Source organism: Hydractinia symbiolongicarpus, chromosome 4, assembly GCF_029227915.1.
Source record: "Hydractinia symbiolongicarpus strain clone_291-10 chromosome 4, HSymV2.1, whole genome shotgun sequence".
Classification (NCBI taxonomy): domain Eukaryota; kingdom Metazoa; phylum Cnidaria; class Hydrozoa; order Anthoathecata; family Hydractiniidae; genus Hydractinia; species Hydractinia symbiolongicarpus.
The window spans coordinates 10,750,916-10,871,662 of NC_079878.1; the positions used below are offsets into that span (position 1 = coordinate 10,750,916).

The window sequence follows — 120,747 nt, forward strand, 5'->3', positions numbered from 1 at the left end:
CCAATTCAAACAGGATGTAAGATATAAACTACATAAACTCCACTATCAAAAGGTTCGGTTTCAACACTGCCAAAATCTTTATCGCGCATACACAAATCGACGACGACGACAAATTGTCGATGGTAACAATGCATGCATTTTTAAAGTCCAGCATGCTTGCATGGTCGCAACAAAAGAATACCTTAGTGTCAACTTCTTCTCTTGACTATTTCTCATCGATACCTTCTCTTCACAGTACCATACATCTTCCTTGCTGTTCCGAACTGAAATAATTGTAACCTCTTACACATGAAAATCTCAATCTCCACATTTTTATAGCTCATAACATTCCGCTTTTTCCCCACGACTTGTGTCTCGCATTGGCGCTGCGATTATTGATAGACCTGATGAAAACGTTCGAATCACAATCCGATATGGAAAAAGAGACAACAGGTCCTGGTCGCATAACCTTAAGATCTTATTTTTTGAGTAAAAAAGCTACCTGTATTAGTAAAAGTTTCTTAAATTTGCAGAGCTTTTTAGTACTTAGTTTCTTATAAACGGTTTTCACCATAAAAGGACAGAAAAAATCGTTATAATTTAAGTATGCTACATTAACATATACGTATAGGCATCGAGAAAAAACTGTGATTTCTGTTAGGTTAATGCAGGAGGACTTATCTCAAACTTTTCTATAGTTTAAGATGATTGTAATGCATGTATTTTCTTTATTTGTTCATTGCAGATACAGGGATAAGGCTAAGCGTCTGTGGAACAGGCTAAGGAATGAAAACTTCTCGACAAAATAAAAAAGTCTACCAAGAAGATAAAACCACACAACAGTTTACCTATATAAGTGTATGAGGTGGCATAATATGCTATCACCAATGGCCACACAACCCACTGGTGGCCTTGTGGTAGGGCGTTCGCCTTCACTGCAGGAGGTCTTGGGTTCAAACCCGACCAAGTCATGCCAGAGACTATAAAATTGTGAATCGATTCTTTCTGCTCAAGGTTCAGCATGAGAATAGGATTAAACTAATTAAGCTTTAAATGCAGTAGGACCCCCTTCGCAGGACCCTCATTGATAACAGTTCCTATAGAAACTGAAGAGGCTATCCTGGGTAAATAATAATAATAATAATAACCATACTGGTCATATGGGCACATTATTTCTGGCTCCTGAGAAACAAGTACTTGCTAACAATGCTGCTCTTTAATTGGGCATCTTGCAGTTCACTTCAATTCTAGATACGCTTAACTGATTTTAATAATCGATAGAAAATGCTGCGGGGACATACAAAACATTTTAACCGAGTACCCACAAAACTTTAAAGGGCTTGATAGGTTAGCTACACACAAAGTCAAGTTACACACTGATTGTTGCCACGCAAGGCAAGTAAGAAAATAACACTTTATTGTCACGTGTCATTTCGGGATAAAAGAAATTACGTATTAGAAAATGATTTAAAGTGCAGATAATTTTCACCTTGGCCCTGAAATTTATAACTACCCCTTACAGCAAAGCATAGGTGGTTAGTTTTTTCTTTATGATACAGTCTAACGCAGAGTTTATTCCACATTTTTTACATAAGTGAGACAACCTTCATAACATGCCTTTTAGATGGACTAAAGAGCAACAGAACTGTTTTGAAGAGCTCATATTAGCATTCAAGATAAAGACTCTTTTGCTATACTTTGACATCGGCAAGCCAATTTCCATCATAACGGCTGCACGTATCAGTGGTATGGGAGCGATATTGGGACAAGGAAAGTCAACCGAAACTGTTTCTTACAGAGTTGCTGTTGTTATATTCGTTCCGATTCCGTCGTTAAATTACGTAGTTATAGTACAAGACATAGCATCAAGATTCCCAGCAACAAAGTTAGTGAAATTAGGTATAATCCACCAGTTTCACACACGAAGCCGCATTTAAAATAACCTTCAGATTCAGAAAATCTAATCAGTAAGTACAAAGTGCGGACGAGCTAGAAGATAAACGTTTAGTTTCATACCAAAACATGTTTAACTGTACCAGGCTGAGTCATTTTAAGGGGGAGTGGCAGGGTGCTAGGCTACAAAGGCCCCCAAGAGTCACAAATTTAAGTGTACTGTTTAGATTATCTAAAAACAATGAAGTCAACTGATCTGTTTCTTTCAAATTACACTTAGTTGTGTAACAAAATAGAAAAAAAAAATCTTATCATGTATGCAATGTATTAGGCCAACCTTGTCCCCGGGGCATCTTGTATATTTTCTGACTTCGAGACGGCGATACGATGTTCGTCTGGCCGTCCCAATGTAAAAAAGTGACAACATGCGCTTGGAGCGAGGTTGGTATTAGGCGTAAACAAGAGACGTAAACCAAAAGCCTATTATAAGAGTGCATAAACATAATTGAGGCTGACGCAAAATTTTTTCATGTTCTTTAAAAAATGTATTATAAATATAGCTAGTAGAACTTTGCCTTCAGCGCAACACAAATGCTCCACTAGAGATAGGGAAATGTATGTTCTAGCGCAGTTGCGTGCGCGCAATGCCGTGACATCACGGCAACCCACAGGAACCCCCAGCAAGTCAAAAAACAATCCCCTAATAGTCATCAATCCAAGACCCATCCCATATTAATCATCAAAGACCTAATCCCTAATAGTCACCACACCCATACTGACCCATATTGATGACGTCATGTCGAATAAGAGGTCCAATATTTTCTAGCGCAGTTCCCTAAAAATCAACGCACATCAAAGTAGACAGCAAATGAGTAAAAAGGGACTTTCCCTTATATTCATCAAAAATCACGCATGTGCAGAGGGAATTTCCCTAAATAACCGCGTTAGATTTGATCGTTATGAAATCTTCCGACTTTGTAAAAAATTCTATATAATAAAGAGAGAATGGAATCAAAACTGTTAAACAATCACATGATATTGCAAAAGGTCGTGGCCTTAAAAGGTATTATAGACTACGTAAAGCTGAATTAAGTGACTTATTGGACTTACCACAGAGGCCACCCAGAAGGGCCGGAAAACAAAAGCCGGTCAGGCCTGTAAAGATACAGCTGTCGCTATGGATCATGTGGAAAAAAAGAAGATGAACCCGGAGGAGGCCAATGATGGGGAGTGCATTGAGGCAGAGAAGGTCTTTCATAGTAATATGGCCTGGGTATTCCAGGGTAACAATGTAGACGACATGCTGGATGTGATGTTTGCCCGGGTGAAAACACATGTGGAAAATCCTGCGTTACCACAATACTATACCTCGACATAAACTTTCACAAATTGAGACTAACAAGGGGTTCATCATATATACAAGCACCTAAAGGGATAGCCTCCAAGAAAACCATTATTAACCCAAAAAATGATGATGGGGAGTGTTTCAAATGGGCCATTATAGCATCACTGCATCATGAGGAGATTGAAAGGGATCCACAAAGAATTAGCAAGCTGAGACCCTACGTAGGTCTTTATAATTGGGATGGTATTGAGTACCCAACCGCTATCAAATCAATCTATAAATTTGAGGTCAATAACCCTGACATTGCGATAAACGTCCTTTATATAGATGGAAAGAGAATCAATATCCTACGTCAACCGGCGCATAACGGGCGTGGCAAGCAGATGAATCTACTGCTTATCACCAACGTTAAAAAGAGACATTGCGTAACCATCAAAAGTCTCTCGCGGCTCCTGGGTATTGAGACCTCAAAAAATACTGCAAAATGCACTTTTGCCTAAACTGTCTACAGGCTTTTCCAACAATTGAATCGAGGGAAAATCATTATAGGTACTGTAAAGACCACTCTGCAGACAAGAGGGGCCATTAAATGGTTGGCCAGGGCAGGTGTCCAAAAACTACAAGATGTAATTAAGGAGCAGCGTCAAGCCCTGGAAGATAGGGATGGTGCCCTTGCCTTACTAAATGATGAAATTGAGGACAGGGATAGCCAACTTATGGTATTGGGGGATGAAATTGAGGAGCTAAAGCAACGTGCTGTGTCCCACTTTGAAGATCTCGGAAAGTAAAATAGCATGGTCATCATCCAGAAGAGTAGTGGCGATCCCTTCCAATACCTTGCCATTTGCGGTCAACAGGGGTATGTAGTACAGAAAATTCGGAATAAACTCGTTGATTAACACAAGGGCGAGATCGTGGTACTGGCCGAAACCCCCAATTCCATTGTTCACTATATTTGGCTCAGGGAACGGGGCTGTATTGAAGTAAACCCGGAGAGGGCTAGACATTTTAGGCTTGGTGAGAATTACATGCAAAAGTGGGTGGAGTAGCATCCCACCCCTAGATAAACCACAAAAAACATTACCACTTTTTGATATATTGTGGAGGCACTTCAACGTCTTCAGGTATCAGCAACAACGAAACAAAGTTTCTTTCGGGACCGTCCTTTAGGTAGTATAAAACACGACTACCTGATACTATACGGTCCAATCTGTAGGTATGTTTGCTCCAAAAAGCTTCCATTGCGCGTTTTTTAGAGTCACTATGCTTTTCTTCTGGTTACAAGAGGTACAAGTATAAATCATCTTCGGGTAGAGGATGGTTTATACTTGTATCTCCTTCTCTTCAGGATATTGCTGACTTTTTGCAAGTGGGATATCTTTGAGCTTGATGGCCTTGTTAGGTTTCATCTCATTCATGGCAGTCTTGGTATTATTAAGGCTTTTGACGATAGTATACAGGTGCTTGACCCAAGTGCTACTAGTCTCGTTAGAGACCAACTCCTGGGTATCTTGAGGCTTGAAGAGTCTCTCCGCAAGTACCTTGTTGTACGATTCCACGAAAGCCGTGAACGTATGGTGGTATTTCGTGGTATCCCTCTTGATTTCAACACCCTTATCCTCCAATAATTTCGTTACTTGGGATTTGAACTCACTACCATTGTCATATTGGAAGGTTTTGGGGTATCGTAAAGGTCCCGCTTTATAAATATCTTTGATCATATCCGCGACCTCGCTAGCTTTTTTCATTCTTAGAGCTAACGTCAATGCCTGTTAATATATATTTACACGTATTGCCATACAAGTGATCATGAGGCATATAGAGCAGGTCAAATTGATGCATTTCGTCGGGCGTTATAATGGTGAAATGCGGATAATCAATCCTTTTAGGACCTCGAATGTGCCGTAGCCACAAGAGTTGCCTGGATAGCCACTGAATTACCTTCTTTTTGGAGAGACTGCTCTCCTTCGTAAGTAATTTGATAGCCTTGCGGCCGATCCACAAATGCTTCGGAGTGTAGAAGATATTACTTAGTCTTCCCATCTCTTCTTCGGTAACAACGTGCGTTTTTGACATTCTTCTTTATTAAAAAAACGCACGTTGTTACAAATACTTGTAGGAAATGAACCCCAGTATAGACAATGAGTCAAGGACGAACGTTAACTCACCATCCTGCTGTTGCTTCGAGGGGGTGTAGAAATCTTTCAATTGCGGAGCTTTTTTGTCCGAGTTGATGTAATACTGATATATAGAGTCATCAAGCTCCCTCAAACTTTTTCCCGCCTTAAGTTGCTTCTCTCGTTTCTCGTTGAACCTAATTTTTTTCTAATTTTTTTTTGTCAATCCCATATCCACTCCGCCTGAGCTTCATTTAGTCGTTCTATCGCACGGTCATGTCTTTTCCTCTCCGCCTTGCCGTGCCCCAAGAGCTTTGAAAATAGAAAGTTAGTCCCACTGAACGCCAGTGCGTTGATTCCCGCGCCTGCCCCGATCACGGCTATAGTTGCCATTTATTTAATACTCAACACAATCGAGCTTACCATCCAAAATATTAATTTGCGCGTCTTGGAGGAGGTATACATAACACCCAAAATCACCGGCCCCATCAGCTTTCTTTGTAATGTGCTGGGTAATGGCATTACTCAGACGTTGTAGGGGTCTTCCGCTACCATGCAAAATATTGTCAGGAGATTCCATGAAGTCGATGAACAACGCGTACCGTTCGTTAATAAATTGGCCAATCGTGACGTGGTTACCAAAGAGGTTCACGACTTGTTTTAAATGATCTTTGGGAAGCATGGCATGGCTATACAATTCGTTGGGCTCCCCCTCGACAGTGACGCTAATCTTTTCGATTTTGGGGTTATAAAACGTTTCGTTAACACTGGCATAGAGCTTCACTTTTCCAGGGTCTATGAGCAATAGCAGGACACCTTTGAATGATTTTGATGGAGAGTTGATCTGGAGGTTGTAACTGGTATCTGCCTTCTTCATGGTGACCCCCTTTATTCTCAGGATGCGTTCATAGGGCAGGGCGAGTCTTGGATATCTCGACATCATAGCACCCGCCAGGCCTTCATGGGTAATCTTGTCAAATTCTAACCTAATATTGGTGATGTTGTTTGATCTTGCTTGGCTGCTGTAGACCCCGAGGCCGCTGTCCCTCCATCTTTAATAACGTCAGCGTAAGGTGCGAAATTTACGATGAATTGTAATCCGTCATAGAGTCCTGCTGGATAGAACGGAAGTTCACTAGTCAATTCAAACATTTGGCCTAGGGGCATGCAAAAAGTGTTCCTATAGGCTGCCACGATTGCTTGTTCTTCATCGGCCCCCACATGGAAGCTAGCACTTACCTGTAACGCCCTAATGGTTCCGTCGTTGGGATTAATACCATGCGAGATGAGATTATTGTGCCGGTCAAATTTGGGTAGCCAGAGATCCCGATAGACGACGAGGATATTGTAGTCGCTTATGTTCTGCACCTTTTCACCATTTAGAGTAACACGTAGGTTTTTCACCCGACTTTTCCCTATGTTCGACACGATGGTTCTTGTTGTATTGGTCCCCGTCAGCGTCAGGTCAAATAGGAGCTTAAGACTAACCGGAAAGATGACATCATTTTGGGGCATGTTGGGTATATCAATATAGAGGTCTTCATTCTGATTAATGCTTGATGAAGTGTGTGAGATTTGAACCCGTTGACGGCGTCCTTTCATACCCAGAATTTGCTTGGTCTCCGTATATGAATCTAGTATGTTTTCAAACACATTCATATTTATTATAGGAGGAAAAATGTTGTAAATAAATGGATAATCCAATATTCACACCGGAGGAGGATATTGGTAAGCATGATGATAAGGGTGACAAAGAGGATACCCAGCAATCAACGCAACTCCCCGGAACATCCAGGACCTCAACGCCAGGACAGCAGCAACAACAACAGGGAGGTTTACGTGATAGAATGACAAAATCTATACTACAGAAAGAGGTAAGTGATTTCTATATACATATTAATAATAATTGGAATCTGGGACCTCTGGATGAAACCCAGGTAGATATAAACGTGACCAATGGAGCTTCGAGTTTGAGGATGAGCAGCTCTTTTTCAAAAATATAAGGCTTACCAAGGGGAATGGGACCGGCTTCCTGGCATTAAGTACATTAAAATATAATGGTCTTCCTGCTCAATATACTCGAGATATGGGCTTTACCGACTATCGCTCTACACCCAATAAGATGGAGGTAGTCCGGAAACTTGCGTTGGAAGTTAGTACTATTGTTAATGAGGGCGAGGAGGATCCGGGTGAGATAATTCAAATGAAAACGATCAATAATATCAGGACAATTATGCATGATGTTGAGACCCTTACGGAAAAAACGCCATTCTCGATGCGGGAACCCTTACGGAGGATACTTCATTCTCAGGCAAATTCACCGAATGTGAATTAACAGGATTCGATCTTGAACTGCAAACCTACCAGGGGAATATTAAAAGTTTGGAAAACAAAATAGCTTCATATAATGTAAGCATTAGAAATTCGGAGGATAGTATCAAAAGGGTAAGTAATCAGGTAGATGCCGATGGTGAGATCCACAAAGGCGCAAAGGAAGCCATTGAAAAGCTTGAGAGGGGTATTAAAAAGATAAATGATGAAAGGGATGCTTTACAGGAGAAAGTTAAAGAGCCAATTGAGACATATTAAGGACACGCTGTTGAAGATCTCCGGGGATGATACAACTCTGCTTGAAAAATTCAAGATACTCTTCAAGGAGCAAGGCCTTACCATTGCAAGTGTGGTCTCTGCCGTAGGTCTACTAATTTCCACCATCGTACTCTCTGTTACAGGGGGAAGCGCCGGTGGTGCTGTAGGAGAAAGTGCCGCAGCGGGTGGTGAAAACGGGTTCGTACAAAAGCAACTTGAAAGGCTCGGGAACCTCCTGAAATATCTGGCAGGTAAAGCAGGTGCCGCATTGCCTGGAGTTATCGGTACGGTGGTCTCGTTCCTTCTGAGGGTAGTCTCAACCATCGTTACATATGCGGCTAAGCATCTGTATATGGCAGCCGCTGTCGCTGTTGGGTTTGTCGTGCTATATGTTAAATAAGATCTATTTTTTCAACCAAATATAGGCTAAAATGAGACCGACCCCTATGGTGATTAATGAGGCCTTGGTATCCTCGTGTTGATTTTGTGGAGGTTGTTCAGGTATGCGGGACGACGATGTGGGCCTTGGAGGTATGGATGATATAGCCTGTACGGTATAATCTGGGGTATGTATAGGAGGTGTAATAGGTGTTGTATGCTTTAGAGGTATGGGTGGTATGGCATGAGGCATGGCATGCTGCACAATAGGCTTGCTATTCAGGTCAAGTCGTATACCGATCATTGCATTTGCGGGTGCGATTATACCCGATAATTTTGCCTATACGCAAGTTCATATTGGAGGGTAGCATGTACACGTGATACATGACGTCAAAGTTCACCGTAGTTCTAGCATATTGCAATACCTTCTGGAATTCGGTGATTTCATGGCTTTCATTCTCTTAACGTTCTACCATAGCCTCAAATGTTTGCAATAGGATTTGCCTTGCTGTATAATTATCGGCAGCAGTCCCTAGAAGGGACGTCTTGGCCCCTTTTTGTGATCCCAGTAACAAGACCACGTAAACCCTGATACTCTCACTCAGCTTGGTCATACCCTCTAATGTTAGACCTTGGCTTGTCGGCATGATAAATTTGGTCCAATCACCGTCAACTTGAGGCCACCATCTACCATCTGTCAACGACGACATGACAGCCTTGAATTTATACAGGGCTTTAGCATCTGCACCGTGCTCGCGGCATTCCTGTGCATATCCAGAGCTCGTAAAGCATGGGGACCTTCATCCTTGCCAGAATACGACGCAAATGATAATAGACATGGAATTTGAAGATGGAGTTGATAAGGGGTACAGAACCCGTCATGTGTTTGCTACAGATGCCTAGGGCTGTGGTTGCACAATGGGTAGTGAAATTAACCTGGATATTCCAATAGTCCAACGCTTGCCCTTTCCAATTCACATTAACGGGGTCATCAAGGTAAAATTGTTGGGACCTTTATAGCGTTCTTCGTGAATTCGGGGAATACCACAGAAATATGCGAGTCTGTACTCACATACAGATCCTGATGCTCCAAATTGGTTACGCCAAGTGGCCATTCTCTCCTGTTACTTTTATACTTTGCCGAGTGATTGTATTGGTATATGTTTATTTCTTAAAACAAAAAGATATGAAACAACTCTATATAACCGACATAGATAAACCTACCATATTTGAAGACTACCTTGGACAGGATACTCGTATTGCTCTGAAATTCATCAGCATTAGACCCAGATGGCTGAATTTATACAGCAACAACGACAATACGATCAGGAAAGTGGGACTTGATCAGAGGGTGACTCGCATCTCTATTGTGAATGGTTTGTACAAAATCGAGGATATCGCGGCTATTGTCAACAGCCAGGCAGAAGATAAAATCAAACTGTTTGTTTTGAAAAATGGGTACTGTAGGCTCCGTGTCAACGAGGGGTACTCGGAGGTGATTCATCGACCATTACAGGGGCTCCTAGGCCTATCCTACGACCCAAGTAATAAGTATTATATGAAGGGCATCTTATACAAGATCGATACATAGAGGAAATTTAGACTTGTTTGCCCCTAACTTGATGAGGACAATCGCCTGCTTGATGGTAAAAAATCCAAGGTTCTGGCCTTGCTTCCTACCAAGGAGTTAAACGCCTGGGGAGATATGCTAACCTGTACCTTTCACACTCCTCTTTACCTTCCACTGAAGGGGTACACTGACCGTCTGGATTTCATGCTAACGGACGTCTATCATCATGAGAAGAACGTCACGTTTTTGACATCACAATATGCATTCTCATAGAATAAAGATGAGCGATATCAGCAAACTTTATCCGAGTTTGCCGAGTGCACCCGCACAGGGCTCTAATAAAGGATGAGGGACAGGTTTTTAGGCTCAAGAAGATAGAGGATATTGAACAATATCTCCGGGATGAAATAAAGGAGAGGAATAGATTGGCGAAAAAATTCATAATGCACAACACGTGGGTCAGGATGTGCGACCATAGTCTGCTTGGCGTAAGCGTGATTACGTCAGGGCTGGGAATAGGAGCCATGACCTGAGGTTTGGGAGTACCCCTAGCTTGTGCCATGGGGCGACTCGCGATTGCCGCCGGAATAAGCCAAGTCGGTCTTCGAAACGGTTCAAAACGTCTGCGTGTTAAGTCCAGAAAACATGAGGGTATAAGGCTACTCGCAGAGGCAAAACTAAACTCGATTGTAGATCTGATCAGCAAGGCAATGGAAAATAGTATAATCAGCGACCATGAGTGTAATCTGATATATGCTGTTGAAGGAGCAAATGCGTCAGAGGTTTAACAGAATCGTGAATGCTATCAACGAACAGGAGAGAGCCCAGTTTGTTACCAAGGTAGGGAGGAGGGGAAAGACGAAATTTAAAAAAAACTTCAATCTGTGCAATATGCAAGCACTATGTAGAGTCCCCACCTGAATATAGGCCTTAATTTTAGGAGAAATAGAGGGTATAACAACCGTAGTCACCAACTACAGTTGCTCAGATAACAGTTGTACCCGGCGGTTACAGACGGTCGGGTATATATTTTATATGTCATACGGAGCCTATGAAATAATATGTTTTTTCTAGTCCTCGCTTAGCAATCATTCCTTTTTAAAATCCTCGTACCGGCATTCCGTGATGTGTGTCTGGGGGTAGTAGTTTCTACCTTGTACGTATACGGACGAAAGGGCCAGAATAGCACCGGCTTGGCAGGGTTCATCATACGGTACCGGCATACCGTAGAATTTAGTGGCAATTGTATCCTTGTAATATCGGAGCTTAGCATTCACGTAACGGTCCGTTTTTACAGGCTCCGTTGTCAACTGCTCGGAAATCAACTCTTCGACCTTTGACCAGATTTGACGATATTTAGCAACCAAAACTGGATACTCCTCGAAATCTAGACTCATTGCCGGTGACGCATTAGCGTTATGCCTAGTCAGCCTATTCGGGGACCAGATTTTCGGTGTCTTTACCCTCAAGGCCACCACAAGTCCTGTGTATGGTACCTTGCCACATATCGTTTGTACATTTGTCATACGCATCGAGTACCCTTTCACAGCCATTGCATTGTTCATTCATTTATTAGGACATCAAGACGTGCCTCCGGATCCTTAATTCTCCGTTCATTAGACCCCTCCTTCTCCTCCACATGCTATGGTTACAAGTGGTGAGGATAGACCGATGGCGGTAAGGAAGGTCATAAAAATCATACTTTTCAAGCTATATTAACAGTTGATGCACATTTCATTATAAGTTACACATATTTCAGTACATTGGGATTCCTCTCAACGGCTTTGTTGCACATTTCCTGCGTCTTTAAATGGCCCGGTACATATTCGATTAGCCATAAATTCCTTTCAACGGCCTCATTACACCTTTCCTGCGTTTTGAACCTATCCGGTATATGTATGATTTGCCAGTGATCTTTTTCAACAATTTTGTTACACATGTCTCGCGTCTTGAGGTGATCCGGTACATACTTCAGCAGCCATGGCTTCTTATCAAAGCCTTATTGCACATATCTTGCGTCTTGAAACTTATCTTTATTATAGTAGTATTTATCTTGCAGCAAATGTTGCAAGATAACGTTTTCAGGCCAACCCCCACAATTGTTCAATATCTGCCCTTTCATCCTCCGAAAAGCAGCAATCCATAACCTTATCTGGATGTCAGGCTAAGGGACCTAGCTCCTCTTTAATCCTAGCCTTTTCGGCTTTCCTCTGGCGATAGGCGGAGAGTAGTTCGGGTCTAATATTCATGTTATTAATTATATCCCGAGTGACAAATCAGTCCGGCATATACTTAAACATCTCTTTATCACTCATAACAGCCCATTTACACATGTACTGTGTCCTGAGCCGATCCGGCACATGTACGAGTGCATAGGGCTCCTTTGCAACAGCCTTATTGCACATGTCTTGCGTCTTGAACCTATCCGGTACATATTCGGTATTTTCGGAATCATCCTCAACCACATAGTTATACATTTCCTGTGTTTTGAAACGATCTGGCACATACCTGATTTTATAGGGATTACCTTCAATCAGTCGGTTGTACATGTCCTGCGACTTGAATTTTGAAGCTACATACTTGAACAGATGGGGTATTACCTCAACGGCATTGTTGAACATGTGGAGTGTCTTGAACTTTGACGGCACAAAATCGAGCATCCGGGGCCCCTCCCCAACAGCCTTGTTACACATGTCTTGCGTCTTGAATTTTGAAGGTACATACATGAGTGCATATAGATTCTCCTCAACGGTCTTATTACACATTTCTTGCGTTTTGAATTGATCTGGTATACGTCTGAACATGTGGGGCTTCTTTTCGAATGCCTCGTTGCACATGTCCTGTGTCTTTAAAACGATGCTTCTCCTGCCCATCTTTATAGAGAATTTTTAACAAAGTCCGAAGATTTCATTCTGCTCAACCTTGTTGTACGATTCCACGAAAGCCGTGAACGTATGGTGGTATTTCGTGGTAGCCCTCTTGATCTCAACACCCTTATCCTCCAATAATTTCGTTACTTGGGATTTGAACTCACTACCATTGTCACATTGGAAGGTTTTGAGGTATCGTAAAGGTCCCGCTGTATAAATATCTTTGATCATATCCGCGACCTCGCTAGCTTTTTTCATTCTTAGAGGTTTCGCTACCCTATACCTTGAGGCAACGTCAATGCCTGTTAATATATATTTATACGTATTGCCATACAAGTGATCATGAGGCCTATAGAGCAGGTCAAATTAATGCATTTCGTCGGGCGTTATAATGGTGAAATGCGGATAATCAATACTTTCAGGACCTCGAATGTGCCGTAGCCACAATATTTGCCTGGATAGCCAATGAATTACCTTCGTTTTGGAGAGACTACTCTCCTTCGTAAGTAATTTGATAGCCTTGCGACCGATCCACAAATGCTCCGGAGTGTAGTAGATATTACTTTGCCTTCCCATCTCTTCTTCGGTAACAACGTGTGTTTTTGACATTTTTCTTTATTAAAAAAATGCACGTTGTTACAAATACTTGTAGGCAATGAACCCCAGTATAGACAATGAGTCAAGGACGAACGTTAACTCACCATCCTGCTGTTGCTTCGAGGGGGCGTAGAAATCTTTCAATTGCGGAGCTTTTTTGTCCGAGTTGATGTAATACTGATACATAGAGTCATCAAGCTCCCTCAAACTTTTTCCCGCCTTAAGTTGCTTCTCTCGTTCCTCGTTGAACCAGTCTATATTTTTTTGTCTATCCCATATCCACTCCGCCTGAGCTTCATTTAGTCGTTCTATCGCACGGTCATGTTTCTTCCTCTCCGCCTTGCCGTGCCCCAAGAGCTTTGAAAATAGAAAGTTAGTCCCACTGAACGGCAGTGCGTTGATTGCCGCGCCTGCCACGATCACGGCTTTAGTTGCCATTTATTTAATACTCAACACGATCGAGCCTACAATCCAAAATATTAATTTGCCCGTCTTGGAGGAAGTATACATTACACCTAAAATCACCGGCCCCATCAGCTTTCTTTGTAATGTGCAGGGTAATGCCATTACTCAGACGTTGTAGGGGTCTTCCGCTACCATGCAAAATATTGTCAGGAGATTCCCTGAAGTCGATGAACAACGCGTACCGTTCGTTAACAAATTGGCCAATCGTGGCGTTACTATCATGGTTCACGACTTGTTTCAAATGATCTTTGGGAAGCATGGCATGGCTATACAATTCGTTGGGCTCCCCCTCGACAGTGACGCTAATCTTTTCGATTTTGGGATTATAAAACGTTTCGTTAACACTGCCATAGAGCTTCACTTTTCCAGGTTCAATGAACAATAGCAGGACACTTTTAAGTGATTTTGATGGAGAGTTGATATGGAGGTTGTAACTGGTATCTGCCTTCTTCATGGTGACCACCTTTATTCTCAGGATGCGTTCATAGGGCGTTTGCAGGGCGAGTCTTGGATATCTCGACATCATGGCACCCGCCAGGCCTTCATGGGTAATCTTGTCAAATTCTAACCTAATATTGGTGATCTTGTACGTAGCATCGGCCGGCTTGGCTGCTGTAGACCCCGAGGTTGCTGTCCCTCCATCTTTAATGACGTCAGCGTAAGGTGCGAAATTTACGATGAATTGCAATCTGTCATAGAGTCCTGCCGGATAGAACGGAAGATCACTAGTCAATTCAAACATTTGGCCTAGGGGTATGCAAAATGTGTTCCCATAGGCTGCCCCGATTGCCTTTTCTTCATCGGCCCCCACATGGACGCTAGCACTTACCTGTAAGGCCCTAATGGTTCCGTCGTTGGGATTAATACCATGCAAGATGAGATTATTGTTCCGGTCAAACTTGGGTAGCCAGAGATCCCGATAGACGACGCGGATATTGTAGTCGCTTATGTTCTGCACCTCTTCACCATTTAGAGTAACACGTAGGCTTTTCACCCGACTTTTCCCTATGTTCGACACGATGGTTCTTGTTGTATTGGTCCCCGTCAGCGTCAGGTCAAATAGGAGCTTAAGACTACCCGGAAAGATGACATCATTCTGGGGCCTGTTGGGTATATCAAAATAGAGGTCTTCATTCTGATTAATGCTTGATGAAGTATGTGAGATTTGAACCCGTTGACGGCGTCCTTTCATAGAATCTTTCCCAGAATTTGCTTGGTCTCCGTATATGAATCTAGTATGGTTTCAAACGCATTCATATTTATTATAGGAGGAAAAATGTTGTAAATAAATGGATAATCCGATATTCACACCGGAGGAGGATATTGGTAAGCATGATGATAAGGGTGACAAAGAGGATACCCAGAAATCAACGCAACAACAACAGGGAGGTTCACGTGATAGAATGACGAAATCTATACTACAAAAAGAGGTAAGTGATTTCTATATACATATTATTAATAATTGGAATCTGGGACCTTTGGATGAAACCCAGGTAGATATAAACGTGACCAATAGTAACTTCGAGTTTGAGGATGAGCAGCTTTTTTTCAAAAATATAAGGCTTACCAAGGGGAATGGGACCGGCTTCCTGGCATTAAGTACATTAAAATATAATGGTCTTACTGCTCATTATATTCGAGATATGGGCTTTACCGACTATCGCTCTACACCCAACAAGATGGAGGCAGTCCGAAAACTTGCGATGGAAGTTAATACTATTGTTAATGAGGGTGAGGAGGATCCGGGTGAGATAATTCAAATGAAAACGATCAATAATATCAAGAAAATTATGCATGATGTTGAGACCCTTACGGAGGAAACTCCATTCTCCGATGCGGAACCCTTTTGGAGGATACTTCATTTTCCGGAAAATTCACTGAGCGTGAATTGAAGGGACTCGATCTTGAACTTCAAACCTACCAGGGGAATATTAAAAGTCTCGAAAACAAAATAGCCACGTATAATGTAAATATTAGAAATTCGGAGGATAGTATTAAAAGGATAAGTAATCAGGTAGATGCCGATGGTGACATCCACGAAGGCGCAAAGGAAGCCATTGAAAAGCTTGAGAGGGGTATTAAAAAGATAAAGAATGAAAGGGATGCTTTGCAGGAGAAAGTGAAGGATATATATAGCCAATTGAGACATATTAAGGACACGCTGTTGAAGATCTCCGGGAATGATACAACTCTGCTTAAAAAATTCAAGATACTCTTCAAGGAACAAGGCCTTACCATTGCAAGTGTGGTCTCTCCCGTAGGTCTACTAATTTCCACCATCGTACTCTCTGTTACAGGGGAAAGCGCCGGTGGTGCTGTAGGAGAAAATGCCGCAGCGGGTGGTGAAAAGGTGTTCGTACAAAAGCAACTTGAAAGGCTCGGGAACCTCCTGAAATATCTGGCAGGTAAAGCAGGTGCCGCATTGCCTGGAGTTATCGGTACGGTGGTCTTGTTCCTTCTGAGGGTAGTCTCAACCATCGTTACATATGCAGCTAAGCATCTGTATATGGCAGCCGCTGCCGCTGTTGGGTTTGTCGTGCTATATGTTAAATAAGCCCTATTTTTTCAACCAAATATAGGCAAAAATGAGACCGACCCCTATGGTGATTAATAAGGCCTTGGTATCCTCGTGTTGATTTTGTGCAGGTTGTTCAGGCCTTGGAGGTATGGATGGTATAGCCTGTACGGCATGATCTGGGGTATGTCAACTGCTCGGAAATCAACTCTTCGACCTTTGACCAGATTTGACGATATTTAGCAACCAAAACCGGATACTCCTCAAAATCTAGACTCATTGCCGGTGACGCATTAGCGTTATGCCTAGTCAGCCTATTCGGGGACCAGATTTTCGGTGTCTTTACCCTCAAGGCCACCACAAGTCCTGTGTATGGTACCTTACCACATATCGTTTGTACATTTGTCATACGCATCGAGTACCCTTCCACAGCCATTGCATTGTTCATTCATTTATTAGGACATCAAGACGGGCCTCCAGATCCTTAATTCTCCGTTCATTAGACCCCTCCTTCTCCTCCACATGCTATGGTTACAAGTGGTGAGGATAGACCGATGGCGGTAAGGAAGGTCATGAAAATCATACTTTTCAAGCTATATTAACAGTTGATGCACATTTCATTATAGGTTACACATATTTCAGTACATCGGGATTCCTCTCTACGGTTTTGTTGCACATGTCCTGCGTCTTTAAATGGCCCGGTACATCTTCGATTAGCCATAAATTCCTTTCAACGGCCTCATTACACCTTTCCTGCGTTTTGAACCTATCCGGTATATGTATGATTTGCCAGTGATCTTTTTCAACAATTTTGTTACACATGTCTCGCGTCTTGAGGTGATCCGGTACATACTTCAGCAGCCATGGCTTCTTATCAAAGCCTTATTGCACATATCTTGCGTCTTGAAACTTATCTTTATTATAGTAGTATTTATCTTGCAGCAAATGTTGCAAGATAACGTTTTCAGGCCAACCCCCACAGTTGTTCAATATCTGCCCTTTCATCCTCCGAAAAGCAGCAATCCATAACCCTATCTGGATGTCAGGCTAAGAGACCTAGCTCCTCTTTAATCCTAGCCTTTTCGGCTTTCCTCTGGCGATAGGCGGAGAGTAGTTCGGGTCTAATATTCATGTTATTAATTATATCCCTAGTGACAAACCAGTCCGGCATATACTCAAACATCTCTTTATCCCTCATAACAGCCCATTTACACATGTACTGTGCCTTGAGCAAATCCGGCACATGTACGAGTGCATAGGGCTCCTTTGCAACAGCCTTATTGCACATGTCTTGCGTCTTGAACCTATCCGGTACATATTCGATATTTTCGGAATCATCCTCAACCTCATAGTTACACATTTCCTGTGTTTTGAGGCGATCCGGCACATACCTGATTTTATAGGGATTACCTTCAATCAGTCGGTTGTACATGTCCTGCGACTTTAATTTTGAAGCTACATACTTGAACAGATGGGGTATTACCTCAACGGCATTGTTGAGCATGTCCAGTGTCTTGAATTTTGACGGCACAAAATCGAGCATCCGGGGGCCCTCCCCAACAGCATTGCTACACATGTCTTGCGTTTTGAATTTTGAATGTATATACATGAGTGCATATAGATTCTCCTCAACAGTCTTATTAAACATTTCTGGCGTTTTGAATTGATCTGGTATACGTCTGAACATGTGGGGCTTCTTTTCGAATGCCTCGTTGCACATGTCCTGTGTCTTTAAAACGATGCCTCTCCTGCTCAACCTAGCGCGTCTTTACTGCGCATGCGTTGATTTTTGATGAATATAAGAGAAAGTCCCTTTTTACTCATCTGCTGTCTATTTTGATGTGCGTTGATTTTTAAGGAACTGCGCTAGAGAATAGTGGACCTCTTATTCTACATGACGTCATCAATGTGGATCACTATGGGTGTGGTGACTATTAGGGATAAGGTCTTGGATGATTAATATGGGATGACTATTAAGGACTATTGACTATTAATAATTTTTTGACTTGCTGGGGGTTCCTGTGGGTTGCCGTGATGTCACGGCATTGCACGCACGCGACTGCGCTAGAACATACATTTCCCTATCTCTCCACTTCTATTTCCAGGACTGGAGATTTTACCAAATGGTTTCCCCATCCTCATTTCGTCGGCATTGTAGTTCGCAATTCCTTTCTTTGTATTGGGTAGTAACGCGAGAAATGACGGTTTGTAAGGGCGGTTTCTATGTTTAAGGTGTATTGATGGTAGCATCATTTTATTTACATTGTTCAACAACCAGCTTCTCAACTTCTTTTATGTGAATTCAACTTGTTTTTCGTGGGAGGTAGACTTTAAAATCGGTTTGCTTTTTGCGAAGCAAATAAGCTTTGCGAGCAAAGCAAAATTGTGGAGATGCTTGCTACGCGAAGTATGAATTATTGAGATTCCCAAAATTTTGACGAAAATATTAAAATTGCGGAAAAAAATGATATAAATTATAAAAAATTATATAAAATCAGCGTAAAGAAATCTGATATTTTTGCTCAAAAAGGTAAGGTAATTTTTTGTCTAGCAGAAATGTTTTTGTATTCGTGTACTTAGCTTTTAAAACTTTGTGTTGGATGATGTGCAGGCAGTAGACATGTATAATTTCCACTGCATGTATTTTTGAAAGTGTCTAGGACAAGAAACGTGATTTAATTTCCCTTAGCCTTGCATCAATCAAATCCTGAAAAAAAACGCTTTTAGAATTATTTTGAAAGATTTGGAAACTGTTGGCACCCTCGTTGGTTGGAACTTTTCTAAAAATTAATAAAATTAACAATTTTTTTAGTTTTTACCTGCCGATTGAATGACCGAACCTACCTATTAGGAAAGATTGTCAACTTGCCGAAAATGCCATGAGCTTGGACATATTTTAAATAAAATATGTGCTTCTTGCATACTTTCCTGAATTCGCTTCATGTTCCTAAAAAAAACAGCACTTTTAATTCCATTGACTTTACCATAAGAAAATTGTGATTTATAATTTATGTGGTTAGTCTCACTAATTTTGATGGTTATAACCTCTCATTTTCATTTCTGGATAAGACAACAAAGGCAGTTCTAGAGTGTTAAAAGCTTTTATTTGAGCTACAGAAATAAGTTTAATAAGCAACAACCGTTATGTCAGATTAAACCCACAAAGCAAATTTGCAAAAAATCAGTGTTATGACGCAACGAATTGTTTTGGAGAGCGTTTATTTTACTACTCCGTCCCTAGGGCTCTTATAAATATATATATTATAATATTATATATATAATATATATATTAATAATATATATATATATACATATACTATATATACTAGTCGTTAGCCCGTGGAAAAATCCACGGGTTCGCCCGGGTTCCTCAACAGCCTTATTACACATTTCCTGCGTTTTGAATTGATCTGGTATACGTCTGAACATGTGGGGCTTCTTTTCGAATGCCTTGTTGCACATGTCCTGTCTTTAAAACGATGCTTCTCCTGCCCATCTTTATAGAGAATTTTTAACAAAATCCGAAGATTTCATTCGACGAAAATGAAACGTGATTTAATTTCCCTTAGCCTTGCATCAATCAAATCCTGAAAAAAAACGCTTTTAGAATTATTTTGAAAGATTTGGAAACTGTTGGCACCCTCGTTGGTTGGAACTTTTCTAAAAATTAATAAAATTAACAATTTTTTTAGTTTTTACCTGCCGATTGAATGACCAAACCTACCTATTAGGAAAGTTTGTCAACTTGCCGAAAATGCCATGAGCTTGGACATATTTTAAATAAAATATGTGCTTCTCGCATACTTTCCCGAATTCGCCTCATGTTCCTGAAAAAAAAACCCAGCACTTTTAATTCTGATGACTTTACCAAAAGAAAATTGTGATTTATAATTTATGTGGTTAGTCTCACTAATTTTGATGGTTATACCCTGTCAATTTTATTTCTGGATAAGACAACAAAGGCAGTTCTAGAGTGTTAAAAGCTTTTACTTGAGCTACACAAATAAGTTTAATAAGCAACAACCGTTATGTCGGATTAAACCCACAAAGCAAATTTGCAAAAAAATCAGTGTTATGACACAACGAATTGTTTTGGAGAGCGTTTATTTTACTACTCCGTCCCTAGGGCTCTTATAAATATATATATTATATTATATATATTTTAATTTGTAGTATTCAAATACCAGCTCTATCATAAATGTTGATGCAAATTTCTGATCATCAGCTAAATTTTCTTCCCGCCAAAATTTTTTATGTTGTCAATGAGTCACAGTACCGAAAACAATGGCTCCCGTGGTTAAATTTGCTTTCATGAAATACTTTTTTGCAAAAAAAGTATTTCATGAAAATCTCATCGTGCTTAATTCCTTACCATAACTTTCACTATTTATTTACTATATCTTCATAAAAGTCTTTCCTCAATAAAGTACTGTGTAAACTTTAACACAAGCCGCATAAATTAACACCAAGAATCTTAGCCGCATAAATTAACTCTTCAACGACAAAACCAAAAGATGCGTGACAACAGATTGTCCACAGCAAGAATTTCCACCATGGAGGAACTCGTTTGGAAGCAATAACCTTAGCAACAGCTTTCTTTTGCATAAAGGGGGAAGTTTGGACAAAATATCGGACAAGGAAATCCTTTTTGTTTGCGAGAACTATGGAAAACTGGACAATTAATGGACAGGACATCTCCCCTGGTTACCCGTAAGAATGATTTAGGCGGCAAGACGATTACTCCATAATTAGGGAACGTGTTAACAATAATTCGGACATGTGGATTGACTTTTTTTTCTTCCTTGAAACGCACAATAAAATTCCTGCTGTTTTAAAAAAAGGAATTTTAGGTTCATTGTTATCTCACAGACGCTTCTGCTTGTTTCAAGGCAGGTTTGTTATATCTCGAGGTTTGCTAAATTCAACATTAACGATTCGTAGTATGCTTTGAAAAACGTAAGAATATATTTAGGCACGCCGACGTGATGTAAATCTCTCGTTTTCCACTCTCTACTATTTTTACATGTTCCACAATAACTTATGGAAAACTATAAAACCAATTATATTGATTACAATAACAATTATAAGGTCAAAAACAGAAATTCTGCCATGTTGTCATTGTTTGTAGTTCAATTCAATATTTTAGACACATTACTGCTTCTTATTTACACGGGGATATTTTATCCTCCGGAAAAAAGTCGTAGAAAAACTACTCGTAAAATTTAAAATATTTCCACTCCAAGCACTCCTCTTATCCGAGAATAGGATCATTTGAGAGGTTGCAGATGAAGTCAACACCTTTTGCACAGATCTCAGGTTGTCAGCCATAAAAGTTAAGTAAAAGAGAAAACATCATTTTTAAACTCTAAAGGTTCACAAAAAAGTCCAAATTATTTAAAGGGTTCTCGTTGCACAACATGGTGAGTACAGTATGTTATACTGATTCTGCTCCTTTCACAATTAAAAAACTACAAGATTAAATTTTAGGTAAAATACAAAACTAACATAAAGTTAGAATTACATATTTCCTGTGAAAGATTTTAAAAAACAAATCCATTTAATAAATTCACTAATAACTTTAACATTATTGGAAAACGAAATTTTCATCTGAAAAATCCTGCTGCATTCAAAGGTTACAAAACTTGTCCAGCCACGTTGTCTCGTCTAACCATAACCAGTTTATAAAGTTTTGCACCATCGGATCTTATAAGCAGAAATGATCATCGAGTCATAATTTATACTGGCATCATCACGCGCGATGTTAACATCTGCGAACGAGACGACAGTTCGTCGTATTTATATCTAAAACGTGAACACGACGCAGAAATTTGCTCAGCTTTCTGAAACGAAAGCAAATCATTGTTTGTGAGTTGTGAAGATGTTACAGAGTTCAGTTCGCGGGTTTTTACAGGTCTTGCGCTTGTGCAAGTTAACGCTGCATTGACGGAGGAAAACTCCGTCGCAAGTGAATTTTTGTTTAGCAAGCTCATGTACCATGACGTCAGAGAGAAAATGTTGCTACGACACGGTGCGACTTCATGTAACACGCGGTTATCCGACCAGTAAAACACAGCGCGATTAAATCGAGGTTCAATGTCCACATATTTCGTGCGTTCGTTTACGTAAAATCTTGAGACACCACCATCTTTGTCTCGATTATAATTTTTATTACAGTGATAGACACATGTCAAAACACGTCCGTTATCATTTGGGTTATCGACATGAGGTTTATAACCAAACGTACTCTGTGGAAAACAAGACACTTGCAAGTGAGACTTATGCGTGACGGGTGTGTTGTTTATTTTATTTAAATTTAAAGACATCACAAGATTGTCAAAAGACTGAACTAGTATCTTTATTTTCGGGTGAACTTTCTCCTCCCCAGTTACCCACGTCACTTCGTCACTTCTAAATAAGTTACTTTCATCTGACAGCCTTCGACTCTCCAATTTCACGTGTATAGCCTCGGTTTCAATTAACACATTTCGTGCAATTTCGTCATGAATATAGTTGTCTATAACACAGACTCCGCATTTCATCAATGCTTGTAAAACTTTCACTACAAGCTCTTCATAACATTGTAGTTTCATAGCATTTAAAAAAAAATCATCTGGTCCGCAATTTATCACTTTCGTTACACCAGTTTGCTGGATAACGCTTTTAAAAGTCCTGCACAGCTCTCTGTGTTTACGCCAGTGCAAAGTTTGATGTTTTTTTCCACAATAATAAACTTTTTTACATCGCATACATTTAAACACACTCCGATGTTTACATACAGCACATTTTAAAACGGGATTTTTCATTGTACGTACCCAAGCTTTTTTGCAAGTACTTGTAGGTGATTTACTTCCAGCCATGCTTGACGGGCAGCACGACTCACAACAGCCAACTAAAAAATAACATGATAGAGCGCATGTTTCATTATAACCCGTCATACGCCCGCCAGGTCAATTTTGTTTTCACTAATTAAAAACATACTAGCCTGCCCACACGTACTATAGTAAAACATCACAATTTATATAAACAATCATTTTAATAAAACAGTTCTGCCGGCCAAAATACGATGTTAAAAAAACAAAACAAATATTATGCTGTACGTATAAATATTTGAATGATTTTATTTACACAAGATATAAGAGTGTAAAAAAACATTTTACACTTAAAGTTGAAAGCACATTTTTAATCCACATATGACCATGGCTTCAAATTAAGATACAAACGTTTTGCACAGGAAAACTTTTATTATTAAACATTAATATTATGTAATTGTACAATTGTTTTATTAACCAATCAAAACATCTCAAATCACGTGATCACATTAAACCATTGAATTGTTTAAATTAATATTGATCAAAAACGGGGGTAATAAATTATTTATAAAATATGACCCGAGAAAGGAGAGAAAAGATGTTCTTCGACAACAACAAAAGAAATGGAGCACTATCTCGGAATTTTACATTGGGGGGAGTCTGATTACGTGTTTAAAAATACACGGAAGAAAAACAAAAATAAATAAATAATTTCGTATTAACATTCAAATTTCAAAAAAAATTTACCTAAAGTTGTTATTTGAACCATAGCAAAGTTTCACAAAAATTTTTTGTTGTTGAAAGCATTGAGAAATGGTTATCTACTTCACCTAAAAACATGGATTTACTAACCGCGCAAAAAGATTAAACAAGGTTCTCTGTGAAAAATTGTCAATATAAATATTATTTTTCTCCGCAGATGACACGCTTGCCGAGCGTCGTTTCCCATAGCAATTTGTTTCTTTAATTCGACAAAAGAATATCACAAGCAATTAAAATACCGAACAAAACGGCACAATGACATCACCATAGCAACTAGGATTTCGGACCACCATCAAGCATCCTTTTAATGCAATACATGCTTTTATAATTTAGTTTAGCTGTCAAACTTGGACGAATTGTTTTTCTACACGCAATCCTGCGAGCATCACCTTCGTCTAGGATCTCTACTCAAGTTAACTTGCGACGGCTTTTGTTGCATGCCACTCGCAGGCGACTGTTGCGACGCGGCAAGACGTTGTCGCGGATCACTTGGTGGATGTTTGACGATATTATCACTATTTTGGCGCCGTAGCAGTCTGGGATCACCCTTCTCACTGCCTTGGTTTCGTTGGTAAGGATGAAACCTTTGTGATGTGGACTTGTTACTGCTGGATGGGTGGAGTGTGGAGCCGTCTGGTGGAGGGGGTGGTGGTGGTGGTGAATGAGTGGGCTGGCCCGCGTCTAGGTTGCTTCTTTTGTCGCTTGTTTGCTAAACATAAAAAAACAAACAATTTATAGATAAAATAAAAGAAGTCTTTCCATGAAAAATTACAGACGAAATTTATCGCTAGTAGTATGCGTAAAAAAACAAACAAACAAACAAACAATCGAAAACACGAGAATTTATTACAGATCCAACTTTACTGTGCGTGCCGACATATTATGTCGCATAGCAAACATTATTTTAATTATACATTGCTGTTTCCTTTAAGCTTTTTCTTAAGTTACCTAACTTAAGAAAACGTGACACTTGTCATAATTGTCCATGTTTGAATGTTCGAAGTTGTGTTCAATTGTGGTTCTCATCCAAAACCAAAACAAATCAAACGGATTCTATGAAACTGTCAAAAAATGTCGTAGTTTGTTTTTGTTGTTTTTAAATGTTTGTAAAGAAAACGTGATAGAACGCATTCTTAAATTTTTTTTTTTAACGATGATTTCGTTCTATTTCAACCAGGAATCACTTTGAGTGCGACGTGATGTTTGATAAGAATTTGCTTTTTAAGAATTTCAGGCTGGGATTTCAGGTTAAAAACAACAGGTGTACTGTTTAAAACAACAGAGAAACAAGAATAATAAACAGTCTGATTAGAATTTTGGTATTTTTATCTAAAAATAGTTGAAAATATTAATTACAGCCTTTGTTCTTTATAATAATTTTCATCAATTTTAATAATAGCAGCGGTTTTATCTGACATGGTCTTGCCTTTTAACCTATGTACAAAAAATCCAGTCTTGTAAACATTGGTATTTTATTTATAGGGTGAACTTGCATTCTTGTCCTTTTTACCGCAGTTTTTTTATTTTTTTATTTTACAACAGTATTCAAACTCCACAATTAAAAAAAACCCATCGCACATCAAATAATTGGCAGCAACAATGACGGTCCCTTAAATGGTCTTCGTGAAGGCATCATCAGTTTCAAGTTTTTTTAGACAAACAACTTTTTTGAGCTCGCCTGACAAAACGTGTTGTATACTTTTTACAAAAAAAAATTTCAACACAAGAAAGTGGAACTTCGAAGTCTAAAATCTTGAGAACCAATATCGGTTTTTCCAAAAAAAAATAAAAAGATTCCTCGACAACTTTCCAAGCTCTTTCATATAAAATCAACTTGGAAGGTAAGCTTCAAGGCCACGTTAAACAAATCAGCAATTGAGATCTGACCTACATCCGAAGTTGCTTATAAAAACAAAACGGGTTCTCCAGCTCTTCTCTCATAAATTCCATAATTGAATTTACGTTAAGTCTATTAATCATTATAAAGCCAAGCTACAATAAAGCAACGCTATAACTTGAAATAAAAAAAAGCTAGCAACCACACATTGCTTGCAACACAACGAATCATTTCGTGCAAATTTATTTTTGCATTAGCAAAAAAAAAATTTTATAAAAATACCACGCCGTAAATGACGTCAGCAAGGTTAATTGTTGTTTTCATCGGGTCCAATGAAAGCAAAATATTTTTAAAAACTGAATCGACAATAATTACGATGCGCCGCAGAACGTGTTTATCGTTTCCGCAGTAATTTGAAACGTAGCTGGGTACCTTTCTAATTTCAGACACGGTTGCTACTTTTGTCAAAAACGTTGTTAGGTGCCATTCATTATGACAGTGCTTGTAAACAACGTTAGGCATAGAGTGCATGATTTCACACAATATCTTGAAAATTGTTTTTACGCCCTTTCATCACCCTACACTCTTATCACACTACGCCCTTTCATCACCCTACACCCCTTCATCACCCTACACCCTTTCATCACACTGACCCCTTTCATCACCCTACACTCTTTCATCACCCTACGCCCTTTCATCACCCTACGCCCTCCATTACACTACACCCTTTCATCACACTGCACTCTTTCATTACCCTACACTCTTTCATCACCCTACACCCTTTCATCACCCTACACTATTTCATCCCCCTACGCCCTTTCATCACCCTACGCCCTTCCATCACACTACACCCTTTCATCACACTACACTCTTTCATCACCCTACACTCTTTTATCACCCTACACAATTTCATCACCCTACACTCTTTCATTCCCCTACGTTCTTCAGCACCTTACGTCCTGGGCAAATTTTTAAAGTGCCTTACTAAAAAAAAACGTTTTAAAGTTAGGATCAATATACAAAATTTTTTGATGGACAAAAGAATAATTCTCGTAAAAATAAAGTCTCTCCCGCATTTTACCGCGGTGGCGGTAAGAGCGTTCTGGAAAATAAATCCAGTGAAATAGTAAAGCTCTGACTACAAGCAAACCACACAACTTGAGTGCAATTTTGAAAACACACCACATGCGTGTTATCCCTGAAAAACAGTGTCCTCTCAAAAGGTTTTAAAATTTCATTTAAAACTGCGAAAAGTGTTCATACAAAATCACATTGCAGAAAAAAAAAAAGACGTGGGTCGAGGTCAAGATTACGTCATTGCTATTCTGAGAACGCAAGTGTGCAAAACGACACTTTTTCCTATTTCTTATCAAACGAGACGACTATAACGCAGTATTACCTTCTTAATTCCATTTAAATTACTCTCATTATGGTAGAAGTAATATTAGGAATAATATTTGAGAGTTGAGTGGGTCATATCTACCTGTTTTGATAGTTGGATGTACTCTTGATTTGGTTCGCTGAAGTTTGGCAGTTCCGAGAACAACATGCAAAACCTAAAAAATAAATTAACAAATTGCTTACATACGAAAATACAAAAAAAAAAAAAAAAAGTAAGTTTTAATATGCGCAATTCAGACAAAATTTAAGATTAAATATCGGCTGTTAATTTTCGATTTTAGTGATTTACACTTAGGTCAAGCTAATGGCGGTGAAAAGGCTTACTAAGAAAAACTACACCTTAAATCTTCTTAAATTCTACTTAGCTGGCAATATTTTTCCAAATTTTCTATAGGGACCGGACCTTATCGTGGAATGAAAATGAACTTTAGTTTTTTAAGCATCCTTTTAAAAAAAAGTAACGTATTATGTTTCGAAACAAAAATCTGTATTTTCTTCCTTGTTATCTTCCCCTCTTCTGTAGTCATCAAAGTTTATTAGTTAATATGAAAACTAGTTGGCTGACTTTTAAGTAGGAACAAATTGGCCACTTTAACCCGGTTTGTTCCCCCGATAAGGTACAAGAATACTAACAACGCTGCGCGAGGCATCACTGACAACCTTTTCATCAAGGTATCCATCACCTTTTTCAAGCAAATATAGAATTCAGTAGCAAACACAGCTCCTTGTGTTGTCTTTGCCCCCTTAAGGAAACTGCTATGCACCGTTTCGTAGCGCTTCGAAACTGTCATCTGTGGAAGTTATCCTCCTAGGTAGAAGTAAACTTTCTGAAGGTCTTCCTAACTTTGCATCATCGAATCAAGCATCTTTTTACAATTGCGTCACGTTAGAAATTTTATTGTTATCCTGAATAAATTTTTATTGGCTGATCTACATAGCTAATTAGGTGCAAGCCAATCGAGTCCGAAAATCACATCACGTATGTTTTTAAAGGCAAATATATATTCCATCGGTGCTTAGACTTCCGACTAACTCTATCCATTCTTTGCTATCCACTTTTTTTATTATTCTTGAATTAATTAAAAAAAACCAAACAAAAAGAAATTTTTTATCCACTTTTAACATTTTGTTTTTTTTAGTCCATTATAATCCTGGAAATAATAACATGCGCGACTATTTTTATATATTTGTTTTCTTAAATATATTTCTTTAGTTTCAATATAAACATAGTAATGTTGCCTACTTGGTTTGAATAAACACAATTTACATAATTTAATGATATCGGAAGAGAAAAATCAGGGACCAAAATATTAGTTTGATACAGGGGACTGTTTAAAGCGGAGGGTGAGTCAGATAGTATTTCAAAGTAAGTAAAAATTTAAATTATAAAAAAAGAAAAGTCTATGCGACGGAGAGCAATGTTTCAAAATCACACAAAGCTAAAATAAACAGCGATGGAGAGAGATTGTTTTGACAATTAACAGGCACTTCGAGATGATTTTTTATCATCACATTCAGACGGGGTTCCGCATTTTTGGATGCAGTTACGCTTGTCACCGAAACTACTTGATGTGCTGAACCGAAACAAGGACGTTGATGATTATGGTATTTTCGAATCCTTTTAAAACAAATGGAGGGATGAGGAACCATGCGAAAAGAAGGAGAAAAAGGTTTTGTACACGGAGCTAGAAACTAATGCTAATAATCGATATGTTGTTGAAAAAAAAATCTATTTTTTCAAGAATATATACGTCCGTCTGTCACGCAAAGTGGTAACCGTAGTAGTGAGACAACGAAATGCGGTAAAAAAAGGACGGGCAAACTGGTGGACTTATGCATGGGCCACCGACTAGTGTATATATAATACAGAAGGGTAAAAGAGGAACCTAGAAAATTTTTTAGTTGAATTGCGATCCCCAAAAGTCTTAAGTCTTGTCCAAAATACATTTTCCCTCTGTCTAGCTACCTCTAACAAAAGGAGTGTATAGCGTCATCTGTATAACATCCATCAGGAACATAGTTTGATATGATTGGAATGTCAGGCTAATTTTTCTCAGCGTCAAAAACAAATTAAACCGGTACGAACGTCACTGCAAAATATTTGAAAAGTTACATGGACAAAAAAAGTTTGTAAAGTTTTTCCTCATTACTCCTCGTTCTTGTTTTTTGATTAAGATTATAATCCCCCCCTGTTTTTTTAAATTTTTTTTCATGATTTTATAAAGTGCCTATACTTAACTTAATCAAAATTAAAAGAAAAACTTTTAACTGATAAAAATGATCGCCAATTCCATTTTTAACTTGCTACGGTTAAAAATTTAATTCCAGTCTCGAAGTTGCTAAGAGGTTGTTAGGCGTAAACTTAAATTTCACAAAAGTTTAGCTTTACAATTGCCTTTTGTGCTTTAAAGTTAGAATTTAGTAGAAAAAAAAAGACTTTTTAGCCTGGACAATTGGAGAGCGATTGCTTATTTTTTCAGCCAAATTTCAGATCCAGCTCTTAACAACTTAGGAATATGAAAAATACGACTTATCTGAAAGACACATCCGCTGGTTAGAAACTAGTTTAAACCAGTATGGACCAGTAAAAAAATAAAATTTAACACTGTCAGCGAACAACCACCAATTAGCAGTAATATATCCAAAAAATTAATTTCTTTAAATTTGACAATACCATCTAGTGAAAACAACAACAACAAAAACAAACATGGAGGAAAAGTTTAATTCATCGTACTTATTTTAAGTGAAAACATGATTTTATTCTTGTCACTGACAGTTCAATTTTCTTCGCCAAACTACGTTTTGAATGAAATTTAAGAAGAAATTGGAAATCGGTGGTTTGTATTATTTTTTCATTCTTGATAAAATTGATGGCTTCAGAGGAACCATCAACTTCGTTCCCAGCGCCTGCTGTCTAATTTTTTTTATATCAACACGCTGTACCGATGTCAGAAAGATATAAGATGCCCTGGGGATGAGGTTGAGGAATCATGTTATCTAACCCTAACATGGCGATTCAGTTACAGCTTCCTGCGTAAAATTCTGGGTTAATCAAGACCAAAATTATGAAGCCCAATATATCCAAAATGGAATCAATTTAAAAAGTTCGTCAGCTTGTCAACTGTCATGATTTCAAAACAAATTTCATGCGTCAGCACAACAAATAGAGACAATGGATTGACTTTAATGACAACAAATGTTTCTTGGAAACGAAAATTACTTTACTAGTCGTGAAGAAACCATACAAAGTGCGCAATCGTTCAAAATTCCCCTTTTTCTCTACGCCCCAAAGGCGGCACTATGGCATTGGCTTTGTAGCTAGGTGGCTTTAATTATAAACTCATCTAACTTTTATCTTCAAAGTTTTCGGTTCAAGTAAGAACTTAATTAACAGAAACCTTTTAAAATAAAACACCAATTCGATTTTTTCGAAACACTTTTGTTTACAAAACTGCAGCGTGTTAAACAAGTTTGACAAAAACTTTAATTGACGTAAAAAGGTGCCAAAAAACAACATTGCAGTTTTAAAAAAAATAAAGAATTTAAAACCAGCGCTGATAAAGCCTATTTCTATACTTCTAGATAAAAATTGTTCGCTAAAGAAAAGTATCCGACAAATAGAGATTACGCGCTAAATGCAGGTTCTTTCTATGACAGCTTGACCGTGAGGAAATGTAGTTGAAAATAAAAGTCATGTCAAGATCTATTTAAAAAAAACAGGACTTTGAAATTGCGTGTGGGAGTATTTGATGAGCAAAATCATTTCTTAATTGTAAATAGCTTTCCACGTTATAAAGCTTTTTAATTATGACTAGCAACAATCAATTTCTATGGTAAAAAATTCGGATGGCTTAATTGCACATATCTTTATCACTTGGTGATGTAAAAGCAAGGCATTTCACGTGTTGAAATAAACAGGCTCTATTCATTGTAAGATTCAATATTAGATTAAGAAAAGGATGAAAGACGTTTATGGATTAGTTTTTAAAAAGAAAACAACACAATTCATGTTAAGCTACTAAACCATAATGGCGTTTCATATGACGTTCCATACAATTCGCGCGTCATACAAACGGCGCTCCATACAGATGATGCTTCATACAATTCGCGCGCTATACAAATCGCGATTCATACAGGAGTTTCATATAAAGAGCGCCCTACATAAAGACGCTGCAAATAAATTGCGATTTAATTTCTTTCCTTGTACAAGGCATGATTTTTATATTTTAAACTTCTACCAACGGTGTAATTGATATTTTCATGCAATGTATTCACATTAACTTCGAAACTAATTAGATCATTTTTTAAAGAATAAAAACCATGTGTTGTGAGGTGTCATTACGCAAAATATTTGATAGTTAAGAAGGCGTAGCATTGGTTGGTTACATCACTTAGTGAGTTCCAAAAAAAAAAACTTTAAAAAAATTTGTGATGATGTAAAATTTTCAGACTGGAACTCCAAACACACCGATAGTTAACAGGAAGTGCAACAAACATCTAAAATATGAATTTCTCAATACCTTTGTTAAACGCTACAAAAGATGGACATGCGCTATTTGCTGATGTCATCAACCCCTCCCCCCCCTTTGAAAAAAATATATTGTTTTTCAATTTTTTCATTATTTTAATTGATACTGGTCTAATTTGACTACAACATATTTAGGACGCTCAGATTAAACTTGTAACTTGCAACGCTGAGTGAATACTCTTTTACACTCTTCGTTAAATTATAGTCACTCCAGAAAATAATGATTTTAAGAACAACAATGTATTTTTTCGCAATAGATACAACCGAAAAAGTTGTCTTTGTTTCTTCATCAAAACAAACCTGTAATCTTATCAAAATGTGTGTATTTTGCAGACTAAAGTCTCTTTTCCCGCCAAAATAACATTAATTTACCGCTGAAGACTTCATAAGAAAAAAAATGTGTTATTCTGCAAATCACATTTTATTTTACAGCTACTTAACTTATAACCCCCCTCCTCCCCTTTCAAAAAAATGCATTAACTAAATTGTTTTTGCATTATTTTGAACGCAAAAGCGGGGGTAATGTTGCTATCTGCTACTTTTTGTTGGTGACAAAACTAAAGGTATAATTACACAATGCAAGTCAGATAGTGTGATATTAATTAGACTTATTGTGTATAAAGAATTAAAAAAGCCTGTAAAAAAACACACATTAGAAATATTTACCAAGGCTGAATAACATACTTAACATTTGCTTAAAATCTCCCTATTTGAATCTGAAGACGCTTCTAAGCGCTATGTTTTTAGTTTTTTTAAAAAAGTAAAGCGTTAAATATTTTTAAATTTAAGTCATGTCAAGCTTTCCCCATAATAATTTAGTTGCATGAAAAACTATTTCACAACATAATGATCCCCTTTTTACTTAATTACAAAAAGCGCTTTCTATTAACTCAGGAACAACGTAATTCCTGACAAGATAACAACTTGGCCAACAGCCAAACTTTCAGCATTGGCTTTGCTGAACATAAGGTCTAACAATATACACAATGGGGCCTTTAATTATCATGGCAACAAAATTCTTGTAGGATCTAAATTTAGAATCTCATTCCGTCATAAGGACAAGTATACACTGGGTGTCCAAAACTGCTAAACTTTTAACATCTCTTGATTATCTTTTGACTAATCTACCACAACCCACCCCTCTGCCTGATGTTTGATCAATCCCAGTGGAAAAGCTACGAATATACGCACTTGGTTTGATTGACAAACGTTAAAAAATACTTTGACAAAATTAAATAAAACAAGCCTTAAATCCGCGGGAAAATCAACAAGAAATTTGCCTGTCGCTAGCTGTTACTACCACCACACAGCTAAACAGCTAACATAATAATATATTTGTAGACATTGAGAATTTAATAATTTTCCGACGTTAACTTTTGGCACAAACCTCGCAATCATAATAATGCCTTTAATATTCTTGAATCTAATACTTTTTTAAGATAGTTAGAAACCTCTGTGACAGCTATTTGCGTATTTCCAGCTTATTTGTTTATTTTGAAAATCTTTTTTACACGAAAGGCTGTACAGAAACAGACGAACCAAAAAACATCAAATGCCAAAAAAAAGAGAACAAAGAGATGACCAAGGCTCAGTTACAAATTTACAGGTTTTAAAACAAGGCATGTCTATTTTACTGGTGAAGTTTAATAAATTCTATGAATAAGAAGCAGGTCCGCTGCTAAGCAACAACAAAAATTCCAGGTGGACGGTAATTAGATATTGACGTCACTTAACGATTACCACTCCTTAGTGATCGTGTTCAACTTTTATAGATGTTAACTTGAAGTTACTAACGACAAGGACATGAAAACTTATACATTGTCTAAAGTTTACCTGCAGCCTTTCTAGTTCATATCGGCACTAAATCGCCGATGCTAACGTCAGTTCGATTTATGTGAAGTTGAACTTTCAAACGCTCTCATTTTCCCCTTTCAATTTAACTGTTAATAGTGTACAGGAGCTTGCCACCACAACACGAAATTTTAACTTCCCAACGGTCTCGACTCCAATGCCCTTTATTCTTTGACTTAAGAGAGTTAATAGCGCATCTTGATGCGTCAACTGCCAAGAAGGTCAGAGGGCAAACTGTGATCACACAACAATGTCATCTGTCCAAAATATTTTCAAATATATTCAAAATTTCTTTTTAATCTCGTGTACTATTTAAATTTTTTATATGTAGCAAACTTCCAGACCACATGCTTTAGTCAGTAAATTGTAAATTCATAGCAAACTCTTACGTTACAGGTGCAGTATATTTTACGTGCCTTTTTTTTAATTTGTTGATTTCATGTGGACTGTAAATGCACGCTGTTTGATGTTTAATATGTACCCATTTTAACTGTTTTTATATTTGTTTTTAGTCTAAAGATGATATGAAAATATATCACAAAAATAATTATTATTGCTGGTCGTATTTTTGGAATGTAAATAAAATTCTGATTATTCTTGATTTTCCAGGATAATGGAATCATTCCTAAGGAAAGGCCATGAACATCAGATGGGTATGTTCTGAGCAGTTCTCAACAAATGTGGATTCAACTTTTTGCTCACAATTGGCAAAATTCAATTTTTTAAATCATATAATTACAGAGGCACCCTCAAAACAATGACTTTAGTTCCAAACCTTTTGAGAACTTTAGTAAATTCATAAATATATATAACAATCCCTACAATCCAACAATGTTTCAAGCTTTGAAATTCAAAAATTTTATACTGTTTTTCTGCAACGTGCTCTGTGCTCACAATGCAAGGAACAGAAGTATAATACTTATACGTCATAAATACATAGCTGCTAGGGTGAAGGATAATAATATCTATTCAAAGTGTATACAACAACAAAAAAGAGAAGGCAATTAACTTTACGACGCAAAAATGACTATCAAGAAAAGATTCAGATTGGAACATGTGACAGTCAGGGGGCAGTTAACATGCAGTTAACATGAGATGAGTAATACACAAACCAATTAGAATGAAAAAAATTTATCATTGTGCCAACTTACTCTCCAATCTTCTCCATAGTGCCAATTCTTCCAATGTACAAAGTTAATTGATTCTTCCAAACTTGAGCATATCTAGATAGTAATCAGAAGTGAAGTTTCAGATGATAACTGAGTCATAGCTAACACAATCTAGATAAAATTGGCAGGTTTTTAATATATCCTAGTGGTGTTGCTTGTGGTGGTAGCGGTAGCAGTGATAGTGATTGTGATGCTGGCTGTGGTGGTGGTGGTGATAGTGATTGTGATGCTGGCTGTGGTGGTGGTGGTGATAGTGGTTGTGATGCTGGCTGTGGTGGTGGTAGTGATAGTGGTTGTGGTGTTTGCAATGATGGTTGTGGTGGTGGTGATGGTTGTGGTGGTGGTGATGGTTGTGGTGGTGGTGGTGGCAGTGGTGCCGGTTGCGGTGACGGTAGTGATGATGATGATTCTTTTAATGGTAGTTCCAATACATTTCTCCTTTCATACTTTGTTGCTGTGGCAACTTTGTTGACTCTTTTATAAAGGCTGCAAAAGAAACTTTGCAAGAAAATCTTCCCTTAACATCTCTAACAAATCACTGTTTAACCACTACTACACAGCGGCTTTCACTTTTTGATCACCTTACACTTCTGATTTTCCTTTTCATGCAAAGCACTTTCTCACAGTTAAAGTCAAAACTTTAAAACAGGTCCCCTGACTTAGCAAAAAGTAACTGCAATTCCTTTAAACTTTAAACTCACTAAATGTCTTAACCTCGATTGTTACGTGGTTAGGCGTGTTTTAAATAGGTTTTAAAGTAATTTTGAAATTAAACTACGATGTGAACACGTCTGTGCTTTAAAATTTTTAACATAAAACCTTTTTAACCACGGATGAAATAAAAAACAACACCTAAAACCTTAATATTGTGGTTTAATGTTTTAGGCACCAACATGTCAAATGAATTCTCAAAAATTTTGAGACACGTTTTGCACATTTTTAAAGCTTACCCATCACTTGTAAACCAGTTGATTTCATATGAGAGCGCATGGAAATTGTCTAGGAATGACGTGGTCATGCATAATTAGTGGATCTTTTAAGTCCAAAATTTTGATAAACCAAGAAAGATTTTTCAAAAAATAAAAAGATTCCTAGACAACTTTCCAAGCTCTTATATATGAAATCAACTTGTTTTAAGTGGGAGGTAAGCCTTAAGTTTAGAGAAGAAAAAAGCAAACGTTTCAAATTGGAAATTGATCTGTTTCAACAAAAAACCTTTGCCAAGCTTAACAGATCTGTTTAACTCCATTTTGCAAAAGTATCTAGCCTTGATTTAGACACTATCTTCCAATTCAATTTGTCAAAAAACACGAAAGAAAAAAATTGAGACTTTTTTAGGTTTGTGAAGACTATTAATCTTATTTATCACTATTTCTTTTCAAAAGCTGAAGCTTTGTCGAAAGTATAGCATGAATTTTTTATAGTGAAACACATACATTTGTCAAAAAAATATCCAATTTAAAGGCGATTGCCAATTCAATGGCATGGGGCACATCAAGTCCGGGCATCCAGCCAAACGCATTCAAAATAAAGCGCTTTAAGTGATTCTCTTTGAACAGAGTGGTCTCACAAATGTAGAATAAATTACAGAACTTTTCCATTTTGTTGAAGTTTTTAAATTGAACAAAAATGGTAATGCAAGTCAAGGAAACAAATAATGAAAATAAATTAATAAATAAAATAACTACTACTGTGAAGCTGCAATTATTTAAACAAAGAGACCCTTAATATAAGAAATGACATGAATATTTGCGTTGCTTTTTTGAAAAATGTTTACCATGACTTTTTTTTAATTTAATCCAAATTCCATTACTTTGCAGCTATCCTGTGAGAATTTCCAGATTTCTTTTGTGGTATTAGTTTTTTTATCAGATTGCGAAGGTAATCCAGAGACAGATTTTTTTCAATTAATCTTAACAACATTCTCATCTTTTACTTCACTACTCTTTTAAGATCCTACTGTTTTCGAAATATATGACACCTCTTCTTTACATTGTTGCATTAGTAGAAAAAGTGCTTGCTATCTAGACTTGCAAAAAAAATTAAAATTTTAGCAGACTGGAAGATTTAATCCATTTTTAAACATATTTTAAATTAGCTTTAAAACTTAGGGTTTTCAGCAAGCATCTCTTTCTGTGTTACATCACTGACCTGTTTTTTTTACACCTGTATTAAAAATATATATAATTTAGAAAATTATATTATAAAACAAGTGTGAGACATATAGAGGTTTCAATAAAATCAGATGAGATACAACCATGCTGTGATGTGTTGACAAAACCACCAAACAAAATGATTCTAATGTTTTAAATACGAGACAGAACCAATCAAACCCTAAACAAACCGTGATATAACAGGAATAGGTTTTAGGTCCGTCATTTTTGTTATTGTTGTTGAAGTTAATAATTATAGCTTCATCACTTTTACACAAAAAAATTAAAAAAAATTCTATTGAATGAAGCAAAAGTCATAGTCATAGGCGGAGTCTCGGTTAATTCGGTTAATTCCGATGAGCCAAAAATATTGACCGATTGGAATTAATAGAGTCAATAACAAAAACAAAAACAAGCCAACCAATGCATTCACTAAGCGTGATGCAATTTATCTGTCCAAGAGAATTTTTAATACTTTGCTTCTCATTTGAAATTCATGTAATTAGTATACACAAAATGATATTTATTTATTGGTTATCTATTGTCTATTAAAATTTGAGATAAATCAAGTAAAAAAAACTTATTAAATAAATTTGTCGATTAAGGCTTGTGTGTGTAAAAGTGTTACTTGCTGTTATCAAATCATACCCTTTTGAAAATCTGATGATGTCACCTGGCTGCATTTGCGCACCAAAGGCGTCCCATGCAGACATGTTGATGGAACCAGTCTTGTCAGATACGCGGACAGTCCTAATTTCATGACCATCTTTAGTCTTGTTTGGCTTACCTGAAAGATGAAAGAATAAAACTAAATATAAAAAACGTTCCATACTTTACAATAAAAAATGGATTTTTAAATTATTTAAAGAAAATGAAAGTTAAAATATTAATTTCTCATTTTATTTCAAGCTAAATAAGTAATTTATGACCAGAGGATAAAAAAGAGGAGGGGTTACCTAAGGGGATTGGGATTCCAAAAAAACACTACCTTTTTGCATAATGAGATTTTTTATTTTTGAAAATTTAAACAGTTTAAAAATTAATTACCACAACTAAATAAGTAGTGGCAAGCAAGCTAGACCATAATGACAACAATCTTAAGTTGTGTAAAATTTTTTGGCAAACCTATTAGAAAAACTTGTGTTCACTCTTAATTAATATTGTTTTTATAATTGCACCCTTAAATATTTGACAAGGCCATATCATACTGCTATTAACAGTTATGTGATGTAACTTAGATAGATTAAGTAGGCCTCAAGAAATAAAAACGTGATCAATGTCATGCTTCCCATAATTATTCAGTCACCTTACATTTAAGTGACTTAACTGACATAATGTGATTATTATGTTGGTATAAAGAAGATAATGATTTTAGGTGATGCAACTTTAGTATACTAATAATTAAATTTTTTTTTTTAAATTAGAGTCGGGTTCTTGTTGTCAGTTTCTATGCCTTCCTGTGATCTGAATTAATTGATAAATGGGACATAATTTGATATTTTCCATGACTAACGTTACTGTCCTAAATCAATCAGCTGACACGGTCCATTTTTTAAGCATGACTGTAGGTCAAGAATTAAGAGTCTCATTTTACCTGATACAGCAGGCGTACTATATATTAGGTCCACTATTTCACCTTTTCATTTGGCAGCATGAAACTCCACTAAACTGGTACAAAATTTAATAAGTACTACTGTTCTTCTTCTGAATGCTTTTGAAATATATACGACTATTAACAACTACAAAATTCAGATGATTTAGGGCCGATAACAATTAAAAGTGGTAGGGGGATAGATGGCGAAATCCAAGGGCTAAGTTAGTCTTAAAATGCACAACCAAATATATACAAGAAGATGCAAGGACAGGGTGAAGAATTCAAGAGTTAGTCTGTAAATTCTTAGCATATGGCCAAAGTAATTTTTTTCATCTTGAGATCTATTGTTTGCAGTAGAAAACGCATTTCCATTAAAGCTTGAATTTTGTAGCTCTTCTCTATAAGATTAGGTTTCCATACGATTAGTTTTTTCTAGCTCATTAAATAACTTTACAAGGCACTCCTTAGAGATTCTTTTTCCTTTCCAAATATTTTTCCTGAAGCAGTCTAAGTAAAAATGTTGCATCTGTAGTGCTGGAGCAAAACAGAATTGTATCTGATCTATATCAGTTTCACTCTAAATAACTTATTAATCAATCTTTTAAAAAAATGATCAACCAACTTGAATTCTCTATTGTTATTTATTTCTAAGGCATCATCCATGCCTTTGAAATAGTTTACTACTACATTGACTTACCATTCTTCATAATCTGATTGGAAGAACTTATAACATGCTCAACAAGTACAAATGTCACAATTCCATGCATTTTGAAAAAAGAACATTGTAGCTTGTAAACAGGTTGTAATATTAAAGTTGACATAATTTGAGGAGACAGTTGTTAAAAAACCCACTTTTAGAGGAAATTTAAGGAGTTTTGAGAAAATCTTCTTGAAAATTTTCTTGTAAATAAGCTTGTATAAGCCCTATATGTTTACTCACAAAATTTGATTGCTAACCAAGTTGCAGATCCAAAGTTACGAGTTTGTCAGCAAAAAATTAAGAGGCCTGGGACAAGCAAACAAGTGTCATTTTGGCAAAAAAAATATGTTAATCAATTAACCTTTATAATATCTATGCATTGATAAAGTTTGAATGCACACCCCTTAACAGGTCTAAAATTAATGATGAAAAAAATGTCCAATTTGCTATTACTGAAATATGACATCATAATTCATGCAGCATAATTAATTCTGAAATTCTTTAAATGTGAATATCTTGAGACCGAAAAGAGCTTTATAAAAAATTTAAAAAGACCTGTTAGCTAACTTGTTAAGCTCTATAATATAAGTCCAACATCATTTTATACCTCGGGTTCCCTTTAAGTAAGTGTGGCACAAAGCTGTGCAGCTGGCCCTTCTACAGCATCACTGTCAGGTAAACTATCATTAACTTTTTTTTTACTTAACAAAAAACATTAATTGATGTCAGCTCAAAGGGAACTGTACTTCAACTGACATGTATATACTAGTTGTTTTAGAGAAAAAATATAAGTGAAAATGGAGACAATTATAATGAAAAGAAGGCTTGATCTACTTTTGGTGTTCATAAATCAGTTACAATAAAGAGCCTAATTGGCCAACTGGCTTCAACTTAATTTTTTCTATTTGTCAACGCTGTATTAAATAAAATTATCTGCGACAAGTTTAAAGTGAATTCTATAAAGTAATCAGAAGTTATACAGAATTCTGGGATACAGCATTTTTGCTTTTCATGTTTTATAAAACTTTAATTTTTATTTCAAAGAAACACAACAGAAGTAGAACAATGAATTTCATATCCAAAATATAATGTTGAGAAAAAAAAGCATTGTTGGTCAATTAATTATATAATCTAAATGCCACAATGTTTTTGGATTATAATAATAAATGTTTGTTCTTTTTAAAACATAGAGGGTGTGTTATCAACACATGCGTCTTTGTAAAACAGAAAAGCTTAGATATTACCAGAAACTGTCATGTAGTTTATGAAAACTACCAAAAAGACAAGCCATTGTCACACACAATTCCTGTAACAGAAAAAACAATATTTCAGTACATACAATTGTCAAACCGAATGATTTCCTTTATCATTTAAAATTTTAATTCTTCTATCAAATCACAGTAACATCTTTTATCGATTTAATTTAAAAAAATTACTTTTCACCTTTTGCATTTTAATAATTTCCCTTTGCAATAACCAGATAAAAAGACAAAACAAGGTATTGTTCCTTCCCCTCTCATAGTCAAATCAAGAGCTGTTGACCATGGATTTCAATTTAACAACAGATTGCCTCTTAGACTCTGACTCCTCCTCCTTTTCTCTGAAGAATCTTTCCTATTTCCCAAAGAATTTTTCTTTTTTCATAACGGAAATTGGTCATTAACAGCCTTAAATTATCCCCGCCCCTTATATGATGCTAAAAAAAAATATTTTTTTTTTTTTTACTTTTTCGTTATATATTAACTTGTGTAAATATTTCCACCTCATCCCAGTTTTCATCACCTTATTTGTTACAAACTCGCACACAAATTTTTTTTGGTTATGTTACAGCCTTTTTTTATTGAAATTTGTTTGTGTTGACAAATAATAGCTGATGTTATTTGTTACTTGTTTGCACACCAGTGTTTTAACAAAGCCTTGTTAGAATGTTCAAGTGCTAATGTGAATTGGAAATACTGTGTTACCTAGTGCCTATTTTCGTCTCAACTAGAAAAAAGCTTACTTGCAACAAAGAATCTGTACAATTTTGCAAAGAAAAACTGATTTTTGTGCAGAAACCTATACATATATCTCGATTTATTGCAGCAATTACTTAAAAATGCTGACAAATATGACTCCTTTTATGAAAAAAAAGTAGAATATATTTTGTTGCATGAATATAAGACAAAGACTTTAATTTTGAAAAATACCCTTGTTTTCCTAGATTGTCAAGCACTCCGTGCTTGATTGCCCTATTTAAAAAGCAAACCCCTGGAATTTGTGTACTTGGTCACACAGAGTTTCTGCCACCTCGTGTTGCACGCTGATTCCAGCATGTTGTACTGGACATCACACAACATTTTGAGCACATGATATGAATGATGCACCAAGTCATTGTTATATTTTTAGTACAATAGTAATGGTAAAATTTTTGAATAGCGTTGTTAGTCTCCTGATGTGCACCTAAACTTTGTTTAACATGGATGAAAAACTATACATGTAAACAACAAGGAGACAAATTTATATAATAATATATAATATATAACATATAAAGTATAGTCTGTCTTGTTTTTTTTAGCTTTTATCCTTTCTATTTAAGCGATAAAAAAGACTTTTTATCACTAAAAATATTTTTATGCGAAATATGTAAAATTATGTAACACTATGTTAACATTTACATGACCTACTATTAGTTCGCAAAGTTTAATTCAATTCGGTTCGCACTGATGGCAAATTTTGATAAATGAGCATTCCAGATGTCGGAAAATGCATTTTCCATTGTATGAGCGAAGCCTTTTTTTTCGAATAAACAAACATTTGTTAACAATGGAATTGAAATCAGCATAAAGCAACACCTATTTTTTGTTATTCTGATATTTAAGCAAAAGCCCACCATGCGTTCTTACAGTCTTTTTCAGGAATATTTAAGAAGGTGTGTGATGATTCGCACGTGTAAATCAAGTAATGCCTCAAGTAAACATGTAAATTAAGTGTGGTGTAAACATGCAAAGGAAGTTATGCGTGCAATACGGGCTCCAAGATTGATCTTTGTTGCGCATTATTTTGCGGTAGAAAAGTGGGGGACGTTTTGAATGGTGAACCCTAAACATGATGATCGAGCGTCTACACATAGCGACTCTCTCAATCTTAACTTCCTTTTCTACATATCCGAAATAGTATGCATGACTATACTGTCATTTTCATAAATTTATTGTTTATTTTTCAGGTTATCACAAGCAAATAAGCAAAAATATGTTTCGTTTTCAAATTAAAAAAAATCTTTATCCAAGTGGCTTAAATAAAACTTCAAAATTCATTCAGAATATTCAGCTACTTTTAACAAAGTTTATATAGAACTTGTTTAAATTGTTTGAATAACACTTGCGGTATAAAGAAAAGAATCCATTAAATTCAGACCTGCTATGGTTTCCAATTGTTTTGTCAAATGAAGAAATAACCTACAATTATATCCATGATAAAATGCCTGTTCCGCCTATAAGTGCAGTTTTGCAGACTTGATTTATTCCTGCTCAATCAGCGTTCACCCCCGCATTAGTTAAGAACCACATGGCTGAATTTCTTGTGTAAGACCTGGTTACCAACGACGAAGAGGCCAAGCAAAAGAGATTTATGTCTCTATAGTTCTTTTAACTAAGTCAGGAGTTGGTAAATTAGCTAGGAAGGTCAGGTCAGCTATGAATAGGCTTCTTCGTGGTTTAAAAGGACCAGGACTATTCCAAAATTCTGAGATCTGAAAGTGTCTGACCAAGACGGAAATCTATCGGACGTTTTGTCCGACAAAAGTTTGAAAGGAGCTACAGAGGAGTCAGGAAAGGTCTCAGCCTTGTTCGCATTATTTGACATGGCTAAAAAACAAATTTTGCCAGCACACAAAAAATCAAAATGGGCGTAATCATGCTTTTCAACGATAATAACATTATTTTAACGCTAATTATTACTATCGTCTTAACATTATCATCATTAAAAAAAATTTGTATTAGCGTTATTAACGTTATAGCGTTAATTGTTAGCACTAAAGCATTAATATTAGCGCTTGAAAACGCTAAGTGTTTGTTATTAAATTCCCCTGGACAGTCACATTTTTCTAAAAAAAATTCTGTTCACTGAAGGTTTGTTTGGGCGTATTATTTTAGTCGCCTATACGTTCTAACGATATCGAAATAGGTCTGAGTATGGCACTGTTTATTTGAAAAACCCTGGGCCAATAGGGTTAAGTAAGATGAGAAAAATTGCTTTATTACTTTTGAAACAGCACTTGCAAAATATAACTTTCTGCATAAGTAAAGATTTTTTTACCTTGACAGCTAGTTGATTTATTAATTAATTAACATATAACCCTCCCCCCACCCTGCAAAAAAAAAGATTACCCTAACATTTTTTTGCCAAGACAAATTTTTTCCTTTTTTTCTTTGCAACAAAACATTATTAATACACCTCTTCACAGTTTTGTTTGGTCATGCGCAAACTCACATTGCTATATAGTATCGAAATTAAATATGGCTACCTATGGTAGGTAAACAAAGCTAGCCACAGTCTAAAGTAATGAATAAGTTAGTAGATTTGATGCAATTTTACTTGTAAATACCATGTCAATTAATCGCTGTTCATTACGCTCCTGTCCTACCATTTATGTCAACGTTTCTTTTTATTATACACCTTAATGCGCAATGTTGGCGATGCTTATTATCTCCTTGAGAATTAATTGGTTTTCAGCATTAATTTACGGATTATTGGCTCGTATTGCGGGTGATAACTAGTTCTCAGTGCATGTTCCACAAAATAAAATTCCCTGGGAAGTAAGTACTAGGCTTATCGAATCTAGCAATCAGATGTTTTTTAATCAAAAGGGGAGCGCCAAAGTGAAAGCAAAACACTCTGCATGGTAACATTTGCTGAGCACATGTTTTTTAAAAAATATGAATGAGAATATTATTATCATTTCCGCTTGTGGTCTGTAAATTCCTTAAAAAACTCCTTAAAAAACTTTAAAAAATATTTACAACTATTTTGTTCTTTCAAAGCTATTGACTGCTACCGCCCTTTGAAACCAAAAGTTTACCTACCAAAGCTATTTGATCACGTGATACATTGAGCAATGATTGATATTTTACGGAATGGAATAGCGCGAAATATTGACACTGTGAAGAGGTGTATTAATTGTATGCCTAAAGTGAATAGACAAGACAAAATATGCTTGCTGTTGTAGCACACTCCCATCGCTGTTGACACAAATTGAAAAATTAAAAATCGCAAACCTGGACACAGCGGAAACAATTTGGATTTTGGCCTATGGCAATTGCTTTTATGACAAGATTAATATATGTAGGTGTTTGTGACTTATCATCACCCTTGTTCCAAGACAATAAAGTTTACAGCATAATAAAAGTAAGTTTGTCACAAAACAATTTTGCAATATTCCATGCACTTTTCAGTAGCTTGTCCTTAGTTGGAGCAAGAAATTATTTACCCAATTGGGGGCATGTCTTACTTATTTAGCCTATGATCCGCCAACTCTGTGAATCCGATAACTCCGTGAAACTGCTTTCAAAGCCTACAACAACTTACCACAGCTCTGTCTACCATTTTTAATGAATAAATTTGATTCAGGGGGTTTGATACTACCACTTAATCATTTTAGGGGTGTCGGAACTCGCGCATGACAAAAACTTGGCGGTAAGTTCAGCTGGCTACACCTTTTTGTGATTTTCAAGTCAAGCGCGATGGTGGTGAATTTTTTATATATATTGTTATCTCAGTTAATTGATTATAACTATGGTCATGTTATATATATATGCCTTTTCTGAGGGTCCAATGATTCGAGAATGTATTCTAATGAAATCTAATTTCTAATGTTTTCTTTGCTACTCATCAGAAAGCAAACGTGTTCTTCAAATTTCTCGAAGTTGAAGGATCCATCACGGCATTATTGGATGATAGTACATGTCGGATCCGGCTTATTTATCCACAAATAAATGTTTTTTTTTCTTGTCATACCCCCCGAACGGTCCGCGACAGATAGCGCTACGATAATAAAAGTTTGAAATAACCAACAATATGGATATAAGGACGTTAAATGTGTTTTTTTCACGGAGTTGGCAGATCATACGCTAAGCAGTGAGGACCCACTTGATCAGGTATGAGTTTACCATAACAATAGAAATTGGTTCTGCTTATATACAGTGTCGCGTTGCTTGTTATGCAGCATGTGAAGAATGATGTATAATTATGCCTCACACAAATAAATAAACAATAGCTACCGCAAATTTTTTGCATGGTTTTAAAAGTTGGGTTGACACAGGACAACTCTTGTGACTTTCCTGCACCTAAATTTGCAGCTGTCCCTGACTGGGCATTGAAGGTTTGAATCTTCCATAAAACCTACTTTTTAAGAAAAGCTTTCAGCTTTCACAAACGATGTAGCTAAACTTGCATAAAAAGACTTCACCAGAAAAACCCCCACCCGCCAACCTCCAAGGCGTAAACATCAGCAATCGAATTGCCATTGGGGGATGCAAGCATTTAGGGAAAAGCTGATCAATATAGTCTCGTGGAAAATAGTTTATTGTTAAACAGAAGCAAAACTTACCAATTTCTATCACAATAAAAACCAAATAGACATTTTTACATCCAGGCCTTAGGTCTTTTAAGTAACTGACCTTTTCTTCTGCCATCTTGAAATTGTCTGATGCGGGTTCTTTTCTCGGAAATGTGAAGATGAGAGAACTCAGGGGCAGACCAAAAGGCTTAGGGGCTGTTCATAGGCGGGCTGGCTCGGCTAGCCGGGGTGATTTTCATCTCGTGTTCATATGAAGTTTTTTACATCTCGGACAGCCGGGATGGAAAAGTTGTTTACATTTCACAAAAGATTTATAAACAGACAAAAGAATTTTTTAAATCCATTGTTAATTTCATCTCGCCTGTATAAACACATTTTATTTCTTTATGCGTTTCTTAAGAACAGCGAGATCCCGGCTGACCGAGATCTCGGTACAAACAAGCGAGATTTCGGCAAGGCGGGCTGGCTCGGTTATCATATGAACACATTTTTATTTTCTCATGTGTTTCTTAATAGCAGCGAGATCCCGCTCAACCGAGCCAGCCCGGTCAACTGAGCCAGCCCGCCTCCATATGAACATCCCCTTATAAAGACCCGAGATCCTAACAGTTGACTATCGGAATCCCAATAAAAAACAGTTAGGATGTCCTGGGGACGAAGTTATCACATAAAAAAACATACATTTTCTTTGTTATGATGATAAGAGCCTTCTTTCTTGTTTCTTAAAGTATTGAAATACGTTAAAAGAAGAAACTTTCGCGATCTCTTCCCGAGAGCTGAATATTGCAAAATCAAATGAAATAACTTTTGCGGTTGACCCCTTTTAAAAATTTTTGCGAGAATAACTTCTGCGAATGATCATCGCAATATTTTTTTGCGAGAATTAATTTCTGCGATAAGTATGTATAAATTGTTATATGTAACCAAGCCCCCTAATAAAAATTTGGGGGCTTGGTGAGAAGGCTATAATAGCCTTCTTCTCGCTTCTGCCATTTTTTACCTCTTTAGCTAACCTTTTTAGCATATGCAATCATATCTCTAGATTATACAATTATAATAGCTTAAGATTTGTATCTTATTTTTCCGGAAAACTGTAAATTCTTCAACGGCAAAAAAAAATAAAAAAATAATAATAATATTAACCTAAGAGGTCCTCAAATAGCATGTAAAGTTACCACCCTCGTCTTCAGGTTTTTTGTCCTTTTGTTATAAGATACGTCATCTCTCAAAAAGGCAAAAAACCCTGGTCATGAGGGTGGCAAAGTTACTATAAATGTCATCAACAATAGACATGATTTTAAATCGATTTAAAGAATCACTTAACAATTATTACACGAAACCTTATAAGGATGAAATCGACATATATATAAATAAAATATTGAAATTAAACTTTGGGAAATACCCTAAGAAAAACTTTCCCTATAAAGCTTAATCTTCGCAGGGCCCAATAATCGCGAACATTTCTTCTTTTAAGCAGTCCTCTCGCAACCTCTTCTCTAGGGTAAAGATACAAGATATCCTGAGGATGAGGTTGTTCCTCTCGGGTAGACATTTAAATGAGACGGTAGTTAACCTCAGGACATCTTGTATCTTTAAAGGTAAGTTATTCAAAGAAGGCGTTTATTTATAACCTCTGAAACAGGGTTTGGAGACAAGGTTTATATCTCAAAGAGGTCTGGGTACGAGAATGAACATTAACTTTAAGCATTACGGTATATTTATCCACTAGCTTACCTTTCTTGGCCACCCTTGTGTCCAGGGATTTTTTCTTTTTGATATAAGGGAGGAGAGAGATTTTTCCTTTTTGATATAAGGAAGGACAGAGATTTTTCCTTTTCAATATAGAGAGAATAGAGAAAGGTATTGTCGGTGTCTTCTCTCTTACGAAAAAGATTCGCCTTAATTGCAGTTTCCCTAATATAATCCTACACTAACCTTAAATCCAGGTTTTTTATTTTTTTTATCGGACTGAGAAATAGAAGCCTTAAAAACGAGGTATAACTTATCAGCTTTGGGATAAATTTGAAAACTTCAAAAAGTATGACTTGAAGTTAAATCTTTTCTTATAAACGAAATAAAATATATTTACAATTTTCAGTCGTAACTGTACAAAAAAAATGAGTGATACAGATAGTTTAAAGAAATAAATCTTTCTCTCAGCATTTTCAGTGTAATAATTTAAACATGCATGCAGAGAGAAACTTGAACGAAAAATGAATATTGAAAAAAACTTTTTTCAGGAAAAAACTACCTCCGTTCTCTGCAAAATTCGGACGTTTTGTAAACATCGCAAATTGTATGAAGTAAAAAATGAAAAACTTATTACTTTACATTCATTCCAAACACGATCAAATTTTTCAATATAATACATACAATGTAAAACATATACATTTGGGAATCGACCTAGAGCTGGGTTTCTTACACCACGTGTAAAATGTTTGCTCGATGGAAAAAAAAAACAGCGTTAAAAAAATGTTACGTTTATTCCATCTCTTCCAAATACTTTTATCGTGCGCTTTACGACTTTTCATTCTATGCAGACATTTGACTTTATACACCAAAAATTTTGACATAAAAATTTGTACATAAATGAAACATAAATTTTTTGGAGAATAAAAGGGGTAGTCTCCTCTAAGCATGCATTTTTATTGAAAGAATAAGTTTTCAGCGAAACCTGCTAGTAGAATTAGAGTTAGCTTAAATACTAAAATGTATGTCGCAAAGAGCTAAACTACTAACCCTTCCAACTCGCGTTTTTGCATGCATGACCAACTGTCCAAAACTCAAATAATAACAAAATAAATTCAAAGTTTTCAAAACAAAAATTTACATTGATGCAGAAATTTTTTGCAAAACCTAACCATTATCACCTCAGTCCTCCATAAGCACCCCTTAGCCGGCTCTCATAACGGGGAAGGGCGTGGTTCTGATCAAGGAATCGCAGCGCACGTTCGTGTCGATCTTCTCCGTAGAGAGCATTCTTAGAAATTTCTTTGTGGAAAAACATGTTCTCTTTGTCTTGAAATTGATCCAGGGTTGTTCTCTTGTGTCCAGTATAATACCTTGGTTCAGGGCTAAACAAAAATGCAGTGGAAACAGTTGACATGTGTTTCTATTTACGTTGTAATTGACGAAAAATTTTTTAAGAGGGGAAAGGGGAAGAAGGCCCTTTAACCTGTGACCTAAACTTCTACATAAATCGATGGTACAAATAACACATATTATAAACAACATTCCTTTCTCATGTTTAGTCAGGTAATTCGTTTCAGACATTTGCTAAGAGCCAGAATGAACTTAACCCTATACTTCCAGTCTCTGACAGAGCCGGCACAGCGCGTCAGGGGCGCATCCCTATAATTTCTTGTGGAGAAAGGTTAAGACTTAGACTCACACAGAAGTCCTACTAATTCTTTCCCTTAATAAAAAGAGCAAAAATTATAAAAATTCGTAATGACAGGTATTGCTAAAAAGGGTCCAACTTGAGAGGAAATTAAAAGTATTAAAAAAGATCTAGTAGAGGAGTTTTTGCGTGGATTTAATTTCACGTTGATTTGATTTTACGATTGGCTGCTAATAGGATTTTTTCGGTGCGTGGAGTAATTGGCAATTTTGCTGAATTTGTCATGGAATTAATTTGGTGAATGATAAAAAAAAGATATCTATTTTAAAAATCCTATTTAATGAAGGAGAGATTTGTATGCAGTATCAGCAGCAAATATTTTGTTAAAATCACTTGATGAAATTCTGTTTCTTAATGGATCTGAAAAGTTTTGTTCTTTACTTAGCTTGATTTGACATCCCTTTGACAAAATTCACCAATCTTATCAAAAATTTTGTACGTCAAGTAAAAGTTAGGATCAACATGTAATAGACCTGAATGGAGAAAGTCAATAGAGAGTGTTGATGAAATTAAAGGTGGCATAGATACTGACCGAGTAACTTTTTCATTCGAAAGTCGTTCACGTTCTTCTAAAAGTCTTTCGCGTCCTACAAATTATAATTCCAGTAGAAATTCACAATTTATTTAGCTAGACTGTAGTACTTTACATTTTAAACGATCTTGTTTTCGATGATAAAATCTTCTGCTAAAACATCGCAATAGAAAAATTGACAACTTACTTTCCAGCTCCTTCTCCCGTTCATCCAGCCGACGTTCTCTCAGATTTAAACTTTCTTCCCTTCTTTGTAATACTACAGAGGATCTAAAAAAATACAACTTATATACAGTAAGCAATCGCTCATCAAAAATTATTTCTCCTTTTAATTCCCGGATTCAACTGTTAAAATACGACCATTCAAACATTCTCAATTAGAACAATTTGTGATATTCTCTCCATGTGTGAAATAACATGCCCAAAACAAGTATTACATTAGCATTTTGTATGTATATCACCAACACGTAGATTTAGATATTAAATTAGATTCTAACATCGAGCAAAAAATCTGATAAAACTAATAGAGCTATCATTGTGGTAGCTCTATGATCAATGATCATAAGAAGCAAGGGACAGGGCGTTGCGAAAAACAAGTTCTTTTCTCTTACTTAAAAAAGGCAAAACAAGAGTAAAAACACCACATACAATAATTAATTATTGATTCAGATACCTTTTAATTTACCCATCTCATATGTGAGTTTTTAATCAGTTTTGGCTTTTACAAAAGCATGTATTTTTTATGAACTTTTCAAATACCTTGAAGCCATAAGTTCAAAACTTACGTTTCTGAAGAAGCAGCTATCTTCATATCTCTCCCCATTTTCATATTTTTCTGTACTAGTTGAGAGTTTAAAATGTCTTGAATTGACGGCCTTCTAGATTCCTAAATACAAAAAATGCACAAAAATTACGTTCAAAAACGAAGAAAACACAGCAACAAAAATATCACCACCTGCAACAGCAACAGCAACAACAACAACAACAGCAACATTAAAGACAACAACAACAACAACAACAACAACAACAACACATCTTACTACAACAGTCAGCATCCGTTCTATTATTCTTTGCATATCTTTCGAGTAATGAGATGGAATTGGTTTAAAATGACCATCCTGTATTTTTAATGCTAACATCTTTTGGTTGGCTGCTAAGAACGGTGGTAACAGAGCACATAACTCGTATATTAAACACCCAAGTGACCAAATATCTGATTTTTCATTATAACTAGATCGGTTGACAAGTTCCTTAAAAAGATAAAAAACGTATTTGCTGAAAACAGATGGGAATTACCAAACAAACAAACAAACTGATGCATCAAAAATGAAATACTAACTGGAGACATATAGTAAGGTGTTCCAACGAAGGTTTTAGCAAAGCTAGTTTCGTGATGTAAAACTCGGGCCAAACCAAAGTCCCCTAACTTGCAGTTCTTATTGCCGTCTAGAAACACGTTAGCAGGTTTTAAATCTCGATGGAGGACAGTATTGCCCGCCCTTGAACAATTATGACATTCTTTTAAGGCAGATGATAATTGGTACAGCACCTTCCAAATGAATGGTTCATCAATATACTTCCTAGAAAGAAAATAGTTTATGGACAGTTTTACAATGTAATTTTAGCTACAAATACTAAGATAAAGTTGATCTGTCTGCTTGATCAAGGACCAATTATGCAGCAGTTACTTGGAAAGGGATTGTGCTATGACTACTGCACTACTACTACTAAAAGTGTCATGTCAATAATTCAACTGTGTACAATAGAGTTGAGTTTATAAACGTGAAAAGGCCAAACACTGATCCTCTACTAAAATGAAGCATACTTCTTTAGGTAAAGAAACATTTGCGAATCTTATCCAAATTCACGAAATTTTATAATTCAAAATTTTCCAAGAGCATCAATTCGCGAAAGTTTTAAACGCGAAATAAATTTCTCTTTAATTTCAATTCAAAATTGCACATTATGTTTATATATTATGTATTGATTTACGTATTGTTTTATATTGCATCGATATTTTGCATTAAGTAAATATACTCAAGCATGGCAAGAATGGTGTATTTCAGTTTTAGATTAAACTCAACCCAGGATATTTTTAAAGTAAACATTTGGTGATTCGCAAAAGTTTATTTTGCCTAATAGTTTTTTTGCGAAAATGTAGGGACGCAATGTGAAGTTGCTAAAGATATTTACATGACTCATAAAGTAACCTTTCCGTTTCTGCACTTAAACTAAACCTTATCTCATCCGGGGAAATAGAAGAAATGGCTTACTAACATTTAAAAACTACTGCTTGGATACACAAACATTGTTTCAAATATTTTAAAATTTTAAATATGCTGTAGTGTTTGCAATTTAGTACAGAAATTAGCACGAAATAATTTGCACATTATTTGCATGAAAACTGATAATACCTATATATACATGTACTTTTTGAAAGAAACAGAATGAATTTCAGATGTTTTAAAACTATCGAATCTCTTCCTTTTTTCCCGTTTTCTTTATTATTTTCAACAAAATAAACAGGATATTTTTTCAGTTCACAACAAAGAAATGCATCTATGTATGGTAGAGCCTTGAATTTTATTTTTCTTTTCTTGTTATTTATAAAGAGATTTAAACTTGCTACTTGATTTAAAAATACTATGTACAAAAATTAATAAGAAAAGTTTCGACAAAACTATAAGAATATCGAGTTATATTTATTCAAAATGACAAACTGGTAGTTTGAAGGCTGACAAAATATAATAATCTTTACAAAAAATATTGATGTATAAAATCATAGTTATAATAGTAACTAAAACGTTTCTTTTTTACTGAACTTTCATAAAAAAAAGGTGCAGGTTCAACAATACAGAGTGGCTAGTGTCTACGTGCTTTTATGGTTGTATATTTTTTTAAAATTTAAAATTCTGACAAAAAAAATATAAAAATTTTACCTTTCTTTTTTATGTTTTAATACGAGAGCGGCAAGATCGCCACCCTCACAATATTCCATTATGATGTATATTTTTGTTGATACTTTATCAATGATACGGTCATGATAACGAACAATATTTTCATGTTTTAACTCTCGCAATAGATTTACTTCAGAAACAAGCAACTGTTTTTCAGCATCACTCATTGTGCCATAATCTAATTCTTTCCAAACACGAATCTAAAGTAGGTAACAATTAAATACAAGACTATAAAATCTAAAAAAGATTCTACTTCAAACTGAATTATATCGTCTTTGCAAAGGTTTTTTAACTAGAATCATATAATTTCACGCACAATTTCTCATTATAAGTTTTTGCAGAATTAAGGTTTACAAGATGACAAAACAACAACTTAAAAGCTGAATGTCAAATCCATTTTTAAGAAATTTTGAACCAAAAAAATTCTAAAAATAACCCGCATTTTTAAATTAGAACGAAAAAAACTTATTAATTAATTAGGTAATTTTGAAAAGTCTAATATTTAAACTAGGGTTGATTACACATTCAAAAGAGTGGTAAGTAATTGGGGCATAAGTCCAATAACCTGAGTCTAAGTATCAGTGAAAGTTTTCACTTTTTCTGAAAATAAAAAAAGGACTAAAGCCTGCATAAAATAGACAATTTTTAGGCTTAGGCTTGTGTAAAATTAAGGGTGTGAAATATTATTATAACTTTGTTAAAAAATAAAATGCAACCACAGAACCGAATAATATTGCTTAGAAATCGCTGATAAAATCATCGAAATGCAAAAATTCAGCTTTAAAACACTACTACACAACATAGTCAACATATAGTAAAAGTTTAACCGAATTAGCCTCCAGAAATTTCTTCTTTATAATGTTTCTAGAAACAACAGCAATTGTTCTTCACATAAAAGCAAGACCATTAGTAGCAATAAACATTTGCTTGGTGTATTCCAACAACAGTTCTGAAGGCTAATTTTTTTACCCAAGTCAATATTAAAGAACACAATACCTTGCCATCTGACTTTCTTTGAATCTTCCGACATGTACCATACGCACCAGTACCAATGGTCGAGAGGACTTGATAGTCCTCTAGCTTGTTACTTGGCATACCTCCTAATAATCACTATTAGTGTAAGGTACTTTTAAATTTTTTATGTTATATAACTAAAAAGGACTATCAATTATATTAGTCAAAAGCAACATTAAGTGGGAATCTAATACCAGATTTGAATCTATATGCATGGGGTTTTGTGTTAAATGGTTAAATAATTAACAGTACAACCTGGTCAGGATGAAAACCATCTTAATTCTTAAAGAGTGCAGAATGAAAGTCATTTTAGGTTCAATATCTTTTTTGGAGGTTACCAAAGGAAATCCCACCTCCCAAAAATGGTCATTTAAACATGATTTACCTGAAAAGAAACTATTGCAAGTGTACAGAACCATTTGGCATGCATACGTAATAAAGGTATTGCACATAAAAGATTACTGCGCATATGCAAATTTATGGTGGATGTAAAGTTGCTACAACACTATAAAAAATCTGCATGTGCACGTTAGAAAGCTTTTTTGTGGTTTGAAAACTAATTTTATGTAAATTGTTTCAAGATATTCACATTTAAAGTATTTCAGATTTAATTATGCTGCATAAATTATGATGTCATATTTAAGTAATAGCAAATTTTGGTATTTTCTATCATCAGTAATTTTAGACCTGTTAAGGGATGTGCATTTAAACATTATCAATGCATAGATATTATAAAGGTAAATTGACTAACACATTTTTTTTGACAAAACACTCGTTGGCTCGTCCCAGGTCTCTTAATTTTTTGCTGATAAGGAGAATGTGTGTGCAAGAGCTTTGTAGTGATTACTAGAAAAATATAACAAATATTGTTACAGGTATTAAATGAGTTATATATTTCATAACTTTTTTAACGTCCTGGATATTTACATCATATTCAACAGGGGACGTTTAATAAAGGGGGTCATCATTAACGACAATATTAATGCAAATCTGAAGAATTACGGTTTAGGTCTTTCGTGAAGGACGCACACACAATATTTTTTGATTTTTAATTCCCTTTATTCCCCTTGTCCATACCAGTTTCTTTTTTCTAAAAAAATGTGTGAACAAAAACAACTACTAAAAATTCTCTATTTAAAATTCTTATGTATATGGATAACAGAACAACTTGTCATTAACGTCTGCACCTTAGGGGTTAGCAAAAATGGAGGCAAAAGCAGGTAAAGGGAGGGGTTCAGCCATAACCGGAAATACTTTGGAGAGAATTTTTTTGGCATTTCTTGTTGATTTGGTTGTCTTTACAAAAAGCATTATACAAGTTGTTCTGTTATCCATATACATAAGAATTTTAAATAGAGAATTTTTTTATGAAAATAAACAGACTGAAGAAAATTTGTCGCTTGTGTCTCCTTCATAGATCCTCTTTGTTGATTCGCTTCACCGAGTCTTTCTAATGTTGCACCTCCATTTTGAGCAATAGAAAAAGAAGTACATGGCGATGTTTAAAGCAGCCACATCCAAGACAAGTTGGAAAGTTTTGCAACCATTTTAATCACAAAATCGAGACTTAAATCACGCAACTACCCTCTACAACCTTCTATACGCCATGAGTCGTTTTTATTATTTACGCTTTTTAGTTTATTTTTAATATTTTGTTGTAGGTCCACATCAGCTTTTAGCTGCGTTTGTATTTAACCTGCGCAACAAAATAAATTAGTAGTAATAGTAGTAGTAAGACGTTTCAGCCACATACTTTTTAAAGAGGGTGCAGATAAGCCACAAACACCCGCATATATAGGGGCAAGTTCGGGCGATTTTTCGAATAAAATTGGCGGTTGTCCCCCGAAACATTCCCTAAATGCAATTCCTTGTAACAAACCATGCCGACAATAGTTGGGAAGGCACTTGAAGAGAAAGGAGTTAATAAAGTTTATATATAAGTTATTTATAAAGTAAACTTTATCAAAAACCATCAAAAACAGTTCTTTTAAGAACTTTGCTACCAAATAGTAAGCTAATTTTAATTTTTATAGTTTTTTTGAATTATATTAGTGTCTGTTTTTCGGGCATTGTTCGGGACTTTGCGGTTTTTTTCGGGGAATACTCAAATTTTTTCCAAAAAGCCGAACTCGCCCGAAAACGCCCACACTTTTTATGGCGTATGCGGCTTATCGGCACCCTTATACTTTTTTGCTTGACCCTGCACAAATAACTCCCACCGCTCAGTTTGAAGGCATTTTTTGAAAAGTTGTTTCAGAGGATGGCTTAGTCAAAACCGTAAAACCAGAGTTTCAGATCGTCATGAAAGCCAATAGTTTAGACATAATATGGATGGTATGCATCATGGCCTATCTCTAGCAATAATATTCTAAAGTTATAGCCTTGTGAAATCTCTTGCCTTTATTTTCCTGTTGTATAGCAACCGCTTTGAAAAACTAATACAACACAGTCAAAAAACTGTAAGTATTAAATGAATTATAACTCAATTTAAGGGATCCCTCAAATATGAGTTTTCCAAGACTTTCAGATGTGTAAAGCTAGCTATATATGCTAGTTATAGTACTGACAATAAACAACTTTTTGCTTAAAATATACTAACTACATACATATATTAAATGACAAGTTTAGGTAGAATTCAATTTGTGTTTCAGTTCTCGTCTGCTTCGCTGATGGTGTGCTGTTTTATGGTTGAATAATAGAGTGTCCACGTCTTCATTCAAAACAAACGAATTTCTCTTGAATTTTACCGCGCCAATGGCGCATTGTAGTGGATGCACGAAATGTTCTTGAGAAATGTAAACAAAAGCTCCGTCTTTGAGATTTTTATAACGCACAATATCTTTTTTTTTAGTTATAAAGTTAAAAACAAATACATTTAGCAAAAAAATTAGTTTTTACCTTTTTTACAGCAAGCTACTTTAAAGGGTATAGTTCGTCAAAATAATTACGAAATAGCTACATTTTCCCCACAAAATTTTTCCTGACGAATTTTCCCCCGAGAAATAAATTGGGAATCCTCTGCGATGAAGTTCCTCCCCGATTTTTTCTTGGTTCGGCGACCATAACGTACCATCTATGGCGATGTTTAATAAGATTAACGACGAGCATGCTAAAAAGATTGGCTGTGCCTGTGCGATATAGTACATTACGGTTTTATATTGGTATTTAGAGTAATCGCAGCATTGCGGAAGTGAAGTTGTGCAGTCTGTTTTTTTCTGTTGTTCTATAGCCTGGCCTGTACCATCTGGCATCTTCCGTTATAGTTTATTTGTTATTGTCATATTTTTATTGCTGTGTTTATAGGTTATAACATATTTTTGATATCCTTATTCATTTAGATAGTTAAATTCTAGAATTTTTAGGTTGTTATGCTAGAATCCCTTAAAACAAACCTGGAAACGCAGAATATGTACACTCACACCGTCTGTGTATTTTCGTTGCAACTTTTATATAGCTATGATGTTCAAAATTTTGTTATTCCTTAAAAGTGCCATCTGTGTATCCTTGTTGCAGCTTTTAATATTTCATATCTGATCATTTTCAACAAAAATAACCAACATATTTAAATTCAGCACAAAATTTATAGAAACATGCAAATTTTCAAGTTTATACACTAAATACAACTGCCTCTATTAGTAGCCAAATTTCTGATGTTTTATGAAGAAATGACCACACAAATTAACTGCAGTGAAAATTTTTCACGCCTTAATCGTTTCAGACGTGTGATTAATTGCTCACCTGAAAAATAAATATTGAGTTTTCAAAAGCAACCTATAAAATCCATTTTGTAGCGTGCGATGGCAGCCCTCAAAATAATTTTTGGAGACTCGTCAGACAAAAGATTTCTGCTTGGTCGGACACTTTTAAATCTCAGAAATTATTGAATAGTCCTCATCATCATCATCATCATTCTCGGCTTAACGTCCGTTTTCCATGCTAGCATGTCCTGGTCCTTTTAATCCACGAGCAAGCCTATTCATAGCCAACTGACCATCCTAGCTAATTCACCGACTCCTGATTTAGTTAAATGAACTACGTGGACATAAATCTCTTTTGCCTGGCCCCTTCATTGTTGGTAACCAGGTCTTGCACAAGAAATCCAGCCATGCAGTTCTTAACTAATGTGGAGGTGAACGCTAACAGAGAATGGATGAATCAAGTCTGCAAAACTGCACTTACAGGCGGAATAGACATTTTATCAAGGATTTAATTGTAGATAATTTCTTCATTTGACAAAACAATTGGAAACCATAGCAGGTCCGAATTTAATGGGTTTTTTCTTTATGCCTGTAAAAATGAAACCCACGTGCAGTATAATTTTTTTCTGTAAAAATTTTGTTAAAGTGTAGCTGAACTTTCTGAATGAATTTTGAAGTTTTATTTAAGCCACGTGGATAAAGATTTTTTTTTTAATTCAAAAACACAGCATATTTTTGCCTATTAAAATGACAGTATAGTCATGCATACTATTTCGGACATGTAGAAAAGGAAGTTAAGATTGAGAGAGTCAAGTAGTACCTGTAGATGCTCGATCATCGTGTTTGGGTTCACAATTTAAAACGTCCCCCACTTTCCTACCACAAAATGAATGCGCAACAAAAATAATCTGGCAGACCGTATCACATGCGTAACATTCTTTGCACGTGTGTTTTACATCGCACGCTTTACCTGATTTACATGTGTGAATCATCGCACACCTACTCAAGTATTCCTGAAAAAGACTGACACTTCTCTTCTGTATTTTGACACTTTTCTTCTGTAACACTTCATTGCACGTGGTCTGAAACTTTCTCTTCACAACTAAAATTAAAAATCTGGTCTTTAATTTTATACACCCATACCACTGCATATCATTGTGAATATTAATTCTGCAGTTTAAGTAAAAGATTTTATTTCGCAGTTGTGTATGTGGAATGTGCACCTTGTGCAATTTCCCTTGTTGGTGATTTAATATGGGCAAGTGAATGTTACCATAGACCCAGGTTAACCCAGGCTCTGTGAGGGAAATTTAAAGAGATGGCACACTGTGTTGGCTGTTGGATGTGGCAGGAAGTTGTCTAGTGAAGCGCAGACACTAAATGGATCTGCAGAGTATAAAATGAACATTAAATACTCTGGAACCCCCTATATAAGCCATGACCCCTCCTGAAAATAATAGACAGGGTACATCCCTTGATATTTGTGTAAAATATGCACGTTATCTAGCTGTTATTGTGAGTGTGTGAAAATGATGGTTCTGCTTGTCTTTATGTTTTGATTTTATTTACTGTAATCATTTTTTTACCATAAAAAGTTTTAGAAAAAAACATCCCTCCAAAATATGATTTGTCATGACCTGTTGTTATATGTTATTATATTACCTTCTAGTAATAAATCATTCCACCTTTTTGTTATGTAGTTAACAAAAACAAAATGATATTGGAAGACAATATTGTTACAAGTTTTTCTTTTCCATCATATTGTGAAATGTCATATTACACCTGATTTTAAAGCTACAGCCATATTTATTATGGCATGGGAGAGTGCCTTCTGTCAGCAAATGCTGGAGCTTGCGCTCAGTGAAGAAGATGTTGAGGAACTTCGATCTGAAAGAAGCATAAAACATAATAAAGTGGTATGATGTTTTATATTTATGGAAAACTTTTAATATATTGTAGCTATCCCTGGAAAATCTATCAAATAAGCTGAACTCAAAGATTTTGTGCTTTGCTTTGTGGAATTAACAAAATATATATTTGGTTATAAAATTTTAAATAAATTTCAAAACCTGACACCATTTCCTGTATTAAAATCCTAATAAAGAAATCCATTGAAACCTGATTTTAAAATTTTGTTAAATTGATTTCAGTTAACAATGCTACCTAACATTGTTTGGATGCTTTTGTTGTATATAAAAACGTTGCATGTGACTCTTTAGACCAATGAAGAGATAGAACAATTGACTATAGATGAATCTCTGCCATTATATGAGCGTACTGTGTTTATCCTCAGGTTGGCTTTATTTGTTACAAACTTGACTGACTTGTTTTTTTTTATTTTACTTGTTTTTATCGATTTACTTTGTCAGCTCAGGACAAGATGTGCAGAAAGTTAGTGCCATCGGTAGTCTGTATGACGTATTGTTAGAAGAGAAAGATGCTTCAAAAATTTTTCCCTTGATTGAAAGTGTGATTCCCAGCACGGTGAAAGATATTCAACTTGCTACTGCACATGTTTTGTTGAAGATGCTGAACAATAAACTTCTTACAGCAGAGGAACTTTCCTCAATGTTTTTGGCATATATCCTTGACAATCTTGGAAGTAAGGATAAAGGTATGAGGAAGCTTGTAGATTAATAGATTTTCATATATTGCTACACTGAAAGGTCTGGTTTATTGATACCATCAATCAGTAAATCAGACCATGTGTCAGAACCCTTATTTTAAAACAACCACAACTAGGAAGCCCACCCTCATTGTGAGAGTAAGCCGCTATTATTTCAAGGTCAAGCTACCTTATCCTGTAACTATATATCCATGTAATGGAAATACCCTAATAATTTGAACTTATATTTAAAGACACGAGAAAGCATTTTTTTATTGTTTTTGTTAAAAACTACTAACTACCAAACCTACCAAAAGCAATGTTAAATAGTTACAGTAAATTGATAGTGAGAAAAACGTTCTAGCGTCTACTTTGTATGCCTTTCATAGTGACCAAATGGGACTAAAAATACCTGGTATTTTTAGAACTTTCAGCAAGATCTTTATTGCATGGACAAGTCTCTCTAATTTTCTAACATTGCTAATTTTAAAAATTGTCACAGGCCTAGCATACTGAGTTTACTGATTCTTTTCACATTTGTCAACTTTAAATGATTTTGACAGGCAAACAAACTAAATCATTTTTTACAGTTCAATGAAAAAAATCGAATGAAAAGATCTATATCTTAGAACCTTTCCAATATTTAAAAGCACAATGTTTTACTATACTTTAGAACTTAGTGATGTATGGTTGGAACTGTTGCTTGCTTTGTTAGATTCGTACTCAAATAAAAATATTAATGAACAAGTATGTTATTGTCGATTATTTTATGGGACAAGATACTATACAACAACAAAATTTCTATTTAAACATCTTATGGAAAGGGAATAACAACATATACTTTTATCAGGTGTTGCAGTTTTTGGTGTCAAATGGTTCACTAACACGCTGTTCTCTCACAAGGAAAATATGTTGTCAGTTGGTTAGTTATCTAGCCAAGTGTTTTGATAAACAAAGGTATGTACTGTTTAGAATTGTAGAAGTTCTGTGCAAATCGCCTGAATCACGGAAATTTCTTTAAACAAAGCAGAGGAAAATATTAGAAACACTAAAATTCTCATATTTATTTTACTTAAGGTGTGCCAAATGATATGAGATTTTTTTAAAGAAAACTAATTCTCTAAGCTGTTTCTTGTTTGTTTTTGACCAGTCACATCAGATTCAGTGTTTAAGATCAAAAGTCCTAATATTTTGTGAGAATTAAATTTCGTGGATTTTGCGAAAAAAGAATTTAATGACTTGTTTCTCAAATTATACCATTTTTCAAGGGCTATTTATGTATAAGATAAAATAAAGATTGCTAAAATTGAAATTTGCATATAAAATTGAAATTTACAGATATATCATATGTAAATCTTATTACTAATTATTTTGAAGATAACACTACTCCAATTTCTTGCCTTACTCTCTTTATGAATACTGTATTTTAATAATACTGATTTATATCCCTATAATAAAGAAATGCTTGTTTTTAATTGGTTTTTCTTGTTCTATTTCTTACATTTTCTTCTTAAAGTTTTATGCATGTGTATTTTGAAAACTATCAATTTCTGTCTTTCTTGGTGTCGTTAGGGTGCAGTTAAATCTTATTCCATCAATGAAAGCATTGTGTCAAGATATTGAGCTTGAGGTTCGATCATGCATGTGTTCTCAACTTGATGAAATGGCAGATAACGTGGAGTAAGTATGGCTGTTTTCTTTTCAAAAGGTTTGTTTACCAAGTAAAGCTAAGTTTTAATAGTTATTTGATGCGTAAGTAAAAAATGGACAGTCTAGCATGCAAAAATAAGTGATGGAGCATGCTTAATGTTTGCTCTTCCAATTTGAAAGTAACTTTTGCCACTTTTTTCTTTCCACGTAGTGAGGAGATCACAGAAGAGTTTATTCTACCCGAACTATGCCTATTAATTCAAGATGAAGAAGCTACAGTTCGACTAGCTGCATTGTCAACAATAACAAGTCTTTTCTCAAAGGTGAAGTCAGGTAATCCATAAAAATTACAAATGCTGTAGAATGTTCAGCAATTTTGGAGATTAGGAGAAGTTACGTCAGAAGTGAAGGAACAGATAAAAAATTGCATGAAAAAGTCATTGAAAAGTCAGAGTTTTCGTAAATTTTTTCAAAAGTTAGGGAATTCAGGTTTAAATTTAGATATAAACTATCAAAATCAAATCAAAGAGTGCAAATTGAGCATTGCCTTTAAAATTTTGTTTTCGTGATTACCAATTTTACATATGCAAGTATCACATCTTAGTCATGAAATCTAGGGAAAATAAAAATTGACCAGTTACATTGAGAAGAATAGTTTTGGTGTAAACATTGTTAAAAAATAAAAGGTAACAAAAATAGCAGTTAAAATAACTGAAACTGTATGAACTTGATTTGTTTATTTAGAACTTTTGGTGAATAGTGATTTAATATCACTCACGCAAAAATTCTACAGAAAAGCGTTACCAAGAAAATCATTTACAGATTTGCTGACATGTGCAAAATTTATTGGAAAAGTTATGTATTATCTCAAAGGTATATAAACATTACCCCTGGCCATATTTGCTGGGCAATCACTTTGGTTGTTTATGTTTTTTAAATAAATACGAAATAAAAGATTGTGAAGAAAAAAAAGGAAATTCAGAATCAATTTATTAAAAAATCAGCCAAAATTCACTTGATAATGTAATACTGTTCGAAAAGCTTCATATATCTTTAATTCTTAAATAAAGTGTTTTTTTTTCGAAAATACATTTGCCTTGTATTCATAACTTATTATTACAATTTTTTCCATGCACAGGCATTAGCTTTATGTTAATTTTCCCTCAGTAAAAACACTCATATTAATAGAGAATATTGTATTATGAACATTTGTAGCATACAACATCATTCGCACAGAGCGCAATTTGTTAATTTGGGGAATGGATCGGGATGCTGGGTAGAAAAAGTAAAGTAAGGCAGAACAGATAACGTGTGCTGCCCATAATCATAACATATAATCACACTAAAATGCTTGCCTGAGGCAAAGAGGTTAATTACCACAGAGTATGCACGTCTTGGTTTCTAAGGCATGATAAATGCAACTGAATGTAGTTAAAAACTGTTAATTTTGTGAGACTAGAAAACAGGCGTAAATTTTGAAGTATTACAGGGTGGTCACCACTCCTTGATACTGAATTTGGAAAATGGGAAACCCCTTCGGACAATAATTTCTTTAAATCTATTTTTTGTGTAGATTCCGGTTTTTTAGTCGTCACAGCATAAAAATTGTTTACATTTTCTTCTGTTCGTTTTTTGTCAAACAAAATTAATTAGTCCCCAAAAAGATCAGAAAATACTTAGAATACTCCAGAAAAATTCCTTAAATTTACCTTTTGAAAATAAGGGACCACCCTGTGTTATATTCATTGTAACATACACTCCTTCTTTTTAAGATCATCTTGCCAGGGAGGATATGACTTTTTATCTTGATTGCTATCAAGTATTATGTTGTCAAAGTGTTGCAGATAAGAAGACAAATTTGGATTCTTCAAAACTCGATGTAAGCTGTAATTTAGGTCCTTTTTTTGTTTTTCTAATTTCTTAACACAGTGTGTATTTTAATACAAAATGTTTTTTACAGGCTGAGATTATTACACTTCTATGAAAATCTAAATTTCTATTGTTTTTCCTAAAGTTTGCCCAAAAAAACGAGAAAGCAACCTTAAAAAATAACAACAAAACATTTATCCCCACGATATGTTTCATTTGTTTTAATTCTCGTTAAAGATTATTATAAAACTTTTTGTTTTTCGCAATTCGATTAGAAATGATTTTCAATCTTTCATGCTGACAAAAAGATGCAACTCCATTGTTTAAATTCGTTGAATAGTACCGCTCCTTTTTATGTAGACGATGCAACCCACTGCAGTTGAAAATGATTGGGATTCTGAATGTCGATATTGGTGCGCATTTAATTTTCCTGTGAGTTCATAATATTTGTTCTTGAAATTGTAAAATAAATAATCTATAAATGTGTATTTATTTGGTTCTATTTTTGATAGAGTCAGTCTTACTAGGTTATATTGCGTATTCTGAGGTTGAATGGCTGTTTGAATCAATACCTTATTAAAAAGGTAACTAATTCGTTAAACTTTTTTTTGTAGGCAGTGTTGTCATCTATACCATCAGAATGGTTTAAACAACACTTGCTACCATCTTTTCTACACTTGATGAAAGACAACCACCCTGCGGTAAGAAAAGCGATGGCGTGCAGTTTACACGAGGTAAGGCTCTTGACACAAATTTCACAGAGTTTTGTAACTATTAGGGTCGCCTTACACGTGTTGGGCCATTGGACCTGTTTCTGCCTGTGTGACTGTTTGTTTTTACTTGTTTGTTTACGTTAGCAAGAATAAATTTTTTTTCATTTTTTACACATTAGGTGTTAAAGTTACTAAAGCAAGATGTCCACCTTACATACCATGCTTTGAAATTATGTCTAACAGATACCGATATTGAGGTTTGTAAACAGAGCGATTTTAATATTATCAATTCTTATTTTTCCGTAGCACCGATGATTTACTCGTCCTGCGTTTCAGAACAAAAGTTTGGATTCAGTGTCTTTTATTAACTGACTGTAAAGCTATAGGCATCCGGCAAAATAACCTTTTCCTGTTTTCACAGGTTTTACATAGCGTCCTTTCTGGCTTACCTGCTACATTAGAATGCTTACATCAGTCTTCCTCTCGCCAGGTAGTGCTTTCGTTGAAATGTTTTTCCAAGTGGTAAAAGTAAAATGTTTAGTATGAAAAAAGAAGCGTGGCTAAGGGCTGAAACAACCGAATGACGCACTATTGTTGTGGCCAAGGGTCTGAAATTCTACTGGAACGTATATTGTCAGAATCAATTCTATTTGAAGTCTCTAACTGTATTTACATCTAATGATTGAGGGAGCGCCTAACTCCCTACAACATTTTATCTTTCAAAAGTTATACATTCCTTTGTCAAATACGTGCCTCGCACATTTATAACTGTTGTTCTTTTTTTCTTTTCAGAACTATGTATTGGATTTAATTCCTTCCCTTTGCACTTGCGAGCAGACAATAGCAAAGTCTCTACGATGGAGAACACACGAATTGTATTTCCGAAGTATACGTGATTTACACAAATACGTCACGTCTGACCACATATACTACAAATTTGTCCCTCTTTTGTTAAACAATCTTACTACGAGCGTAAGATTTCTTTTTAACTAACTAGTCTTAAAACCATTAGGGGTGTTCCACTAAAATAATTTTTAAATGTGTTTATTTATTCAAAAAAATGTACATGATAATTAAGAAGTGTAATATAATGACATTTTTTGCTTGTCTTTAGAAGGTGCGGCCAGTCAAGCATGCAGCTGGTTGCACACTGCTCGAATTTATTAAATATAATTGTTCAATAGATGAACGAAAAGAAATATGTACGCGGTTAATTACAGGTATTGTCACGCGCATGCGCGGTTGTTAATTTTTTTTGCATTTGTTGTTTTTACCTAGCACCCGCAATTCGTTTCTAACATTTTTTATACATTTTAGATTTGGCTCGCTCACCCAGTAGTCGTTCTCGCCTACTTTTTCTTGATATTTGTCATTTCTCCACTCATTTTTTTTCGAAGCGTTTCTTTAAAGATACATTTTATGATGTTGTGATGGATTTGGCGGTTGTAAGTAACGCTTAACATTTAGTAGCCGCACCCGTGTGCTTTGCCCCTCCGTCATGTCTCCTTCTTAAACTTTCTCCTGACTATTATTTTGACTTCAATTTAAATTTATTTTATACTTTATTTTTAGGACCCTATAGCAAACGTTCGAATAAAATTTTGTGAACTGCTGCCAGTGTTAAAGGCACAAATTCGCTTGCCGTACGATCGTTTTCTTTTACAAATCCATGATCAAACTGTACGGCGAATCATGGCACTCGAAGTTGACGCCGACGTGTCGGATGCAATACGACGGGTAAGTAAATCTTGACCGACAATGCTAATTTTTTTGTCGTAAATTATTCTTGGTAGGAAAAAAGCAACTCGGAAAGAGGAGGATCAAGGGCAATTTTTTCTTGCGAGAATACGCCCACTTTTTTAGTACCGCAGAAATTGCACTCCTATAGTAATTTTTTTAAAAATGATGTTTTTTTTTAAAAAAAGGAACATGAAAAAAAAACAATATCGTTTCTTTTTAAATTTTAATACGTTTTCTTGCAATCTAGAGGTGCTCATATTTACAATCTCCACTAGAGACACTAAATTTAACCTCCCTTCCCCCAAACAAAAAATAATACTAAAATTCTTCTCTACACCAGTGCTGCGCTATTGGTAGATGAATTAAAATTTCGATACACATTTTCTTGTGTTTTTCTTGTGCATATTTTCTTTTCTCTGAAATGGGTGAACTTACAGAGTTCTCCGCCTCCTCAATACTCCTCATTTCTTCTCAATTTCACAAAATCTGCTCAATACTTTACTCTCTTTTAAAACAACAAAACTCTTCTAAACAATTTTTTTTTCTAAATTTATAAATGCATGGAAAAGCTGCATGGGTACGGCAATAATTTGTTCTCAATTCGCAACATCATTTTTAATATCTTTTCAATATCCTCAAATCTCATTTTTTTGTCAAAAAGCTTGAAAATGTTTATCAAAAGTCCTCAAATCTTCTCATATTTGACTCTATAAAAGTTGCAAGCGAAGGAAAAACAGGAAAAAAATAGTTAACTTGGTAATCTTAAGCTAATATTGTTTTCATAGGCAATCATCAAATTAGACAGCGTCCGTTTGAGCACGGAAGGGGTAAATAACTTACTATTTAAAAAACTCAATCACAATGTCACGTGTTTACTAAATTTGTGCACGTGTTTGTGTAGATGGTTGCAACAGATGAGGATGTTATAGACCAACAGCGAGAAAAAGAAGAAAACGAAATTATGGAGGTAACTACAATTTTAGTCAAATTATGTTTAGGCAACGGCTAATTTCGAAGTTAGTCACCACAAGTGTTTGTGTAGACTATTCTATAATAGATTCCCGCATTTTAAACTTGTCAAAGTTCACTTGTCAATGTTTAAAGTCAACATAGCAATTTTCCACAAAATTCGCGGCTTGGTGTGCGGACGTGCCAAAGAATGTGACCAGCAAGTTTTTAACGCTGTCTGTCTAGCCTACGTGTGTGTAAAAGTAGCGACTTTGCTGCCTACTGGTTGCAGAGCATTGACCATTTGACGCGTTTGTCCATATTTGAAAATGACGAAAAGACTACCCTTGTCTTAATATTTCTGTCCAGGATTGGACATAAAGTAAAGGATATTTCCCGTTTTTCCGTTAAATTTGAACAAGCATATTCTGTGAGATGTCATTTTTACAAGAATAAATTATTGGGCATTCTCTTCTAATTTGCGAAATTTATTTTTGTCCTTTAAATATTTTTAAAAACAAATTTATTAATAAATAAAACATACACATGCAATCAATAAGCGATAAAAAAAATTTTGAAGGGAAGCGGGAAAAGGTCGAAAAAGATTTTAATAGCTATGTCGCCCTGCTTAAAATTTTCTTGTCTTCGTTTTGAAAGGATAGGTCTGTTGTATAGTAATAAATCACGGCTGAAATGAAGTTATAAATGTAGTTCGCACCAACTAGTCACTAGTACCCTAAGAAACACAAAAACTGTAAGCATGATGCTTCAAAACTAAGATGCATCGTGTGTATGGAGGCTAACAATCAAATCGAACATTGCAATTGCAGGAATGTTCACGTCATAGAGAAGTTGAGAGTGGTCACCAGTTGAAACATAGATCACAATCTGTCACAGAGAGAATGGAGCCTCTTATCAGGAAGCCCAGACAATCAGGATCGTTTAGTTTTAAAGAACTGCCGAAGAAAGGTATTCTTTGTATTTCTATTCTATATTTTTTGAAAATGTAAGTTTGTGTAACTGTAACTTTAAAATATAGTTTTGCTTGATGTGATGAATTGAATTATGCATGAACTAATTTTTGTAAAAAAAACATTTTCGAAATTTTTTTTTGGGCGAAGGTAGCAAATCCTACTATTTTTTTAAAATAAAATTTCGCGCATTTAACAAATAAGAAATATGATGACAATTTTCTCTCAATTTTTTCTGTTTTTCGAGATTTTCGGTGAAAGACGTAACATAAGAACAGCTGGAGTTAAGATTCACATACCTATTGTATAAGAAGTTGTTGGGTAAATAAAAAATAATAAATAAATAAAATATCAATCATTATTTATTAAAGAAAAAACTAAATTTTCCGTGAATTAATTTTCGCAAAGTTCGCGAATAGCCAGTTTTCCAATAATTAACTATCGCAAAATTGATTAAAAGTAGCAAAATTCGCGAAAATCATTCTTGCGAAAGTTAATTCCCATAAAGCATATGAACAAAATGTGTATCTCATCTGAAGCAACTGAATATAAGGATTAATTTGAAGGTACGACGAAATCTAAAGAATCGTCTCTCACGAAAATCTCATCTCCTTCCAACAGTGGCTCGAAAATTTCATCGAAGAGAAGGTAACTTTTTTGAATTTTTAATGCTGGAAAAATGAATGTAAAATATGGATTAAAACAGAAGCGGCTACCTTATCTGTAAAAAAAAGTCGGCAAAAATAAAAACTCGGCAAAAATATTAGTCACTTGGACAAAATTTAGTCACTTTTTGCTGACTAAATTTTTGAATTTAGTCACTTTTTGACGACTAAATTTTTGAATTTAGTCACTAATAAAGAATAATTGCATAAAACTGATAAAAATTGGCAACAAGGAAGAAAAAACGGCAAAAAGGTGGTAGGTAAAAAGTTAGGTCGAAAAAGAAATGTCGGCAATAGAGTTTGGTCGGTGATAAAAAAGTCGGCAAAAAGTTTAGTCACCTAGCCAAAATTTAGTCACTTTTTGCCGACTTTTTTTTACCGAAAATAATTATGCCATTCGTCAATCCCCGAAAAAAAAATTTCGGGGATTGTCCTTTTTTAAAGTCTAGTCTCGTAAATTCTTTGTTTTAAAGGTATTATAATTATGATTTTATTGTCTCGTTTTTAGGATTCGCAGAATTGTGTATTGTATATTGTATGATCAGTATTAAATTTTGAATCTTTTTAGTTCGTCACATACCACCGCACAGCAAAGACGTACACCAAAATGAGCTATCGATCTGATCAAAGAAAGTGGATAGCGCTACATGATCAGACAGTGTCTGATAGTCCGTTGGTTTGTGAGGTACTCAGCTACTTGCAGTGCAAAGTAGCTATGTGCACAACCTCGTTTCCAGGACCTGAGAAGAAAAGCTTCTGGGGATGAGATTGGCCATATGTGTTGTGTGATTTTTTTGGTTTATTTGAAATAAACTCAATTAAATGTTTGCCGTAATACTTCACGTTATGCATAGGTTCTGAGTAGAGCAGAAATATGTGCGTTTTGACTGTTGAACCATTTTCTAAACTGATAGGTGTAGTAAGAAGTGGAATAACCAGGCTTGAGCTTAATTATTGTTTTCTTTTTTTGATATCACGTAGCAGCATCGTATATTCGTGTTTTATCTGAGATGTTCGAATATATTTTTCTCTTAACTCTATTGCTTGACTTGCAATTTTAAGATTTAATCCATTCCTCTTTATTTTTTTAATTCATCGTATATTCGTGTTTTATCTGAGATGTTCGAATATATTTTTCTCTTAACTCTATTGCTTGACTTGCAATTTTAAGATTTAATCCATTCCTCTTTAATTTTTTAATTTGTAGGTCACCCCTTAGTTACCAGCCTTTGGATTGGCAAATGAGCGTAAAAATTTATGTAAAAAAATAATTGTTTTATGTTAGATAGATATAATATATTTTTATGAAAATAATTGTGAAAGTTTGTACATGTTATATATGACATATTTAATTTATAAATAATTGTATTGAAAATACGTTCCAAATAATATATTAGGCCATCTAGAACGATTTTTTTTCGGTTGGCGGTTATTAAGTTCGGTTCACGGTTGTGTTGTTTGGTTCACGGTTACATAGTTCGGGTCACAGTTCTGTGCATTTCTTAGTTGTTAGTATTTAACGGAACAAAATTTGATTTTTTATCATAAGTTTGCTTTTAAAAAGTTTATGTATTCCATTGAGGCATTTAAAATTTCGAGTTGCGTTTTCATTGGTTTATCGTTGGGTAAAATGTTTTTAAGTACTTGAAAAGCTTCACACAGGCGTTGTAAACGTTGACGCTCACGATTATTATTCCTCGCTCGTTTCTCTTTTAAAACTTTTTCACAATGAATGCTCTTCTTCGGACTTTTTCTTTTCGCAGAGACGACGTCATTATTTTGCGTCACCGGTTCGTCAGCAGGGTCGAGTTTTCGTTTCTCTTTGGAAAACAAAATATCGTCATCTGGTGATGTTAGAATAGAAGATGGATTGTTGGTGATAACAGCGTGTTTGTTCTGTTCGTTTGTCGTTGAATTTTTCGTCACGAGTGCTTGAATTGAGCGGAGTTTTGCAGTGTATAACTGATCGATAGTGGAAACAACTTGTTTGTTCTCGCACTTTTGCAAGACTGCCAAGTCCACAAACTTTATTTGCGTATCTTCTGAAACTCCTTGACTCGATGATATATCATACCACTGGTTTGAACATACTAAAACAGCTTTGTTAAAGGGAGGCATTTTCTTCACTTTTTCGATTACCACTAGAAAAAAATAATTCGTTTGTAATTGATAGTCTTGATTTTATCAGTTCTTTTAAAATTAAGTTTAAACTGTAAACAGTCTTCGTATGGATGGTAAGAACTCTTTGTTAAAACAAAATTATAAAGGAATGTGTTGGCAACAATTGTCTAGTGGGGGCGTGATTTTATTTAACTCCGAATAGTACTTTTTGTCTTTCTCTGGGCGATTGCATAGCTGTGGTACGGACGCACAAAATGGTAAATAGAATAGATTTTTATCGACTATATTACGAAGGGCGAAACCCCGTGCATTTTTTTTCCGCAGTCTAACAGGTAGTTAATAATTATATGCAAAAAAAACTTGACGGATAGTAAATCAAAGTAAAAATACTATAAAGTTATTTCGTGAAAATAAAAAGAAAAGAAAAGGATTTATTGTCCCTTAAAAATTAATAAAATAATGAAAAACTTACCTCTTGTATGTGGTTAACCAGTCTGATCAAATCTTGCTATTTTATAGGGTACTTTTTGGTCCTTTTTATATCAAGCAGGTTGTGACACGTGACTGGTGTATTTTTTCTTTCCCATAATTACGGCTTCCTTTGAAGTTGACTTTTAGCGCTAATAGAAGTGTCAAATTTACTTCTAATTATGGGTCCTGATTAGTATTGAAAATGATCTGAATACTTTACAAAGAAAACCGAAGTAACATACTAATTAATCAATAGATGATAATTGAGTACAGGTTTAAATTTGTCATTGTCTGACATATTATTGACAGGTTTTGTTTGGTGTTTTATACGCAGTTAAAGTTGTACAACATCGCGGTTTACCAGGAAGTTTTTATCAATGTTTTTTTAAGTTAACTTCAGTATTAGAAATTCCATGGAACTAGAATCGTTTTTTCAACAGCCCTGAGGAGGAGATTGTCTTCTTTCTAACATAAATTATATTCAGTCAAGTTTTCTGTTCTTGTATTGCGGCAATGAGTTAAGTGTCATTTAAAAAATCCGAATTTCAAAATTCCAAAACCTTGTGTTGGCAAAAATAAAAATCAGTTTTTATGTAAATGAACGTCCCCGAAATGGGTTGATACTGAGAAAAAAAATTAAAACGCGCAAATATTTTTTCCCTTTGCGTCGAAATACGAAACAATAAGCTGGCATTAACAACCTTGTCCCCAAGGTATCTTGTATCTTTCGCATTAGAAATCTAGGTAGAGGGCGCCTGGGAACAAGGCTGGTGTCATTTATGAAAATAAATGTGGCGCGAAACTTTGTAAAACAATGAATACTGTAATTATATTTTGTACTTTACGACTTTACACATCACAACATAACAAACTTTTGGTCCATAACAGCTGCAACCGTTGAAATTTTTTTTCTTTGAAGTACTGCGCAAAATAGTTAGTCCCTTTAATCGTTTGTGTTGGTAATTATCACTTGACAATTATTTTCATTAGTTCGCGTACGGGAAGAAAAAAAACCCGCTCGTTTTCTTGTTAGCACCACAGACATTTGTTCTTTTTTAACACAAATTAAGATGACTAAGTGCAGCAAGCTTTGTGTACAATTGCAAATTGAATGTTTATTCTCGCATCCCATAGTTATAAAATGTTTACCCGGATAAAAATGATTAAGTACAGAAAACTGTACGATTGCAAACTGTATTTGCAGACATTTTGAATGCTTTTTTTCTCGCAAATTTAACCCTAAACTACATACTTAAATTTATGGAAGTAAATCTCTCAAGATGCAGCATTTTAGCACCAAAGTCTTTTTACTGCCTAAACCAAGTCTCTTTCACTTCTTTTTTTGACCATATACCGTTTTAAAAGATGGGCAACTGTCATTAGAGGAAATTTCTTGCGGTAATTTTTGATTGCAGAGTGTAACATTGCAAACATTATCGTCACGAAATTTGTAATTAATGGTATAAAATGATGACCAACAAATCAGAAAAAAAGAAAAGCTTAACTCCAAATTTACGCTTGCTTTAAAATCGAGTTTTTTATATAAGCTTCTCTTTTTAAACCGTAACATTACATTAATTTTCTTGAGAAAATTTTCTCAATACGTTCTAACGTGTTCCTCTTTTTAGCAAAATTTCAGTCTGTTTTATAACCTAAGTTCTAATAAAAGAAAAAGTACAGGGACAATGAAATCACAGCGGACAAAACGTGTACAAACGTGAATCAGGCACCTTTTAAGATACAATATGCCCTGGGACGAAGTTGATCTAAGTAGCTGCTTATTTCTTTTACCTCTTCTTGTACCTTAGCTTTTACCCTTAACAAGCGGATGTGATGGGTCGAGATTAATTTATGTAATTTTCGCTTAAGTCTATATTTCCTTCCTAAGATAAACCAGCTTCAAAACATCTACACAAGCAGAAAATAACTACATTATGTTTAGCGCTCCTCCTTTTAACCTTGTGTGAAATTTGGGCAAAGTCCAACCTCGACCGCTGGGCTCTTTGTCTCTTTTTTATAAACGGGAAAGCGAGACGAAATTTCTCGCCCGTCCCTTATATCAAAAAGAGAAAAAAAGCCCTGGAATCGGGGATGGGTAAAGTCTGAGCTTTAAAACGAAGATATCTCCTTAGTGAACATTTTTTTCTTCATTTTTATGTGTACGACGAATCAGTACAAAACACGTCCTGTTCTTCATGAATATTAATATTCTACGGTTTGAAATATCCATTACCCTGCTCTCTTAACCTCCCCCATAACGTCGGTTCGGTTACCTCACATCTACCAATTTGCGATTCACCCCACTCTTAAAAAAAGTTTTATTTCGTTACGTTTTCTTTTCTATATTTTGAAAATTTTTGAATACAAGTGTAATTATTCAGTCCCGTTGAAAATAGCACATGCCGCGGTTGTTAAATGTTTCAGGGGGTGCAACTTGAAGTTTGCTTTACCAGCAGTTTCTTTTACACATTTAACTCCTATAGCGAGAAAAAAACAACAGAAATCAAAAATTGTTATTCAAGTGATTACGTTCCTTTACACGTCTGATCCCCACCGGGAATAACAACACGTGGTAAACACAAGGGCCATCACAAGTTGTACAAGTAACACGAATGTAATGAAATTGAATGGCCTGGTTCTAACGTGCTTAAATATGTTCATTTGATACCACTGTAATTTTTTTAAAAGCGCGTGAGGAAAAGGTGGCAATAACTTGTAGCCGCATGCCAATACGCGCATTGGTTAAAAAGGTGGCTTGTAAACAACCTCGTTCCTACATTGTTTTATCTCTTAACGTCTTGCCGATATACCTTGATGATACTAATTTTTGATGGTATTAATTTTCGCTCTTTTCGCAAATTATGGGACTAATACTTTACTTTTTCTACCCGCGAAAATTAAAGTGACAATTTACTGTAGCATAATTTTAAGGCTATAATTGAAACTTAACAATAAATACTCATATATTATAATTTATAACTTTATATATACATATATTTACAATAGACCTCTTCGTACTCTAGCCGCACTGGGTACGAGGTTTGGCACCAATCACAGACAAGAATTCAAATGTGAAATGTAATTCATCGCTGCATTCAAGATGTCAATTTTTCTCATTGTTTTCTTCTTCATTTCATCTGGCAAAGTGTTCTGCAAAATTCGAAAAGCTTCCGACATGCGCTGGATCCGGTGTCGTTCTCTCTCATTGTTTATCGTACGTCGTGTTTGTAAAACCGACTCCGAGACGCTTCTTTTTCGACGTCTCCTTTTAGTCGAAGATTGAACAGGTTTTGCGTCGCAAAAGTTAAGTTTTCTTTTTGTTTCTATACTCGAATTATTATCACTCTCAATTTTCTCAGGGGTGTACTGCATATTAGAACCATTAACTTCAGTAATAGTAAGAAGACCTTGGGTTGTCTCAAATTCTGTTGGTTGGTACGTCGCGTTGATCTGTGAACATTTGGGACTCTGGAAAATATTTTCACCGCAGGTGGTTTCTATCTTGTACGCCGTATTTATTGCTGCATGTTGCGGTAATGTTACTGCGTTTGGTTTCAATCTTGTCTCACCACCATATTGCTCAAATGGACTCGATGACACACAATTCGATAAGTAAGGATACGCCACACTAGTGCCAGTGAAGTAAGACATCTGTGATCTTTGGAGATCTAAAGTATGCAAAAGAAAAATCATGAAGTTTCAATATTTGCACGTAGGCAGTTTTTTAACAAACCAACCAAAAGAAATAATGTACATTGGTAAATTTTTACAAACAACATTTACTTACCCATCCAAAATATAATTTCCTCTTTTTTAAATATGTACAGTACGAACTTGTTTCCATCATTATATCCTAAAACTAACGCGGTGTACCTGTAACTACCTGTATGTATTGTTTTTGTATTGCACGTGCGTTTTATCCAATAACTAATATGGCGTACCCGCAGCCTCGTTTCAAGGACATGTGCTGATTATGTTACTCTTGTTTTATAAGTACAACAAAAACGTTTAATATACGTGTGCCTATGTCCCAGACTTATAATTTGATTTACAACAATCTTGGGGGTATGGAAACTAAATGATCTCAAGGTGTTAATTTTTTTTAAACTTTTTTATTTTTTGCAATCACAATAATAAACAGTACAGTATAATTGACAACTTTGTTAATTTACTGCAGGTTTTGATTCTGTAAATCCTTCGCGATTAACCTAAAAAATAATAATAAAAAAATAAAAAATAAAAACAATAATAAAAAAATATAAGCAAATAAATAAATGTCTTTCCCTGTGCTACAAAAACCGGGAGATATTCACGCTTTTTTTTTCTCAAAAATATGCTTTTTAAGAATTTCAGGTTAAAACAATAGGTAATAAGAATAATGAAAAGCTAAATTTTGATATCGTTATTGAAAAAGCGCGTATTTTTTGTAATGAATTGAGTTTTCCTAACTTGTTTGTCAAAAAATTCGTTTTCCAGATCCACACGAGCTAGCCGTCTTAAAAAGTCTAACAACAATAAAACAAAAAAACTAACTTACAATATTGACAAGATTTATAGCACTGTTTTTTCAAAACTTTCTGTAGGCTTGTCGAGCCAGAATGACAATAACGTAAAAGAGGTGTACAGTAATCCAAACCATTCTCGTCCTCACATACTAAGATAAAACATTAACAATAACACATCAGTTTCCCATAGGAAAGTGTGAGAAACCTCTAAATAATTTGTTTACCTGGTGCTCGCGAAGGGGGTGGCGTTAAAGTTGGCGGCAGCGTTCCTTTTCCTGTAATAGTGAACAAAGAAAAAATTTTCTCTACCTCCCAATATCATTCAATTAATATACCTTCCATCACATTCTTCATGGTAAAAGGGCTTAGAAAGCACGTTCTATGGAATATTTATTATTTTGGCCAAAAAACGGGATCACCCAGAAAAGTGGGCGGAGGGAAAGGGGGTGGCCGTTGAAGCAACTAAGATGGGCCTAATTGAAAGTTAAAAACTAGGTTGCTAACAATCAATTAAAAACAACCAAACAGACTACTCTTTACAGCAGGTAAATAAAACCACAAGTCATGGCCAAACTCACCATTACATCGATACATAGCGTTTAATTGTCGCACATCACTTGCACTCAGGTGAGTGGATGTACCAATCAGATCTTCATATTTCTTCTGCAACGTTTTGATAGTCATGCGGCCACCACCGAAAGTATCCTTGCGATAATGAGAGATGGATAAATAGTCATATGCTTCTCCTCGAAAATCCAACTGACTGTGTGGATACTTTTTGAAATTTTTTCGTGCAGCTGGAAGCAAAAGTTTATATAAATAAAATTGGACTAAATTTATTACATTACCACCAGAGACACGAGAGTATAGCAAGCCCCAGCGTTTTCTCTAGGTGGTTTGAAAACGCTACATTGTGCAGAGTGAGGGTTTGAACTTGGGGTGTTATGATCACTCTAGTTTTATGGCCAGTCGTTTATATTCCTAGCATAGCTATTTGGTGCATTTTTAGCACGAAATCTGTCCGTATGACAGACAGACGTCGGCGCTATTATAATAGAAAAGGAAGATAAAGTGCACATGTACTTTATTTTACCGTTAGGTATATTATCCCATATTATTTTGACATATTTGTCACGGTCAGCTCTGGATTGCTCATGATGAAATCCTAGAGAGTGGAACATCTCATGCATGGCGGTTGGAGCGTGTTGGCATTCTGACGCAAGACTAATTTTATTGACAGTACCAAAGTAGCCGACTCTTGAATGACACCTAAGGCAAAAAAATAGCACATCATTGTATCTCCCAGTCAAAAAAAAGTATTTTCATAAACAATGATATCTCGAAGAAAAGAAGTCTCTCAGATCGAGGTTGCCTTGATTATTTGACGGTACTTAAAAAAATACAATAAACAGAACTGTTGCCTCACGGCTGACCCAAGTATCAACAAACTTACCCCGAGCCCTCATAGAAATAAAAATACGCTTTCTCGTTCGTTCTTCGCACGAACTTTAAACAAGTTTTGGCGTGATACTCCACGATAGCGGCGTTGATCGCTTTCATCGCTTTCGAACTTTGTACTAAAGGAAATAATCGAAATACTGAAGCAGTCGCGCTTACAAATATTAGCAGACATTTAACACGAGGTACCTCACTGGTAGGGATCTAGTTATTTGTTGTCTAGAAAAAACACTTTTTTAAAATATCAAAAATCCACCTTGTTCACAGTTCTTTTCTCGTTTTGGCCGTATGTACCAGAAAAAAAAACAAAGGCCTGGAAAAGAGGTTGCAAACAAATAAAAAAAAGAACAAATTAGACAATACCAACACATTATACGAACATACTTATTTCCTTGGAAGCGCTCCAAGCAATTGTTGTGGACGGCCATCGATTGGAGATTACTCCCGCAAAGCTGTTTCCAGAACTAGCATCTTGGATGCGTCTCATTTGCTCGGGAGATAATATCATATCGCCTTCGAAAAGGTTTGGATCTAAACCAAGAGGAAGATATTATTGTTACGTTGTAGCGAGGAGACGATCATGTGAAAGTGACAACAAAAGAGATTAGGAGCATCTGTTTATTTAAGAAAACAGACCGCGAATCGAACCGTCGATGCGCTGGCAAAATAAATGTTGATTCTAACCCAAGAAAAACTACTTTTATGCCTATAATCCTTTGATTCAGAATTTTTAAACTTTTTATGAAAAAATTTAGAAAGTTTTTTTGGTGAACGGCTACACCGCACGGAGTAACTAAAATTGGTAGCTATTCGCTTTTTTTTCGGATATTTAACCGCGCCCTCTTCTTGCAAGAGAACACAGCAGGGGGTTTTCAACCCCATGCAGCCCCCGTTTGTCTTTTGTATGTTGTCACAAAAGTGTTAAATCATAGAAAACATCTTCACATTCCAACGAGGCACCAACTTCTCTTCGCATACGCGTAACAAGTTCTGATTTCCTGTGGACGCCTAAATATTATCTTCGAGCACATGAAAATTAAAACCTTCATGTAACCGTGTATTGTCTACGCTTAGATTCGATAGCTAAAAAACACACTAAGAAATAGAATATTTACTTTCCATTGGAGGAAATGACATCACAGAGCGAACCAATAAAATCACGAGAAGCGAAATCATGTTTTGGTCAGTGTTACAGCAACACCAAATTTGTTCTGAAGTTGGAGATCGTGTTTAGGATAGATACTTCAAGATAAACAGAAGTATACAATCTTGAAGCGTTACTTTACCATTGTTGAAATCGGGTCAAATCCGAAAGTTAATTAAGCACTTAATAAATCTTCATTGGGCAAGTGTTTTGAAAGACAGGAAGAGCGCTGCAAACAAGGTTGCTTGGCTACTACAGGAGATCACTGCTGCATCAACCTTTTAGTTGCCGTGATTAAAATGCATAGGAGAATTCCAAAAAAGAAAATATAGTCATACAAAAGAAGTCTTTGACGAGAAACACGAAATTTTTAAAACCGAAAAAATTACCCTTGTTTCGGGTTCAAATTTTAGGAAACACAAAAGATGTGAGACGCTTCAATGCGAACGCATGAATTAAACAAAGATTGTTTTTTGTTTGAAAGCTGTTCACACGAGAGCGTTGATATCATTCCATTTCTTTGATTAACCGTCTCGGCTGTTTCAACAAAAAACTTTGATTTTAGAAGTACTCGCAGATAATTATTATCGTGTTGAATATTTTTTCTGTGCTAATTTAAGAAGTTGAAAGTGTTGTTTAACAGATTCGACGTTGTTTACTGGGTATTGTGCTAATCCTGTGATGACGGCTTCAGGCAAGAAGCTCTGATAACGAGGATGAAGATAATCTGTAATCGGATCCACCATCATTTCTAAAGCTGCAAGTTATAACCAGGGAGCTTTCACAAAAATAGCTACATACAATTTCAACATTTGGTCAAATTATGAAATTTCTTTTCCCACACAAAACAGACGAATTGCTTTAAGGATTTTAGCAGTTTTGTTAATTTTTCATAATTTTTTTCATTATATTTTTTTAGTACTTTAAAATTAACGGGAAAATTCTTTTTCGCAAAAATTAATCTCACATAATTTTTTAAAACACCGATACGCGAAAATCAATCCTAATCAATTTAGCGAGTTTTTGACTTTTGTAAAGTTTTCTGGTTTTCTTTTCAATTACAGCTCTTTCCTAAAATACCGTGTGTCTGATTTTTTAGTGAGATTTTAATTTTTAAACTGAGATCTGTCTTGTTTCACAAACTATGCTGAACTTATGAGATAAAAAAATTCTCGACATAACCAATCAAACTCGTCATACGTGGTATGTAATTATCTAGACATTTCTAAGGGCTGGTCCAATATCTCTTCTTCCTGAACCATGGCGTATTTCTGTTAGCTACTACAGACATAATAATTCATTTTAATCCATGTTTCTCTATTATCATGTAAATATTCGCTACGATTAAATTTCGCGATTTCGCAAATTTTCATGCTTTTCGCGAAATGCATTAATTCCCACTGTCGTCATTCGCAAAAATTTATTCTTGCGAATTCTTGCATCTCCGTCATCGCGAATGAAGTGCTTGTGAATTTATTTTTTAAACTTTTCTTTTAGCGAAATTTTGGGATATGATAAATCATTGTGTTCGTGTAAATGGACTACTTTGTGTTCGCGTAAATGTACTATTTTTTGGCTCGCCTGGATTTTATATATTTTATATAAAATTCAGGCTATATTTATGTTTATATATTTTAATAACAAATTAATTTTTTCTTTCGCTAAGATTTTGCCAGCTGCAGAAGTGGAGAGCCGTCAGTTGGTGAATTTCTACACAGGTCCTGAGAATCCTTACATCAATGATAGATAATGATTCCTTTGATTAATCTAATCGGGACATGACTCTCGTGAAATAAATTATCACGGAATTTACTGAAATTATATTCGCGAATAAAAATTCTTTCAAAATATAACAAAAAAAATTATCAAAATTCAGATTTGCGAAATTAAAATTCTCGCGAAAATTTATTCCACAAGGATATTAATAAAGGTTGGTGGAGTATTTTCTTTTAGTGCAGAAGTTGCAGGTTCGCACTCCGCACGAGACAACTATACCTACATCAAGTAACTTGCGCCAGGCTTGTTTAACACTCAGAATATGATATGATTATCGCTATTAGACTATTTCCCGTACTGTCACGGCACGGGGTATCTTGGGGTGTTAAATTATTTCCATAAATGCCAAAGTGGGTGCGCTGATTTCATAACAACTTATTGTAGATGACAATAGAAAACTGGACATTTGCGCAGCGATTGATGTAGCAGAGTCCGTTAATGGCATCACAAGTCACTTTTTTGCGTACGCTCAACACTTTGACGCATTTTCAGTTATAACGTCGTATAACATGTCACATCAACGTATTGGGTAAACTGTCGCGGATTTCTAATTTGCAAGGAGTTTGCAGTTTGTGTCATTTACCAAAGATTTCTCATCATCACAATCGTGGCAGCCATGATAAAATATTCCATCTTCAAACAACCGATAGGTGCCACACAACAACTGCAACTCTTTTTAGAAGTCGGAATAGTAAACTTAGAACACGCGGGAGGACTGCTTCTGGTAATATTTTTTACGTGTGCGATTGCAAAGATATAATGGATTTAGATTTAGTACGTCTACAGCGGAAATCCGTAACGCATTCAGGTCATTACGCATTTTAGCAAGCTGCATTTCGTATTTCCTGCTGAAGGGAAAGCGATACAAGATATGAAAAATAAAAAAAACTGTAACATGACTGTTCAACGGCAGCCGATAGCAATAAAAATCAAAGAAAAGTTTATAAATTTTCTAAACACCCGTTAACAAAATTTCAAACTCTGAAAGTCATTAACCAAAGAGGAAATAATTATGTCCGTTTAGTTTGTTTTTGTCGCTAAAGCATTGCGATGGGGGAGGTTTCCTGGCTAATTTAAGGGTGTTATTTAAATTGATTATTTTTTGAACAATTCTCCTTTCTCTTTTTTCACATGACAATCAAAACATCTTTCGCAAATCAAAAAATTTAACCAGCTTTAAAATACTTTGAAGTATTTAATTTCGTAAGTAAGAGCCGTAAAAATTTTTTTTCAACCATATAGCGGACACAACTCGTTCTAGCGTACAATTTTTGCAACGACAAACAGAGTCCTGGTTAACTTTTCATCAGAAACGCTCTTTTTAGCGGACATATTGTAATAGCGGAAACCTTTTTGTTGCCACAGGGAACTTTCCCGTATAAATGTGAGATTAAAAATGTGAATAAAACTCCCACGCTATAATTTTCTCAACTTCGGTATTAAACCAAATCTAAGCCAATTAAGGAATTCGCAATATCAAGACGCAGGAGGAGGTTTACTTTCCCAAACGTCTCTCGCTAAGCTTTCTCTTTTACGGTTTGTTAGTTATTCCATTTAATAGGGGCGAAAATCATCGCCTTTAAGGAAATAAGTTTTGGTGAATACAAAGTTTTTGAAGATTGATTTAGCTATACATGCCTAAGCACTTCTCGTTTGAATTAACTTCTCATTATAAATCGAGGCGAAGCTAGTTTTCAAAATTTCGCGCGGCATAACAAAGAAATTTTTTGGACGTAAAAACAAGACGACAGTGGATTACGAAAAACTCAAAGTTATTTTAATAAACATTTTTAAGACATAGAAACAAAAACGATAACAAACAGAATAACCATTTTTTACTTTAGGAGTCGTCTCTATTCTGCAGCAAATTACCCGTCATCCTTGGGGTTCGTGTTGCTCATGTGCTTGCTGAAATTTTCCGCAATTGCAGTTTTTATTCAAATTCCAGTGACGGCGACGTAGCTGGCTCCACAGTAAACAATCGCAAAGCCGCCTGGAACTTCCGTGGAAAGGGGCCAGAGACCTTTTGAACAAAGGCGGAAAATGTGATCAGATATGTCATAAGCAGGAAGCGAAGTTGACTATGACATTCTTTTTAATGATTAAAATGATTTGTGGTCATTTTTTAATTAGACCGGACTGACAGCCGGGCATAGGCCTGTGGGCTTACGGACGGTACGGCTTCAAATGCGGAGAAATAGTGTACCTTTAACGGTATACTATCTCGGTCAACGTATAAAATCTCTGATATAAATAACTTTTTTTAATCTTGCATCGGCCTCTTTTTTACTCGCAATGCCACCGCATTATAATGGTCTCAACGTTGAATCAACATTAACCCTTGTGGTGCGGATCCCGCATATATACGGGATAGCCACGGGCATTTTACAGTCACAAGCAATTTCAACAAACTGGTTTTGCTCAGATCTGGTAGTAAGACCAAAACAGTGCCCTTTGAAAAGAAAGTTCGGAGTCTAAAAGCGCTTTGTTGTGAAATTTCGGCCCTACAAAGTCAATAATTCATTCAAAAAATCTCTCCTCAAATTTTGCCTGCTCATGTTACGGGCCACCAAAGCAACACAAATTCACCCAAACACAGTTTTGTGTCGCGGCACATCTTGTTAGCGTGCGCCCAATGCATTTGCTACACATCTAATGCTCGCAATCCGTTCTTGCGTTAAACTAAAGTCAAATAAAGTCAACAGACCCGGGGGTGCAGGGGGCAGCCCCCACCTTGTTCTTGAATTATAGTCAATTGAAGTAGGAATAAAAGTTGTGTCAAAATTGAGCTTTTTAACAAACGGACCGCACTACGATGGTTAATACGAAGTTGAGCAGGAAAGAAATTTCAAAACTAACGCTAGTGCGGTATCGTCTGCTATCCTGTACCCGAGGTTTTTTGTACCTCAGAACGGTCTGCACTTACAACAGGCACAATTAGGAACAAGAATGTAATTTTCATTAATTTGTCGACACAACTCTCTCTTTTTGTCAAAACCATTGTGTATTGAACTAAAATGCATCAAGTACTGCTGCGAGCAGTTTCTTTGAGCAAAAACTTTTGGTCCAAATTCTTCTCGCCACGACAAATTTTTTTTATATAGTTAAAAAAGATATATGCACTCGTCAAAAAAGATATAAATTTTATGTTGTGTCTAAAATTAAACAGCTGTTTTGTCTTCCGCAATTATGAGAAAAACTTACGCGATTCCGAAAAAAAACGCTTTCTAATTTTCGCGCATTTTTACGATTTGCGCGCGAATACGCAATCAGTAAGATAATGGGATGGTTAAGCATAAACAAAACAAGTTAAAGCAAAATTCTTTTTATTGTTAACTTCTTTATAAACAGATTATAATTGGAGGTTGGAGTGAACTTCTGTAGTCCATCGACATCTGCTACTTCTGCTATATACTAATTTTTAAACTAATATTATCATTACTATTATTTACCTAGGATAGCATTTTCAGTTTCTAGAGGAACTTTTCTCAATGAGGGTCCTGCGAAAGGGGTCCCAGTGCATTTAAAGCTCCCATTTGAGCTACGGAAGGCGTGTAAGCACAACCGCTCAATTAGACAACCGCCTATTCTCATGCTGAACGTTAAGCAGAAAGGATCTGTTCTGCCCAATCTTAGGACACTGCTTAATCTTTGGACATATAAATGCCAAGTCTTAAGACTGGACTTGATATCTTTGACTTCCACAATTGTTCTAAGATTGGACATATACGTCCATAGATTGGGCAGTCCAGTCTTAAGACTGACAATCCATTTGTCACTGTCCGAAGATTGGCCTGGCAAGTCTAAAGACGGTGCGAGTTCCAAGATTGGGCAGAACAGATCGGTTAAACTGTAACACATATTTGGGCATATTAGATAATTATAACACGCGTTTTTATGTGCCACTTTCTTATAACTAAGCGCTTATTTAGGTGACGCTTAATCGGTAACTTACCCTAATCACTTGCCTAAGTTCTTTTCGTAAAATTTCATTTGTTGAAACGTATGGGTTGAGCATATAATAAACAACGGAATTGGTGTTACTTCTTTGGTTAAATTTACACAATATTCGCGGATATTACTACGCACGCAGCTCATTAACGAGGTTCTCGTGCGCGCGGCTAATGGCATTTTCGTTCAAAACAATTCTTAAATTCGTGAAAATTACCACAATACAAACGTTTACGTCTTCTTCCTACCAAATAAACCATTGCACGATGCTGGAAACCTACTAATTTTGAGAAAATTCGCGGTCACTCTCTGCTTTTTCGCCAAACTTCCGACAGCAGTGTCCGAATTAATTAACGTTATACTTTGACACGTTCTCGTAAATTCTCCATCTTGCGAGCTACCTTATCGGACAAAACTGTCGGACAAAATTTTTCTTTGGTGACGAAAATTATGTCCAACGAAAATTTTGCCCGACGAATAAATTTGTCTAAAATCAAATTTTCTAATATTTAAAAATTTACATATAGATCTTGAAAACTCATATAAGTTATACTCTGTTGATAGAATTTTATAGGCAACCAACTGGTCCTTTTTCAAAAAAATTTATTGAAATTCATGCCAAGGACTCAAAATCTCATTGACTTGGAATGCTTTTTTGACCTAATAATTGCTTTCCTCCTTCAGAATTCGAACTTATGGAAGCAATAAAACTAAATTTAATCACAAGCATGAGAAAACCAAAAGTAAATCCCTCTTGCCTTAAGGTGTAAAACTTTCAAACAAACCTTTAGGCTTTTGGGAGGAATTTTCAAGAAAAAACAATCACAAGCATTAAAAAAACAATTCCTTTCACTTCTGACAGTTACATGCTTTTAAACGGATCTTCAGCTATCTCTACAACAGATTGTGCGCTCTCCAGCTGCATCGAACCCGTTGATGATCATTTCTGATTCGTTGCTTAAATGGTGGTAAAGTTGAACGATCCAGGATGCGTGCAATGGTTATAAATCCGCAGGATTAATGCCTTGTTTCAACTGAATTGTCACTTGATTTGAAAACCACTCATTGCACAAACTTTGAATGAAGGCTTTATCAGCTTTATTTACACTAATATCCAGAGGTTGAAATTTATTTGCCAGGTTGTGCGGAACGATTACGATCTGGCAGTTATTTTTTGACCAAATATCCTTCAATTTATCGTTATCTTGACCTTTGAACGTATCCATAAAATAAGCGAATAGTGTTCAATTGGATACCCATTTTCCATTTTAACTTTATTAGGGTATAGAGATGATTTCCTCAAAAAACTCAACCGATTATTCCAAAGGGTAAAAGGAAAAAGCCGTCAATCATATACGAGACGTCATCAGAATCGTTCAAAATTGAGATCTGTAGTAAAGTGGTTAAACCAAGGGAAAAAACTTGTATCGTATCGTATTCATCACCGAATCATAAGAAAATGATGAAACCGTAGCGTAGAAAAAAATTAATCTTATATTACAAAATTACTTACCTTTTATGCTATATTTATTTGTAGAAGATAGGTTTGCTAAGGATATATAACGTTTGTGGTATTTGTTTTCACCTGTATATTAGCTGATTGAAGTTTTAATAAAAAATAAGAAAAATCCAAAATGGACAAAATTTTTCGTCGGGCGAAAGTGACGAAAATTTCTGGAGGCGACGAAAATTTTGTCCGACAAAGTTTTGTCCGATAAGGTATCTGTAAAAAAGCACCAGAGGATGTGTTTGGCGCGTTTCTTTCTTTCGGCAATCAATCAGGCTTCTACATATTAGAAGCGGTTACGATCGTAGCAAGACCGCTAGGTAGACTGTAAATTCCTGCGCATATAAATAACGGCGATGCAAAGAAAACAGCCGCAGAGTTTTAGGTTGCTTTTTAACCGAGATTATCAAAGCAGATTTGCAAAATTGAGGTTCGTCAATTAAACCTATATTTTCGCAAAATAAACATTCTGGAAAAGAATAATTTCGCGATTACCTTATTTTAAAACATTTAGGGGGCGCTTAATCCCGTAAAAGAAAATTTGTTATAGGTAGTTCGTGCATACTTGCTATTTGATTAAAAATTTTGCGGGTATAAAATTTTGTCAAATAAAATTTCGCGAATTTTGTGAAAAAGTGATAAATTTAAAACTTTCAAGATATCCAAAGTTTTATTAAAATAGTAATATCATCCGACAACACAGTTCACAACATATTGCACTCCAAACATGTTTGCCGTCCATAAACCACGGTTGCCGAAATAATGATTCCGTGTAAACAAGTCTCAAAATATATGATTGTTAAAAACTCGTTGGATAAACGACGGATGTGGTCAACGTTACTGCATTTTGTTCTTTAACATGAAATAATATCGATTTGATTTATCGATTACTGAGGATTTCTAACCCTGCGTGTGACGTCAGGTCCATCAGCTAGCCATTCCAATTCTCGAGATTGGTATTTCTTCCATGTCAACAAATGATAAACATCAACAATTACTGATTCGTGTATAAAAAAGTGCTATTAAAAATAAGATGTCTTTGTGCTTTGAGGAAAGAGTTTTTGTTAAAATTAATTTGCCCCTTATTTTAAAAATAAGTTCCCCAAAAATCAAAAAAAATATAAAAAAAAGACAATTTTGGTGCTTCGAACCGCAAAAACTTGTTTGTGGACGGACAATATGCATCGCAAATCTCAAGACTTCTCTTCAACACAAAGGTTGTGAAAATACAAGACTGTTTTTTGGGTTAGAATTTGATAATCTCATCCCAAATCGACCTACGTCTAATTAGACGCACGCTTATTGGAATTCTGGTAACATTCTCATTAGCAGATTTTTAAAACAGAAGTATCGGACACTCCATCGCATATGTTTTACGAATACTAAATGAATAAAACTAGAGGCATTAAAACCATGTAAAGATTCAAGCGAATTCTTTTTTCATTTTTCTTTCTGAAATAAAATAATGTATTAGTTAGACAGGTCATAATGCATTTAATTGGTGATTAAATTCAATAATAAACTAATTTTCAAAATCAATTCATTAGAGAGTAATACAACCAATTAACATATACTCATGAAATTGATGGAAAACAAACACACAAAACCGTGCTAACAATTTGAATATAGCACAAAATAGGACATTTAGTTAGCAATTCTTTTGTATGATAAATAGCCTGCTGTGGAATCAGATAACTTTATAATAGACAACTTTTAAAAAACAATTAAAAACCTTGATAAAAAATAAAGTGTAGATTTTTTGGAGGTTAAACGTTTATAAACACGCACATATGTTTAACACGCTGTCGCTCGCGCGCAAGATATAAAACAAGTTTTACATCATGTCGTGTTACTGGTGTTCGACGTGTACGACAATGTTTACTAATGACGCCGACCATAATGATCATAACGTCACGACACTTGGAGAAAACGGAGCCAAAACAATTCAATGTCTCGACGAGATTATCGAATTCGGATTGACAAGTTTGCAGAAACTCGAAAGCAATCTCGATAACGCACGTACAGTGAATAACGATATACAATCGATGAAAGAAAAATTCACAGAAAACCTTCGTGCGAGGATCGAACGGATTGTGAAAGATTTACGTATCGCGTTGGATGATCATGCCATGCTTTTAATGGGCGACGTCGACAAAAAAGTTAGCGAAACTGAACACCTAGCTCAAGACATCATTAAAAAATCGACCCTCAAGTTAGACACAGCTAAACAGTTCATCCAAAAAGCCGCGACAGTTCTGCCGACCGACGACGGTAGGTTTGACGAACGTCAAATAACGGATTTGTACAATTTTTATAAAGCACTCGAGAAGGTGAACCAGCAAAAAGAGGAAAACGTAAAAATGGTTGACGTGAAGATAAAATATCCGAACTCTATGAAAACTAAAATCGAGTGTGCTCAGCTGGCGCAAAGAATTATTGGTGAAATTGACAGTACAAAACGACCCAGTTTGCTAAATTCTCAAAGACCAAGCATTGACATGGTCAACCTGAGGGATTTTGAAACAAGCAGTGGTCATTAGAATATACATTTTATTGTCTACGTGCGCTTAGTCACAATGTAACGCATTTTTACCAGAAATAGTTCACTCAATCAGTAACTACTCTTCGCGGTTATTTTACACGTTTTTTATCGCAGTGATTCTATAAGTTGTTCTCGAGCACCGTATTGTTTTGTTCCTGTAACAACTTTGCAATTTTTGTAAAAAAGACAAAACCAATCACCTTCAGCGTCATAAAAGTGTGAAAACTTCGTATAAATCAAATTCACGTCAAACAAACCAATTTGCTGTATGGATAATTCCACTGAACTTACATTTTAGTGGCTACACAATTCATTACAAGTCATCTACATCGTTATATAATGCTGAAGCATGCTGGGAGATATGCACAGCGCGGCGCGTAATTATTCAATAATTCAAATTGAGGAAAAAAACGCTGCAAATCTAGGCTGCTCACAACATAAACTCAGTAAGGAGTGAAGCACGGGAATTTTTGGGGTTTAACAGTCTTAAGGAACTAGCGGGGTAGAATTTTTAACAAACATGTTTTTATAAATCCATATAAACAGAATATTTTAGGCTTCGACAACGATCTGAGGCTAGATCCGCAAAATAACCTTGGAGTCCTAAACTATCTTTTTCTTAATAGAAACAGACAGGGATCTAGGACCCTGTCTCGCAACGGGGCGGGGTCCCCAGCCTGGCTAGCACAAAGGCAATGCATATTCAACATTGCCTTAAAGAGCTTTAATCAGGCATTGTACCTACTGTGGAAATGAAAAGATTTCTACCTATGGAAAAAATATAATTAAGAACTGCAGATAAGCTTCTTAGGAACAAAGTAACCACATTACTTGAATAATGTTAATCTAACATAAAAGCGCGTGCCATGAAATTCAAAAGAAACTATTATCGATTTTATTTAATCAAAAAAGGCCCAAAATCAGGGCTTAGAACATACTGTGTTCAAGGCATTCATTATTAAAACTGCATTGGGGTCTAATAAAACGATTATAACACTTTGGAATGTTTCCAAACGTAATAAAAAAAAACATTACTACCTTACAATAATATTATCACAAATTACAACTGTCAAACAGCCATTATGAATGATCTCTACCCAGAAATGATCCATACTTATGATTAAATTTCACAACATTAAAATTGAACCTAGAATACTTGTGAAAACTACTTGATATCTATTGCAGAAATAGGCTTAAATTATTCATGGCGAATGTTTTCTAAGCCAGTGCCCCAGCTCATAGATGAACCACTTGATAACAAGTAAAAATGGGGAATAGATTTTTCAAAAATTGCACCTTTTTTGATAGATCTACTAAAACAGCGTCGCCAAAGCAGTTGGGTGCGTTATAAAATGTAGGACATAGGAAAAAAAAACACGACTTAATTGAAAATAAGAAATACAATGAAATTTTGTGTTATAACGTCAGCATAAAAAATTTCTGGTACTGCATTTTTTGGGCCGGGTGATGTTTCTTCTTTTAAAAAAACACGATCTTTAAAAATAATTTCTTTCTTTGTTATGATGCTATGACTTCTTAACCACGACAGTACTTCACCTGCATGCAAAATCTGAGTCGTTCAGTATCTAGGAAGAGAAAAACATATGGGATAACATAGATCGAACAGCGCATCACTACTGGTAGACAACATTTAGGTAGCTCTTGGCAGAAACACAACAACAGCAACGACAACAAAAACAAAAACACGAGAAGACCTTTGTAACGTGAGTAATCCAGTAAAGAAACATAAGAAACAATTACCATATGAAAATCAAAAACATTTGGAACATTCAAACATCCAAGATCTATTGCACACAAAATATACACCATGTAAAAAAATAAAACAAAATCTAAACTGCACTACTTCGTTACCTTCAGCTTGCATTGTAGATCGAAATACATCACTTCATTCCCAAGCATTATTCTGCTCACTTCAGTAATTATTTTTCGCGCTTAATTATGCCAAAATATTAAAAAAAAACTGCGCTATTTTTTGGCGCTAACATGAATCCAGCTAGCTAACATAACGCGCGAAATTAGAAACTGTTACGTTTCGTAAATACTTCTCACACAAACATGCAATTTCTTGCAAATTTATATGGGCTTTACTATCGTTTTTATTCTACCCTCCAAACTTTATGCGCCCTTTGCGCGTTTATAGAGGGTTACCGGGGCTTTATTTTAGACTTGTTCAGTCAGACTTGCTTATACTTACTTGGGTATTTGAGCGTTTGGATCAGTGAGGATATTCCAATCCATTCCAATTGAAAACCCGATCTTTCTTTGGTGATCAATTTGTTTCTTTTGTTCAATATCGGCCCAACGAACCTGCAAGATATCGTGTTAATTCGCAAAAACTTGTCGTTCATCACGAACTGTTCTCGCGACGCCTCGTGTTAGAACGAAGTAAAAGATATGATCACAATCGTTAGGGTTTGAAAACAACAACAAAAACATATTCTTAGAGTTCCATGGACATTGGTCTAGCCTTTTTCTTGCTATTAAGGATTGAACACGGTGACCACTCAAATTGCAAAAGAAGTTTTTTAAACAGTTTTGATGACAAAATTAAGAGACGCGAGGACATAATATGCAAATATTATATACACCCCACACTTTTTTGTATGGAAATGCATATAAACATAAATACTCCAAATAGAATGAATAAAATATTGAACATATAGAATGGAAAATTTTGAAAGTTGCGCTTTCATAAATGTTTTCCGAGGAAACCTGAGGATATAAAATTTAGAAGACATTTGAGAAGTTTTGAGAAGGCGACTTTGAAGTTGAAAACTATGAACTCTATGTAAATGTTTTCTTATATACATAGCTACCGACAGCAGGTGGCAATACAACAAAGTCACTTCTCCCCGTCCCTCTGCAGATAAAAAAGGCATTCATACCCTCTTTTTTCCCAATCTCATATCAGCCTCTTTTTCACCATACGGATCATCCTCTTCTTCGTCATCAGCTTCAGGAAATATCGGAGAAACGTTCCCCTTCGGCTTTCTCTTTATGATACCGTCAAGTTTGGCTGATGCACAAAAAAAATATGACTATATGGTCTCTACAGATGCATGAAAAAATATGCATATGCTGAGAGAAAGATGCTCTTATTTTGGTCAGGAATATGAAACCACATTGAAGTTTATTTTTATAAATACAGTACGGTTTTGTTACGCTTTGAAATTAAAAAAATTAAACTCACCAAGTGTTTCTTCTTTTGATGTCTCCCATCGACTTTTAGGAATATGGAAACTCTAATGATAGATAAAATTTAAAGATAAAAAGCAATGCTTAACAGAACACAAAACTGTGACGTCCTCAAACCCATGCTGGCAAAACTAGAAAGCGTGTGCAACATTTTTTGGGATATCTCCAAATTTTGGAGCCAAATTGTACACATGGTTTATAGTTTATGACCTGCATTCTGATTTAAACATCAAATTCTTATACAAGTTGTAACAAGTTGCAAATACAAGTAAAAACCGAGAAATAATAATTTTCTCAGATTAATATAATCAAACAAGCTACATTTCAATAAAAGATTACCAAACTGATTATGATTATAATTACGAACTTAAAGGTGCCCACTCAATATTAACTAATTATTTTTCCTACTTTTCTAACAATTTTGTTACTGGAATTTCTGATATTTTTATAATTTTTTGGACTGCTTACGGTCTAAGTTATACTTTTGGAACCTTAAATCTCATTAAAAAATGTAAATTTATGTTACAGATTGTTAAAAATTGTTTGAGAACAGAACTGAATTCAAATCTTTTTCAAAATTCTAAAAAATGAAAATAGTTTTGACTAATCATTTGAATCTAAAATTCCTGACATCTCTGTCATTTTTCTTACACTTGTTCCTAACAATTTGACCTGTTTAATATATACTCGTAAGAAAAAAAAACAAAAAAAAGCTTCCATAAAACATTTCTGATTTTTCATGACCAAGTTATGTGAAGCTTTGTTGACATTGTATATTATCGCAACAATTCTGCCACAATATGATGTTCACTTCGAAGAAATAAAAAAAATACTAATAAATAGTACTAATAAAAATAAAAATAACACACTGTAGGTAGCTCTTCATCCTCCTCTTCCTCTTTTTTTGTTTCAACGTTCGTGTCCTCCGCCACAGCTTCCTCCATCTCCACTTCATCAATAGAAGCGTCCTGTAACAACTCAGATACATCCAGCCGCTTGTAATAAACAGGTGCTTTTTCCCATTTTTTCATCATCTTAAGAGACAGGAAATACAGACATTCTACATTTTGAAGAAATAACAACAAACTGTCAAATAACTCGTTAATACCTTTTGCACTTCCTCCTTTGGTCTTTTGTGAACACTTCTTTCTAAACACGTATCTAGGTCGCCTTGCAATTCAGCAATAAACACCTAAGGTGGAGAGCGATTAAAAGAGTAATTATGAGACAAACAGGAAGTTTATAACGAAATAAAAAAAGCAGAAATGTTTTTTTTATTTTCATTCGAAATGTAACACAGGAGAAAATTAGAGAAATTACTCCAGATGTTTAGGAAAAATTTAACTATATATTTTGATAGGGCATCTGGCAAGTGTAAAACAACATGGTAAAACGAGTAATACATGGAAAAACAACCTCACGATATCTTGTCACACTTAAACCTGTCAGTAATATGTTCAGGATTCAAGCTAAGCTTGCTAAAAGATAACCATAGCAAAAAGAGTGAAAAAAAAGTTAGAGAGAGAAAAATCTAACCTCGAATCCTTTGTGTTTAGCGTCACTCCAAAACTGATCAAAGTGACTCGTCTATAAAGATAGAAAATTATAATGTAGCCTAATATTAATTTACTAGTCCGCGGAAAATCCATGGGAGCTTTCTCGTCACAGTAAAGTCGATAAAAACATATCGCATTTGTTATTTTTTGCATCAAGATTTCGTGCGTAGTTAACACCGTTACGAACAGACAGACGGACAACGGCTATTATTATAGAGACTAGTCGTTAGCCCGTGGAAAAATCCACGGGGTCGCCCGTCCTTCAAATTCACCTGTCGCAACAAAGTGGACAAAAATATATCACATTTGGTATTGGTGTGCATTATAAAAATTTCCTGATTCCGTTACAGGACGCGGCTCTCACGGACACACAGACAAAATACGGCTATTATTAAAGAGACAAATAGATGAATTCTTTTTATGCTTATAAGCATACTTTTTTTAGTGCAGCACATTCAAAGATATCCGCTGCCATTTTTACCTTGTCGTTAATCGCGTCAACTATGACCATGGGAAAGAAGCCATCTACTAGTGTTTTATTAAAAGCTTTTAACAAGCTGCCTCTGTACGCCTTCTCCATATCCTCTTCAAATACATATTCCTGTTTCTAAAAAAAAATATATATATATATTTCTAATTGAAACGTACCTTTATGAAACGGGCGATGTATTTTTAATTTGCACACATAACTTCTTACTTTACTAAAATCTTCTTACTAATACTCGGTCCACTCATGAAATGACACAGATAAAGTACACCTCCAGCAATTTTAATGAAATTTCTAGCCGAGGTGTACTATGCTAAATTCTATATTCCACTAAAGATCGTTCGTCGCACGTATTTCCCGCATCGTAATTTCCTGCATCCTTGCCCACCTGCGCGATTAAAACGCCGTTCTCTATTACAATACCCCCCCTTTCGGTTTTTTAGATTGGCCCCTAGACCGACAGCAAATTGGTTAAGAATATGGCCTTCTTGCTGAGAGTCAATAGACGAGGACACATTATTTGTTTATGATACCATCGTACCTATATTTACTTATATTCTATAGCCCTCGCCCCTCTGCCCTGACCACCCACCACCACATGCTTACCTATAGAAGTGCGAATACTAAACTAACCTTTACAGTAGCCGGTTTACTTTGTCCTGGAGGTGTCTCACTTGTCTCTACATCTTGCATGAAGTAATCATCGAGAGCTAGAATTCGAGGAGGCTGGGCACTATAATATGCTTCTTTGTCCTAAACCAAACAATAAACAAATTATTTACAACTATCCATTTTTCAAGATTTTTCTTGAAAATCAGTACGTGATTGGTCGAAAAAAAGGCTCGTAAAAAGTGACCACATTTTGGCTCGTTGATTAGACCTTTTTTACCGACTATTCATTTCTACCGACTTTTTTTACCAAGTATTTGTTTAGTGCATTAGGAACTTAATACCTGACACATTGGAAATTTTTTTTCTAACTTTTTTTTAGTTAAAATTATTATATAAATAGAAATTTTTTTTAAGAAATTCCTGTAAAATAAACAAGCATTTCAAAAATTCAGTCGGTGACTAACCGACTTACCGAACTAAACTTCTTTGAATAATTTTACTGACTTTTCTTACTCCAACTTTTTTATCGATAAAGTATAATTTTCTCTGAGCAGACCGATAGAATAAACATCGATTTTAAAATTATGCCAAAGCCTTCATCAAACAAAAATAAAATCAACTCTTTGCAACACACGTCGCGAACGACATTTATAAAGTTAAAATTTACCTTGATTAGACGGGCGATGTGAGATTTTCCCGAACCAGGTATGCCACGTAAAATGATAACGATCTAAGGAAACAATTAACACCGCTGACTTGTATTTCCATTGTGTGTTAGGGTTAACACACAATGGAAACACCAGCCATACACGATTTGTTTTATAAGAAGCTAGTTTTTATAAGAACATCGAGCTTAAGATTTTGCCTAAAATTAAGAACATACCAAGAACGTACTCTGAACGTATCCTGGATTGCTTCATAGTTTATCAGAATAAAAATTAATAAATTTCAAAATTGTTAAAAAACAATTTTATCTTATTATTTCTTCTTTTATATTTCTTTTGTATAAATAACTTCAACACCGTCTATTTGTTTCAGTCCTAAAAGTATCCATCATCATCCGCATGATCTTATATTTCCCTCATTTTTGAACACAAATGAAGTTTTAGGCTTAAAAATTAATTTTCGCGAAGTTAGCAAGTCAAAATATTTCGCGAAAATTAAAATTCGTAAAAAAAAGAATTTGATAACATTTTGTTTCCTAATTTATACCGTGTTATGTAGGAGTCGAAAAATAATGAAGTTAAAATTTATATTTCACGGAGCTGTAGGTAAGTCAGAAAAATCAAAATTTCGCAGAAATTAATTTTTGAGAATTTCGATTTATTTTCGCGGGAACTGACTTGAAAATTAATTCCCTTAAGGTATTTAATATTGTATATGAAACACAAAGATAGGTGATAATAAAAACTCACATTTTTAGGTCTTCTTTCCCGTCCAGGTTTATCTAAAATATCAGCGGCAGATATGATTTCGGGTTTAAGTTCAGATTCCGGTATACGCAGCTCGGCAGCTGAGCGCTTATTTTCAAGTGGTGAACCAACATCTTTGTTGTACAACATTTCAAAATCGCGCATGCCTTCTCTATCTTTTCTTTCACGCTCACGTTCTTCTATTCTTCGTAAATACTCAGACGGTGCCCCTCTTTTTGATGGAGCTTCAAGTTTTTTGTCTCGGGACTCGTACCTATCACGACCATAATCCATCGATGTACTGTAGCGATCGGTAGGTTCTCTGTGACGGTCTGAGGGACGTCGCAAATAGTCTATTCGGTCTCTTGGACGATCCAAAGGATCTCTATATCGGTCTAATGGTTCTCCTACGTGTTCACGCGGTCCTCTGTACGGGTCATACAGTTCTCTAGGTCGGTATACATTTCTTGGCGGTATATCACCATAGCGATCTAAGTATTCCCTACGCCCTCCGCGATCTTCAGGACGATCATACATATCTCTTCTTTGGTCCAACGTATCTAAGGGATACCTATCGCGTTCCATACCTCTTCCTTCGTAATAGGGGTCTGGATCGCGTAAAGGTCTATTCTCGACACGCACATGACCATAGTCGATGGTGTAAGGGGCGTCGCGTTCTATAGGTCGTCTTGGAGGTAAATCGTACGGGTCTCGTTTATGGTCAAATTCATTAAATGGTCTATCTAAATCTCTATTATAAGCTGGGTCTCTATACAGTGGTGGGTAAGACTCTCTAGGTTCTAAACGTCTGATTGGTTCATCTCTCATGTCAATTGGATCACGTGGGTATCTCCCTACATCGTGCGGCGCTAGTATAGAAATAAATTTTATAAAATATACATATACAATCTACCTTTCAAAGCAAAAAAGAACAATCGCGGTATTATTACCTGCTGGTGGAAAACGATCATTGTATGGATCATCAAGAATAAGTCTTCTTCGACGTTCATACTCATCTGCAGCTGGATCTGGTCGTAACACATCTGGGAATCCTCCCAATATCTCCTTTCGTCTTCGCTCATATTCTAAATCGACGCTATTCCCTCCAAATATTTCACGCTGTCGTTTGTCGACAATTTCGCCAACACGTGCTTTTAAGTGAGGACTGTAAACGTCTACAGGCTCGTCTTTTTTTATCTGGCCTAAATGAGGAAGCATGCGCTCTCGTTGAGATGGAGTGGCACTCTGTGACATCAGTGAAGGTAATGAGCGATCAATAGGGGGACGCTTCGCTGGCAGCGCTTGCTCCTCATAAGGGACAGCAAATTGTCTCTTTCTGCTGATCTCATCTTCCTTCATAGTCTCGATATTTTCGTTTTTCATATTATGTTGATGTATCTCATCTGGTTTAGGTTTTGCGGATGGGGGACACGATTGCGGTGGTACAACTTTATTTGCACCTGGATTCGTAGTCTCGATCTAACAATAACAAAACAAAATAAAACCACTAGCGTATAAAATTACATCACAAGAAAGCATTTGCAAACTTTTACAGTCAATTGTACAGTGAAACATTACCTTGGTTGAATTCTCTGCTGTATTTCTGGCTAGCTGCTTTGCTAATGATGAAAAAATATATAAAATATATAATAAAATATATGATAATTGCAATAAGAAATTTGCTTTAAACACTTTACAAAGTACAGAAGCACTAACCTTGGTTTTCATTAACTGCTTTCAAATCTCTATTTTGGGGATGTTCGAATGCACAAGATGGATCCACACAGCTAAAAAAACAGGGAAAGGTGTAAACATTTATTTTAAAGAAGTTAATTATTTGCAAAACTGATTTTTACGAAATTCGCAACTTTCTCTAGGCTGAAAGTAAGTCCTCGCAACAGATGAAAATTGGTATCAATCGTAAAAAAAATCTAAAAATCCGCTTACACTCGATTGCTTAAATAAAAAGAATAAAGATTTAGCGGAAATTTTGCGAAAAATATTTACAAAATCCGTGAAATATAGTAGAAATTAGCCATATAGTCTTTCATTATAATATGGATATTTACATTATATGTTGCTACTTATATATGCAAATATTTTTTACTCTTTGATTCTGTTTAAAATTATTCTCATTAAAAATGATTCGCGAAAATTAATCTTCGTGATAAATTTACATAGCACTCACTCGAAAAAAAAAAAGAAACGAAAAGAAAATCCCCGTAAAAGCATTTACCTTTCTTTTATGGAAAATTACAAACATACCTTTGAGCTTTTTTACACATTGGGTGTTCAAACTTGCATTTCTTGCCGTGTGTACATTGTGGGAAAAACCGACATTTTACACCGACAAACTCATTCTCAGGGCGTATCATCATATTACAACTGTTGCTGTTCGCCTTCTGTGTCGTCGAACTGTCAGACTTGGGTGGAGGAGGCTGAACAGGAGGAGCTGATGTGATGGCAGCTTTTGTTGTGACTGGATCTAGAAATGGATGGAAAATTTTCTACTTTAAACTATTAATAGACTTAACAGGATTGATGTATATAAAGTTCAGTAAAAAGTGACCAGATTTTGGTTTAATGAGTAATATTTAGTGTTTTTACCGATTTTTTTTTACCGACTTCATTTTTGACAACTAATGCGTTTGTCGATCTTCGATTTTTTTTTAGTGCTCCAGAAACCAAATGTCTTAACAAACGTTGCATATTTTTAGTTCAACATTTTTTAGATGAAATTATCTCATAAAAGACTGAACAGTCAAACCGAAATAACATTCTCATTATAAATGTTATATTTATATTGACATATTGTATTTTATATTTTAGGCTTATGAAAATAATATATGTTCGACTTAATATTTTGTCTCCGCAATGTTGACCATCTGTTTGTTGAAATGATATTTATGATTGGCTTTGATATTTCGTTGGTCAGTAGGTGTAGTCATTGGTGCTGGTACAGCTGCTTCATTTGCTGCCTGTTAATGCGATTTATTGCAACAGATGAAGGTGGTGTTTCGTCATCCGACTTACTTTCTTCCTTCTGAAGTTGTTTTCTTTATAACAGGTCTCACATTTTCTTGGTGCAAGGTAGCTCAGTCGATGTTACTTTAACTTCATCTTGAGTGTGTGGCTCAGCAAATGATAGTGAGCTTTATTAAATCTTAAGCCTTGTCGTATGAAAGCAAACTATAACAGGTCCATTTCATCTTTGGCCTTCTTCTCGCTTGTAATACTCATTATTACTGATCTGGTAAGTGCCATGGGAAGACCATTGTCTACTTTGTTTTTAAAAAGCACGTATAATCTTCTCAGACGACTCTGTATAAATAAATGCCTGTCATGCTGCATGGACAGCCAAAACGTGTTCGGCAACAACTGCTGTTTTAACAGTAGTTTCCAGAGCAGGAAGTTTTGCAGTAAGAGTTGTTGGTAAATTTAGATCGTGGCCAAATACTAGCTGTGCTGGACTGTAGGGAATTTTAGGCATTAATTGCCTAAGCAAGTGGTGTTTCCTAATTGTGTTCCTGATCGCGTTAAACAGTACACAAGTTAACGTTTGGTTAAGTCTCTCACATAAGACATCATTCCAAATTTCAAAAACGCCAGCATAAGCACACACCCTTTTGTAGATATATGTTCCACACATTTGGACCAAAATGAGAATATACCTGTTCTTAATTTACTAGTAGCTGATTCTTTCTCTTTGGACACTGTGGTATCTTTCTGACTCGCTTCAGACTCTAAAACATAGAAAAAGGATAACATTTAATTTATGTGAATTAATCTTCATTGTTGTGAATTTAATTTAAAATATACATAAAAAGTGAAACGAAGCAGTAGACAGGCAAATGTCAAATTTCATTCCTCGTGTGTTTTTCAGCTGTTTTTTTAAGGCAAAAAATTTGAAATTTAGAACAAACCTTAAAGAGTGATTTTCTTAGGAAATGACAAACTTATGAACTTCACTGAATAAGGATATTTTTCATTTTCTGACGACAGTCTTAATGATGAAAATTATCTTTTAAAAAACATAAAATTGACAAACGGCACAAGCCTAAACTAATCCTTTTTTTTAAAAAAAGACTCATTGAGTCTTTTAAGATCTACGTCAAGAAAGATCAACATTTTGGGCAGTCTTTGAGCTGTGATATCATTTAATTTTTGCTACAGTACATAATAATATCATTTCCTAAGTTAAAGAAACAACGCACTGCACAGATGTAGAAACTAGAAGACAAACAGAAACATAACTTTAAAAAAATTCGAACTTTACAGCAGAGTTTTCTATATTTTTTAAATTTCTTTTTTCAGAGTAATTTCTGAGTTTGTATCATTTTAACTATTTTTTTAAAATTTTCTGATCAACCTTACCAATTCTTGTAGGGATAAGCATGCCTAAATTTATATAGAATGACCATCTGAAATAAGAACTCAGTTGTTAGGATTGGTACTTTTGATTTTAATTTATGTTAAATAAACAATTCAGAGATACCTAGACTTCTTGTTCTTTCCCCTGTACAAGTAAAATTTTGAAAGTCATAACTACTTATAGATATTTGTGGCCTCTGTCACCCCTGAATCCCTGACTGGCTGGAAAAAACACAAAAACACTTTCTCAAGTCAAAACTTTGATTATTATTATGATTAAAACTTGCAAACAAAATCTCTAAATAGAGACACATACCTTTGTTAGACGATTTTAACATCAAGGCAGCAATCTTTGCTGCTCCAGCTGATTTCTTCTCAGCCTTTTTAAGAGCAATTTTCTTTTGCAATTCAGCATACTGCTTTTTCAGCTCTCCCTGCTGATCTTCAATCATCTTCTGATATTTTTTTTGATAGTCAATATACTGTTTCTGATCGGGATGGTTCTGGTGCTCCTTCTGCCACTTGACAAAATCTTGATGCCATTTCTGGTAATCTGATTGATAGGTTTTAATTTGAGTTTCCAATGCTTTCAGTTGATCAGTTAATGACGCAAATGATTCGTTGTCAACTTTGCTGTCAGTATTTTCATTAGACGGGGCTGCAGATTTAGTGTTTGTTAGTGATGGTGGAACCAAAGGAGCAGGACCTCCAGACGATGATGGGAGTGAAGGAGGATTCGTATCTTGACTTTGAATTGGATGCCTTGTGGGAGGTGGTTGATTAGGCAATGTTGGCCTATTTCCTTGTGTTTGTTGAAGTGGTCTGTCATAGATTTGCTGTGTCATATTGTTGTTTAATTGTCTACTAGATTCTGGGGTATTGTTTGCATTTGGTGCTCTAATCCATGGCTTATTCTCAGAATTATATGGTTTGTTTTGATTTTGCCATGGTTTCTGTGGGCCTTGATTAGGCTTTTGTTGATTAAAACTAGGCCTTGAGTTTCGTGCTTGGTAATTGTCTTGGTTATTTCGTTGGTTTTGAGGTTCCACTACCTGTTGTTGCATTAAAGGTTGAATAGGTTTTTGTGGTGGTTGTTTCTGGTGGTATTGCTGTCTTTGTTGTGGCCGTTGGTTTTGTTGATTGAAGTTTCCAGCATTCCAATTTTGCTGATTTCTGTTTTGTTGACCAAACTTGTTATTGCCATACTGACGTTGTGGCTTGTGCTGTTGTTGTTGTTGCTTCTGGTTAGTTTCATGCTGATGCTGATGCGGGTATTGCTGTTGCTGCTGCTGTTTAGGTTGTTGGTACTGTCGTTGTTGTTGTTGCTGCATGTGTTGCTGTTGTTGCTGATGTGGGTACTGCTGCTGATCCTGCATAGGTTGTTGTTGCGGATACGGTTGCCACTGTTGCTGAGGATATTGTTGCTGCTGATGCTGATCCACTTGCATACCATGTTGTTGCATAGGTTGCTGATGATATTGTTGATGCCCTTGCATACCTTGCTGTTGTTGCTGTGTCCCTGGTTGATGTTGCATACCTTGTGGTGGTTGCTTAAATTCTGGTGGTTGTTGCATGGGTGGTTGTTTTGGCAGTGATGGATGTTGTGGCAGTGATGGCTGTTGTGACATTGGTGGCTGTTGAGGCATAGGTGGTTGTTGCGGCATGGGTGGCTGTTGTGGCATAGGTGGCTGTTGTGACATAGGCGGCTGCTGTGGCATAGGTGGCTGCTGTGGCATAGGTGGCTGCTGTTGTTGCTGCATAGCCTGCTGTTGTTGCACTTGCTGGTCCGGTTGTACATGTGGTGTACCTTGTTGTGACGCCTGACTCCATGCATTCCACTGCCCTGCTTGATTCCATGCACCATACTGATTTGCTTGTTGTTGACTCCATGCCTAAATTTAAAAATAAGAGAAAACAAACCATACCTTCTTGCACTGTAAGGTTTCAGCCTGTTAAACAAACAAATCACTTAGACAATTCTACAAACATGCAACCAGATTTCAACAGACATACCGCAAGTTGACTTGCATATTGCTGCGCATACAAACTCTGTTGTGTGTACAGTGCCTGTGCCTGTGCATAATTGGCAGACTGATCATGTGATTGCTGCCCCATCATTTGCCCATAGCTTGTTCCAGTAGCCTGGAAAACAAAGACATTACAAAACGTTGTAAAATACACCATATTGTTCAAGTTTATAGGAAAAGACACCACATTTGTTTATCAGGACTCGCACCATTGTAATACATTTTCAACCGGGGTTTAACAAAACTATGAATTGTATAGGCTGTGTTGAATAAATTTACTTTAATCAAAAAGAAAACATTGTTGTTTGATACCTGTACTTGTTGACCTGGTTGCTGTGATTGTGTCCCAGTTTGATTAGATTGTTTTTCCATTTGACCAGGTTGTTGGGTTACTTGACCAGGTTGTTGGGTAACTAGACCAGGTTGTTGGGTCACTTGACCAGGTTGTTGAGTCACTTGACCAGGTTGTTGGGTCATTTGACCAGGTTGTTGTGCCACCTGACCGGCTTGCTGGTTCACTTGACCAGGTTGTGGCAGATATTGCTGACCATACATGGCTGGCCATGCAGCTTGCATTTGCGAATAATTGTATTGACTTGGATACATTTTATCAATCTTGCCACTGGCCAGTTGAACCAGAATCTGAATATTCTTATAACATCTATAAAATGTTCCTGCAACACACAAATAAGATTAGTTGGCCAATTAGATGCGCAGTGCATTAATTTACTGTTCAAAAATTTGTGTATAACTTAAAAAAAACACCCATGCTAAAATGTTAATAGATCCTTAACTCATGTGAGTACACACTAATTTCATAATATTTAGGTATTTTTAAAAAATTTAAAAACATTTTAACCAACTTTTTAAGCTTTATCATATAAGTGCAACACCATTTTATACCACAGGTTCCCTTTAAGTTACTTTGTTTTAAAGTAACTTCATTACTCACCAAGTAATAGACTAGAACAGAATATAGTTAAAATTTTGTTGCAGTGCTTTTTTGACTTTAGTGTTTCCAAAATATATATAATTTATAACTTTATGAATGAGTTTGTTGCGTTTTAATGGTAAAACAATATTTTAAAGCTGCTAAAATGTGTGCGAATGTACAAACACCTGCAAACTTTTAATGTTTATGCTTGTTTCAACTTGTCAAAAAAGTTGTGAAAACCACAAAAGTTTCTAAACGAGTTTAACAATTTAAAAAAAAACTGTCTAAAAGAAGCCTACATCCACTTTAAAGAATTAAAACTTTTTGATCTAGTAAAGAACCAATGTTTTACCTTGAAATCCTATGGGAACTAAATCAGGAAAACACAGAATTTATATCAACCTTACTTTGTCTATCAATAAGAATTGTATGGGTTAAACATGCATTTTCTGGTGGCATTAGTGTTTATTCGCAGTAGTATATACATTGAGCCTTGTAGCCCAAGATTCCTGTGCAAAGTTTGGTGGTGAAAAATTCCCAAAAAACTGTGTGATATTTAACTTGCTTAATAAATATTCATTTATTTGTATAGGATCTGTGATGTATTATATGGAGGAACTGGTCTTGGCTTACAACCTGAATTTTTATGAATTTTGATTTGCATGAGGAGACTGGCAACATAAGCACAACAGCCTTTGTAATTCATGTCAATATATGGCAAATGCTAAGGTGATTTGTAAAAAAACAAATTCACTTAGGAAAATTTTGTCGAGACAATTTTTTTTTTTGCAATTTATAGAATCCTTCAATTGCATGAATCTATCTCAAATTAGAAAAGCGATAGAAAGTATTCCTTACATGCAAGAATTAATAAAGCTGTTAAAGTGGTTGGTAAGCACTTTGCTTATTTACCCTAAAGAGAATTTAAATTGTTGCTGGTGTGGAAATGCAAAGCTGGAATTCAAAGGGAAAATTTGCCAAAAGTCAGACACTGAAATAAAAATGTTCATGTCACCATTTTTGCTGACGTGAAATTGTGGATTTGCCACAGGCAAATCATAAAAACAAAAATTCATGTTGACATTTTTTTGTTGATGTGAAATGCGTAAATGCTCACACGATATAGTATAATGAAGGTTTGCATCTGCTAAAAATTGAAGAAGCAAAAAAATTTGAACTAAAAAAGCATTTATACTCTCCCAATGGATGTATTTGGGTACCTCTCAGTTGCAACATATTTTAGACGTTTCTAAAGTGACAATTCGAAATTTTTTGGCATTTGGGAACTTTTTTCTTAAAATATAAAGCAATAAAACAAGTAACTTTTTCTTCATTTACATTAAGTTGTTTGGCTTATTGGGCATTGTCACAATGCATTACAGTTATAGGACAGAAGAAAGAGGTAAACATCACACTTTTATAAAAGTTTATTAAGGAGAAAACACGTTTTTTCGTGATAACTTTTCTTGCCGTGTTACACAAAGTACACAAAGTTGTATCTTATTATTGTTAACGTTTCCTCTGTAAATTTGAAAGAAATTTATACGACGGAACTTAAAAAACTGGAGAAAGAACGCTTTCGTATCTAACAAACTCTCATATTAACACGATTTTTACCTCCTTTTTTACCAATATTGTAAAACGATGGAGAGCCGTAGGAATGGCATGTACAAGTGAATTATCGTAAAGGTGTATTTAGATGTTTAGTGCCTAAGAAGATACAAATAATTCATTGCAAAAATTGACTGAACGAAATGAAAGGTTTCTTGGGGTCTTATTTCTCATAACAGCGATTCAATATGGGTTAGTATATGTTACCAATCCCCAGCAGGTTAACCACTAGCAAAGTAGGGAAATGGAAGAAAGATTGCACACTACCATGCAGGTCATTGGGTGTTGCAGTGAGTTGTTTGGTTGGTAGAGCTCGGACCCTAATTGGGTCTGTGTAGTTTAAAATAAGCATCAAATACTCCAGGACTTCCCATCTAAGTCATATCCACATCTAGAAGAAATGATAGACAGGGTATTGGTGAGGCTAGCCAATGTAAAATATACACATCTATATCTATCATCTAGATGTCTATCAGGTTAGGAAAATGTAAATTTGAAATTATTAGAGAGTCTAAAAGATTTGAAGGAGGTAATATGCAACACAGTCGAGGAGCTTCTTACAACAGAAACAAAAACATCCGAAAAACACAAGGAGCGAGCACGAGCGAGACTGTTCCAGCCCGTGTTGTCCTCCACACCATCTTGGGCAATATTTTTCGCGTTCTGTAAATTACCAAACTTGGCACTGTGCTAGTCAGACATCGCACAACCAACCTCGTTCCCAGGGCTTTTTGTCTCTCAAAAGAGACAACATGTCCTGGGATCGAGGTTGATCGAACAACCCTATAAACGCAAGGAAGAGGTAAAACTTTGTGAAAGAAGAGGTACAGTTGTTTTTAAACATAAGTTATTGTAGCTATTACAGCTTACGTAAAAAAGTTTTAACTGGCAGAAACACCCATCTAACACATACCACAATACTTGTTCTGTGTCTACTATATAGGGGAAACAGACTCCACCAGAGAAGAAAAAGAAGAACGAGAAGAGAAAATGTGGATGGAACAATTGCTAAATCTTAAAAGAAAAGGCAGTCTTGACAACATTTTCTTTGACGCAATCAGTCCGGAAAAAATATTCTTCTGACATTGAAGTCTGGCGGTGCAGGTAGAGTTGCAGCCAACATTGAGTACTATTTAAAAAAGGATACAAAGTTAGGCAAATAACTTGATGAATTTCCTGCAAGTTCTCAACCAAATGCAATAATGCGTAATTTAAATAAACTATTTTTGTCACCAACTGACATTTTCACTGAGAAATGCAGATATACTGCAGTATATAGCAGCCAAAATTTGCGCAATTATAGATAATTGACTTAAATATTTGACATCTGTACATGTGAGACAAAAAAAGTTAGATACGAAAAGCTGTTTTTTATTCTTAAAATCTATATGCTTGAAGATGTGTATAAACCACTGCACGCTAGACAAGTGCGTCAAACAGCCTACTCCCAAGATAGGGTTGGTTTTTATGCCACCCCGTTGTGGGCAAACCTTTTAAAATGGCTTTGCTCAAGATGGGGTATCGTTTTTATGCCACCCCATGGTGGGAAAACCTGTTAAAAAGGCTTCGCCCAAGATGGGGTGTCGTTTTTATGCCACTTCGTGGTGGGCAAAGCTGTTGAAAAGGTTACACCCAAAATGGGCTCAAAAGTGTGTGTAGAATTTTGGTAGTGTATTGACTATTTCGTAGAGTACAGCCTATTTCGTATAAGTGCACACTTATCCGACCTGTTAGAATTTATGTCTTAAAGTGTATGAATTGCCCAATACGGGACACCTTGCGTATTTTGCCCACTCGTTTGGAACAAATTTGGCTTTTTGCGCTAATTTGGCGAAATTTATTATCTGCATAATTTAATTTTTTTTTCTAAAACAAATGTTGAAAACTTTTTCTTTCATGATTTATCTAGCACACTATATATAGCGATTATCATTGGTTTTCTATTTTTGTCCCTGTTTATGAATACGGGATATTTCATTTACACTTAACGCAAAAAAAATAATAAATTGTCAAATTCCTTTCCTCGCACGAAATTTGCAAAATTTAAATCCGCGAAAAGTTAGAAAAACATTCTCGTAAATATTAATAAGAATCTTCAAGGTAAAACCTGTGTCGCAATTTTGGGTGAGTTTAAAACACATATTTCGCTCTGAACAAATGTTACTTACGTGCGTCTTACCTAAACCCAACCAACGGCGGTTTTATTATTTTTTAACACGCACTTTATTAGGTCGCAACATAAGTCTCCGAGGGAGAAACAACTTACATGATGACTTTACAGTCGCAGTGAAATCTAATGACGTACAGTTGAATAATAATAGGTTTTCGCAAATTCCAACTAGTTGCATGAAATGGGAGGCGCGGGAAAGTTACACCCTGGAAATTTCAGTCAAAAATAAATTGATTAAAATGATCCAAAACAGAAGGGATGCTTAGAACGGAATGTCTGTAGTGGATATAAATGTAGAAGAACGGCTAATACATCTCTCTTCGGGCAAAGCATTCTCGCAAATCAGTATAGGATATTAATTCCCTCATTCCCTGTGGTTATTGGAATCCATTACATCGTTGACTGGACTAAACGGAACATTTTAAAATTTAATGAAAAATCGAAAGGTATTTATATATATCAAAATAAAATTTTTTTTTTAAATTCATTTAGTGCAAGAAAAAAAGTGTCCCTCGGAGACCTTATATGCGTCCTCATTATAGAACTTTTTCTATAAGAATTTGTCTGGAATCAACCAAATTTACTGTCCGTATGATAAAACTTCAAACTTTATAAACTAAAAGTAGCTTGCCTGTTCGTTTAGACAATATTGATAAGAGGCAAGACATATTTGCTCAGCCTTGTGTCAGCAATGTAATTGATCGGGGATAATTTAATGATTTAGCAACTAAAAGAAATCAAATTGCACCTTCCAAAGTGTATTTTACTTTACTGATAAATATTAAAATCGTATACAATTAAAAAAGGGTAAAATTATGAAACAAAGACAGATCTCGCAAAATTTAAGTACATGTCAATAAACCGGACGAACAACTGTCGTCAAGCATCACGTCCTCTTCCTCCTCCTCTTACCCAATGAGAAACGTCCCCTGTCTTCTTGGTCGCTGCTTTTATCGCATTTTTAAACCGTCGTTTAAAAAAGTTTACCAACGGCATCACTGAATCTTGAAATTCTTCATTTTAAAAGAGCGTATATTGAAACAATCCAGCGTCTGGTTTGGTTTCCGACTTTTTGACTTCTTGTGTTGCTTCAGTGGGTTTGGTTAAGGGTAGTTTATTAGCGTGAACAGCTACCAACACAACAATAAACAAAACTGTTTGAAACTGAAATGTAAAAACAAAATCAGTACGTTGTCATTTATGCATTGTCTTGATTTATCTCCGTAGTGTGAACCATGATTTAAGTCTTCTTGTGAAATACACAACTCTTTTTCAAGAAAATATGCTTTAAAAGATATCAGGCTATGGTTTGAAGTTAAAACAATAGTTTTATTGTTTAGAACAGAGAATTATGACCAACCTTGTCAAAATTTTGGTATTTTTATAAGGAAAAGGTGTAATGGGATAAAATACCTTATGGGTAAAAAAAAAACAGCATAATAAAAAAGAAAGTAAAGAATTTAGCACAGTACATTCAAAAGGTAAAACATGTCAACTGGTTTAAATCTAAGAAACCGGAATATGGTTTAGATAATGTGGGTTTCCGTTTTACGCGACTACTTATGACCCAACCTCGTCCCCCGGACTTGTTAACCTTTTTAATTTGTTCAGACCGGTAAAATATAAGAACCATACCCTCATTATTGCATCCAGTGAAATTCTACGTTACTTGTTACTACTTGCTACGTTTCGTTTTAAATAATTTTAGGAATGTATTACATTTTATAGGTAAAGACACGGTTCAGTACGCTGACCAATCTAATAATTGCATTACAATTTCGTACCAAGGTTTCTCCCTCAAAGAATGTATCCAGCATATTTCGCGAAAAGTCTTTGAACGGTAGTCAAATGAATAAATGAGAACCATTTTTTTTTATATATGGCAAGCCTTTGCTTATCATGTCTACGTAATGTTGTGCTGAATTTGTAATTTATAAAATTCATTATCTTATTAGAGATATCATGGAGATATAAAATACCTCCACGGATATACTAAATAACGCTAACTATTAAAAGAAAGTTCTGGTAACGAAGTTGTATCAATTTTATATGATTGACAAGAAATTATTGATCCCAAAGCTTTTCAAATTAATTGGGAATCATACCTATCGGGAGGATTAAATTTATTTTTGAGTTTTATTTTGAACAGCTGTTGTTCAACTATTATTGTTTTGACATTTCTTTGTTATCGCATTTTAATTACCAAGCTGTTATGTCCCGAAGCATTTATAAGCCGCTTGCGAAAACAGATAATTACTGGACCTTGCTGAAATTGTAAAATAATTCTTTCTTTTGTTTATAAGTCATGATTTTAAATTAATTGCTATGGTTCTGAAGCAACAACACGAAAGCAAACAACAACAATGACAGATAATGTTAGAAGTATATTTCTCTTGTTTCATGTCATAACTACACTTGAGTTTGGGGAAAGGGGGGGATGTCAGGTTTGGTATCAGGGGGGCCCAAACCAGATGCGTGTGTTTCCATCCTTACCCTTAGTAAGACGTATCTCGTGGAAACGTCTGCGTATCTCGTGGAAACGCTAACTCAGCAACTCGCTTGGAAATTGCCTATATCTGAGCGACTCACTTGGAAATCGCCTACACCTCAGCAACTCGCTTGGAAATTGCCTACATCTGAGCGACTCACTTGGAAATCGCCTACACCTCAGCAACTCGCTTGGAAATTGCCTACCTCTCCGCGGCTCACTTGGAAATCGCCTACACCTCAGCAACTCGCTTGGAAATTGCCTACATCTCCGCGACTCACTTGGAAATGGGCTACACCTCAGCAACTTGCTTGGAAATTGCCTACTACCTGCTATGGCGCACCTCATTTGTTAGGGAAACAAACGCATCTTCATCCCATTTGGCTGACGAAGGAAGCCCGACATCCCCACCAGCGCGGGTCAACAGTGCTTCTACCTCTGGACAAAAAACTTGGCAATCGCAAGTAGCCAAATTTGGATCACCAAGAAAACCTTGAGGCAAGAGCACTGGTGTAAGCGAGCGCGCGTCTTTGATGCCAATTGATCCCTCCATCTTGCGTTGTAGATCGTTGCGTGTTGTAGTTCGTAGTATCGTTGCGTGTTATAGTTCGTTGTAGAAGACCCTCTGGGGCTACATCAATTGGTATCGTATGCACTCGTCATGTGTCGGATGATGGTCCGGTTATCGAGTTAACATAAGGGTCGTGGTTGATTGTAGAATTAGTTAATATGGTGACAGTTGTGGACATTGATGCCAGTACATGAAGTGATTAATGTACATAAAAGAAAAAGAAAAAATATATAGTAACAGGGTGGGTGGGTGGGCAACCAAACTATTAGCAAAATGTGATGATGGAAACTAGTTGACTTTAGCTGCTCCCATTTTATAGGTAGGCAAGGCAATCTTAGGGGCCTGGATCTACAACAGTATTGGTTAGTTACCTTGAGGGCCCCTAGTGTTCATGCCTTGTGACCACCCTTTTCACTAGTCTACCATTCTAGATTTGGAATAACATTGAGTTTCTAAAGTATATCCTTCAATGATGCTAGTAGCCATCTTTGTTGACACCTGAATACTGAATGCAATCAAAGCCAAGCCTCTCAACAAGGTATAAGTACTTACTTCAGGAACCGCAATTAACATTTGGTGAACTGTTGGTCCACCACCATTTAAATATTTTTGATACTCTCATATGTTACATTTTACCGTACTAATTTTAAACGGGTTGATCGGTTCGAGAGCCAAAGAATTTTCGTTGGGGTCACAAGTAATTTTAAGAATGATGTTAAAATGTTATTTTTCTTTGGAAAAAGTTGCAAAACAACCAGATAAACACACTCTCCAAATATACTTTGTCATGACTTTAGCAAGCGCTTTTCATTTATTCTTTGTGTGAATGAATACTGTAATTTGAAGTGAAATTTTACAAATTATTGATTTTTTTTTTTTTTTGCGAGTACCAATTTTTGTAAATATCTAGCATCTTTAAATATATTTAGCTAGAAATTTTGAAAATTTGGCTAACCTTTGCGAAAAGCGCTAAATTATTACCATTAAAACGTAGAAAAGTATCTATGCTAAACAGTACTCTGTGTTTATGCAATAGCGTTTTTAAAATTGACTAAGCTTAAGATAATGCAAGTAGACTCTCTCGTTTTCATTTATTTATCTCTCTCGTTTTCATTTATTTTCAGCTTTTCTTGTGCCTAAAATTAATAAGCACAAAAGATTCTAATTTTTACAGGCATAATTTGAAATGAAACAAGAAGCCCTGGGGGCTCTAAGAATTTCCGCTCGCTACCAAAATATTTGATGAAAACCTGCTAATTCTTTGTGTTATTGTGCTAAACATTCGAGGAGGTTTGGTGCATGAAACTCTGAAGATAAAGCCAACAAGTGACATTATATCTTACAACAAACGCAAACAAAACGAAACGTGTCATAATAAACTCACATTTTAAAAGAAACTGCTAACAAAAAATACAGCCAATCATTCATGGTTGAAAGTCTTGCGATTGAAACGTTTATGGTCTTAACCCTATTCGGTCCGGGGGGGGGGAGGGGGGCGGATTCCGCCCCCCCCCCTGACGGTTTTTTTTAATTGCTTTGTTATATGGCTATGATACTTACTGAGTTTCAATATTTATCTATTAGACACCTGCATGCTAAATTTTTAGGTCCCATACCTTTTAGAGGCTTTGATATTGACCATTACTCGAAACTACACCTAGCAATCTCTAAGAAGTCTTTATAATGGGGAAAATATAATAACTCCTGTTAGGATTATCCTTAGAACTTGAAACTTCCAACACAGCTTTGCTCCTTTTATGACGTACTTGTTGACTAACTTGTTCCTTTTATGACGTACTATAAGTGTGCCAAGTTTGATTCAATTTAAACAATCCTATGAAAAGTTATTGAGGGGGGGGGACCAGGGGCGGAATCCGCCCCTGGTCATAGTATGTTCGAAAAAACCCGGACCGAATAGGGTTAAACGGCATTTAGTTTACAAAGAATCAAAATTTTGATGTGACCATCATTTTTAGCATACTTTTTTGTTAACTGTGCCAAGTTTTGTCGAAAATAAAGCAGTTTTAATTTTTGGATAAATTCTGGCCTAATGGCATTTAGGTGACAAAAATCAAAATTTTGATGTCACCATTATGTTCAGCATACTTTTTTTGTTAACTTTGCCAATTTTTGTTGAAAATAAAGTAATTTTAATTTTGGACCAATTTTGGCCTAAAATGACATTTAAGGTGGCAAAAAACCAAAATTTTGATGTCACCATCATATTCAGAATACTTTTTTTTGTTTACTGTGCCAAATTTTGTTAAAAATAAAGTAGTTCTAATTTTTTGGACCAATTTTGGCCTAAAATGACATTTAGGTGACAAAAATCAAAATTATTATGTAATCATTATGTTCAGCATACTTTTTTTGTTAACTGTGCCAAATTTTGTCGAAAACAAATACCAATTTTGTCCTGAAAAGTCATTTAGATGACTTCCCAGTAGTTAGGGAGCTTGGGTACGAAGTTTACATCTGTGACGGAGGAACGTATAATCCCAGGGTTGATTTTTTCAAAAAATGCTCCGAAAGAAAAAACGACGGTTTTAAAGAATTTCCTACGCCTTTGGGCGCGGAAATTCAATTAAACTCGAACTTAAATACCACCAAATACACTTTTCACTGAAGTGTAAAATCAATGTAGATCTTCCATGAAATGGACTACACAAGATGATACACTGGTACAAGGAAAAGGCCTTGTTGATCGCCAATGCGCAGCCCAAACACACCAACCTTTTATGACAACGGGTGGACAAAAAAAAAAGAATTACTTTAAGGAAAAAAAAAGTGTTTGCTGAGAAAATTTTTAAGGTTATTGGAAAATTGACAAAATTCTTTCACAAGAACTTTCTGGTGCTTTTAATACAATGGTTTTTAAACTAACCTCAAATAACTGTTACTTGTTAAGGAGTGTAATTTTATCAGTTCTTTCACTTAGTTTATATGACTCCCGAAGGATTTGTATGAATTTTGTATATTGCTTGATTGGATTTCTTAGGTGTGGTAACATATAACCATTATGAAAATCTTTTTCTTGATATAAATATTGGACAAATAAGAATTCCAGGTTTAGAAACAGCAAACTTGCTTATTAATAATTTTCTTCTTTTTGCGCGTTTTAAAAAGATTACCAAAAAAAATTGAATAAATTTTGTTTACAAGTTTAGCCTTCCAGGTGTTACATGCCTGCAATTATCTAAAAAAAACCCAGCAGTAGCTACAAATTTTATAACAGATGGTTATGATGATTTTGTTTTCTTAAGTCTAAAATTGATATATTTTTCCAGTCAATTTTTCCCTCAAAAATAATGTAAAAGTCTATTAATAAACATAAAAAATAGTTGTACTATAAATCTCTTACAATTCTCAGTTAGTTTTTAAATACACTTGAACAAAAAAGAGACATATTCAGTATGTTGGATGAAGATATGAACAATGGTTTTTTAAGGAATTCACGTTTGAAAATGCTTTGGAGTTATTCTTAGAATCCAAAAATATACATCAATTGACGCAAGTTCAAAATACCGAAATGTTATCCCATTACCCGCAATCCCTCAGGATTGAGATATCAAAATACAAGTCTACATAGAGCCTTAAATATTAGCCAGTTTGTATAAGCCCCTTTGTAGTCATCAAATTATCAGCTTCTCGAAAGCCCATAGTAATGGCTGGCGTATATGCCTAGAGGATTTATGTTTGATATCGTTAAGTAGCCCAATTTTTAATTATTTTGGAGATTTTAGAAGGCTTTTAAATCTTTTAAGTTATTTAGAAGTTTTTAGGTGCGGCCATGCTTTTTTAAAAAGCTAGATCATTTAGCCTGACGAATGTGTAGATCTCAAGTTAGACGATGAACAAGGTTGCCACTTTTCTTATAGAGTCACATCTGAACAGATTTCAACATTACTTGAGGTTAGGGTGTTTTCATAAAAGAACTTAAATCATGTTGAAAATAAAAACAAGCGACAGGTTGCAAAATAAAAATTGAGAAGTTTTGAAGAGGCATGGCAATCCTAATTTATCTACAACTCGATGAAAAACTTTACGCTCTAAAGTTTTAGGTATTAGGACTGTCAGAATTTTGATTATACTGTTTTTGTTTTTTGGACTTGATACCTTTCCTCTGATTTGAGCAAATCTGGAAATCAGGAATGGCGCCAATCAAAAGCACCTACTCTCTCACATGTTAAAAATATTAGTTAACTATGACTGAAATTTGTTGATAGAAGAATAAATATTAATGCATTGAAAAACTAGAAATATATATATAAACAGCAATAAAAAAAGATACATAAAAAGAAAGTAAAAAAGGTAGGCAAAATAAAGACAATAAAAAGCAACAAGAGTAAATTAAAAGAACTTCTAAATAAGGGATTTTCAATTTTCATTCTTCAGCTTAGTTTACCAAGGTCAGCACATATAGACATACTCAATGTGTATGACAAGCAAGATCAGAAATGATGACAACTAAGAGAGATGAGTCTGCTCTCCTCCTTGCAGGTGTGGAAAAAAATTGTTTGTAATAACAAGATTTTCATAATTAATTAGAATCTATAAAACTGCTAAAGATTGACACCTTAATAATAATCAAACTTTATTTTTCACAATATTTATTCACTAAAAATTGACTTTAAATGTCATCGTAAAATAAAAAGTTACCTAACTGATTTCCAGCAACCCAGCATAACAGTCATCGATGCTTTTCTAACACGATTTAGACTTTGTTGATGGTTTACTTGTGTACATCTTAGCTACTCACATAATTGCCTTTTGTAAAGAGAGTTACATAAAATAAATTCATGTAACTCTCTTCACAAAAGGCGTCTAACTGAGCATTTCATTTTCATTAACTATGGTTATCCAACAATCTTTAAAGAAATATCTGAAATCAAAACATAAAAACAGCAGTATGCTGATTTTTTACTAAAGCCTTTCCTATAAATATTGTTTTCCAAACATCAGTTGGAAGGTATTAAAATGTATAAAATATCTTTCAGCTGTTTCTGGAAAGTGTACTTAGGTATTTAGATATAATTTTCAAGCATTCAAGAAAAGACGGGTTGGCGGGTGGACTACATAATGTGGTAACAGTCCTAAAAGTATGACAGTATTTATCAGTGGTCGTTATCATTAAAAGTTTTTTTGCATATGAACAGGTTAATGAGCCCTATTATCTCTTGACCCTTCAACAAAGAATGTGATCCTATACAAGGTCTGGTTCAAGATCGAAAAAATAAAAAAACAAGAAAAACATTGGTAATGTCATTTAAATATGTCCCGTATCTGTTTGCCTTTCTAATCAATTGGATTTCTCCACCGGCTTTTTTTAACAATATTTGACAAATGAACAGTATACAGATTAATTTGTATTAATTGATTTTTATTAAGTGATATGATGACATGTCTTACTTAAGTGAGGTTGCTGCAAAATATTAGCCCTTATGAGAATGAAAAAGAGTAACAAGAACGTTGATCAGTATGTTTTAAGGGCATGTGCTCAATACCAACAGCCTTTGCTGGCATAACGAAGCAAACTTAAATTATAACCACTATCTGATATACTTTTTCTTGGATATTAAAGTTACCGTAATGATCTAAACAAGCACCCTGGGTGATCATTAAATTTTCGGATTTTTTGCATGGGCGCTTAATCGTTCCTATTTTTGTACAAATTGAAGACAATGGTAATTTTCAATTTTTTTTTAGCAAAATAAAACTGAACAAAAGATGTAACAAAATAAACTTTAGTCTTTCTAGAGTTCTCAATATAAGAAAGTAAAATTTTCAAATAAGAGCCAATTTCTCAAGGTATTTTTCGATTAAGCGCCCCCTTTTATTAGGTATGAGCGGTTATTCGAAGGGGGCGCTTATTCGAGGGGGGGCGCTTAATAAGTGCTGGGTGCTTATTGAACTTTGAGGAAATTACCGGGGCGCTTTTTCGAGGCAGGCACTTAAAAAAAGCTGGGCGCATAATCGGATCATTACAGTATATCAATGAGTGTTTTAAATAACCTTGTGCCAATTTTCGAAAAAGTAATGCGCGCATTTTAAAGGGTCAATATTTAAAGGGCAATATTTTCAAAATGGCAGCTTTGGTAGATAAACAAACTAAAACCGCAAATAGCTGTATGTACAGTTTTATTCCGTTATATTATTAAAACGGTATTCAAAGAAAAAGTAGACTTAAAGCTATTAGATTTAATATCTTACTCAAAATAAATCCTTCTTAAATGAACAAATCAAAACAAACTTGGAACCGACCGCACTCTTAAGCTTCACTGCCATCTATGTTTATAAGAACCAATGACATAAATACCAGAACATATAGGAGCAAATTAAATATTCTGTCTTGCTGATGTATATTCTGCAATGTAAACCCCACAGACCACGTGTGGGTTGCAAAATGTAAACAAACATCTCTAGGGTAACACATGCTTTATCATGGATGAAAATAATATACTTAATGCAGTTGGATTTGAAAGATTTAAAATGTGAAGTGTCAATGCTCTGAAAACCTTTTTACACATCTGGGGAGAGATTACTGAGGGATTACTGAGACAGCAAGGTACATTTGGTAAAAGTTTTAAAAAAATTTATTACTTTACATTTTTCATATGTGTAATGTCTCAAATGTTATCTATATACAGGGCTTACGCAGCTTATTGTGACCAAGTTTAGGAATACACTACAAAATTAATAGTAAAAGACAAGTCATCCCGGATCCTTTCGCGAAGATAATTTGGTGAAGGAAAAGTGTAGCTACAGCGAAGACGGCATTTTAAGTTGGCCATAACCATGTTGATATTACACATTATAGGATTAACGCAACCAGACTTCATTAAGAGACTGCAAAGTGATTATAAACAGGAAAAAATGTTACAGATTCTTTGCGTGTAAGTTTGTCTGGGAAGTTCTTTATCACTCCACATCTGAACATTGTATATTGAGGTGTAAAGTTATACCGTCACATAGGGTAATACAAAACCTTACCATGTCTGGACAGTTGTAAAAAAGACACAGAAAATCTTCCTGGTGGTGAAATCATGTTTTCGTATTGCACTTGCACCACTGGACTGGCTGGTACTTGTAATCACATCGTAGCAATGCTCTTTTGCGTCAAGCATGCTGTCAGACACAACCAACATCGACAAGCCTATGTACTTGGAGCGTACCATTTGGAAGCAAGGTTGCCCTGAAACCAACTGGCATTCAGGATATTATTTGGATAAAGTACAGTATATATATGAAGAATGTTGCCAGTGAAAAAAAAAAAATTGAGGACAAAAAAATATTTAAAGAATTTTCTCCAAGTTGACACACCTCCAGCCAAGCCAGAAAACAAAAAATAAAGTTAAGACAAAAAAGAATTTAAAGATCGAAATTTATCTGTGTGGAGCATGTAAAAATCTTTATCTACAAAGCACAAAGCCAAAGAAATATGAAGATTTTAGTGTACGGGGTGTGATAAATGCACACTTTGGCATCACTTCAGAGGTGCAGAGATTCCTTGTGGGGTAGACACTAGCAATTTCAATCAATGGATTTGTGATCGGTGTCGAAACATCACAAGTATATAACCTATAGCTAGCTACAATAATACACACACTTAAATAACAATGCTAGCTATATACTATAAAGAATAAAAAAATATAGCTACAGAAACACAAAAAAATATATTACTGGATGATGTCATTTATGACGTAGATCCTAATTATTACTGGTCATAACCTTTTTTAGAAGTTTTGTTTATAAACATCAGAACAAAAATGTGAGCCTAGCTAGCTTTAAAAAAAGAAGGCTGGCTAGAAGAGCCCCAGCACTAAACCACTTAACACTAAAGGTTGTTGACGTTGCTAGCAGTGAAATCTTTAAAGTTATTTTCAAAAAAACAACAAAACTTCAACTACTAAATACCATGCTTCCAATATTTCTTTAGGATCTTGAAGGTTCATTATAGGATGGTTTCTTGACCTAACAAAAACCAGGCATTCTCAGACTTGATCTTGATTTCAAAGAATACATAATGGCGCTGGCGCCAATGTTAACCAGCGTACAGGGCAGACTTCTCCCAAAACGCTTTAAGGTCGGTTTCCACTCATTAGGGAACTTGCGCAAACCCCTATTTTACGAACGTACGAGCCTCTGGGTCGCGGAAATCGGTCCCGATCGTCGGTCCGTTTTGATGTTTACAATCGAACTTGCGCAAAAGTCAAAAGGTGGCGAACGGTGGCGCGAAACATTTTTTAAAACTTGTAAACAAACATGGAGGATGTGTTAATATTCCAACTTGAGAATGGTTTCATTGATGATGAAGAATATTTTTTTTTTCTTGACGAAACACGAAATAAAAAAAAAAATCCTGTGTTTCCCTATTGGGAGCAAGATAAATTTTCTCTTGATAATTGGTCAGATGATGAATGTTGGGCAGATTTTAGATTTAGAAAGACAGATTTGTTACGTTTGTGTGATGCCCTAGGGTTGTCAGGTGAAAGAGTTAAAACAGAAAATCGGTTGACCATAGACCCAATGGAGGCCTTATGTTTGACTTTGCGTCGCCTTGCCTTTCCATGTAGGTTTTCAGATCTTATTCCGCGGTTTGGGCGGTCTGTACCTGATATGTCCTACATATTTAACAGAACTTTGGATATCATACACAATAGATTTGGACGACTTCTCACATCATTCAATCAGGCGTGGTTGTCAAAGGATGCTTTGAAAGATTTTGCAGACTGTATACACGCAAAAGGTGCCCCACTTGATAACTGTTGGGGTTTTATTGATGGCACTTTAAGGGGGATTGCTCGACCAGGTACAGATCAGAAAGCCATGTACAGTGGCCATAAAAGACACCATGGCTACAAAATGCAATCTGTTTCCACTCCCAATGGTCTCATTGCGAATTTGTTTGGTCCAATTGAAGGCTCGAGACATGATTGTTACCTTCTTGCACAATCTGGCTTTATGGATATTCTCCAAAGATATTCAATTGCTCCTGATGGCACAGTTTTATGTGTTTATGGTGACCCTGCATATCCTCATAAGGAGCAGCTACAAACAGGTTTTAAAAATCCCCTATTGGAAGAAGAACGTGTTTATAATGAGCGCATGTCATCAGTCAGGGTGTCAGTTGAATGGGTGTTTGGTGATGTTATCGAAAGATTCAAATTTACAGACTACTCAAAGATGCAAAAGATAGGTTTAAGTGCTGTTTCAAAACAGTATATTGCATCTGCTCTCGTAAGTAATGCAAGGACCTGTATTTATGGCTAGTCGCGCGACTCTAGCAAATAGATATCTGAGAGCATGCGCAAAATCTATTTTTGAACACTTACGCAACCTTTTGTTGGTGTCGCGTGAATGGCCTCCAGAAGTTCAAACTTTTTGAACTACCAAGCGAATAAAAAATAATTTAACCAATCAGAAGCCGCTATTTATCAAGAATTCAAAACATTGAAATCATAATGGCAAATTGGCGAAAAAAGAATTCTCTATCAAATAGTCGCATGTCATTTATACAAACAGGTGGTATTCCCCTTTCATTTTCCTCTCCAAATAAATCTTGCGCACTCAAAATCGTCTGGCTTTCTTCTTCTTAACATATTTTTGTCTGAATTGTCTTCTCAAAAGCAAAACAATTATAATTTGCCTTCCAGTAAAAGCCATCGGCATTCATGATTTAGAAAAATACTTCATCGCGTGTTTGACATGCTTGTTCCGATCTAGCCATTTTTGTTTATGTTTTTGTGAAGTGGAAACTGCATTCGCTTGGTCGTGCTATTCGCGCGACTTACTCGCGCTACCAAAGGGAATGAGTGGAAACCGGCCTTTATGTTTAAAACTCGCCCTCGTCCGCAGGGTCACTTCTTAACCCTGAGCGGCCGCGCAATCAAATTTATTGGAACAGGCGAAATAACGGTTCAGGGGCCACCATACTCTGGGGACGAGGATGGGAACAGGCAAAAGGCCCTGTGAACGAGGTTGTTTCAAACTCTCCCATGTCGAAAGGAAACGCTTAAGCTAAATTAGCACTGAAAACGCAGTTGCCTGTGGCGGAGTACTTCGTTTCATGATTTCTTTATTTTTGTTTTATTTTTTTATTATACTACAATAAATAGTACAAAAAAAAAAAAAAAAATAAACGGAAAACGCTGCACGGCAGGTGTGGATTCGGTCCAAAGTTGTCGCAGCTTCATGTGGCAAACTGAAAGTGAACATCCGTCATTTAGAGGTTACCATATATAACCCAAAGACGCCACGACGCAGATTACTTTTTCAACGGTTTTAAGACTTTCTGTGCTGCGCGTCGAACCGAACTAAAGTAATCATCACGCCTCAGGTCAGCACATCGTTTTATAAGAGCTTAAGCCAAACTGAACCGCATCGGGATTTGCTGTACTTAACAACATTTTTGAAAACCAGTTTTACAACGCTGTGCGCATGCCATCGTCCCGGGGTCAGAACAAATACATGTCGTGAGGACGAGGTTGTGCGCATGCTTTATTACGGTTTGGTATAGCATTTAGTTTTGTACAGCCGAGTCTAAGGCGTCCGGCAGAGCTAGGTCAACGTTGGGGCACGGCAGGTTCGGCATGGTTGGATGTTTAGTTTTATAATTTGTTCCTAGTCGAATTCAGTATATGTTTGGTGAGTTCTTCTTGGGTCCTAGAGGGGTGAGGGGGGGGGGGGTGCTTTAATTATAACAATTATATGACAAATTAACTGAATTTTCTTTTTATTCATTGACAGATGTTCCCACATAGTCACATAAAGTAAATAACACCCGTCCCCAGAGCTCTTCGAGCTAAACCTCGAAAGTTTAGCGGCTCAAAGGTTTAATTTTTAGCTTTTTATTTTATTAAACTTCGGACATGTCTTCCTTATTAGAAAAGTAGTATTTGGGAAATCCCCCCCTCGTCCCGTGGATATTTTAAACAAAACAAGCCGTAAAAACTAAACACTTCAGACTTTGGAGAGGTGAATATAAATCGGTAACTTTTTTCTATATGTAGTTTTCCTAAAAAACGTATAAAATGATTTTTTTCCCGAAAGAGAATATAGTTGTAGTACAGATATCTCTGAAAGATTTTCAAAGAATTCAAAGATTCTTACCGCCATTTGTAATTGATGGGTACATTCTTGCGGTAGAAGTTAAAGTTAAAATCGAGAAAGTTTCAGTCTATTTGAGGCTTATGAATCAAACCACGAGCGTTGATAATCCTTTTGTAAAGAGAGTTACTTTTCGAGCCATTGTTCCAGGACGAAGCTCGTTAGTTTTTGGATCATTTTCTTGTGAAATGAAGAAAGGAAAAAACAGAATTGGAGCAGATACGTACAAAACTGACCTTGAATTTCCAGAATACATGTTCGCCGAAATAAC

The 120,747-nt window shown here is 35.5% G+C and overlaps 5 protein-coding genes across 6 annotated transcripts; 1 reads left to right on the plus strand and 4 right to left on the minus strand.

Moving 5' to 3' along the window:
• Positions 1-23,769: 23,769 nt before the first annotated feature.
• Positions 23,770-45,855, minus strand: LOC130641207 (SOSS complex subunit B1-like). Its single transcript, XM_057447909.1, has 5 exons — positions 45,709-45,855; positions 37,477-37,615; positions 34,658-34,729; positions 27,210-27,282; positions 23,770-24,598 (listed from the first exon to the last, which is right to left on the minus strand). Exons 1-5 carry the CDS (start codon positions 45,791-45,793, stop codon positions 24,275-24,277), a joined length of 693 nt encoding a protein of 230 aa, XP_057303892.1. The 5' UTR covers positions 45,794-45,855; the 3' UTR covers positions 23,770-24,274.
• Positions 45,856-47,719: 1,864 nt separating this feature from the next.
• Positions 47,720-53,724, minus strand: LOC130641206 (serine/threonine-protein kinase Nek2-like). Its single transcript, XM_057447908.1, has 8 exons — positions 53,564-53,724; positions 52,550-52,767; positions 50,950-51,190; positions 50,651-50,860; positions 50,396-50,496; positions 49,798-49,880; positions 49,611-49,665; positions 47,720-48,752 (listed from the first exon to the last, which is right to left on the minus strand). The coding sequence occupies exons 1-8, from the start codon at positions 53,660-53,662 to the stop codon at positions 48,545-48,547; spliced, it is 1,215 nt and encodes a 404-aa protein (XP_057303891.1). The 5' UTR covers positions 53,663-53,724; the 3' UTR covers positions 47,720-48,544.
• Positions 53,725-58,983: 5,259 nt separating this feature from the next.
• On the plus strand, positions 58,984-69,866 carry LOC130641208 (serine/threonine-protein phosphatase 4 regulatory subunit 4-like). The gene is made up of 22 exons (XM_057447910.1): positions 58,984-59,195; positions 59,499-59,572; positions 59,649-59,893; positions 60,558-60,631; positions 60,735-60,841; positions 61,457-61,564; positions 61,746-61,867; positions 62,279-62,407; positions 63,307-63,413; positions 63,764-63,835; positions 64,018-64,137; positions 64,296-64,373; positions 64,538-64,606; positions 64,909-65,088; positions 65,231-65,336; positions 65,434-65,561; positions 65,689-65,853; positions 66,642-66,683; positions 66,758-66,823; positions 67,635-67,773; positions 68,342-68,423; positions 69,009-69,866. Exons 1-22 carry the CDS (start codon positions 59,091-59,093, stop codon positions 69,049-69,051), a joined length of 2,361 nt encoding a protein of 786 aa, XP_057303893.1. The 5' UTR covers positions 58,984-59,090; the 3' UTR covers positions 69,052-69,866.
• A 5,258-nt stretch (positions 69,867-75,124) lies between these two features.
• LOC130641210 (zinc metalloproteinase nas-4-like) lies at positions 75,125-84,569 on the minus strand. Its single transcript, XM_057447913.1, has 8 exons — positions 78,111-84,569; positions 77,380-77,526; positions 76,991-77,114; positions 76,631-76,806; positions 76,116-76,334; positions 75,762-75,812; positions 75,570-75,686; positions 75,125-75,240 (listed from the first exon to the last, which is right to left on the minus strand). Exons 1-8 carry the CDS (start codon positions 78,169-78,171, stop codon positions 75,236-75,238), a joined length of 900 nt encoding a protein of 299 aa, XP_057303896.1. The 5' UTR covers positions 78,172-84,569; the 3' UTR covers positions 75,125-75,235.
• Positions 84,570-88,910: 4,341 nt separating this feature from the next.
• On the minus strand, positions 88,911-102,316 carry LOC130641209 (uncharacterized). Of its 2 annotated transcripts, XM_057447911.1 has the most exons (19): positions 101,909-102,316; positions 101,583-101,711; positions 99,886-101,461; positions 98,870-98,941; positions 97,464-97,683; positions 96,915-96,985; positions 96,777-96,817; positions 96,149-96,677; positions 95,202-96,067; positions 94,454-94,516; positions 93,808-93,927; positions 93,169-93,294; positions 92,668-92,718; positions 92,240-92,323; positions 92,001-92,165; positions 91,127-91,178; positions 90,822-90,952; positions 90,131-90,243; positions 88,911-89,501 (listed from the first exon to the last, which is right to left on the minus strand). In XM_057447911.1, the coding sequence occupies exons 1-19, from the start codon at positions 102,200-102,202 to the stop codon at positions 89,495-89,497; spliced, it is 4,710 nt and encodes a 1,569-aa protein (XP_057303894.1). In that variant the 5' UTR covers positions 102,203-102,316; the 3' UTR covers positions 88,911-89,494. The 2 variants fall into 2 exon arrangements, with proteins under 2 accessions (XP_057303894.1, XP_057303895.1); XM_057447912.1 differs by lacking the exon at positions 88,911-89,501 and having other exon boundaries at positions 90,127-90,243.
• Between the last annotated feature and the right edge of the window lie 18,431 nt (positions 102,317-120,747).

Bases quoted from the DNA above. Each gene is read 5' to 3' on its own strand.
- LOC130641206 (XM_057447908.1), bottom strand. From the start codon at position 53,662: ATGCCAAGTAACAAGCTAGAGGACTATCAAGTCCTCTCGACCATTGGT. The intron at 50,497-50,650 runs GTAAGATGTGTT...TTTTGTATTTAG, and splicing joins AACGGATGCTGACTGTTGTA to GAATCTAGAAGGCCGTCAAT. The intron at 49,666-49,797 runs GTAAGTTGTCAA...TATAATTTGTAG, and splicing joins ACGGGAGAAGGAGCTGGAAA to GACGCGAAAGACTTTTAGAA.
- LOC130641209 (XM_057447911.1), bottom strand. From the start codon at position 102,202: ATGTATCCAAGTCAATACAATTATTCGCAAATGCAAGCTGCATGGCCA. The intron at 96,986-97,463 runs GTATGTTTGTAA...CTGTTTTTTTAG, and splicing joins ATGTGTAAAAAAGCTCAAAG to CTGTGTGGATCCATCTTGTG. The intron at 96,678-96,776 runs GTAATGTTTCAC...TGTTATTGTTAG, and splicing joins CAGCAGAGAATTCAACCAAG to ATCGAGACTACGAATCCAGG.
- LOC130641210 (XM_057447913.1), bottom strand. From the start codon at position 78,171: ATGATTTCGCTTCTCGTGATTTTATTGGTTCGCTCTGTGATGTCATTT. The intron at 77,527-78,110 runs GTAAATATTCTA...CTCTTGGTTTAG, and splicing joins GTCATTTCCTCCAATGGAAA to ATCCAAACCTTTTCGAAGGC. The intron at 75,687-75,761 runs GTAAACAAATTA...GTTTTATCTTAG, and splicing joins ACCCCCTTCGCGAGCACCAG to TATGTGAGGACGAGAATGGT.
- LOC130641207 (XM_057447909.1), bottom strand. From the start codon at position 45,793: ATGGCAGAAGAAAAGGTCAGTTACTTAAAAGACCTAAGGCCTGGATGT. The intron at 34,730-37,476 runs GTATGATTTGAT...ATTACTATCTAG, and splicing joins ATCATCAGATTTTCAAAAGG to ATATGCTCAAGTTTGGAAGA. The intron at 24,599-27,209 runs GTAGATATGACC...TTTTATGTTTAG, and splicing joins ACATCCAACTATCAAAACAG to CAAACAAGCGACAAAAGAAG.
- LOC130641208 (XM_057447910.1), top strand. From the start codon at position 59,091: ATGGCATGGGAGAGTGCCTTCTGTCAGCAAATGCTGGAGCTTGCGCTC. The intron at 60,632-60,734 runs GTATGTTATTGT...TACTTTTATCAG, and splicing joins ATAAAAATATTAATGAACAA to GTGTTGCAGTTTTTGGTGTC. The intron at 62,408-63,306 runs GTATATAAACAT...CTTCTTTTTAAG, and splicing joins AGTTATGTATTATCTCAAAG to ATCATCTTGCCAGGGAGGAT.